This window comes from Myiozetetes cayanensis, unplaced genomic scaffold (assembly GCF_022539395.1).
Source record: "Myiozetetes cayanensis isolate MyiCay16 unplaced genomic scaffold, myiCay2020 scf24, whole genome shotgun sequence".
NCBI lineage: Eukaryota > Metazoa > Chordata > Aves > Passeriformes > Tyrannidae > Myiozetetes > Myiozetetes cayanensis.
Genome location: NW_026087456.1, coordinates 4072089 through 4193984, shown reverse-complemented (window position 1 = coordinate 4193984; position 121896 = coordinate 4072089). Strand labels below are relative to the sequence as shown.

Genomic DNA, 121896 nt, shown 5'->3' with positions numbered 1-121896 from the left:
GGCTCTTTCTAGTCTTTGAGAAGTATCAAAGTTGAGGAGCCAGAGGGATAACGCTGGGGGCTGAGAACAGAGAGCGTGCAGTTTTATTCTTGCCCCGGCAATTATGCGCTACGTATGTGGCCACAGCGTTTAACTCTTACATGTCCCAGTTTCTCTGCCTGAAAAATAGTGACTGATGCGTTCTGCGTAGGGAGACAGCGCAGCGCTAGAATTCCTGCTTTTGAAATCGGCTTTAAATTTAGTCTTGGAGAGAAGAGTTAATGGTTGCAGGGTAAGAACAGCAGTGCCGCGGGCGGGCTCCGGGTGCAAGACACGTATCATTTCCCAGCTGCCAGTCGCGCAGCGCTGCATCCCAGCTGCATTTCCGAGCCCGCTCGAGTGCAGGCGGGGAGGCGGCCGGAGCCGGGGCGGCCGCGCATCCCCGGGGCTCGGGGAGCGGCGGGAGCTGGCGCGCTCGGGCCCGCCAAGAGTTAAACGGCGGCTCCCCCGGGGCCGCCGCCGCCTTCCCACCCCGGCGCTGCATCATTATTATTATTATTATTATTTCCCCCCCCCCTCCCTCCCCTTCCCTCGCCTTCCAGTTTTGGCAGGGGATTAAAGCAGCTCCCCCCTGTGGCAGCAGTGACCCAGAAACGAGTTTGATTCACGGAGTCCTTCCTCCATAACAAGTACAAACGTCAGTCAGAGGGACTCTGTGCGTGTTGTTTGTGTGTGTGTGTGTGTGTGTGTGTGTGAGTGTGGGTGCCGTGTGTGTGGCCGAGGGAGCCGCTCTCCGCGCCCGCTCCCCGACGCCGCGCCAAACTCATGCGGCGGCCCCGAGCCCTCCGCGCAGGGGGAGCCCGGCCGCGCCGCCCGCCCTCGCCGCCGCCACGCCGCCGCCAGCAGGTAACCGAGCCCTCCGCCGCGCCAGCCGGGGGAGCCGCCAGCACAGCCATATTTGATGGTGGTTTTTCTTTTTTTTCTTTTTTTTTTTTTTTTTTTTTTCCCCCGTCGCTCCGGAGGCGGCGGGAGAGCAGTTTCGTGCCGAAGGTCGCTGCCTAGTGGAAATAAGATAGTACGTCATTAACATGGCGCCAAAGAGCCGTGCGGCTGGGTACGGGGCGAGGGGAGGCGGGCGAGTTGCGGCTCAGCTATCCCACAAGCAACTTGTGCGGGGCCGGGGCTTGGCAAAGGCGGGAGGGAAGGCTACGCTGCCGCTCGGCGCGGCGGGCAGCGGCGGCCGCCTTTTTGTTCCGCTGCGGGCGAAGTAAGGACCGCGCAGCTCCCCAGGTGCAGCGGCCAAGTGATCTATCTGCTGGCGTGCCGTGCCGTGCCTGCCATGCCATGCTGTGCATTGCTGTGCCCTGCCCTGCCGCCCGGCGCCGCCTGCCCCGCGCCCCGGGCATCGCTGCAGGCTAAGCCGCGGGGGGATGGGGGGGGTGGGCAGGGCCGGGCATCACCCGCCGCGGAAAGTAGGAAGCGTTGGAGCAACTTGGAAGCCAGATGGCAATGGCAGAGCGCAGGTCCTGCTCGGATACTGATGTGTAGGAAGGAGGCGGGGGAAGCCATTGCCACTGTCTGTCACTGTGTCACCCACATGTCCGCGAGACCCGGCGCCTTTCGCCGCGGGCGGGGGAGCTTGTACATGGGGGAGGAGGAGGTGTTTGTGTGCAGAAGCAGCTTTGTAAGTTACACTGATTCCCCCCCCCCCCGGCTCACTTGGCTTTGGCTTATAGGAGAAAAAAAAAATGCTTCGAAAGCATAAAAACTGCTCATCGGTGAAATTAGACAGAAGTTGCCTCTCGGAGCTGAGAGAGCCGCAACCGGTTTAGCCGCCTCCTCGATGGGCAGGATGGGCCTCTGCTGGAGGCGCGGACGGCCGGGCTGTCAGAGGTGCCCCGATCCCCCCGGCGGCGGGTGCGTGGTTGTCTCCGGTTGGAGAACAACTTGCCCGAGGCCCGAAGTGCACGTGTTTGAGAGTGGGAAAAGGCGGGGAAAGGCGTGCGGCGCTGCCCGGGCCCGCCGGGGTGCGGGGCGGCATCGGGGCAGCAGCCGGCAGGTGCACGGTGTCCCGGCAGCGCCCGACCCCCGCCCCGGCTCCGGGAGGGGAATCGGGAGCGGGGCCGGCGGCGCGGTGCTAACTTCGGCAGGGCGCGGAGAGGCCGGGACCCCTCCCGCCGCTCGGGCCGTGCCTGGGACAGAACGCCGGGGCTAATCCGCGTGGCCGGGCTGGAGCCTGTAGGCGCGGGAGCGGAATCGCTGCCGGCGGTGTTGGGGCGCGAACGTAGTAGTATCACAGGAGAAGGAGCGCGGGGAGCGGCGGCGAACGCCCCAAGTTGCTCGGGCGGAGGTCAGGGCAGCTCCGGTATTTGGCTCTTCCCCGGTGCCTGAGAAGCGGGACGGGTCCGGGCTACGGCATCTCCCCGGCCCGGCCTCCCCGGGGAGGTGAGTACGGGTCCAGCCATCATTCCACTTGCTCCAGTTAAGACAAAGCCGCCCTGATGCTGCCATGCCATCCTGCCCGTCCCTGGGCTCGGGTAGCCGCCTGCTTAGAACAGGATTTGGGGATTTTTGTTGTTGTTGTTGGTTTGTTTGGGGGTTTTGTTTTTCTGTTTTGTTATGTCTTGCTTCTTCCTTGCAGTTCGCGCCCGCCCGTTCGTTCCCGATAGGCGGTGGGATGCTGATGATTTTGGGGAGGGTGGAGGCAAAGGGTGTTTGTTTGTTTGCACCGCTTGCTGGTTGGTTTCCTGTCACAAGAGGTGATAACGCAGTTTCCAGAACTGTCTGGGAGTGGGAGGAGAGACAGACACAGAAAATGAGCTCAAGTCTCCTTCGAGCTGCCGCTCGATCCGCCGTCGCGTCCCCCCCCTCCACCGCAGCGTGGCGACGGGGGCGGGCGGGGAAGATGCCTCGGACGTTGTCGTCAGTGACAGGGTTTTTGGGGGAGAGGGGGGGCAGCGGAGCCGGGGGCACCAAGTTCGATTTGCAGCCGGGGCCGAGCGGATTGGTGCGGCCGAAGGCGGGGAGGAGCGGGAACGGGAACCGGGAGGGAGGAGGAGGAGGAGGAGGAGGAGAAGGAGGAGGCGAGCCGGGCCGTTTCATATGGAAGCCGAGGCCGGGCCGCTGGCCGGCAGGGTGCCACCCCCGCGGGGGAGGTGTAGCCCGGCGGCACCCGGGCCAGGAGGCGGCTCCGTCTGCTCTCCCGGACGCCGGCCGTGCCACCGCGATCCCTCGGCGGGCGCGGTGCGGGGTGGCAGCTGAGATGGGATAGCTGCGGGAGGAGGAGAACCGCCCTGAGGGGCACCCGGCTGGCCCAGGGCCGGCGAGCGGGGTGAGCATGGGGCGCCGCTTTCGATTTGACTCCCGAAACCTCATCTCTCATCCCCTGGAGAGGAGGCGGCGAGCCCGCAGAGCCACTGGCGCGGCTCCGCGCACCTGTGAGCAGTGCCTGCTGCTGGCCGACTTCTCCCTCTTGCTGCTCTTCCTTCAGCTGACTGCTTTATTCTGAGAAAGTTTGTTAGATTCACCCACAGGTGAGGTCCAGGGGATCCTGAGTGAGACCTGTCAGTCGCACACTAAAAGCGGCCGTGTGTGACCTGGTCTGAGTGGCCGTACGCAGGCGTTAAAAATAGATTGTGTCTGCTTGGGTAGCTGTGAGGGAGTATTAGCAATCACGGGTAGCATGTAGCAACACGTTTTAGTGGGCATCTTAATGTAAAAGGCTGAAGATGCTTTTATGCTAGTCCCATTTTTTAGAGGAAGATTTAGCTGTCACTTTTCCGATTTCCTTTTTAAGCAGGCCCTGTCTTTTAACTAAGTCAAAAGCTGCCCACACTTGCAAACCTAAAACCTTCATAAAAGTTATGCCAAAATACACTTGTTGTGATTCTCTTTCTGGAGGTTTCTCGCACCCAGTGGGATATTTTTGAAACAGCAAGGATTGTGCGTTTTAGTGTCAGGATTTTCCCACTTGCTCCCTGCTTTTGAGCTATGTTTGATACATATGCTTAAAATAAAATCATAACAATAAACTCCCCTTTCCCCTCACAGCTGCAGATTTGCCTTCAAGCTTTTCTGGTTTCATTCCTGATTCACAGACTATAGTAAAACAACACTTCAGTCTTTCCTCAGATATTTTCTCCATCTTGTTGGTACTGCTGCTTCACATTCCTGTTTTGAGCAGGAGCTGACCAAGTTGACCCCTTTTGCTAGATGGAAGAGATGAACTGCAGTGGGTTTAGGTTGGATTGCATTCAGTTTATGGAGCCCAGTTGGTCTTTGCTCCAAGATTTTGGGAGGACAGTTTCAGCACCACAGTTTGGGAATAATTTGCTGCCACTGCCTGAGTAGTAAGGTAGCATTATGACCTGGCTTGCAAAGGTGCATAAATGAGCATGAGGATTCCTCAGAAGTGTTGGGCTGATATGTCCAGATTGTACTTCTCCCTTTCCTTGTGAAATTATGAATATGTGTGCTGAAGTCAGTAGAAATATTCCTTGTGGAGAACACTCTTGTCCTTGGACCATACTTTTTTTGTGCTCCATAATACTGTAATACTTAATTTAAGAAGTCATATATCTTTGTGACTATTAAGTGTTACTATCAAAGTTTCATGGATGGTAAAGAGAAATGTTAAAGTTTTAAGTGGATTTTAGTAGTGTAACTTACTTCTGCTGCAGTTCCTTTTTTTGTGTTTCGGGTCTAGGGTAGAAGCAAAAAAGCTTTTTGCAATGTCAGGTGCCGGTGAAGACTGGGGTGGTGGCATAAATAAACTATTTAAAAGGAATGCAATATTAGAGCTCAGATGTCTTAATATACTATCCATTTTGTTAAGCAGTGTCACACTTTACTTCCATTTGTACAGTAAGTGTTTTGAAGTGATTTCTTGTCTACTGGAGATAATTAGGTCTTCATTTCATTGAAGTTACTGGGTTACTTCCAGGAAAAGCCAGTTTTCAGTTTGTCTTCAGGGTGTACATCTGTCATAATTCTGCTTTCTTCCCATTCTGTCTCTGCAGCTGTTCAGTGCAGTTTGTTGTTGTGGCACCCGTTAACACGGTTACAGTTAATTGTCTGTCAGAGTTTGAATTATACACTCTTTTTACCCGGAGGTTTATACAACCCTTGAAAATACTTCAGTAAGAATTGTGCTATGTAAAACCTTTGACCCGAGGGTGTAGATTTTTTCCTGTGTAATTATTTTTTACACTCTCGTTCTGTTTAGCTATTTGCATAACAAAGACTGACACCCTTTACATCTTTCTCTTTGATCCTCACTCCACTTGAGGTCAAACTGAGTGAAAAACGATGTGGTGTTCCTAACTGCGTGGTGTGTGCATAGTTCCTAACTGTGTGCTGTGTGGCACGTGAATGCACGTGTGCGTGTTCCGCCGTGCCAGTTTTGTGAGGCAGTGTGTGGATTTCTGCTCTGAGGAAGGCAGGAAAAAGGGCTTGGATGTTTTTCACTCTTATTTGTACGACTCCTGGGACTTTGGTGTGGATTAAAAAGGAAGGGTCTTGGCGTTGCTGTCCAGTGGGGTCTTTGAGTTTTGCTGATAGTTCTGTCTCTTGCAGAGTTAAGAATGGAGTAGCAGGGTAGTGCATACTGCTGAAAATAATGAATTTGCTGTACTGTGACACATTGATGAGTCTAACCCATTGCACTGCATCTGCCATCAAATACTGGGAAGTGGGCAGAAAAGTCTGCGTTCCTGCCTGTATCTAATAAGTTGTATAGACATAGATGGTTGTTGCTCACCTCCACGTGGAGGTGACACAAAGTTTTGACCTGTTTCAAAGCAGTCCTTTTGAGAGAATTCTTCTACCACTGTAAGAGGCTGTTATTTATGACCCTTTATTCCCTGGCATCAGACATTGTATGTCAACGTTTACACTATGAAATAGTGACAAAAGGTCTTGGTAAGGTGAACCATTCAGTTTCTCTTCAGTGAACAAAGTTTGCAGCTCAAAACTGTCACATGTTTCAAAGACAGAGGTATTAAATCCCACTCTGAAAAGCCACTCTGTGGGAGGGAGACTTCCCCCTAACTCTGTTTGCAGGTGTAATATGAAAAAGGAGGCAATCCTGCAATGCTTGGGCTCTTAGAACTAAATCAAATTCACTGGAAGTGTAAAATAGAATCTCAGGTTCAACTGCTTGTGATTTGCTGCAATGAATTCCCTCAAAAATGCTCATTTCTTTTTATATTAATAAGAGCAGATATTTTTGTGCTCTTTTGGAAATAGTGTCAGGCTTTGGTTAGGCTTTTTGGGTTTCCTTATTTTGGGGATTAGTCTTATAAAAGTCTGTGAAATAGTCTTATAAAAGTATTACTGAGTTTCCTACAGCGAGCCATGTTCTCAGTGAACAAAGTTGAAGCAGTTAATTCTTATACTGAAGGATCAATGAAAAGAGTTTTGTTGAGAGGTTTTGAGGAAATCTGAACGCATGGGAAAATAAGAAGGTTAGATTTTCTACACCTACCTAGAAGCAAAAAAAAAAATATTTTGGCATCTGATTTCCAAATCTGTACCCCAGAGGCATAGCAGAATGCCCAGACCTTGTTGATATCTGGATTGATACGTGGTAGGCAAAGACTTAGGGGTTTTGATGTTCATGTAGAGTCCTTGTCAGTTTAACTTATGGTGGATATGCCTTTCTGCACTCGTCTTGTCATGTTTATTCTACTCTTCAACTTGCACTTTTTAATAGCTTTTTACATGTAAATGCTGACTAGCTATTTACAGCTTCCTTGATTTTTCTGGATTTGGTTTTCTTCCAGAGAGACTACACGTGAAAGTACCAGCACCCTGAGAATAGCAGTTAAAAAGGTTGGGGATTTTCCCCTCTACACCACTGGCTCGTGTGCAGTTGAACTCGATATGGGTAGAAATCTGGTGGTTTGGAGGAACTTCTGAGTAATCGGTTGTTGATCTGATTCACAAAGAACAGCTGGTGTTAGGAATGACGCTAGAAATGTGTCTGCAGGAGGAAGTAACTCTCTTACCTTAGAGGGCGGTGCTTTCCAGGGCATAGATGATGCATGTTTAGTTAATCTGTGAAAAATGGGCTTGCTACTGCTGACGTTTCATTTTTGATGTGTAAGTGGATGACTTTAATCTCAGATTTTGTAAATCTGGCACTTTAAACAGGTGTCAAGTGGTTCTAAAAACGTATTAGCCAAAGTAAATGTTTACACAAGCGGTAAAAATGTTACTGTGTTGCACATCTAATGTCAGAACGGGCAGAGGAAGTTTAGCACATTGGCTGTAGATACTCAGTGTTTGTAAGACCTCTCAGGACAAAATAAGCTTTTGTTGTGGGGTGAAAGCATTGGTGGGGTTGTCACTGATGCTCTCCGGTGTTGTTCACCTGCTCATATGATGACTGCCTAATTAAGCATCCTTGAGAGATTCACTGTTTATATTTTAGCTGCTGCTTAAAGTAGTTTGTTTCTCTTTGTGTGCTGTAAATCCTCTCGTTCCATCAGAAACACAACTTGATGACTGTGTGTTATTACCTTGGGTTAAGTGCTGTCTCATTGCTTCCTAGGCTCCCTGCTGTTTTCCAAGGAGATCATGAAACGACATCGGCTTCCCAGCAGCAGCGAGGACTCTGATGACGATGGCAGTAAGTGCTCCTTTGTTGTACAGTGCAGGAGGTTATGAGTTGGAAAACATGTTTTAATGCAGTGTTTCATGCGCCAGAGGCATTTTGGGCATATCTGTTGGGCTGGTAGAAATGTGTATTGTGAGGATCTAGTTTTGAACTCACTTATTCTGAGCATAGATGGACAGTAGATTTAGGATCCTGCCGTTGAATTAACTATATAGTTTTAGTTGATAAGAGGAAAAGTCAGTGGTCATCTTTAAAGTCTTTGCAAGCAGCATAATTTATCATTACAAGGACAGAACAAGCATGGAGACATCTGCTGACACTGTCCATAGAATTTTGCATAAGGATTTTAAATTTGCTTCAGTGTTCTCACACGCTCTTATACAGTGGAAAGGTATAGTGCTTCAAGCTTAAGCAGAAAAGATTGATGGAGCGTGAAAGTTGTTCCTTACTTCACTTGAAGATTATCTTTGAGGAACAACTTTCAAAAATTTGAATTCAGTCCTCCATAGGCTGCAGGGTCACAGCTGCCTCACCGTGGCCTTCACCATGGGATGCAGGGGAACCTCAGCTTCTGCTCCTGGAGCACCTCCTCCCCCTCCTTCTCCACTGACCTTGGTGTCTGCAGAGCTGTTCACATGTTCTCACTCTGCTCTTCTCTGCCTGCAGATTTCATCTGCACAACTTTTCTCCTTCTCAACTATGTTATCATGGAGGCGTTACTGTTGTTCTGGATTGGTTTAGCCTTGACCAGTGGCAGGAAGCCCATGCTGGAGCCGGCTGGCACTGGCTCTACTGGACAGGGGGGAGGTTTCCAGCAGCTTCTCACAGGAGCCACCCTTGTAGCCCCCTCACTACCAAAACCTGGCCACAGAAACCCAATGCGGTGGTATAGCTTTCTGTTGTGTTTGGAGTGATTGATAACCTTTCATTTAAGCAGCAAAAAGGGAGGGGGAGACAAAATGGTAGTTTGGGAAATGTGCTAAAGTATTTTGGTAGCCCAAATAAGATTGTACTTGACAATAGTGCAGCTTAGTCTGTTGTCAGAGATTTTCGTGGGTTTAATATGATCTGTCTGGGTGCACATCTTCAAATCTGAGTCTTTTGTAAAATTTAAGTCTGAAACATAACAGAAAATGGTCGGGTTGGTTTTCCAGGTGCTTTTGAAAGGTTTACTCTGAGAATTTAGCCCTGTGCTGCACTGTGGCTCTGTACAGGTGACTGCTTCACCCACATGCATTTCTAGGGGTGTCTTTGCTGCATGGGAGTCTGCTCAGGTATGGCCAAATCTTCCTCTTAAAACGACCTTAGGCAAACTGTTGCTGAAATGAAGCAGTAAATGATTAGAGAAGGTGAGAATTAGCAAGCTGATTAGGAGTTAGTCCGAATGAGGATTGAGTAACATCTATTAGAGGTGAGGGATTTGGCTTGTTTTTTGAGAACTACCTGCAGTTGGGGAATTTTGGAATAAGAAAAACCCAAACAAAATAGGCCTGTTTTTCTTAGTTAGAAGTTTACTTGGGGCTGTAAAAACTGAAGCTGGTGCATTTCCTCAAAGGTGATGTGTACTTCCCAAAAACAAAGGTGTGTTTTTACTTGTAAAATAGGCAAGTTAGCATCAAACATGATGTCTTCCATTAGAATTTTGCTTCACCATTTTTTTATTCCCTAGTTAGCTTTATAAAGTGTTTCATATTGATAAGTGTCTTTGTTTTCTCTCCCTTTACTGCTTTTTTAAAATTCATTGATCCCTTCGTGTACCTTGTGTTACAGGCTTTACCAAATAAAATCTGAAGCAGCTAATTTTGGAATTGAAGTCCTGAAATAGATACAATTGACTGACGTGTTGCTGATTATAGCACTTGTTTGTAATGTCATTTGATATATAACTATTTGGAATAGAGTTGTTGACTTTGTGAATTATATTCTCCACAAAATCTGTTCCGTAGATCAAGATCTAAGAAAATGAGTTTGAAAAAGAAAAGCAAACCCTGTGTCCTTCTACGGTCTCTCTATTTTAAAGCCTACTTACTACAAATAACTGTTGAATAAATGGCATGGCAAAGGCAGTGAAATTTAAAATATTTTCAAGTACTATTTGAAATATATACCACTTCCCTTTCATTACACTTTTTTTTCCTTGATTATGGTTTTTCTCCTCTTTTGAAATTACTTTGCAAATTCAGATACAGGTTCCTGCATATTCATTCTATTACTTTATACATGTTCAAACAGATCAAGGGTTATTAATCAGAAGCCCAGATAACTTCGAATGTGGGGTCAGCACCTCCAGGGCTTTTTATCATTCACACTTCCCTGGGAAGAACGACTGACGCTCAGACTCTTTCTCTCCACTTTTCCTGTTCTAGAAGATGCCAGTTGTTCCTTGCAACTATGTTTGAATGTCAAGGGTCTCCTCTTACAGGTTTCACCTTCACAGGCTCTTTCCTTGCCTTTAGTAGAATTACTGATTGCTCTTACTGTTTGTTTCTGTATTCTTACTCTGCCAGTAGTACCTCCAATCCACTGTACTTGCAGTAGTGTTAGAAGGGGAAGAAAGTTTTTTTCCCTAAAGAAAAAAAAAATTCTATGAGTTTCTACACTCACTATTGAAGGCTTTAGGTTCACTAGCTATTTCTCCTTCTTGGAGTTTCCAGAGGCAGAAAACGATTAAATTGACTATTCTGGGAGCTTCAGGCAGATGTCTTTTAGTTGAAAAGTTGAAATTTTAATCAACACTTAGTTGGAATCCTGTTGCCAAATATCTGCTTCCCTTCAGTCAGTGGCACCTCTTGACCCTCCAGTGGGCTTTTTGCATTCCCGTCATTCTAAACTCAATAGTCATTGGAGTTTAGGGCTCAGCACTGCTTTCCCTTATCCCTCAAGGTGAGGATTGGGCCTCCAGCTGCTGTGTTTCTTCACTTCTGAAGCTGAGTTTTCACACTGTGCCTTAGTAGACTGATCAGGCATCTCAGATTCATCATGAGTGTCACTGGATAAATGTGGTTGGAGTAACCGGAATGATGGCACTTTTATGGAGTAAACTCCAGCATGTAGAGTAGCGCCACCAGGAAAATACTCCAGTGTGAAAAAAATCTATGTTTTATTCTGTTAAACTCAGGAACCTGAATATTTGTAATACAATAATAATGATGCTACCAAAAATAGAATTTATCTTTAAAAAGAAGTGCTATTTTATATTGGATCGCTGAACTGAATCAGTTTCCTCGATAGTCACAAAGTCATAGAAAAACAAAGCTCATACCCCAAGCACTAAAAATACATTACACTGAAAATATAATAGTTCTTCAGAGGAAGAAAAAGGTGCTCTCATTTTGTGAGATGAAAGAAGGGAGAATGGTTTTCATTTGGGGTGAAATACAGCAGAGAAGAAAGCTTAGCAGTCCTAGAGCATATACATGTATTTACATGTATTTACTGACTTATGTACGTTATTTTACTGTGGATGGTTATATGTTATTTGCAGTATTTTGAAGCTTTGCAGCTTAAAGTCAGCACCCTTACTTTCCTCATCACTTCTTTGCCCTCAGACTCGATTCTTTCCCAAAAGCTAAACGCAGGCTTTAAGCTCCCCAAAGTATTTATTTTATGTCCTTCAACCTAACTACTGGAAATTGTCGAGCTGTGTCCCCTTAAAATCAGAATTCCAAATCCTCATTTCAACACGAGGTCAAAATAGCATATTTGAAGCACTGGGTAAGAGGTGTCAGTGCCAGTTGTGGCCAGCAGTTCTGCATTTAGTCCCTGGATATCTAGATGTTTTCTCGGGGATTTTATTTTCTGAAATTAGAGGTCAGTTTTGAACATTTTATCTGTGAAATATAATTGAATGAAAAATGGCTGCAGGTGCCACTCTGGATCTTGAGCTGCTGGTTTAATACAGAGGAACGGTACTGAGAGGGGCTTGGGGAAATGTTCAAGAGTGTTGGCTCCTGAAAGCTTTCCTTTTTCTGTCACCTTGCAGCTTTTCAGTATCTGTCCCTTTGCAGATACTGTAGTACTGCAACTATAGTAGACATTAATATTAGCCAGGCCCAGCATAAAAGCCTTGTGATGTACATGGTAACTTCGTCAAAGCCTCTGTTAAAGAAATTAGTAATTGGTTCATCTCAAGGCAGTTATGCCTCTCTTTTCCGCTGGCTGGATAGAGTTTTGATAGTTTTTAAGCAGTGTTTGTTACACTGCATTTCAGCTTGCTCTTCTGTTGCTAAACCTTCTCTTTATGGTTCCAGGTCTCACTTCAGTTAAACACTGAAGCCATGTAAGCTTTCCTGATCAGTGTTTTGCCTTGTTGGTCTGTAAATCTGCAAAGGTGGTTTGTGCTGAATATTCCATATGCCTTGTTTCCTGGTGAGATCAAGTTGTGCAGTGGATTAGTTCCCATTTATAGCATCAAAGTGTTCTTTCTTGCACAAATGGTTGGACATGTGGACAGATTGTGTTTGAGAAACGTCTGAAGCTCATGGACAGTTGTACTGCAGGGAGATAGGGTGAAGTCTGGGTATCCTTGTTGTCAAAGAAAGTTTGTTTGCCGTTTTCCATGAGCAAGGAATTCAGAGTGTGATTTTCTTCACACTTCATTTGCTTCCACAGTGCTGCTTCATTTTTTCTTGGAGAGTTTATCAATTTATCATAATCCTACATGAAGAGTGTCTGAGAGAAGAGCTGAAGACACTTGCAGAGGAAAAATACTTGTGAGATGTACAGAGGTTCAGAGTTCTGAGAAATGAAAGATTTAATACTTATGGATTATGGAACAGAGCTCTGTAATTTAGGCAGACCCTTATTCTATCATTGCTAAACAAATGTTATTTTAAAGTTAAACGAATTTTGCCAATATCCGTTGCTCTGACTGAATGATGGGGATCTTAGATTTAGAAAGGGCTTGGAATCCCAGTGGATTCCAGTAGTGTTTGAGATGCATCCCAGAGTGCCATCACAAAGGTTACTGAGTACATAACCTTAGGTGTGTGTGTCATTTACTGTGGAATTGCAGCCGCTGCTGGCCTGAAGTGTGGTGATTACAAATGCTGTGCAGTGGTTTATGAAAAGGAAGTGAAGAACATTTTTTGCCTTTCAGTTAAACTGGCTGGTTGGTGATTAAATAACAAAATGTAATGCAATTACATGCTAAGAATTTGGGCAAAGCAGCAAATTTAGCAGTCTCTACTGTGCTTTTGAGAAAGGCATTTAGAGGGATGACAAGATGATAGATGGACCAAGGTAGTCTCAGTGCCCTGAGTTGGAGGGCCGTGACTGTAAGAATGATCAACTCTCACTTGACCCTGAAATTGTGCAGGATCTGCTGCTCCAGCTGGGTCCCTACAAATCTACGGGGCCTGATACAATCCATCGCAGAGTCCTCAAAGAGCCAAACCTCTTTCATGGATTTTTGAATGGTCTTGGAAATCCAGAGAGGTCCCAGTTGACTGGAAGCTGGCTAACATTGTCCCACTTTTCAAGGAGGACAAGAAGAGGGACTCTAGAAACTACAGGCCTCTAAGTCTCTCCTCAGTGCTGGGTAAAATAATGGAAAAGTTTATTCTTGGAGGTATTGAAAAGCACCTGGAGGACCATGCAGTCACTGGTCGCAGCCAGCATGGCTTCATTAGGGGTAAGTCCTGCTTGTCAAACCTGATTTCTGGGTAACCCACCTACTTGATCTAGGAAAACCAGTAGGTGTAATGTTTTTGGACTTCAGCAAAGCTTCTGATACTGCCTCTCACAGCATCCTTTTGGACGAGAAATCCAGCATACAGCTGGATAACCACGTTACGAGGTGGGTGAACAATTAGCTCGTGGGTTGAGCACAGCGAGTTACAGTGAATGGGGTAACATTGGGCTGGCGACTGATGTGGGATCTGCAGGGCTCCATCTTAGGCCCAGTTCTCTTCAGTGTCTTCACTGATGACTTGGACAAAGGACTCAAAGGAATACTAAATAGGTTTGCCAATGACACTAAATTGGGAGGAGCTGTGGAGACTCCCTCAAGGTCAGAGAGGCCCTGCAGAGAGATCTCAGGGACAAGTCAGAGGACAATCACCAACCGTGTGAAGTTTAACCAGGGGAAGTGTTGGAGTCTGCACCTGTGGGGCAACCCTGCTTGTGTGTACGGACTGGGGAACGAGGTGCTGGAAAGCAGTGCTGTGGAAGGGGACCTGGGCGTCCTCATCCATGGCAAGCTGAATATGAGTCAGCAGTGCCCTGGCAGCCAGGAGGGCCAGCCATGTCCTGGGGGGCATCAGGCAAACCATCGATGGCCAGAGAAGGGAGGGGATTGTCCCGCTCTGCTCTGCAGTGGGGCGGCCTCACCTTGAGTCCTGTGTGCAGTTTTGGGCACCACAACGTAAGAAAGATACTAAGCTGTTGGACAGCTCCTCCAGAGGAGGGCCGTGAGGATGATGAAGGGTCTGGAGGAGAAGCCTTGTGAGGAGCAGCTGAGGTCACTTGGTCTGTTCAGCCTGAAGGAGATTGAGGGGAGATCTCATTGTGGTCTTCAATTTCCTCATGAGGGGAAGTGGAAGAGCAGGTACTGATCTCTTCACTGTTGTCACCAGTGACAGGACTCGAGGGAACGGCATGAAGCTGAGTAAGGGGAGTCTTAGGTTGGGTATCAGGAAAAGATTCTTCACCCAGAGGGAGGTTGGGCACTGGAACAGGTTCCCCAGGGAAGCAATCACAGCACCAAGCCTGACAGAGTTCAAGAAGAATTTGGACCATACTGTTGGACACATGGTGTGATTGTTGGGGTGTCCTGCGCAGGACCAGGAGTTGGACTTGGTGGTCCTGATGTGGGTCCCTTCCAACTCAGCGTATTCTATGATTTGTTTTTGGAGAGGCAGGTTTTTCTTTACAAGACCATGAGTACTGAGTACCACTAGCTCCACTGGACTTTTAAAGTCTGAAAACATCATGATATCAATCTAAAAATGCTTGCATGGGAAGTCTCAAATTGATAACCTGTAGTAACTTGAGTTAAAACTGTCCTGTTATGGTAAAACATGGCCACTATGGGAATTGAGCTGGGCAACAAGAGTGGCACTTGAGTCTTGTGCCGAAAAATAAGATGTGATGTGGGAATTCCTGACTGTTGGAACAGTGACACGTGCCTATTCCTGGTTTTATGTGTGTTCTTTGAGATGATAAAACTCAAATGTGTGCTACTGAGGAAAGGGATGACAGGAGGGAGCTTGTATTAAAGTGCTGTGGCAGGGAGCTGCAAGGGCAGTTCATTATGTGTGTTGGAGGCTGAGCAACTGTGCTGTAAAGCACTGAAGAAATCATATGGATCCATGGATTGTTCAGCAGCTGCAATTGGGGAGTTGTCAAATGACACTAAATTTTAAGCAGCATGGCTGTTGGCAAGAGATAAAAGGTCGCCGCTGCTTCTGTTTTGGTCTTGAATGAGATTATTGTATAATAATATGCTATAAAGATAAGAAAGATAGATGGGCAAGTCCTCTGACAACAGAAAAGTGAGAAAGGAAGTTTCACCATATGAAACGACGGTCACAGGTTGTGTTCACTTGTGTGCTGCCTTCTCTGTGATAAGGCCTGAAGACTTCTTCTGCCCAGCCAGCTCTTTCTGTACCTGACTGTATTGGTTTGGGTTTAGGGGTCTTCCTGGTAACCAGATGGGAACTAAGGAAGTTCCCATATCCCAATATTCCATTCTATTCTTTACATAAGCAGAAACATAAATAGAAATGGGGAGGAAGTTAGAAGTTAGATCCTTTCTGGCAGAGTTGAAAAAAGCAGCAACCTTTCCCTGTGGCTGGGCTCCTTCATGTGGGAGTAGGTCTGTGGGCTTTTGAGAGGCTGTTGTTTTGCTCCAGACCTCGAGAGGAGAGATCTCTGCTTTCTTAAGGAAAGTATTAGGATTTTGTTTGCTAGTTCCTTATTGGCTGTGTGTATCTGGGGTGTTGGGGTTCTTTTTTCTTATATGTATATAGTTTTTTGTAACTATGTTTAAGTGTAAAATATATATTGTTTTGGTTTTGTTATTTCGGTTTTCTAGTAGTTTTTTTTCCCTTCTCTTGCCTTCCCCTGTGTTCATAGAAAGGGAGAGGGGAGGCCATTGCTGTAGTCTTGGACACTTGGCTGGGAGCCAAGTCCAAACCACCACACTGACATAATGGAAACTGCCCATAGAATAGTCTGCTTCTTTTTGCTTTGTGCTGGAGTTTGGGTCTAGACATGGAGACGTGCCTAAGTGACCGTAAGAGCCCCTGCTGTAAGGAGTTGTGGGCCAGGCACTAAATGGGGAGACTGAGCATCTCTGTTTTCTCCTCAGGTCTTTCTGACAGAGTGTTGGCAGCAGCACCTCATTGATGTCTTGGAACAGCAAAGGCATCTGGAAACAACAGTGTTAAGCAGAAGTGACAGTCAGGCCTAGATCCATGTCAGGGCTGTTTTGCTCTGTTGTGCTGGGTAGCTGGATTGTATTTACAGTGGGAGAAGTGCTTACAGTGATCTGAGGCTTTGAAGTGTTCAGAGGCTGTGGCAGCAGGTAGTTCTCTGGAGACACAACTGGGTCCTTACAGGTGTCTTTACAACAGCCTTGTGCATGATAAGCAATAGCTGAGCCTTTTCTCCTCATGGAATCATAGAATCAGCCATGCTGGAAAAGACCTCATCAAGTCCAACCCTTGATCCACTGCCACCGTGGTTACTAGACCATGGCACTAAGTGCCACATCCAGTCTCATCTTAAAAACTTTCAGGGATGGAGAATCCACCACTTCCTGGACAGCCCATTCCAATGCCTGATTACCCTCTCTCTAAAGATTTCTTCCTAATATTCAACCTAAACCTCCCCTGGCAGAATTTAAGCCTGTTTCCTCTTGTCTTACTGAGAGCTGCCTGGGAGAAGAGACCGACCCCCACCTGGCTACAACCTCCTTTCAGGTAGTTGAAGAGAGTGATGAGGTCTCCCCTGAGCCTTCTCTTCTCCAGACTAAACAATCCCAGCTCCCTCAGCCTCTCCTCACAGGACTTGTGCTCCAGTCCCTTCACCAGCCTGGTTGTTCTTCTCTGGACCTGCTCCAGCACCTTCCTGATCTGAGGGGCCCAGAACTGAACACAATACTCAAGGTGTGGCCTCACCAGTGCTGAGTACAGGGGAAAAATCACTTCCCTGGACCTGTTTGTCACACTGTTCCTAATCCAGGCCATTGGCCTTCTTGGCCACCTGGGCACACTGCTGGCTCATGTTCAGCTTCCTGTCCATCCAAACTCCCAGGTCCCTTTCCACCTGGCTGCTCTCCAACCACTCTGTGCCCAGCCTGTAGCGCTGCAGGGGTTGTTGTGGCCAAAGTGCAGGACCCGGCACTTGGCCTTGTGGAATTTCATCCCGTTGGAATCAGCCCAACTCTCCAGCCTGTCCAGGTCCCTCTGCAGAGCCCTCCTGCCTTCCAGCTGATCAACACTCCCCCCACAGCTTGGTATCATCTATAAATTTGTTAATGGTACACTCAATCCCCTCATCTAAACCATCAGTAAAGATGTTAGACAGGACTGGGCCCAGCACTGATCCCTGGGGGACACCACTGGTGACCGGCCGCCAGCTGGATGCAGCCCCGTTCACCAGCACTCTCTGGGCCCGGCCCTCCAGCCAGTTCTTAACCCAGCACAGAGTGCCCCATGCTGAGCAGTATATTACTTGTGGGGTAGAATTACTTGGGGGCTTGAATTGTTTTATTGGTCCTGAGCAATTTTCAGTTTTCATGGGCTTTTTTGGAATCAAAACATATTCTTGACAGATCATTTAATAAATTGATACAGTTTAAATTGCGTGTTTTTCGTTTTGGAAAGCATGTGTTCTTCATAAATATGGAAAAAGAATGCACACTTCTCGATTGCATTCTTTTATTATCAGAATGTGGTGATATTATAAAAACGCTGTGTTTACAGTGTAAAATGTAAAGTAGCCTTGGGGAAAAGAAAAAATTCTTACCTGAGTCTTAGAAGTCACCTTTGCAGCACCAATAGTGTGTTAGAACTCTCGTCCCTTGATGTGAATTACGTATCGTAAGTGGTTTGGGATTTCTTTTTGCTTTTTGTCTTTAAGTAGATAAATACAAAGGGAAAGCTGAAGCATACAGTATGAGTATGATCCCTCTCCTGTTGTTCTCAGTGACAAAATCCTTGGCCATCTGGAAGGATCCAAACTGTAAAAGAAGCCAGATGAGCTTGGTGTATCTTCTGGAGCGATGATGTTAACTAGGCTTCTGTGTTCATCCTTAACTTGCATGATCATGAAACACTCAGTAAGATACCTTTTATCTCTGATGTCTAACAATGATGGTGATGCATGTTTTGGATGTGTTTATTTAGCTTTGTGGTTTGGAGTTGTGTATTTCTTATATTTACTGTTTCTCATGTGGCTTTTGGTAGTATGGGCTCTCTTAACAACGTGTTATTTTTCCATCTGCTGTGGAACTCATTCTTTCCATGGAGGTATATAATGTTATCTTACAGAACTTTTATATCTTCCAAATCCCAGTGATTCAGACTTCCCTTATGATTTTCTTTTTTTAAATTTAAATTTTAAATCTTTTCTTAAATTTTGGATACTTAATGCAAGAGGATAGTTTTGTTGAAAAGTGTCTGGAATCTTTCTAAAATAACTCAATTAAGTTCATGTCCTTTCATAGTACAGAAGACATTTTAAATCCTGTGTTTGTTTTGACTGCAGTAGATTGTTCCTTTTGTGTAATCCAGGAATGGTTCTTACTTCATGCATTTACTTGTAAAAATCAGATCATTAATCACTGAAGTAGTTTTAATTGCCTGTGAATTTTTGCTTTCAGTGAGGTCTCTTGCCTGGGTTAGGTATGAAAATAGGGAAAGGATGCTTAAAAGCCAGATAACATCCTTTATTTTCCTCCTGCATTGGTGTACTCAGACTGGGTGGATTGCTTGTTAATGAGAGCAGCTTTGAGAAATTCAGTGACCTGGGCTTGGCATTGGTGAGGGCAGTGATATTTTGCCATTAGCTTTGATGGAAGCACAATTGAAACTCTTTTTTGAGATTTCAAAAGTAGTTAAATTCAATACTGTTAAGGGATGGATATTTTACTGTCATTTGGCTGGCTCCTTCGGTTTCTTAACACTTTTGTGTCGAAGCAATGGTGGTGGTTTGAATCTATGAATTCAAGGCTTACACATGGGCTTTGTTTATTCAGAGTAAATGTTTTCCCTATTCAAGTGAAGCCCTTGCCAAAGGTCATCTCTTGGCTGCAGTGCGTAGCAAAATGTCAGTCCTGTGAGAAATTCTTCCAACTGTTTTCTCCTAATATTATATGTACAGTTGGTTTACATTGCTCAGAAAAATACAACAGTCTCTTCAGTAACTTACTGGAAACAGTGTGTGTTTCCACTGTGCATTCACCAGTTTTATGTGCAAGGAAGCGGCTATTAAAGAACTATGTAAGAAACAATTTGTTCCCTTATTCAGTGTAGGAAGTAAGTTGGCATGGAAAAAAACACTCATTATAATAAATCATGAGGAAGGCTGGCTGCGTTTGACTTGTCCCTTACCCATGGAAATTTTATGTAGTGTGCTTTCTTATAGCACTTTTAAAAAGTCGCTTAAAATGAAGCGCCTGTAGTTTTGGTGATAAGAGTTGACCTTTCATGTTGCATGAAATAGTTAATTAATCCAGTGCCCAAACCGTTGTGTACACGGACATAGAAGTAAGACACTTGTTCTGATGTGTAAGATGACACGGTAAAGAAATGGAGATGGCAGATACGGCAAGGGTTGTTTTACTCCTCATCTTTGTATCTTCTTTGTGGCACAAGAGAGACCATCTGTTAATGCCCAAATTAAAAAAAAAAAAGGAAAAAAAAAAGAAAAAAGTCTGTTTGCTTTTTAAATTCAATTTAAGATAAGTTGTAATCAGAGCTGAATTAAAGGATGCTGGTAAAGACCCAGAAGTATATCATACTGCCACTCTATCTAATTTTTAAAGCCTCCAGACTCACCAGCACTTCTCCTTACCAGTACAGCTTATTCTTAATTCGTTACCTTGTATGCAGGATCCCTCTCCCAGGTCCAATAGTGTACAAAACCACTCAGATCCATACAAGAATTGGAAATTTCCAAGTGCCTGACTTGCTGGTGCAGTGGTTTAACTCACTGAACACCTCAGTGGCAGATATTAATGCCTTGCCAATCGGAAAATATCAGAACCCATGAGAACCGAATCTGTGTGGATATGTATGCAGTCTGTGCCTTCTGGTGAGGCTGCTCACTGAAGAAATCATGTCTGTCTGAATATTAAAATGTTAATATTTACATTGCAGGAAAGAACGCTGGGTGTTTTGTCGTGCATTTTAGCTGTGTATCTTTTTGAGGGATTTCACTTATTCCCCTCTCACTTTTGATTGGGTTTGGGTATGGGTGGGATGGGATCCTCATGAGGAGTTCATACTCCTGCTTGTGTTTTTTCTTTGGTTTTCAAGAGGACATTTAAATAGAGTGCTAGTTAAATGATCTTGGAAGTATGGCTTTCCTCATAGATCTAAAAATGGCAGTCAGTCACTTTTTTTTCCTTTTTTTCCCCCTTTTTTTTCCTTTTTTTCCATTCATAGAAATAGCAAATAGTAATTGTAAAATAGAGGTGCTTAGGAAGAGTGCTAATAACTTCACCATCTTTTACATTAAAACAATAACATTTGCTTAAAATAATCTTTTCTGTATTCTTACCTCAGAAGATAAGATTTTTAGCTGTTTGCTGTGAACCTTGCTTAAATTTTGTCCATTATGCACGTTCTGTGTATGTCTGTTTTTCATTGCTGTGTTCTTGAGATTTTTTACTGGAGCAGATTCCTTAGTGTATTCCTAACTGAAAAGAGAAGGCAAAAGGGTAACTAAAACATAATGAATTCTTCTGATGACTTATTATCCAGTCATCTCTTTCCAATGAAAGTCTCGGACAGTTACTTCACTTTTAAAATAATTTTTTTTTTTTAGTAGAAAACTTATCCCATCCTGTGCTTTTTGAACAGTGCTTTCTGATCCCTGGGAGGTTTTGCTGGCTGTGTGCTGCCCTTAGAGGCTATAGCCTTACTCTTTTTTACTCCTGCTGTACATGTGCACAGGCAGTGAAGGAATGAGCAGTGTGGGAAGGCCTTTGCATCAGTTTAGTTCAGTTTTTTTTTTTTCTACAATTAATGCCCAGATTTGGAAAATCTATGTGCATCCTTCAGAGCTCAACACAGAGGTCTTAGCTTCCCTATCAGATAAACCTGTTACAAGTCCTTCATCTCTCCAACCCAGAAGGATTCCTTGGCTCTTTTTTCATTACTGCTCTATAGTTGGCAGTGGAAAATACCTGCTGTACCTGTAAATCTTACTGTGTTGAAATTAGTTGATGTGCACAGATATAATATATTCAGGTGTCAAAGCACTGCTTTGAGATAGGAGTGCTGATTCTCTCTCTTTTCACTTTTCTCCTGTTAAAACATTTCTGAAAGCTGACAGAGACTCTGTCAAAAGGTTTCAAGGCAAAAGGTATAATTTGTTTGGAGTGTACTGAATAATTGTGCAGACAAAAATCGTACAACCACACCGTGAGATTTGCTCAGGAGAGGAGACAGCAGCTTGTTCTGTGGGCTCTGCTGTGTGTGTGTGGTAGTGCTTCATTTTCAAAAGGCTTGTGCTGGCAGAAATCTGGTAAACCGATAAAGCTATTTAGGACATCAATACATTGACTTCAAAGACTGCATGTCAGGCTATTGGCAGAGGTCCTGGTCAGTTATTAGTCTCAGAAAGTCGTTTATTGATGCTCAGGGGGAAGGATGTTATGAGGTGGATTTGTTCAGATGGTGGATGGAAGACAGGTAAGTGCAGTGCAGCCAGTACATGCACACCTCAGGTAGGGAACGAAAACAAAACAGAACCAGGAGAGTCAAAGAAGCTTAGGAACTGAGTACCTTTTATTGTCTGGTTCATATGAAAGACTTTATCCTGGAGGTTTGTCATAGAACCCTGTAAATGGTTATTTCTGTATTCTAGGTCTGTCTGCCTGGTCTCAGCATTCCAGATCTCGACATCGTAGGACTTCGTGCTCCAGAGATGAAGATCGGAAACCTTCTGAGGTACTTCTGGAATTTGATTTGCATTTTGTTACATCTGTCAAAGTATGTATACACACAGTGTAGACATACACGTTCTGGTAATGGATCCATGTCTTCCTATTTACGTTTTCATTTTGCTACATTTTGGCTGCCACATGCCCCTCCCTCCCCAAAGATTAGAGAGTTCAGCTGTTGGCACAGCTACTGCCAGCACCAGTTTCTATCTGTGAATTTTGTTGTAGTCTGACACCCTTTCAGCATAGCTGCAGAGTCTTTCTTGTACTATTTTAGGCATTGGGGTTTATTTGTAGCTTGATTTGTGAACAGTGGAAATTTACATTAGGTGCATTTATTTCATAAGTTGGTATTGGATCTTGGTATGTGATTTTTGTTGAAGTGCTTGTCAAAGTAGAATCTGATTCCTGACAGTTCTGTCTCACTTAATGCTTTGAAGAAATCCTATCAAGGGAGATAATAAGTCTTTAAACTTTCCAGGATGGATCAGCTGTTAGTAGCACACTAATGTGATCCAGTTCTTTGGAAATGTTCTTGCTGAATCTCCCTGTCTTCAGGCAAATACTACACTGCAGACTTTTTAGAAGCTTAGCTCTGGGAGATGGAATTCCTCATTTAACTTACTTGCCCAGTACATGTATTTCTTATTAGCGAGTGATGTTGAGGAAAACATTCTTTATTAATTTCCCTAATGACAGTATACCTCAGTCTCAGAGATGAGTTTTCACAAGGAGAATCCCACTCATTGTTCAGTGTGAACTACACTTAGTACTGGTGGTTTCCAACTTAATTTTTGATTGTAGGCCAATAAAGACTTTTTTTTTTTCTTTTTTTTGGTGAATGTGGAGATCCCTGGTGAATTTATTCTTGTTAGAGATAGCCTTGTTTCCCTTAGTTATCTTTTGTGCATCCCCTAGAAGTAGCCCCTTATACCTGATTTTGAGAACTACCTCGTGAAAGGCTATCAAGAAATTAATCTGAGATAATTATGTGTCTTGCTGAAGTTTTTTGTGTGCTTCTGTTTTCTTCTCTCCCTTACCTTGCTTCTCTTGTCAGAATCTTTGCAGTTTTCATGCTGTTCTCTCATGTTTCTGCAGTCTGGATGAAATTCTCTTGTACTTCCCTTCGACTCTGTTCCACAGCCTTTTCTCCTCTCCCTCCCTGCCTGTGCACTGTCCCTGCTCACCACAGCGCACTGCTGTGATGAGAAGCACGCTGGCAGAAAAAGTGACACTTGTTAAAACTCCCCGGGTGAAATCCTGGGCTCATTGAAATTGGTGGCAAAATTCCCACTGACTTCAGCGTGGCCAGGGTTTCACCCTTTAGCTTTGAAGTGCTCAGTGCTTCTGAGAGCCAGCATTTCCGTAAGCTCAGCTTTGCTCCAGGCACTCTGCATCAGAAGTTAGAGCAGAAAGAACGGTGTCACAGGGCAGCTGGCCTGGGAAGGAGTTTCTTGGCTGTCAGGTGCTGCCTTAGCTTTGCTTCTGAGGGAGTTTTGTGACAAATTTATCTAAGAGCTGGAGTTATTTTGGCTCTGAGATTGAGCAAGGTTTGCATCCCATTTTATATTTTTAGTCTTCTTTTCATTTTACTTTTGATTGCTTTAATTCAAGTCACTCAGAAGTGCAGAATTCCCCTGGCCAGCTGTGCTTGTTTAGGGAGCCTGTTTACTTTGTGGCTTACTTTTCGTTTCTTTCTTGATTGAAGCTTCACAGGACTTGTAACTGGATTGTTTAAAACATTTCATTATATTTCATTATATTTCATTACCTACATTCACCCTTCATATGGTAGTATCATTATTTACTTTTTAATGCTGGCAGTTTTGCTGAGCATGTCAAGACAAATGTTAAGATAAGTGTCATGATTTTGTGCTGTTTCTATGACAAAACCAGAGTGGAAACAGAAATATAGGGAGACAGAAGGGGGATAGTTATGTCTGTGTTGGGAGGGAGGAAAGGTTTCAAGATGGTGCAGAGTCGTAAGGCAAATCACACTTGAAAATCTTTTCAGAAGTATAATTAGCCATCAGATACACTGTTTGCTTAAAATACTTCCCCAAAATCCTGGGGTTTTCAGGTGTGTGACAGAAATGGCTGCCTTGAGGAGGCCTGCCTAGTTAGCTCTGTATCCATCTGGTTCCTCCTCAGCCCCATGAAACAGCAGGCTGGAGCTGAGCTAACCAGTGTCGTCATTGGTTTGGGGATGGGAGGGTGGGTCACTCTTTCCCCCCAAGCAGCCTAATAAGAGGACCTAAGAGCACTGCACTGGTAAACCACCTTTTCCTCTATAACTGCAACGTGGGGCTGAGTGGATGTTGACTCTGACCACCACAAACTGAGAAGTCTGCAGGAAGCTCTTAGGATGTTGCCTGACTTCTTGTTCTGATGGAGCTTATTTTCTGTCACCTGGTTGCTTTTTGACCCTTTCCTTTGAACGTGGCACTGCGTAGCTACGAATTAGGGGTTGTGGAGGTGAGGAGTGCGGTGCTGGAGCCCTGTAGCAGCCTTTCTTTTTGGGGGGAGCAGGGTGGGGAGGGCTGGGGCTGGTATCAGCAAGTGCAGGCTTGAGTTGGGATGCCTGTGATAGCAGCACCCTTGGCTTTCTGCAGCACTGACAGGCTGTAGCCAGTCAGGCTGAAGCTGTCCCAGCAGTGCCACAGCATTCCTGCAGCAGGAGTGAATCCCTTTTTATTTCATTCTGTGGCTTGTTGAACACAGCAGGGCTGATTATTCACGGCTGCTGGCCCAAAAGTTGCCAAACATCCTGCTCGCTTTAGAGCTGGATGCCTTTGCCAAGGCAGAGTAAAATTACAGCTATGACAGAGGTGTCTGTAGCTGATAGAATAACAGGCACTTGTGCTGAACGGGATGAGCTGCCACCAGAAGTCCAGTTTGGGTCTTATTTTGTCTTTTGGATTGTTTTTTTAAATACTTACACAAAGAGTCATCTCCTTAGAATTTCCTCTCGCAGCTGGTCATGGTGGAAGCATGCCTCGATTTCTGCCACAGGGAATTTCTAGAATGTTTTAGGATTAGTCAGAGCTCCAATAATTAAAAAAAAAAACACAAAACCAAAAGACTTTGGAACAAAATTGGATCTTCCTTCTGCTGCTGTTTCACAACTCATCTGCTCCTGCAGCTTTTATTGCAGCCAAAGTGGAGGTGAAAGTAGGAAACACCTTTTAGTGTTATGTCTCCAGTGCAGGGGGAGTGCCAGGACCTCTAGTGGAGTTAGCTGGAAGTTACCCTGTCAGGATTCGTGCCTTCAGCCACCCCCCTTCCCTGCCATGAAGCCAAACTCCTGTCCTGCAGTGGGCTGGGTTAGTGCACTGTTGGTACAGTGACCTTGTTACACGCCGTGCTCCATGGTTACCCTGAAGCTGTGAATCGTAGAGTGTAAATATCAAATGTCAGTGTCTCTGTTTTTCTCTCTTGGTCACTCTCTTTGCAGGTGTTCAGAACGGACCTGATCACTGCCATGAAGTTACATGACTCCTTCCAGCTGAACCCTGATGAATACTATGTGCTGGCAGATCCCTGGAGGCAGGAGTGGGAAAAGGGAGTTCAGGTGCCAGTTAGCCCAGGGACCATCCCAGAACCAGTAGCCAGGTATAGTTTGGAGGAATGTAAACAAATACCTACACGTTTATGCTGGCAGCTTGTGCCCTACCTTGCCTTGACTTCCTGAGTGCCTAGCTAGGAAGGTGTTGGTTCTTGAAGACAAAGAGCAACCTGCCTCAGCTTTTTGAATGGTCAGAGAAGTCAAAAGTCAGGCCTGTTCTGCCTGTGTGAAATGTCAGAGAACCGATTTTGGCATTATGTTAGCATGGGAGTGTGATGACAGAACCTTAAAAATATCTTCTGTTTTTAAGTCCAAACCTCAGCTCACTCATCGTTGCTGGAAGAGCTCTTTTGTGGTGCTCTCTGTTCTTAGTTCCAAGCCATAGATTGCTTTCATGGAACATATGGAAAACCAAGCTTAAGGGCTAGAGAAAATATGGCATTTATTTTGTTTTCCTGGGTTTTTTGTGGTGGGTTTTTTTATTTTTTATTTCATTTACTAACCTAGGAAACAGATTGTTGTACAACATTTCATCTGTTTTAAGAACCATCCCGGTGTGCATGTAACCAAATAATGTGAGACATTCTAGCTCTTATCCAAGAAACCCTTATTTTCCTTACCTTGTTTGTTACACTTAGATACTGTTTCCTGTTTCAAATTAAAGGAAGGGTGGGAGTGTGCTGCATCCTATTTTATGCTTAATTGGGATGGAGTTGGAGAATGTAAGAACACAGATTTTTACCATTTAATCATACTAGGTCTCTTTGAGTCCAGGTTGGCCCCTAAGGCATTACCAAATGACCCGCCACTGCTGGTGGGACCAGAACAGCCTGATAAACAGCAAAAAATTTGTGATGATGCTACACTGCTTCTGTCAGGTTTGCATCTGTCAGCTTGGATTAGAGGGGCTACGGGAATGTTTGTTAGTGTTGTTTGTGTTGTGTGCAGCAACCTGCAGACCTCTACACAGCCCCACTAGGTCTGCACAATCAGGAACTTGCCTGCGCATCGGGTAAACCCTGACCTTATTGTGAAGGATTGGACCTGGAGCTCCAAGGAGAACTCAGCATTTTCCCCTCTGCTCTGCAGTTCAGAACATGGGAACAAAGCATTTCCCTCTTCCACGCTGACCTCACCCAGTCCCTGCAGAGATGCACAGTCGTGTTGCATGTACTCACATTGCCTACCCCTCACTGATTTCTCTTTCAAGCATCTCCCGAGGCTGTGGAGGGATGGGAGACCTGTGAACTTGAACATAGGGAAACCTCCCAGGGGATTCCCACCGGGTATCTGTCAGGGAGGTGGTTTGGTGACCGTATCAGATCCAGGTACTTGCCTGGGAGAGAGCTTTGCTCTGCCAAAGGCCGACAGATACATTGCTCCAAATTTAAGATATTAGAGGATAGGGAGAGGAGGCACCCGCAGTTCTAGGTGTCAGCACAGCAGGCACCTAAGTCCTTTTTTAGCTGCTGAACTATTTGCTGTACTCCTGCTGAGCACCTGCTGGTCAGAATGGCCCTCCAATGGCTGATTATTGTCCTCTTTGCTCCCACTCAGAAGACTCGGAGAGCCCTGCCATGGTGGTGCTGGAGTGCAGGAGCTGTTCTGTGCCTAACTTTGGGAGGGAAGGGGGTGCTCTGTACATTGAATAAGCAATAGACAAATCATAGCTGGTGTAGGACAGAAGCCAGGACTGTACGGGCAGCTGATGCTACCGAGATACATAACAGCAAATAAAAGGTTCGGCCTTGTAGTGACTGGTAAGTGCAGAGCAGGGGAAAGGACTGAGGCTGTTTGGAGATTCACTGTAAGCATGTGGTCCCATGGATAATTCAGTTGAATGGTTTTCAGTATGTAGTAAGGGTTTTTTGGGGTTTTTTTAACTTCTTTCTATCACAGAAATAATGCCAGGAAAGGGGTTTGTTTTGAGGTCAGAGTAGCTGCGCTTGTTCCTTCTGTGACACTACCATGATGTTTAGACAGCATGTGCAGGGTGCTGCCCAGAGGTTATGATTTCCACATGGAGAGGGACTCAGGAAGGAATTTATGATATAGAAGATTTGGAGAGCAGTGCCCAGTTGAAAGTACATCTGGGAAGATGCAGTAGTCTGTGATATTTTAAGACCATGCAGTGTGACCAGAAACAGTTTAGGGAGTGCAGTTAGGCTGGCAAGGTCATTCACATTTGTATTTTTTCCCAGCACCTCAGAAGCCCCAAATTCATCATTTGGCTCTTGCTTACCATTTCTGTTCATTATCTGAAATAATCTAGAGAGAGAAGTTTTAGTACTGTGCAGAAGACTGAAATAGGCTGAGGATTTACTGAGATCTGTTTGTGCAAATACAATAGTGGCAGATAAGTTTCTTCTGCTAGGAGGAGGAGTTAACACATTGGACCTCAGATGGGGGAGATGTCCTGCTTATTGTGGAGCTTAGATTGTTTCCAGCACACAGTTGCAGCCACACAGTGGTACAATCTCCTCCCTTGTAGATCTAGCACAACAAAAAAATCACCTCCACTGGTACTGCAGGAGGCAGACATTTGGCAGCATGGCCTGTTGCTCCTGGAGGTACCAGGGTTATGTCGTGAGGGGATTTCCATCCAAACGGAATTTCAGTTCATGCTGTTAACTAAGAGAAGGTGCAATGTCTTCGACTGAGACGGTTGGAAATACTACTTTTTTTCTTGAATCTTCTTGTTCTCAGTACTGTGGTTAAACAGATTGATTTAAAAAAAAGACTTAAACCAGAGTTTAACATCTGTGTGTATAGCAGCTATCACTGTGTAAATACAGTGTTCCTGCTTTAGCTTTGAACAAGTGTGAATTTCAGATAAGAGTAATACTAATACTTATTAGAGTAATACTCTAATACTTAAGAATGCTGGTAATGAATTGGATTTCTAGACAACTCCTGTTCTTATAATACCACCAATCTGTTATGGAAGTGCATGGTACTGTTTTCTGATCTCAGTGGTGCCAGGTGATTGCTGGGATGGTTAGATAGATGCTCTGATGGTTGTTGGTCACTTAGACTGAGGCATTGTGAATTCTCTGGAAACAAACCTCTCAGCAACCCAGCACACCTCATGTCTGCTTGTCTGTCTGTTCCAGGATTGTGTCCGAGACAAAAGCCGTCACCTTTACTCGTCCCAGGAAGTACATCGTCTCCTCGGGTTCGGAGCCTCCAGAGCTGGGCTATGTCGACATTCGAACCTTGGCGGACAGCACGTGTCGCTACGATCTCAATGACGTGGATGTAGCGTGGTTGCAACTTGCCAATGAAGAATTCAGAGAAATGGGTGAGCAGCGAATGTTTTGTTGCCTTCTTTTTGCTTTTTAAAGCTGGCAGTCTTGAAAATAATTTTAGGAAGGGCAGCAGTAGGAAGAGATGGTAGAGGTGTGAGGAAATAGTGATCACATGAGTTGGGGTAGCCACAGGAAATCAGACCTGATGTGATTAAGCCCTGAGATCGATGCCTTCATAACTGCTCCATTGTATCTGCTTAGACCCGGTCTTAATCTGGCCCCACGTTGTTTTTTTTTATTCTGCTGCTTTCCCTTTCACAAAAGAATTCTGACAAAGTTCCCATTTCTCCATCCAAGTTCTCAAAGAGAACATCAGATAGACCATTCTGATAGTTTTTCCAGGTAGTCCTGCTTATTTGTTTTTATCTTCAGCACAAATCTGTATCATCTTTTTAGCTAGTGGTGTTCAGTGTGGAGAAGGCAAGATGATGAGTCTTGGGAGTTTTAGAGAACCTACATTAGCTGAATGGCACAAGGAATAAGACAATAAGGAATTCTTGAGTGATTTGCTGGAGGAAATTGCTAGACCTCACTGTGATCGTGTGCTCTAGTTCCAGAGGAGGAGAAGGAGCTGTCACAGGGGAGCAGCTGTTCTGTTCTCTACAGAGTGGTTTGTGTGGGACAGGACAGGGGAGAGGGGCAAGAACAGGAAGGTTTCTTTGGTAAGGTGTGTGCTTCATGAGAGGATTTCAGTGGAACTGAATGGGATGTTAGGTCAGCACAGAACTTCCACCAGATTGTTTGGATAAGGGAAATGATGCTGTCCCAGATGGAAGCGGTTGAGACACGTTAGTGAACACTGCTAGTTTTGTTCTGGCATTTTGGCAGTTCCCTGCTTTGGGTTACAGTTTAGTCAAACATTTAGTTTTACCAGGCTGTAGCACATACGTGACACGGCTGAAAAACTGGTGTGACCATTTACAGCTATTTCTCCTTTTTAAACCCACACATGAAAGAAACAGATGACCCAGTCTGGACCTGGTCTCTTAACCAGGTCTTTTTTCCAGATCTCACATCAGTCCTGCTCAAGTTTAGTGATGGGCTTAGAGGATTTCAGTTACGATTCCAGAGTTTAGCTTACCTTTCCAGCTGTCTTCAGGAAAACAGCCACAGCAAGATCCCTTAGCTTTCCTCAAAGCTTGTTTGATATCCATCTATCCAGTCTGTCTGTCTTTTGCCAAAAGCAGAGGAGAGCTCCCACGGTGTTACACTGGGGTATGAGCAGCACAAGAGGGGCTGTTCCTCGAGCAGATTTGCACCTCTTCAAGGAGCCCTGTGGTGGCCATTCTGCTACACTAGCATAACCTTTAAAAGTACATGCTGCACATGACACACTGAACAGCTGAGCTTTAAAGGGCCACACGAATTTTCTCCCTACAGTGGTAAGCAGGATCTCTTTATTCTTCACGTCACTTGACCTTCCTTCCACTGAACATGCACCTTCCTTTCTCGCCTTCTGTCCAAGAGAGGACTCCTACTCAGTCAAGTCAGCCTTCTGCGTTGCCTGCTTGACTTCCAACATTTGGGAATTGCTGTTCCAATGCCCTTAGGAGATGATGTTTAAATGTGACCAGTGCTGATGGACCCAAGCACATGTGAAATCATTTTCCCAGGGGACCTTACTTACTGATTACCTGTTTATTCCATTCCATGGAACCCTGTGGCATCCCGTCAGTCCAATCCTTCTGGTCTTCTTGGTGGTGAGGGCCCCCCAAAACACAGAGTTCAGTGGATTAATGTATGTTTGGGATATACCCAGGCACCTCCCCTGGGGATGAGGGGAAGCTTTGCAGTCTCTTGCAGCAGGCTCTGGATTTGTTGCTTCACTTGAATCATGTGTAGTTCTCTGGTGGTAGAAGGCCTCAGGAATGAGTTGGGGGACACTTCGGGTGTCTTTGATGGTTTATGGTCCCTTCTCAGCTGCCTCTCACATGAGTGTCCTGTGTGTACATGGCCTTCCCAGAGGTTGAGGAGGGTGTTACTCCTTTGGTTTGGTGTGGAGAGATTTCACCATCACACCCCCAAAACCTTTCACCTCTACCACCCCCTATGCCTTGTTTACTTCACCTCAGAGCTGAGATGATTAGACAATAGTCTTATCTCAAGTCCCCCTTCACAGTCCAAATTCCAGTCAGGTTTCAGTGGTCCCAGACAGGCAGTTGCTTCCTTGTAGTTCTTTCTGTTATTTGACAGTGTTTAAGACATTAATAACATTTCAACCCGTCACAACTCCCAAGAGTCTCGAGACTGTAACACCTCCGAAAATAACCAGTCAATCTATTTCTCGTCTGCTTGAATGCTACACAGCCTGTTCAGTTCCTCCTGGATCTCCTTCACCTGGCAACACAGCTCTTCAGCCATGGCACACCTTCTGCAAACTCTTTGTCGGTCCCAGCCTCACAAAGAGAGGTGCTCCCCTGCCAGGCATTCCTGGCAGCCTGTGTCCTGCAGAGCCGTGCCTGCTGGAAGCCTCCTCTTGCTGGAGGCCTCCGAAAATGGCTGATTCAGTGACTCCTGCACCTGCAGGGGATCGAGCTTTATGGCCTGTCAACACCATGGCTGAGGAAGCTTTAAACTGGTGTGCTAATAAGGTTGGATCTGAAAGGATTCTCTTTACTCTTCCTTACTTGCTACTGAGTCTGTTTGCTGCTTTTAAATCTCCCTCAGATGCTCTCAGTACTGCCTGCTCCTCTCCAGGTTGGCTGCTGAGGGCTTCTGCATCCTGGTGAGGATTGGCGCTGCTGCTCAGGTGTCCCTGAGCTCAGGACATCCCCCGTACACCTCGATCTCACCCCCAGTCTTACCTCAGTTGCTCCCAAAAACTTAAAAAGCCATAGGATTTATGAGGCTACAGTTCAGTTGCAAACCGGTGTAAAACCTGCCATCATCTGCTTTGCTAGTGCAGTAGTTCTGGCCTGCAGGGCAAAATTCACTCTCTTTTATCAGGATTTACTCTCTCTTATTAGGATTTGGGATGTTCCCTCTTACTATCTTTCAGCTGCTCAGTTTGGGTAGTGTGGGATGCACTGATCTCTGCCACAAGGATTTACCTGTCAGTAAGGAAAGCTGGAAGTACTTTTGTGGAGTATTTGTCTTCTGATTAGGGGGAGCTAGAGAGGTTTTTAATAAAAAACACTTGTTTTGTGGAATTTGTGGCTCAGTTATTGACAGGGAGAGCCAAAAGGAGTGTTTGTTAAATACCCATTGTGAAGTTGCCATCTCCTGTACATCTGTCCTGGTTTAAGCTGGGATAGAGTTAATTTCTGCCTGTGGTTTGGATTTGGAATGAGGATGGTGTTGATAACACGCTGATGTTTTGGTTGTTGCTAGGTCATGTTTATGCTAAGTCAAGGACTTTTTTCTTGTCTCATGCTCTGCCAGTGAGGAGGTTTGCAAAAGAAACACTGAGGGAGTAACTCTGAGACAGGTGACTCAAACTGACCAAAGGGATATTCCACACCACAGGACATCATGCCCAGTATATAAACTGGGGGGAGTGATTTAAGTCTATGGAAATTCTTGTGCTAAACCAACCTTGCAAAAGGAAGGTGATTCTTTGCAGTAGCAGAACTTGCTTGGTTTCACAGGTGTTTGTGTGGCGTGATTTTGTGGGAGAGGTTTGTGTAGTACCAGTTTGGAAGCATTACAGCCAGCTCCTTGCCACAGCAAGTGGGAGATAGAAGCCAGCAGCACTGTGCTGTTTTTTGGTAACTTTTCTTGCAATTTCTGTGATAGATATTTTTTCCAGGAGACCCCAGTTGGGGTTGCACCCTGTTGAGCTGGAACTTGTGATAAACCAACAGCTGATGTTAGAAACTGCAAGTTTGTGCCAAGTATCGCAGCAGATTTTGGTATTGTTTTCCTCTCCCTGCCCCATCACTTTCGGTTCAAAAAACTTTAAACAAAGAGACAACATCTGAGTGGCAAAATTGGAGCAAAAGCCATAGATGGTGCTGTCCCAGAAGGAAAAATGAGAACAATACCAGGAAGCCAAAATCAGTTCATGGAAGGTTTTGTCAGAATTTTGAGAGATTTGGATACTCCACTTCTGTTACTTTAATACATTTAAAAAACTTTGACTTTTTTTTATAGTTTCCCTGATTCATGCTGGAATAGGCATGATTTTCTAGGAATGAAATGTGTACGTGTGGGGGTTGGCTGTATCTACTGAGCTGCTAAAAAAGAAGGTGGAGTTGTGCATGGCGATGGTTATCACCATTAATAAACAACTCCTGTCTTCCAGGGATGCCTGAGCTGGATGAGTACATGATGGAAAGGGTCATGGAGGAGTTTGAACAACGCTGCTATGACAACATGAATCACGCTATCGAGACAGAAGAAGGACTCGGGATCGAATATGACGAAGATGTTGTCTGTGACGTCTGTCAGTCTCCAGATGGAGAAGACGGCAATGAAATGGTGTTCTGTGACAAATGCAATATTTGTGTGCACCAGGTATGGCAGACCAATCTTTTGGTGGTGACAGAATCTTTTTCAAACCACTGAAGATAACAGGTTGGAATTTTTTTTTATACCAGTGACAGACATCAGTCTGTTAAGTTGTGGCAGGGTTCGCCGTTGAGCAATGGGATGAATTCAGAAATGATGTAATTAAGAAAGAGTAATTCTAGAAATGTCATGCTAAGAAGGTTAAAAGTGGTATTGTGCATGTGTGGAGGAAGCTGTAAGGGGAGGAATTGCCCTCCCCAAAACGTACACTGTGCATTCTCACCTGGTCACGTCTTTTCCTGTATTTTCCTCTCCTTGTGCAGTTCTGGGGCTAACACACCTCTAGGATCAGCAGCTTAGGCTCAGCAGGGAGGGGAAAAAAGGCAGTCAGTAGGGACACAAGTAGGATTTATTACAGATCACTTAATAGAGATTTATATTTAATAGATAATTTAATAGAGATATTCTCCATTAAATTACAGATAATTTAATAGAGAACCTACTGAGCCAACCTAAGGAAGCACCACTATGTGACGCCTTTTTGTGGCAGTTTTCTTACATGAAAGAAGAGAGACAGTTTTAGCATATCTGTTTCCATGGATGCTTCTTACTCTGGCAGATGCCTTCCTATCAACCTGTCCTTCCTTCCCAGTTTTAACAAATTTGTGTTGTCATTCTGTGTTGTCTGGTGAGCAGGAAACACATTTTCTTGCATGTTCATTATTTAATGCATTTGTACTAATGATAAAGAACCAAGCCTAAGGTACAAGTGCCTACCCTGTGAGATACGCAGAGGAAAGCAGATGTTTTTAGACCTGTAGTGGTTTTCTGATCACATCAAACCTGAAACTTAAGTGCACTAAAGCTGACAGTAATTTGGGTAGAGGTCTCCATAAAGATGCAGTCTTCTGAAAAGCGTGATCTCAAATCGCCGTTCTGCACTTTTCCCTCTGAATAAAATAATTTTGAGAGGCTGCGTTTAAACAGCTAAGAAACACCAGTAATGAATGTTTTTTCCTTTGTGTTTCTTTTTCCCCTTTGCTGTATGTGGGAATGCAGGCATGTTACGGGATCCTGAAGGTGCCAGAAGGTAGCTGGCTGTGCAGGACCTGCGCGCTGGGCGTTCAGCCCAAGTGCCTCCTGTGTCCCAAGAAGGGCGGTGCCATGAAGCCAACCCGGAGTGGCACCAAGTGGGTGCATGTTAGCTGTGCTCTGTGGATTCCAGAGGTACGTGCTGATCCTCTGGGAGTTTTGCTTCAAGGTGCGTAGTGCAGGTTTAGCGGGACTTAGGAAGGCAGTTTAAAAGAATTTTGGTTAAATGTGGAGTCTGGCGGGATGATGCGTCATCAGTAAAGAAAGTAATTAAGAAAGGCTTTGGGAAATGAGGCCTTTTCTGCTGGCAAAACTCATTTAACAAGGACACAAGGTACGGTTTCATTTTGTAAGTGGAACTGTGAAAGTGAATCAGGAAGGTTTGGATGTGACAGTGAAAATTCCTGCACGTTCTCATAATCACAGTATTCATCTTGTATGATAATCTTAAATTGATGGGCTTGACCTTGAAACTGGTTTGCTCATGAAGTGAGAAACTTTAAAAAAAAAGAATTTTAGTTCTTTATAAACTGAGGAATTTGGAACACACTAAGTTTGCATATGCACACAGTGAATTTGATTTCTTTGATAAAATTGTTTCTCTTTCCAGTTAACAGTGTCATAGTCACTGTTTTTTAACCTTTTTTCTCTCAGGTGAGCATTGGAAGCCCAGAAAAAATGGAGCCCATCACAAAAGTTTCTCACATTCCCAGCAGTAGATGGGCACTGGTGTGCAGCCTTTGTAATGAAAAAGTTGGAGCTTCTATACAGGTAATTTAATCATACAAATATCCTGTGGGGTTTTTCTAAATTTTTAGTATATAATGAAATGTTGTTACTGTGGACTTCACAAGGACACACAAAGGGCTTTGAGTTTTAGTGCACTTTTACTTTCTAGTAAAGTTTTAATAATAATAGCCAGGTCATCCCAGAAGAGTTCCTAATTTGTTGATAGGCTAATACTTTTATTACTACATTGAAATAAAACTTAAATGTTGTTCAGGACAAAATAATATATTTCTGTGATACACCACATGGGAAAATGAAACCTGAATACTAAAATCTATCTGCTAGTCCCTGTTTAGTGACTTCTAAACTGTTTGATACCAACAACTCACATTAGTGGGCCTGTGCCCGTTTATCTCATGGCCTGCCTTTTGAATTCTCTCTGCAGTTTCAGTTGGATTTGGGTTCAGCTTTTCTAACCAAAGCCTGTGAACTGTGACTGTTAAATAACTGAACTGATCTGTAGCAGAGCATTTCAGACTGGGCAGTGTCATTTCACGTGCATAGTTACATTGGGTTGTTGCCATTAAAGCACCTGCAGATCCTTTACAGTGGAAGATCACTCAGAAATGGTAAACAATCCTTTTAAGAACAATTTTAAAGTCTAGAAAGATTGAGAAAACACATTTCCAAGTCTCAGGTTTTTGAAAGAGGGAGTATTTGGTTTCCTGAGACACCAGGAAAAACTTTGATCTCCTTTATTTGAGAACAAATGATGAGGGAGTGTGAGGACAGGTGACCCTTTGGGGCAGTGTTGTGATTGTGTAGAAGAAGACAGTAAGATGTAGCTTAGTTGTTGTGGTGATGCTCTTCACCCTCAGAGCACCTCCACAACTTGAGCAAAATGATCCTTAGGAAGCTCCCTGAGACAGAGAGGTTGATAGTACAATCTCATAAAGAGGCTGAAGTAGAACCCTTTCTTTTTGGGGTCTAGCCTGACGTTACGGGATCCATGGTGGTCGGACCAGCATTAAGGCACCCAAATTGCTCAAATCCCACACTACTCTGAAATTAGTTTATATCCATTTCCCTTTTCCCCCCTGCTCCAAGTCATTTGATGAGGATGCCAGAAAGAGCTGTAAGACCAGCAATGCAGCAGTAGTTCCAGTGAAACCTAGGAATCTGCTTCCATGTAAGGAATGTCTGAAATACAAAACTTTAACTAGAGAAAATAAATCTGTCCACAGCATATAAATTTGCAGTCATGGTACCTCCTTGCAGAGCCGTCCCCTTCCTTTTGGCCACTGTTACGTAGTTGAAACTGTTCTGTTCTGTTCTCCAGACCAGGTTCTGAGATGTGCACAACAATTAGGAAAGCTGAGAAAGTGTGTGTCAGGCTGGGAAGATAGCTCCTGCCATAAGCTGGGAAAAAACAAGACTGCATATTCTCCCAGGTTCAGCAGATTTCTTTCTGATGAGTTAGGTTTTCCCCTCTTCTCCAAATTAAAACCTGGGCTGCAATAAGAGCTAATTATGGCTAAAGTATTCCTCTGTACTGCTTGGTGTTCCATTTGGGATGTTTCTGCACTATTTAGTTAGTAGGAGAGTAAAGGGCAAAAGGTGCTTTGGTATTTTTTAATTCCTTTTATATGTTGATTTTATTAAAGACTGTTCATTTGAAACTTGTGCAGTTTAAACCCTGCTGTACCTTTATAAGCCATCTGGCTGCTGAATCAACCTGGGCAGGAAAACCCAGAGGAGAGAGAAATTTGGCTTCTTTACAAAGTGCTGTATAAACATCCTAGTGCAGTGTGTTGCTCTTTCAGGGTCAATGGCTTGGGTTAAGCATAGTTTTGTTCCCTAGTTAGGAGCACTAATAATCATGTCCACTTTAAATCCTCTTCACTGGAGGCAGAGGTGTAAGCAGATACAAACATGTATGTGTGTGTATACTTATATATATATATTTAAACCTTTCAGCTGGTGGCTGGCAATAGCTATGACAGCATTTTGCAAAAGGAAGTTAGATATGATAGAAATGAAGTCCCAAATCAGCTGAACTAGTGCCCATCACTCCATGATGGCTGGGTTCACTGGGAGGCAAGAAAAACGACAAAAAATTGAATTTCCTGTTCTCCTCCTCATAACAGAAGAAAAAAAAATGCCTCTCAGTAGAGGCCTTTTGTGTAGCAAAAGGTGCTAGGAAGGACTTTTAATTAAAAGTCTCAGACTGACCTGGAGTCACCAAGATGTTTTTCCCCCTCACACTGGCACAGTCCAAGGGGGAACAGTTTCCCTTGGATAGCGCTGCCGTACATGAGTGGCTCCGGTGTCAGTAGGACCGCTCCTTTTGTGGCTTTGCTGGTTATGGAATAGCAGGATGGGGCTGTGAGAGGTTAACCACTCCTGTCCCTCTGGGCCACTTGATCCTTTCCTGACCTGAAAGCACTAAGTCATAAACCTAATTAAAAAGGAACAAGGAAGTGTGTGCAGCTTAGAAGCAGAACATGGTAACAGCGTTCTTCTTCCAAAGCAGCCCTGGCTGCTTGAATGGGTTTTAGGCAGTGTGGCTTCTTAACTTGATATTTATTTGGTTATCTTTAATCTAATTTCTGTAGTGTTCAGTGAAGAACTGCAGAACAGCCTTTCACGTCACCTGTGCATTTGACCGTGGCTTGGAGATGAAGACCATATTGGCAGAGAACGATGAAGTGAAGTTCAAGTCCTACTGTCCCAAACACAGCTCCACCAAGAAAGCTGACGAGGAGATTTCAGATAAAAGCCCAGCTCAGGAGAAGGGGATTCAGGACAGCTCTCTTCCTGCCTGCATTGACCCTTTCCACAGCATGGATCAAAACCAGGAGGAGGCCCACAGAGTCAGCCTACGCAAGCAAAAGCTTCAGCAGCTGGAGGATGAGTTCTATACGTTTGTTGAGTCTTTGGAAGTGGCGAAAGTGCTGCTGCTGCCTGAGGAGCCGGTGGAATTCCTTTACCAGTACTGGAAGCTGAAGAGAAAAGCCAACTTCAATAAGCCTTTGATTACCCCAAAGAAGGATGAAGAGGACAATCTGGCTAAACGGGAACAGGACGTTCTGTTCCGAAGGCTGCAGCTCTTCACACACCTCCGTCAGGACCTGGAGCGGGTAAGACGCAACATCACCTGTGCCAGCAGCTAGAGCTGGCCAAGAGGCCAAATTACTCTCCTGGTGATGGCCAGTGTGTGCAGGCACCTCATGCTGCATCTTAACCCAGAGCTGCCTTGTCAGAAAGTACCATTAACCCTGAATTTCTCCAGAGCACAGCATTACCCTTTGCACACCAAGCGTCAGGGGCCTGCAGGTCTTGGCTTGTAGTATTCAATCTCCCACAGGTAGACTGTTGTATTTTTGGTTTTTTTAGTGATTGGTTACTGATTTTTTTTTTTAGTGCTTTTTGACTGATTAACACTGATGGCTGTGGACGGTACTGCAGCCTCAGCTGGAGCCTTCTTTGCCATTAAGGGCTTTCCACGTTCTTTTCAGCTGGTACACAAGAAGGAAAAGATTACTGATTTACAGCAGTTCTGGTTTTCATTGGCATGGCAGAGTAGGATGACGTTCCCCTGGACAATCTGTGTAGTAAGTTTGGGAGGCAAATGATGTTCGAGTCATTTAGGTTTTGAATATTTAAAGAACAGTTCAGTAGGATCAGTTTGGTGTTTTAAGTACATCTGGTCCTGTAATGACCCAAATTCCTTCTTTTTCTGGTTAATTAGAAGAATTTAAGAGCTGTTCTAGAGGAGGCAGAAAAAGTACTGAAATCAGTTTTTCACATCCCTGCAGCATGAGTCGTACTCAGTAACCTGTAGGAGAATGAGAGCCTTTCTTCCAGAATACTGTCTAATCTTTACATCAAGACAGCAGGTGCTTATGAATCTACTGCATCCTTTGTAAAGAATCCTGATGACTTACTCTTGTAATTGCTGCAGTTCTTCTGAGTGTTTTCTACTTTCAACTCCAGCCTATGGCCCTTCTCTAGCTTGATAAGATCTTAGCTGTTACCTGGGATCTTTTGTTCCTGCTCTGTGTGCACAAGATTTCTTTTCATCCTCTCTTTGATCTGCTAAATAATTAGAGCTTGTAACTGTGTTCTCTGGATCTTAAATTATTCTGTATGTATCCTTTCCATTTCTACACGTGATATCAACACAAGATACACGAGTTTTGTAATATTTTTAGTATTTTACTACTCTGTGTTTCCACTGATTGTACATCCAAGATAATTTGGATTTTTTTTAAAAAAGGGACCTTTGCAAAAACAGTAACACTTTTTACATTTCTCGAGATCCAGCCTGCAAGGTTCACAGGGCACCACTGTGTATGAGGCTGAACTGAGTGAGGAGCCTTGGAATCATCCGTATGTGCTATTCAGTGATTCCCTCATCTGGGAAGTATTTAATATTTGACTGCATTTAAGGATTTCCAACATTTGTTCAGTTTCATGTGTGTGTGATTTAGGTGTTCACAGAAGTTACTTCTGTGCTGCGGCCCTCCAAATCTGATAGAATATTCTGTCAGTTAAATGGCATTTAAGACTCTTTCCTAAGCAATGTGTTGAAGGTGGTTAAGTTTAAGTACATTACTAATTTGTTTAAATGGTGTATAGTACTTCAGCTGAATGAATTCAGAGTACAGATAGACATCATCATAGAAACAGAATTCCTGTAAAACTCGACTTGCTGTCTTCCAGGTGCGTAACCTCACTTACATGGTGACCCGGAGGGAAAAGATCAAGAGATCTGTTTGCAAAGTTCAAGAACAGATATTTAATAGCTACGCCAAGCAGTTGGAACAAGGAAGAGTTTCAGGTATGCCTCAGTGTTCCTTGCCTCATGTAAGAGCACAGGCACAAGCTTTGGTTACAGGCTGACGGCTGATCGTGAAGGACAAACAGGACCTCATTTGTTCTCATTAGAACGTGGTGGAGTTCACCGTGCGTCGGGAGAAGGAATGAGAATGTGTGTAGGTGGAGTGGTGGGCACATTGTTGCAGGAACTGCTGTGTCTGTCATATCCGTGGGGCACTGCCTGGCTTGCTGCTTCAGCTCCTTGCTGGTGTGATGCTTTAATGACTCCTTATGACAGACAGGGAGACCACGACTCACATTCAGGGGCCATATGGCACCTTCCAAGGCTGTGGTTTGCTACTGCTGCCTCATTAGCATTTAGCATGTGCTGCTCTGCAGCATCCATGGCAGTTTAAAGACATGAAAAGACAAGCACTCTGATTTTCTAAAGCCGTGGTTTCTATCTGCCTAATCTCATTGACAGTCTTTTCTCAGAAAGATTAATACCTTCAAAATTAACAGCAATGACTAGATTATCCCTTAAGTATTCAGTATTAGATGTAATACGGGATATTTGAGATGGAATCAGTGAGATCCACTTGCTAGTTGCTTTTTGCCTCCCTGTCTGAGAAGTATCTCTGTCTTAGGGGATAGAGTAGCGCTAGGACTTGTATTTGCTACAAGTCTAATAAGATGCAGCCTGGCTGCAGGAAAATAAGCTACACCAGCAGGATGTGGTGAAACCACAACATACCCATGGAATTGTGGTGTCAAGGTGCAGGACAGGCAACTAAATACCCATTTCGGATATGAACGTCAGGCATGAGGAACTGCTATTCAAAACTGCTGTTTACACAGATATGGAATTGCATGACTTGAACTTAATTTGTTTGCATTCAGGTGTGCCTGCCTCATTCTCTGCAGTGGAAAGCACAGTGTTGTTCAACAGTCCATCCTCGGGCCCCAACGCCCCTAAAGATCGAGGATCTGAAGTGGCATTCTGCGTTCTTCAGGAAACAGATGGGCACATCCCTAACCCACTCCTTGAAAAAATCGCACAAGAGAGACAGGCCTGGGAATGACACCAAACCCCTGCTGAGGCAGCCCAGCCCGAGCGAAGGCGGCGCTGCCTCGGGTAGCTTTTTAAATTTTGACAAGGCCTTTGCAGAAACACGGATTGTGTCAGCACAGCAGAAAAATGATATAGTTATACCAGACCACAGGAAGAGGAGAGACAGTCGCTCACAGTGTGAGGTGGGCAAGGCAGAACTAAAGGAAAAGACTTCTAAACACAACCAACCGCTGAGACCCACAGAACTCTCTCAGAGGCAGTCAGAAAACAAAAGGGCTGTGAACCACTCCAGTGGTAGGTCAGCACCTGGCACTCGGAGGGATATAGTGCCTAAATGCAACGGGGGTCTCATCAAAGTAAACTCTAATCAGAGAGTAGTTAAAGTGCCTACGACGCCCACGAGCCCAGTGAAAAACTGGGGTGGATTCCGAATTCCAAAGAAGGGAGGGAGGCAACAGCAGGGCGAGAACCTGGAGGAGTCCTGCTGCCAGAACTCCAGCTACCCCTACATGGGCATGGGCAGAGTTCCGCCGAAGGACAGGACAAAGAGCAAGTTAAAGCCTGACAGTGAGAATGATGGATACGTCCCTGATGCTGAAATGAGCGACTCGGAGACTGAAGTGGTTGAAAAAAAGTGCAGGCAGCAGAGGCTCAGTCCAAACAGCACTATCAGCAGGAGGACGGACATTATTCGGAGAAGCATCCTGGCATCCTGACCTGGACACAGGGACACGGTGTCAGCAGAGTCACTGCCTACAAGCCAACTCAATGTTTATTCATTGGTGCGAGAGAGGAGCATTCTTAGACGTGGCTACGGACTGACAGTAACCCATTCTTTCTGAGTTGTTGAAATATGTTTACATGCACTTAAAGCTGTTTTAAGCTTTTTGGTTTTTGCTCTGCTCCATCCCCCCACTCCCTCACCTCCATTTCTCTCACAGAAATGAAGTTTGAGTCTCTTTTATTTGCAGCTTTCCTGAGTAGGAGAGAAATGTCATCGCTACTAAGATAGGATTTGGGATGAACAGTGAAGTAACTCACAAAAATCTTCTAGAAGGGGCTAGGGTGGGGAGGAGGAATCAGGCTGCATTCGTCCCTTTTAGCTGAAAGGCACTGAAAATTTTACTTCCTTGCCCTACCTTCTGGAAAAGCACAAGCTCTTAATTTAACTCGTGTATTGAATGGAAGATGATTATTAGACCATACTGCACTGCACTGCTAGATCCCATTACAAATGGTCACTGTCCTTGGATGGTGGCAGCTTTTTCTCCTCTCCTTGCAGAGTGTGTCTGTTGGCGTTCAGTTCGAGCACGGGTGCAGCTCAACCCCCTCTGCGTGCTCCAGGGTTTACGCGTCAATGATGACCAGGCGTAGCCATGATGTTGTACCAGGGAAGGAGGAAGGGACGGGGCAGGGCTGAAAAGGCTCAGACCAAGCACAGAGGATGCTCCCAGTTGGCTCAGTTCTGAGCAAGGGGCAGGTTTGTGGGTCCCAGCACCCCATGGAATAATCCTTCACTGTTTGTTAGTCAGTCACCGTCCTCTGGGCTTGTGATGACAATTCAAGAGAGAAGTTTTCTAAAGCACTAGTCAGTAGGATTTCCCAAAGGCCACCACAGATGCACTAATGGTATGTACTGGGAAAGCCAGGCTTATGACACTGAAAAGATTGCTTTAAATGGACATGAATATATATTTTTAAATAGAATAAAATGCAAAGGCAATAAATTGTGATTAGCTCTTTACAGTCAAATGAAGAAAAATTATTTCGTTCTATTCTGGACTAGATTTGATGGAAGAGGGAACTCATATTCTGATTGTGTACTTTTTTAATAATTGCAAATGGCAATAATTATTAAGCTGTCAGCAATAATATTAACAGGTTGTGAGGACACCGTTTTGTACCAAGGAGAGCGCACACAGCACAGGGGACTGTTAGGGGCCTGTAGATTTTGGAATTCTGCACAGATGTAGGACAGGTATGTACTGCTGAAAAAGTTTTAGCAGCAGTGAAAGGCGTAAAGAACCTCCTTCTCCCCTTTCCTACTCCGAGCCTGCTGTTACAGTGTCCACTCACTTCGGAATGTCAGACCCTTGGCTCCTGTGCAGGGAACACTTGACAACACAGAATTCCTCTGCCGTAACTGAGTCTTCCAGAGGGTTCAATCAGAAAATAAAAAAGGCTTATTAACACCCTTTCTATGCAAGTTATCATTATCAAGTAAATATTCCAGCAGAATGCATCTCTATTACTGTTTAAAACTCAGAAGTCTTAACCTTTTGAGGAGGGGGAATTTTATGTACTTCTGAATTCCTGTTGCCGGTCCCAAGTTGTCAGACCAATTGCATGGTTTACAGAGGTGAAAGTCAGGCAGGGCGCTGGTGTCTGAGGTTACATAATCACTCTTGGGATGTGTTCAAAGTACAAACAGCAGACAAGAGGTAAAAGCAGGTAAGTTCTACTCAACATCCAGCAATGTTCTCTGGACAGGCACTGATATTTTCTGTAAGAAAGCAGCTTATAATCACATGAGAATTGTCAAGCCATAGATGGAGTAACCTAAATTTGGATTCTGAGTAAACCTTTATAACCTCACGCCAGTTGGACAGAGGTACCTTGTTAATTTGCACTATTATGAATGCTAATGTTGTGCAGAATTAATGCCTTACCTGTTTTGTCCCCTGACATTTAAGGTGAAAAGCTTTGTAATGTTTCCAGTTGAGTTGAACCAAAACCGAACAGGCTGTGAGCCAGCTGTGGTACGACCATCTCCATAGGTTAGTTTTGTCTCCATACTCGGCTCCCAGCAGAAGGTGTTGTAAGTACAGCAGTGACAGTACAAACCCAACCCTGTGTTTTATTGGGATTGGCTGGATTTCTGTTTTTAAGCGTTCCCTTTCCTTGTGCAGACTGACCAAGAGATCTTTGATATGATCAGTGTTGTTCTGTCAAACTGTAGGCTTGTAGAATGTCTGTAAAGTTGCCTGGAATGCCATTTGTTAGGTTATAAACCCAGACAAATGTAAATGAAGGGTTCTGCGTGTTGTGTATAAATCCTAATTTCAGAAATCTAAGAAAATGGTCATTACATTTGAAAAACTTGTACAGAAGATTTTTCACTATGTGCCTAGCTTGGGTGTCCATTCAGCTGAAATTAATTTAAAAAAAGGTGCATGAAGAGAAACAGATAGAAATAAAAAGTATATGTAGAGATGACTATTTTATATGACATGGCCCGATCCTGTATTTATTTTCTCCCTTTTTTGAAGTATTTCTAAAGACCTAGTTGAAGACAGCTGTATTTTTTGTTAAAATATTTGGTAGAATTGTGCCTTTTGTCTGTATGTGAATAAATGCTGTACATTTTTGCAATATCCTTGCCAGCAGTGTTTTAGACTTCACAGTATTTTCGTTTGGGTTCTGGCAGAAACATTTCACTGCAGTGATGTGAACAACTTTCATGGTTAAAACAAGCACCTAATTTGGATTAGTACAGATATCACAATGCACACTGCAGTTGCGAGATTTTTTAATATTTTTTTCTTAGGACTGCTTCTTACTGACAGCTGTGCCCATCCCATCAACAGAACACTGTGTTTTTTCCCCTTTAGATCCTTCAAGAGATGTTGCTTACCTCAAAACGTTTACAGTTGTTGATCTGTGATGTCCTTCCAAAGTCCATAATCTCCAGTCATGTTCCCCTGGAAGAGGCACACCAGGTTTTTTGTACCTGTGGATTTTCAGGATAATTAGGCTGAATGTTCATTTCACATTCTGAGCTGCCTGGAGTCAAGCATTGCTGAGAGAACATTTGATGGTAATAGCAGGATTTCTACAAGATGAGGATTCCTCTAAACTCAAGATGCACAAATGTGGAATGGACTTGGAGCAGAGCAAGAAGTTTACAAGGCTGTGAAGGCTCACATCTAGCACTGCCTCTTGAAAAACACCAGGGATAGATCTCACCACCATCTGGCCCGTTTCACAAGGGGTAGGGCTCTTGGGGAGACCCAAAATGAAATCTCACCTGTTAAATGCAAAAAATCTGATCACCTAGAAATGTTTCCTAAACAGACAGTCAAGAACATTTTTAGTCAATGGGAGGCAGTACTGCCACACTAAGGAATCTTTAAACTACTCAAAACCTGGTGGAGGGGGTGGAGAAAGGAAGGTTGCAGAAACAAACTTTCCAATGAAAGGGGGACAAGAAATTCGCAGCTAGAAACAAACGCAAAACAGCCAGGACAGCTAAATGGAAAGCTCCATGCCATGAAGTGTCACAAAGGAAGGAGCAAAACTTACCAAACTAGAAAGTCTCAAGTCTTAATTGCCTTTCCTCTGAAAGTCCAATTTGGGAACAACATGTGAGCAGCCTCCTCTAGACACTGAAGGAAAAGTACAAGAGTTGGTGGCAGTACGATGTGACCACATTCCTTGACCACATTCCCGCTCGTGGTTTGTTTTTTAGCTGCTCAGAGGCAGACAGGAGGGAGACCTTTTCCTTTCCTGTGTCATGTGTTGTAATTGCTCTCCTGCCCCTGAACTTCACTGTTAGGTGCTTGTGTCATCACTGCAGTTTCTGTTCTGGCAAACAGCCATCACACAAGAGCCAGACCCCAAAGTAAAATGAACGTAATAATTAATGAGGAACCACACAGGTGCCCTTCTGTGCCCTGAAGGACAAATACACAAATACTTAGACTTGCCTGCTGCTTCCAGCCAGCCTTCACAGCCAGAGCCTGTCTTTGAGGAGTGAAGGGGATTAATAGCTCACACAAAATCTTCCAGGTGGTCGGTCATCATCTCAGCTGTGCATTATGGAAATGAAAATAAGGTGCTCGGTACTTGCCTCCCTCTGTATCATGCACGTGGCTGACTGATGAAACTCTGGACCCAGTAGAATTCTGGAGCTTTTGGACAGTGTATCCATGTTGCTTTGAAGAATCTTCAACATCTTTTTAGCAAAATTAGATTGCAGTGGATACAGATCTGTATCAAATGGAGAAAGCACTAACTAGAAGTTAGAAAGCAAAGTTATATTCCTGACATTTAAGAGGAAGGACAAGAAATTAATGTCACTTTTGGCTAAGATGGGAGTACTTCAAAATCATGTAACACCTCATCAAGTGTTTATAGTACATGCTGAAAGAGAAAATGGAGTTTGGCTCCGAGTTTGGAATGATAGATAAGAAGTTTCTCAACTATCAAAGAAAAACACAGGAATCCCACATATTGGCATCTGGAGAATTCAGTCCCACTATTTCAAAAGGCATAAAAGCTGGATGATGTCACCTTTGGGCAAACTGAAGTCAGAGAATGGAAGTTCCCAGACATGTACAAACCAAGGGAGCAGATCAACAGAAAAGCAAGGAATTGTAAAGTAATTGCAAAATAGTAATTAGGAAGAAAAGGTACAACTGCAGAAATATTACAGTCCTTAGAAATGAGCTGTCTGAGGAGCTATAGCAGCATTTTAGTTACTACCTGTATGCCAGGGGCACCAGACCAAACTGAACAGAATTCTTAAAACTGAGAAGGTCAGTGGAGGCATCTTGCAGCTCAAACACTGACCACAAAACCAGCAACTATTTGGCATTCATTATGTAATTAGTCTTGCTACAGCTCATAAAGGATCTTTACGTTGTTCCCAAGTTACTGCACTATAAAGAAAAATTAACCATATTGACTGTACGTGACCAAAGCCAAGATGAATTTCAGTACAAGTGTTACCCGCTCTCTGTACACAATCTTGTCATAGTTGGAGCTGAGACGTTTAAGACCAAAAAACCCAAATATTCCACAGTACTGTGTCAGGTTTTTTCATCTGCTGTATTAAAGACTTCACCAACAGCATTCTGCATTCTTCTTCCAATCTTTATTGTGCATACAGAGACAGGACCTTCATCCATTCCCTTTCTTACCGGAATAAACCAGAAAATGCTTAAGTTGTACAAGCCTTGTTGTGCGTTTTACTTTAGTGCTCCAATACGAAGTTTCTCCAGCAATCTTCTCAACTCCAGTGTGGTGAATGAGCAATATACATATGTTTAAATATTTTCCAGATCCTTCAGGGAAGCAGCTTTTTTATTCTGTGTAGTTATCAGGCTGAGCTGTAATGAAACACAAGCAAACAGTTTCTTAATAATTCTTTGTAGGATCAAAGTAACAGGAGAATGTCTATACTGAAGGTGTTACAAAGAAGAGGGAACAAGCACAGATAAATGGGAATTTGGGATAAACAACAGAATTTACAGTGTGCTCTGCAGATGACTACTGCTTCTGTCTTATTTTAGGTCCCAAAGACCAAGATGATGAAAGATCAGGTATCAGGAGTGCACTTTAAAGAACACCTACAGAATAGACATGTTTTAAACCTGTGCAGCCATTATCCTGTACTTTTTATGCTTCTTGTTGAGTTACTATTATTTCAGAATAAGCTAAAATTTAGAGTAATTGAACAGTCCACAATAATTAGTGTAATTTCTAGGCTCCCTACTAGTCCATCTCTAACATATATTTGATTTAATTTTACAAGTAAGCTGGATAATATAATGAGAACGTGCAATTAAGTCAGAAAGCAGCCATCAGCCTCCAGATTGAGAACACAGAGAATCCCATTCTGAATCTGAGGGAACACACACACGAACATCATTCAGTCTTCTGAGACCTGGAAGAGAATAAATACCCAGATTCAGAAGAGTGGACATTCTTGCAGCACTGCTCCTGAAGACCTCTTTCTCCAAACTTCAGCAGGACACTGCTGGTATGTCTATTCTTCAACTGGGCACAGCAGTTCTGAGGTCAGTACAGAGCAGCTGGGCCTGACAGCTGACAGCAGTAACCTCTGCCAAGCTTGAAGAGGGCGAGGCAGTTCTGAACTCTGGCAGCAAGAAATGGGCAACAGTTCGGCTGCTCAACATCTGTGAAATCTCTTTGTTACCTTTCCGAGGGAGCCTGGTGAGGAACAGCTAACTACCAGTCTTTGCTGGAACAGCAAGACCTCTTCCTCTATGGGCAGGGAGGCCACAAGTTTACTCCCTTGAAATGTGACATGACAATGTTTGTTTGTTTTTTTTTAAAGGAAGACAGCATCCCAGAAGTATGAGAGCTGAACAGATCCATATAACAAGCAGGAGGTTAAATAAATAAATAAATAAATAAGTTACTCTTTCAGAGCAAATCTTCAGCAGCTGAGTAGACCTTGTCATGACAGAGAGCATTTAGAGCCAGGAACCACAGCTTATGTTATGACAGCTTGGCAGCTATGCCCACTTATTCTCTCCTGTTGAGAAAAAAATGCCATTTGTCCTAGAACTGGACAATTTAGGTCAGTCAAATATTTTCTCTCTGCAGCTCCCATGGGGTCACCCCCATTAACAAGTTATAATTTGCAAATCAGTTTCCTAAATCACTGTAAAAAAAAAAGTGGGAGACAGAAAGACCATCTTTACTTAACAGGAGGCCAACTTGAGTATTAACCTCCTTGGCAAATAAGTGGTCCCAGTGTATAAACCTCCCTGGGATTTGCTTAGAGTTGTATAGCTTAAACAGGATGGAAAAATTAAAGTGACATGCATACACCATCTCTCTTTTCCCTTTTCCCATGGCCTGGAAAAAACCAAGCATTTCCTATTCTATCTGCACAATTTTCAGTATTTTTGTCATTGCAGGAGTTACTGCAGCTCTTACACGTGGCTGATGGTAACTGCAGTGGGGTGTTCTTCAACAGATAAACCACTTGCTCTGTGCAAACAGGAGCTGCAATTAGTGAAAGGGGTTATTTTGTCTTTGCTAGCTCTCTGCCATTTCTGAAGCTGGTAATGATCTTACACCTTCATTAACACATTTTAAGGTTTAATTCACATCGAACAGGATTTCCATAAACAAACCTATGCTGTCACATAGGCATCCTGTCAGAAGGCAACACATTCAGAATACAAGTTTGTTGTTAGAATTATATTGGTGATAATGCACGTAAATGATCATCCCTGCCTCAGGAATGATGCAAAGTGAGTTGTGTACCTGTTGAGACGCTGTGGCTGCCCTCTGTTCCGCCTGGCTCAGTCGTCTTTGGAGCCTGTCGATGTATTCACGATATTCCATCTTTATATGTCTCATCCTGTGTAAATGGAATATCTCATTACCAGTGGCAAGTTCTTTTCACTGAATCCACACATACTGCAGCAAAAAAGCTTAACACAAAGGAGTGTCAGAAGAGAAAATGTTTTCCCTTTTAAGCCTGAAGACAAACTGCTGACACATTATAGAGAATTTCCAGCTCAAATATGACATGAAATTACTTTTTCACTCAGACTAATCTGCAGGGGAAGTTTTACTCATTTCACCATCTTGAAGCAAGATGATGCATAAAAGCTGACATTTTAATTCAAGCAATTTAATTCGTGCAACTTTGTCGTGTAAGGTAAAACATGTAAATGTTTTAGCTATACTCTAAAGGAAAAGGAATATACTAGATAATACAAATGGGCTGATAAACCTGCTACAGATCTCCTCTGTTCTCTTCAAAGGCTCTGCACAAAGCAATAGGTTTCTGTTAAGATCCAAGTGTATGCACATGAGGTTGTAACTGAAAGTAGCTGTCACATCAGTCATTATCTTACCTCAGTAACCTTCTCATTTGCTTTTTCCAGCTGGGAAATGAGCTCCTGGCTACGAAGTTTTTGTTGACACAGCTCACTTCTGTGAATCAGAAAAGATGCTGATTAGCACACAGTAGTACTTCAGTTACTGGAACATAATCTCATAGGTACTTTGTTGCATTCTAGGGGCTCATGGTGGATTTTAATTACAAGGTTGCTCTTAAAACACTGATTTCAAAAGCACCACACAGCACTTCTTCATGTTGTGTATTCAGAACTGTAATGGCAGAGGAATGAGATGTATTTGTGGGAATCAGCAGGAGTTAGTCAAGAGCACTTGACATTTTACAGGGTTTTATTTCTGTTTACTGAATCTTATTTTGGAGGCACGATATCTAGTATTTATAAAAATAAGCTGCATTTGCACAGTGCATTCAATATTGAGATTAACATTCTAATTAGTGTTCCTTTACCAGACTTCAAGGTGGGCATTTTAAAGGTGCTTTGAAGTACCTAAAAATAAATCATTCTATACTTGTAAGACAGACAACAATGTGACACTTCATGGGGAAAAGGAAAATACCACCTACTTCAAAGCAGTTTTTTTTACTTTTATATTGAATGAGTTTTAGTGATCCTCAATTTGCACAGTATTGAAGACAAAAAACATCTGGGTTATGACAGACATCTTTGAGCTTGTGCTTAAAGGAAACAGTCCTTGCCTCCTGTCATCACAAGGCACAGAAGAAGTGGGATGACTAAAGATGGAACCTTGGTAATTTTAGCCAGAGGAAGGTGCAAAGCTGAACTGATCTAACCTTTGACCAGTCCCTACTCCACTACCTCACCTTTAGATGCTCTACTGAAACTACAGGCACTGTAAGGGAACCTGAAGCGTTTATTCTTTTTGAGGGAATGGAGGTAAAGGTAGAAGATACTTTAGCCTCAGATCTTAATCTTAAAAAGCCTCTGGTATTGTAATGATGACACTTAGCTCTCAACAACAATTTACTCGTAAACTTTTAAACCTGGTATTTCATAGAGGTTTGAAAACTTGATATACAGCACCTGCAATACAAGGTTGCAATGTGTTTGTCACATCGGGTCACCGCTGTACCAGGTGAGTAGTTTCCACTCCCCTGTTCTCAACCAACCCCGCTCACCAATCCCAGGAAGATATCACAAAAATAGCTCAAAAACTTTTAACTTTCATAAAAATAAAAGGCAGATATTTAAATCATGGAGATGATACCTGTGTTACCACGTGAACACTTTCATGTAAAGTAAGAATTACAGATGGGTTAAGACTGCAGGATCAAGACGATATGTTAATATGTAACATTATTATTGCAATTTGTCCTCCCTGATCAATACCAAGTGTCAAGATGAGGCATTTTTAATAGAGGAGACCAATTTTTAGGTGCCCAAAAATTCGTTACTGAAAAGAGTCTGTCTCCTATGCTTGCACTGAGGTGTGGAATTAGCATGCTGAGCAGCACAGCCCATAAACACAATTTTACATGCTCATATACAGCTGTGGTCAAGGAATTACATTTATAATGAGATCACACTGAACACATATTTAAAGAAAACAGTTTAACCTTGTAAGCAAGCATAAGGAAATGTGATGCCTACTGAGCTAGACAGTCGGTTCATTCTGAGTGTTAACCCTCCCCAAATACACATTATGAGATCTCAGTATTAGAATCGAGCAATAACCCCCAACTGCTGAATAATTAAATCAGCCCCCACTGTACATTGTCTTTGCTAAGTGAGTAGGAAACAAAAGGTGAACTTCTAGCATTTTGGCAGACGGGTGATAAATCCACCAGCTGCAGCAAGGACTTTCTGCAAAGCTCTCATGACAAATATAGCATGTGCCAGCTTTTTGGTTTTTTTTTGTTTGAATTATACTATAATATGCTTCAGTTACTCTTAGTAATTATGAATTTTGTATACTGCCAGTACCTGCATCTGCCTCTCATCCTGCTACTTTTTTCTTTAATGAACATCTGAAAATAAGCAGCTACAGCTGCCAAACATTGCACAAGTGCAGCCAAGAATAATGTTTTAGAAGTGGAGGAAACTTCTTCGTCTCAAGGTGCTGTGCAATTCACTGCCTGTACTCTACAGGATGCAGGGAAAAGAAGGCAGTTGTGGCCAACATTTCAGACACTGCCACCAAAAAGGGTCATTGCTCAGAGGCAGATTCTTTTCAATTACAGAAGAGATAGAACTGAGAACTCCAAACCCCACATGTGGCTACAGGGACTCCAACTATGACACAGAAATGTGTCAGAGGCAGAAACTAGAACACAGACACCCAAAGTAGCTGAAATCAGATGACTTAAGCTAAGTATTTCAATTTAAAACCAATATGGCAAGGATTCCTTTTTTTTAAGTACTGACAATAATAATTCAAGTGAATATTAAAAAAAAAAAAAAAAAGCCGTTCAGTATAATTATTCAAATATAATGGGTTTATGCCACAACAAGTATTTTTGATCTTTTTACCCCAAAAAGCTGTATCTACTTCATTCTCAGGATTAGGACATAAAAATCTATGGAAAACACTGATATGCCAATAATATGGGATTAACCATCTGTTGTATTTGTGCATTCATTTTAGCACAGACTGGTCAAGGTGAACTTTACAGAATGAATGAATAATCTGCCCTTATTTTTAAAATCTGCATACAGTCTTGCCACTTCATTTTCTTTGAGCAAATGCTGGCAGATTGAATTACCCTAGTTTTACCTACATTCTGCTGCTAGAAGTGTCTTTCTTTCTCATCCCTTCTCATTCTGTCCCGTGTTCTGTTGTTACCGAAGTTTGTTTCCTTTCAATTTACAGATTTCCTAAATGTTCCTTTATTGCTGATTCTGTTTTCTATAAATAACAGTAGATAGAAAACGGAATCAGCAATAACAAAGGAACATTACTAGGGACAAGAATTAAAAAAAAAAAATCAAATAGAAACTCAAGTATCAGTTACGAAACTAATGAACATACAGTAGTTAAATTAGTTACTAAACTAATGAACATACAGTAAATTATTTACCAAGACTTAAAAGCTCTTTTCATGTTATGAATGAAATTACATTTTGAAATAAGTTTGTTTTATGAAATTTCTTTACTTCTGTTTTCCATTTCAACCCCTATAAAGAATTTAAAAGATTACCTTTTTTAAAACCTTTAACTGTAATCACTCACTCTATTTGACTGCTACTTTACAATTGTAAATATTTCCTGTCTATGTTCAGTACACGTAGTTAGAACTCGAAGTATCTACAATGGATGCAATCACAAGTCAGAACAGTTTTCTTTCTGACTGCCAGGCTGGACATTTTGCAGGAATAAAGGGACTAAACTAGCCATGAGTTGTTAGCCATGCTGCCAAGAGCAGTGTGTTTATTTGGAACAGTGATCCATGCTGCAAGCAGCACTGACCTTCTTATTTACCTTCAAGAATGACTTTGGCACAAGGACAGGGAAGCAAAACTGGTTCCTTGCCCTCCTGGCAAGGTGAAGGTGAGGTCTATTACCAATAAATCCTCCTTAAGATGCATAAAGCATCTTAAAATGCTTAGAGGGAAGAAAACTTCTCATAAACTAGGACTATAACGTATTTTTATGAACAAAATGGTGCAATTTAGTCTACAAGTTTCGCCTACTGTTTCAGTGGTGGTTCTGAATTCCAAATTCAGTTTTAACAGCAACACTTACATGTTTAACTTGAATGAGATCCAAACATCCAGGAAAGCATAGAATAAGCCTGGAACTATCAATTAATTTATCAACATTTTTATCTACAGGTTTCTCATGGATCTACTAGATTCTCATTCGATTTACAAAACCATTACTCTGGCTCTATTGTTACAGGTTGCAAAATTTACTTTTCCTTCTTAATTTTTTTAAATCAAAAATCACCTAATATTCACTGATGTTTCTTCATTGCTTAGAAGTATTTATTTAATGTCTCCTTCATGCACATGGATTACACCTCCCCAACAGAACACTGCCAGACTTAAAAGATGACAAATGAGGAGCACAATGTGGAAAAGTTAGCAGCAGCTGCTGGGAACTTAGTAAAGAAGCCACAATGGTTCCTTCCCATGGAAAATGAAAACAAGGAAGGACAGAACTGGAAAAACACCAAGAGCTCGTAAATTTAAGGCAAAGGAATGGGAAACACCTACACTAACAAACGGGACACTGACTCAGTGCTTGGGAGAGCTGCACTAACAGCAAACTCCTGGTGAAATGTAAACTACTTCCCTGGGGTACAAGGAGAGGACTTTGTTAGGAAGTTCCTGAAAAACACTCAGTTCTAAAACACATTAGTATGCTTCAAGAGCGGTGATTTTTGTTAAAGACTGTGGTTTTTTGTTAAAAACTGAAATTCTGCCATAAGCCACCAACACAACCTCTGCATTTGCTCACGTATTTACATGAATCCCCCGTTCTCTTGGACCCCACTGTGAGACTTGGTGAGACCATTTCCTGCATTAGCCTCAAGAGGACTGTCAAACAGAGCCTTTAAATAATAATAGATTAATTAATATATTACCAGTATCAGTCTGTTTTCAGTGTTCTGTATTTAGTGCTCTTACTGAAATTTCCCTGCTAAGTGCATTTCCTGCAAAATCAGTCTGCTTTATAAATAATCAGCAACTTGATTTTAGTTCACAACACAGCAAGACGTGATTTGCTGTTCTGCACTTGCACTCAAAACATTCAAATTGTTATTGTGGTAAGATTAAAAAAAAAAGTGATAAGTACTCTTTTATATTACAAGCAAGGACTTTTGTGTTGAGTGTAACTCAGGAGCTAATTTTCATACCAACTGCATTCCACACTATGTAACTTGGTATTTGCTAATGCATATGATATGAAAAGTGGGCTAATTGTAGTATTTCCAGATAATATGTATAGGTTCTGTTATGGCCACTTCTCATAATAAGATCAGTGCATCACTGCACAGATTTAATATGAAATTCCTCATGTCAGCCTAAATGACAACCTTCCTGTTCCTACTGCCAGCTTCCTTGCAAGGTAGAGCACATGCCTGATGAAAACTTCCATTTCTAGCTCATACAGTATGAAAAAGCATAACATGCAAAATCATCTTAAAAAGTAACCAACTTGGCTTTTAGACTTGCCCTAAAATATCTGCTGAAGTCACGTAAACAGGGACATTTTCAAAATTTACTACCTATTTTACATCCAGATTCACAAAGCAGACTTCCTGTCATGTCTGTTGTATTTTCTGTGTCAGCATTTTGCTGCAGAATAAATGAGGTCTAAATTTTTTGGTCTGCAGTAACAACATTTTAACACTTAACACTACAGGTTTTAGAAGGAAACCAGCTGTTTCAGAGACAACTTTAATGGGTGAAAATCTGCAATTTTTCCCTTTTCACTGGAACTTGCTGAACTACATTCAGGACCTACTTATGAATCCAGATGCTTCAGCTGTGAGTTTTTGTATTTTGATTACAGAAAATAAACTACACGTTTAAGAGCTAAAATTTACCTTAGCAGGAAACATTGCAAAATACTTTTCTTCTCCAGTTACTGCAGCATTTACAAAAGATGTTAAAATAGTATTAGTAAGAGCCAGCTGATTACACAGAGTGAAGCCACACCACTAAAACTGTCAGTGAATAGGCACAGCTCCCAGTGCTTTGCAGACGTGCTCAACACTGATGTTGAGTCTCTTCTGAAAGAGACTTTTTCCTTCTTAAAGCACTGTTTTATAATATTTGCAAAATGCAGTATATTTTAAGGGAAAATAAACCAGCCTATATCTGAACAAATAGGGTAAAAAACCGCTGTAACAGTCTACTTTGGAGAGGTAAAGATGACCACATACTTCTCTACAAAGATGGAAAACCAGGTTGGAGTAATGGTAGAGTAGATTTTTTTGTAGGCAACATCTTCAGGAATTTATTTCCCTTGCTCATGTTTAGAAACTCACCACTGGCATTCTGACAGCCAACAAATGCCAAGCTGCGCTTAAAAAACTGTGACTCCAAAAATTGCATGAGGTACTGGAAATATTATGGTTTGAGCTGAGACTATGGAAAGTGTTACAATAATAATAAAACACCAAAAAAATCCCAAGATTACTCCAAAAGAAATGAAAGTTAAAATTCCAATCTTAATAGGGCAAAAGCTTTGCTTCCTTGTTAACATGATAGTAAGCAGCTTCTAAAATCAATTTGAGCCAAGAACCATCCATGACTGCATCCCACAATTTAAGTGACTGAAGGGTCATTTCAAATTTATAAAGTTAACAGAGCGGCATATCCTTAATTTTTCTTCTCAAAACTCACTAAACAATAATGATATATGCAATGTTATGTTCTTCTCTAAACATTTTAAAGAAGTGGGACTTATGAAATCAAGCTTCCTGGTTTAGAAGGTACCGTGTACTGGGCTGTCCATCTCTTCCAACTTTCAACCAGTTTTGAAGAGGAAGAGATCTTGAGGACATGAACTTCTATGCAATTCTATAAAAATGTCAGGCTCATCTCTATAGTCTGCTTGAGCTGACAGAGTTTCCTGAGCTTAGAAAGAAATAAAACATAAGGCAAACTTGCAAAACTGAAAATATTCCTACATTCTGTGCTGCAAATCCAAGTATCAGCCAGTTACTTGGCAACGTAGATGAATTAAGATAAAGTTTATATCTTATTTTTTCTTAGGACAATCACACAACCAATTTGTACCTTCAATTATGACACCAACTGCTCAGAATAGAACATTAGATGTGTATGCCAACATGTTTTTGTCCAGTTTATTCTAGAAGTCTGGAGACTAACTCCACAAATGATGTTATGGTGATTTTTCTGAAGAGGCGTAGAAGTTTTCATAATCCAAAGCTAAAATTCTCTAAACTGAGTGTGCTGTAACTTGAAAGAGTAAATTGAAAGTAATACATTCCATTTATTTTGCCATTACAAAAACTCACATATTATCAACAAGGCATGACATTTTTACTTCAGTGCTGACTTCACAAAGAGCATCAAAAGTTCTGTTTAGATCATTCTTCCTTGTTTCCTTGGAAGCACATCATCTAGCCCAGCTGGTTTTCCACGACAGGCCTACTGCCCCGTACCACACGGTAACTAAAACACTAACGCTTTGCAGAAGAGGAACCAAACTGCACTTACTTCAGCTTTCTGATCCTGGCTTCTGCAGTTTCAGTAAGATTTTTTGTTTCTTCTTTCCACCGGTTGGTTGCTTTTTGCTGAGCTACCAACAGACATCGGAGTTCAGACGTGGACTTGTGACTGGTGTCTTCCATCTCCTTGAGTCGAGCTTCATACCCATGCTCTTTCACAGCATGCTCGTGCTCCATTGTGCTTATCTACAAAAAAACCCACAAATTGGGTACAATCAAATCTCTCACTCTTTGCTTTTTTTTGTTTTGTTTTGTTTTAAAATGCTTGAGGTAAATTTATAAATATTTGTTGAAAGCATATAATATACAATAATGACACTTGTAATTAGATGCTCAAGAGGTACATGTTCCCAAAGTTAATTTAAGCAAATAGTATAACTGACAATATAGGATAATGAGTTGTGTATCCTTCTTTTTTGTAAATAATCTTTATCCTTCTCCCTTGTGTTTTCTCCACAGAAACACATTCTTCCTTTTTCGTCTAGCTAAAATGTGTTAGGAGTTTCTTAACTGCATCTGAAATCCTTTGTACATCAGAGGGAAACAGAAGCAAGCAGTAAATGTTATTTGTGACTAAAATGGAAGCCTGTCTGATTAAAATGACACAGACAAAGATTTGCTATGTGCTTTATAGCCACTGCCTATCTGTTACAAGACTAATCCTTTGTTTTTAAGCTATGTTTGAGCAAAGGGCTCTGGAGTTGGACAAGATTCCCTGTTAAATTTGACAGCTTCCTTTATCTTGTGGCGCAAAGTGGAAACCAGATTTGAGATGGTCCCCAGGCATAACTTGAAAACTGCTTGCTGAGTTTGTCTTCACTGCTGCAGATTCTTAGATCCCTTTTCAGTACCTTTACACTGCAGAGGGGAAAGTACCAGCTACATATGTTCAGAAAGCACATCAAGGCTCAAAGCTGTTCCTCCCTCTAGAAGCCAAAGGCACCATGAATTTGCTGAGGTTACTACTGATTCATTATCCTACATGCAGTCAGTTCAGGTGCACCTAATGGAACGTGTTCAAAGAGAACAACCATCTTCCAGCTAATTACCTTGCTTGCAACTACTCTTCTAGAAGAATGTTCTCTGTCCAGAAATACAGAACCAAAGTTTCACAACCACTCTACTAAGTTATTTATTGGTTACACACTGCCCTGGCAACATGGTGGACACACGAGTGGAGGAACACTCTGAGCTGAAAGTCAGAGAGATATTTCTAATACATTAGAGACAATAAACGGATGAAGATCTGGAACTGAAATATAATTTTTATCTATTCATCTTATAAAAAACAACACTTGGGGTCTTCTTATGAAGGAGAATTCAATACACCTTGAAATACAATTTAATTAGCAGAGACTGAGCTACCCAACAGATTCCGAGGACACAATGCTACAATAAAATTACTTTTAAGCAACAACCAGGAAGCACCATTGAAACTTCTAACCTTAATTTAAACATTTAATGATTTTCTCTTAGAACTGCTGCCTTATTAAGCAAATATCAGTCTCACATTACAATTAAAATAACATATAAAGCATACCTTTATTTTAGCTTTTTGTTGAGCCTCTATTGCCATTTTTCTCAAACCCTCTATTTCTTTTTGCAATTGTTCATTCTCTTGCTGAAGCTTTAGTCTTTGCTCACTGACAAAGGCACTCTTCTCTCGTTCTGAATCCAGAATGCTTTGCAATTTACAGACAGCTTCCTGGCAACGAGATTTCTCTTCCTCAGAGCTGAAAGGGAAGGAAAGTCCTGTTGAAACTCAATAACTGAACAACTACTGAACGAGAGAAGAAAAGATAGAGACCAGGACAGGTCTTTGGTAAGACCCAGTACAGCTGTTCCCCCATTTCCTTCTGAAAGTTTGTGTCATTTAAACATGCTCAGCATGTTTAATGGGCTGGACAGCAAGAACTATGCAAAAGTCAGCAAAGAATTTTATCAACATGACGGAATTAATAAAATCAATCTAATATTAGATTTCAGAATTATGGTATCTTGATACTATGTTTGCTACTGTTTAAAAAGATGTGACAAAACCCTATCACATATTCGACAATTTAAATTGTCAGAAATAATCTCCATGGCTTTATCCTGTATTTCTGTAACATCTGTGACATCACTTACTTAATTTCCAGTTGTTTCAGTTTATTTTGTGTTGTCTGTAGACTTAGCTGAAGGTCATCTTTTGCAGCTTCTGCAAGTAAGTACTTCTGATACAGCTGCTCTAGTTTTCTACTGTCAGATTCATGCCCTCTGTCTTCCCTCAAAATCTGAAAATGAGTAAATGTACATGTAAGATCATCTTTACCTTGCCCTGGTGACTGGCAGTGTGGTACTGACAAGGAGGCTATTTTACTTCTCATTGCAAATCCTATTTGCCAGTGATTTAAAACAAAACTGAATTTTTTAACATTGTATCTGTGCTGCTGATGCTGCTTGAAAAAAAAAGTTTTCAAAGATCTGATCTGACATTTATTAAGTTTTTTGTCTATTAACTTTAACTGGATCAGTATTCTTTCAGGTTGTTAAATGTCTCCCTGTTACTTTTTTACACTTTTCAAAGAACCTCCTTTTTCAGTTCAGTCTTGCAGCTTTAAAACACTTTCTGGATTTAAAAAAAAACCCAACCAATCAACCTTAGAGTAATTACATGAAAATTTGCAATTAAGAAAAGCTACTAAAAAAATAAAATAAAATTAGGGGAAAAACGCATGAAAATGGGAAAAATCAATATAACTTTTCCTTCTGAAAAGAGATCTTAAATGTGATGTAAAAACACATACAATTGCCTTACCTTTTCAAGTTCTTCTTCCACTGCTCTCTTCTCTCTAATGGCTCGTTCAATTTCACTCTGTTTTTCTCCACATTCCTATTTTTAAAAGTAATTTTTAAATAGATTCTAATAAATCAGAGTAAAAATCCAAGAAGTGCCAAAGCCAAACCCTGCCCACCGTAAATGTAGTTCTTACTGCTGCTATGTATATTTATCTGTTCATTGTTTTCTTTATGGGATCATACAATGCACAAATTAAGACACATAAAATGAAACCTTTTAAAAATAAATTTAATGCATAAATAGGCGCATTAAGCACTGAGTTCTTTTGGTCACCTGCATAATTTATTGTAAGTTCCTGGTTCATTCAAGAATACATTGACCATGATGCACAGACTTTATCTTAGGATACTTTATCAGCTTTCATCTACTTCATTTCTACGTACCCATCTATAGATAGGCAAAACTCAGCTTTCCATGCTTATCCTTGAAAGAAACAGGGATACTTCAGAAATGCCATCACATAGAAAATATTTGCTAGAGTACAGATCTCATGGTCAAACTGTTTGTGAACTAATGTCTGGAAACATGCAGAGCATCGTGCTCTACAGTAATAGCATATTGTCCTCCACAGTTACTCATTAATCACGTTAGTAGACTTTCTTTTATTGGAATATAGTATTTTATTTGATTAGCAATAACTAGAAGTCTCAAATGTTTTGCTAATCAAAAATGTTTTTGTCAGTCAACTGCTTACCATCTGAAGAGCCGAAATTTCTTCTGTTAGCCGAGAAACCTGCACATTACATTGCTTCTTTGCAGTGTTTACCTGTGAGCAAAAACAAAGTAAAACTAAAAAATTAGTCCCACCAACGAGTTTTCTATCTTGCTTTTTGATATACACATATATAGCCTACATAGTGGTGCATATATGAAAATATCTGGGACTGCAATAACTGACAAATCTTATGACATGAATGTTAGAAGAATTATTATTATCAATCAGTACTACTTTAATTGAGGGTGTTGAGAAAAAAAAACCACAAATGAAGACACCACGGGTATCATTCTTTACATCTTCACAGTGCAGCCTTGTCTACACCACAGTCTGTGCAAACATCAACAGTTTTGGTTCTTGAGAGATTTAAGAATACCATTTAGTTCAGAAGAATACATGTCTGGACAACAAAGCTGAAGAGTATCTACTATCAGCATGCTGCCTTGCCACTTTTATTATCAAAACATTTGTAAGAAAACTGCTCATGATGACCATGCACCAGCAAGAGCTGTTCACCCTGAGGAAAACCAAAAAATCTTCCCATTCTTTCTAAACATCGTTAACTTACTGCCTTTCTAATTCTTGCAGCAATATCTTCTGCAAGTTGAGACATTTCATCTTTCATTTTTTTGATCTCCTCTTCCTTTTGTTTCTCCCCAAAGAGTGCCTAGGAAAAAAAAAAAAAACCAAATTTAAATATGAGTGATATTTTAGTGTGACACAGTACCTAGCACGGAGAGAAGAAACCACACATAGTCACTGATCAAAAGACACCTTTTTCTCCTTTTTTACTTTGCAGTAAAAACAGACACTGAGACTCAACAAGAAAACAAGAACAGTGAAAAGATGTTGCACTAAATGCACATTCTTGCAAATCAGAATCACACAAAGAGTTAGCGTCAGAAGGTGCTTTTTTTTTATTTTGGGACTTGCAGATTTTGGCTGAGCATGGAATTACACACAAGCAAGCACAAGAACTCAGAGCAAATGGCAAAGCTACTTTGCAGTGTTCTGTTTCTATCTGGTGCCAGTATCAGTAATAAAAACATGCTGACAACAATGCATGCAAAAGCTCTCTGTTGAAAACTGAATACCTGTATATTCACATACACTCCTACATAGGGCTAAGCATTTTTTATTGTTCATATACTACTCATCTCCGAGAAAACTAAAAGTAAAGGAATAAAAATGTATAGGTAACTACAGAACAGGTATGCAGACCCTTTCATGTTGGATACAGTGAACCAAACAGCTCTTTAGCATAAAAAAAAAATTGGGAGAGTTACAGAAAATAGTGTAGCAAGGAGCCCTTCCTCTGAGAGGTGCAAGCAAGTTACTGATGTTACACTGTAACATGAGATACTGGTCTGAAAAGATTACAGAATGTATTGACACCACTTGCCAGAGCACTAAATTAAGAATTGTCTGCTTTGTTTCGTCTCTGAGTTTGAAGAGCAACTCCAGGCTAAAAGGAAGCGTTTTATCTTTTTAGCTGCTCAACAGTGTTGAACTGTTAAGCCCAAACAGAATCACTTCTAAGATCCTCCACTTATTCCCACAGACATTAACTGGGTTTCACCTACAGTCTCTGGATGGGCATTAAAGTTCTGCCTCAGAAGCAAACACAATTTTCCAAAAGTCTGACTAGAACAGAAGCTTAGCATTGAAACACAAAGAGCCCATATTAGACAAAAGTTTACCAAGCCCTGTATCCTATTTTCTAAAGGGGCAAAGAGCAGATACTTTAGGAAAGTTAAAATTTGTGAAAACAGGGGGTCTAATTTTTTTTGATCAACAGGCTTCTCAAGACTTGCTGGATTAGGTCCTGTTCTTTAGGAAGTTTTGGTGGATTGCCCTGTTGTGCATCTTACTGTTTTCATATCTATACTTTTGGTATACACATCATCCTATGACAGTTTAATCACACATTGTATGTAAAAAGTTCTTTTAAGGCCTTTCCACATATCTAGATTTCTTTGTTGACTCCTCATGTACTTTCCTAGTTCTCCTATGTCTCATCTGAAATGGGCTGATATAAACTGCACACGAAGGGGTACTGTGTTTAAAGGTGGTTTGTTTGGTTTTTTTTTTTAATTCCCATTCTGAACATCCTATTAATTTTATTGAGCACCACTGAGGATTATGTGAATGTGTTCTTAAAAGAGATCCACACTATCCCTTAAACCGGTTTTTGACTGGTAAGACTAAACTCAGCAGCCAATATGGTACGTTTGAATTTTTTCTGCCATTTTATAATAGACTAATAAACATATTTTCACATTTTTCCTGACTGCAGACTTTACCCACTCATTACTCAGTCGCTTTTTAAGATTTCTGAACACAGATCTCTCTCTCTTAGTGACTTATGTCCCTCACAAGACAAAAAAGTCCCTTTAGTTTAGCTGTTCTTTCCTAGCCGTTTTTAAGTTACAAATTCACAACAGAACCTTTCCTTTTCATTCTGACAGTAGAATTTGTTTGTAAGTATGCGATAAGAAACTCTTGTCAAAAATTTTGGAAAATTCGTATTCAGGCACAGTATTATCACTTAGATCACATTTATCCAGGCACTCAACACAGTGTTTGAAATGACAAGCCTAAGCAATGCCATCTCCCAGTTTGCTATCTATGCATTACTAATTTTAGTACAACAGACATAAAAGAAGCGAGCCCGTGCACGCATGTACGCCTGTGAGAACGTGTAAATCAGGCTCTTCACAACTGTAAGTGATGAAAGTATTCCAATTTCTAAGAAATACCTTCATCCAGTGACTTACCTGATTTTTTTCCAAGTTAGCTTCTTCCAAGAGCTGTATGCAGTCTTGGACTTTTACAACAGCATCATACTTCTCACTTTCTAGATTAGCAGCCTTGGCCTGAAGCTCTTTGATTTGCTCCTCCAGGGCTGCTCTTTCTGTTCTCAGCTGTTCAGCCTCTTGGACAGTAACAAGTAATCTACAAGACAGTAGTAATTTTACTCATTTAACAATAACGTGGTTAATTAAGGCACTAATCCATTCAGACTGAACTAATAGGAAGCATCTATTCATGAGCTGCCAAAACTGCATTGTTTTTGAGTTTGATATTAATCAAGTCCTAGAAAGAAAGAGAATTAAAGGAGTTCACTCAGATATCTAATCTCAGAAGGTCCTTAAAAGAATGTTGCTATCCTGAGATACATCTCTGAAAATGTTCTGTATTAAACCAGAATAGAAGAGCCCCAAAAGAAATAAAGTTTTCCTCTGTGGAGGAAACAGAGTAATTGGATGTGGGCAATGAAGTTGCAGCTATATTATTAGAAGAAAACAACAGCTGAGAAATGCCTATTGTTTAATTATGATTGTACTGGAAGGCATAAGAATGGGCAAGAGAGCCTCAGAGTGATCCTCAAAAAAATCTCGAAGTTCACAAGTGCTGCTGGTTCAATGAAGGGCACAGCTCTAAATGCCCTAAACATCCACAGCAAGCACTTTAGCGACACTCAGGCTGCCTTCTCAAGCAGCAATGCTTTGTTACCTTCTAAAGTGTTTGTCACAAAACAACCACTCTATTTTTGCAGAATCAAGGCATAATTTTGGAATGCATCCTGTTAGTAACACCCAGTGAGTTATCTTTACCTGGTTTCTAATTGTTTTAAACTAGACTGCATTTGCAGCAAGCGTTTGTCAGATGCTGTTTCTCTTTCCCGAGCAGATACCATGTCTCCTTCCTAGAAAGAATAAATGTATTATCCAGACAGGATCTGAGCTTCCCTGCACAAAATAAAGATATACTCACATAAAACAAGCTAAGGAACAACTTGCAAATAATTTAACATCGGCATTCAGAAACTGACTGGCTATTCAATTGCAACAGAAATTATTCCTTTCTCTAGAATACCTTTCTCTCCAATTGGCTGTGAAGCTTCTCTTTCAATTTGGTCATTTCCTCAAGCTTAGCATTTGCTGCCTGCCCATCTATTTTGGCTTGCCTGTATGTAAAGAAAACAATTATTATAGAGGGAAAAAAATAGCTCCATTACAACTTTGTTGAAATAGCTGTGAAGGGCAGTCAGATTTCATAACACTGTTCTAACAGGGCAGAAGAGGTTTCCCCCTTTTCCTTCTTACTGTGTGGTACAGTGAGAGAGGAATACCAAATTCCACAGTCCTGTGGAAATGACTTTGAGAAGTCAGCTTAAAAGGAAGGTGTATGCTTTGATTAAATATTTGGAAAGACTAGGCAATCAAAAACTTTAGGTGATTCAAAACCTTAAGTATACTTAGCCACAGATACCTAACAGAGAAGTCTTTTACAGAATTAGATTTCATTTTTTAGAGCAATAGGACTAGGAATTTAAAAAAGTAATCATTAAACACTTCTAAAGAATTTAAATTAGGTGCTTTGTAATTTGAATAGTTTTTATGAGCTGAAAGAGGAGAGATTAAAAATTAAACTAGTCAATGAATCAAGTTAATGATGACTAGTGGTTCTTCATCCTTGGTACAAAAGCCTGTTGGAATCAGCAATCCTCCAACTCCTCTGACTTGCCCTTCACCTCGAGTGTAACCCAATTATTCAGGTTGCATATTAGGCTAAATTTAAAGACCAGTGACTGACTGTTGATAAAGTTAAAACAGAGCAAACTGTTTTAGAATATTAGATTTAGAAGATATTAGATAAATATAAACATCTTAAATAGATAAAACATATTGGTTTAGAACATACTAGGTTAGCTAATGCTAATGGAAAGTTAATTTGATTACATTTTTTTTTTTCAGAGAAAAAACTACAATAAAAACATTATTCCCAAACACAAGTCTTTCTTGCAGGTCCAAAACTTCGATCTTACTCCACCTGAAATCATGCATATTTCTCCTACAAAAAGTACTGGTACATTCAGAAGGACATTAAATTGCTTCCCCCAAAATATTTAAAAGGTGTTGTTAAACAAAATAAAAACTCAAAAGGCAGCATAAGAAAGGAGAAATAAGAAAAATATAAAAAGGCCATAAAAATGAGAACTGCTTAAGTATTAAAAATGCATTTTAATGACCAAATTCAGGTTCAGATCAGATGCAGAGGTGTGCATTTTACAGCCAACAAATTGATTTCAAAGATGCAGCTTTTATTCTTTACAGTGTATCTTTAACATAATCTTGGCAAGTTATCTCTGTTTAAGAGCTTTAAGATTCTGAAATGCAGATACATGCCCTAGTAATGCCAAGTTTCTTAGTTTGTGTGTTTTACCTAGTCCACAAAAACCTAAGTAAAATCTTAATTCTCTAATACACAAGTTGTTGGGTTTTTTTAAATCCATTTTTCCATTCCAGATGTACTACTCAATCACCATAAATCGTGTAAATATTAAAGACATCCCAAAGGATTAGAATTGCCTGTGGTAGATGCTACATAATCCATGTGAACTATGTCTATGTAACTTCATGTTAGAGATGCAACCAGTGAAAATATTCCAGACTTCTTGGAGAACCAGAACTTCTTGCAGCACTTCCTAAATTAACTCACAATTTCACTAGATATAAACCAGCAACTAATCAAAAATAGTCATACATATTTGGGCATTTGGGAAGAGAAGTTCAGAGCAAGATAATCCACCACTGTACTGAAATTAAGTTTGGATGTTGACCTCAAACATCACTAATTTAAAGAGAGAACAGACACAGTAAACTGGCACTGAATAGATTTTGGCTGTAAACAGAAAAATCTTGAAACTGTGTCCCAGACATTGTTCCACATTTTCCTTGATATACTCCAGGAATGTAATTAACAGTACTCTTACCTCTAACTTCCACAGAACCTATGGTTTAGAGCTCTTTACTGATAAATTAATGCAAATTTTAGTAAAAAAATTAAAACTCGAAGCTTGTTTGAACATTTCAGAACTGTAATGAGCAACCACATAATTGGATTTTGAGTAAACTGTATTGTAATGAAAACCTATCTTCAGAGTCAACTGTGCTGTGATACTGACACTTTGTTCCTTTTAAATCAAAGATCAAATCTTGAATATTTCAGGGAAAAGCTGAACCAAACCACACTAAGTGGAAATGCATTACCCTAACACTAATGATGCACACGTCTAACAATCTTCAGAGGCACTAACTGGAACCATTGTAGCTATCACTATGAAATTAGCCTGCAGTACAAACAAGGCCCATGATACAGCAGCAGGCTGGGAAAAGCTACAGGAAAGATATTAAATATTTTTTTAATTGCCGGGTTTATACCTCAGTTTTTGTCGCAGCTGCTCTAGTTCCACGTTCTGTTCTGTCACAGTTCTCAGAAACTGTTGATTGGTCTGCAAAATAAGGAGGTATTTCTAACATGTTCCTTATAGTATTGAAAACGTTATGTATTCAGAGTTTTTATAGGACATTTTTACAGAATATTATATCATAAAAATAGCCAATAAGGTCTATTTAACACTGTGGCTGGTCTTCAAGTGCCAAGGTTTACGTAGAGTATTTTAGAAAGGCAAAAGCAGAGTGATGTTCCTTCCCTTCTTTGTCCATATTTTGGTAACAGAACAACTTCACGAGATAAAAGTTGCAGTAGCTCAGGCCTGTCACCTGCACTTCCATGTAGTTTAGGTGCCTAGAATCCCTTGTGACACTTAGTACCCCAGCAGACCACACATGCTGCAAAAAATTCCTATATTTTAGGGACAAGGAACAATGAGCAATTGCTCCTCCTTCATTCTTTTCTATGCAAGCCATAGTGCTGGAGGTGTCATTCTCCTTCAACTGACTTCTCATTTCAGAATAATTTCATATTTTTGTTACCCTACTAGCCTTTTCTAGAGTTTCCATATATCTTACATTGAGATATTAAAGATGACCATAATGGCAGGCAGCATTCAAAATGCACAATATTCTCCTTTTTCTCCCCTCTCCTATTAATTATTAATATTAATATTCTTCTTGCTTTTTTTGACTGTTCCTAAGAATTGTTTTCAAACACTTCCTATTTCTAAAATACCTCTTCTGAATGCTAAGTTAATTTCAAGACCATCATGGCATACCCAAAGTGAAAGCCCCCTCCTGCCCACATGTATTACTTTGGTTTTATGATGCCAATAAAATGCCTGATAAAATTACATCAGATAAGCAACATCACGAGATCTTTCTGCAGTTTACTTCAGTTTTCACTACTCTAAATATTTTAACATCAGCAGTGAACAATGTTGCCTTAATACTGAATCTCATTTCCAGAACACATATAAATATACTGAACAGCTCCAACCTGAGCACATCTAGGAAACACAGCTGGTTTATCACAATAAAAAACCTGATTAATTACTCTGTCTCTTCACTTTCTATTTTTCAGTTTGTTAGCTGAAAAAAGGGCATGCTGCTTTATCCCATGACATGCCTTTGGTAACAGATGGTGTCAAATGTTATTGGATAATACAAACAAACAGATGCCCTTTATCTTAAATATTGTCTGTTTCATCTCTTTCCTTTAGTTTAACTCTTTTCTCTCAACATCATTTCTTTCCAACTCTATGATTTTAATCATAGGGTGATCCTGTTTTTTTAAGGTACCTACTACTGATTTGCTTGTAACAACAGCTCAAACAGTTGGGAACTTCCAAATCCTCAGCAAAACTGCTTTAGAGCACATCATTGTATTTATTTGAGACTGTTTTCACACAGCAACCCCCCCAGTAACTCTAAGGTATCTATCTTCAGACAAAACTTCCTCTTTTGGAGTAGTGTGGTGTTCCAGCACCACAGCTGAAGAATGATGGCACAACTGGAAAGAACTCAGACGTCAGCAAGCAGAATGATTAGGTATGTTAAAAACATTGTCAAATAACATTCAGAGACTTGACTTGCTTTCAACACAACACAAAATGCAGGGAAAGGAAAAAGAGGCAATATACAAGTTTTCTGTGACAGAGGCATCATGACAAAGCTTGCAGTAATCTTTCCTTCCTACCTACAACGTTTCACACCAAAGAAACAAGCTTACGTTTCAAAAGGGGGTCATAAGTGAGGGAAAAAAAGTCTGGTTGATAAAGAAAAAAAGAGAGTAGACTGTTAGAGTAAGTCAGAAGTCTTTTCGCACTGCCAATATTCAAAACGAATAGAGAAAAAAAAAATCACATAGGAATCATGTCTTTTAAAGACAAAGCCCTTCAGTCAAAAGCTTCACCCCATTTTTCACCTCAGTTTTTCTACAATACAGAAACTGTCAATGCTGGAAGTCCTAGGCTAAAGCTTAGCAACTAAGAAGTCTCACAACCTAAGGCTGTGAAAAAAACATTGGAAGATTATTGGAGCTCAGAAAAACGTGCAAAAATGTCAATGACAAAGACACTGAAGTCAACAGAACCAAAACAGGAAGGGTAAACACGTGGCAGAGCTAGCATATAAAAGAGGGCATCATCATTTAAATAAATTTTTCCTCTGTGAAGATGGTTTTGAATATGTACACTAACCACATACTACAATTCTGAGTGTAAGCTTACCACTGAATTCTAGAAGAAAGAGCTCCCATACATTAAAAGCTAACCTCTCAGCTACCTTGACATGGTGTTTGGAGTTTAGGAGTAAAGCCATCACTAACGGATTTTTGTCTGGAGAAGTTTGCAAATTTGAGTGGTACAATTTCTTTTTCAACCAGATATTTATGAAGGCCTTTTTGCTTACTCTGAGGAAAAAAAAAAAAAAAAAATTACTAGCTCACTGTTCAGAAGGTTTTACTTACCAACTCCATTTTCTTATTGGCCATGTGTAGTTGTCGAATTGACTGTTGACAGCTAGTCAGTTGATCCTAAAACAAGAAATCAAAGCTTCTTATAATTCTTATAATAATAAAGAGTAAATAATTAGAAAGTTTCATAGTCAACTGAATATATTTTCAAAAAAGCTCCAAGTGTAGCAGGAAATTCAGTATGCCTCTGTAGATTTTAATGAGATTGCTTTTAGCTGTTGACCTCGTAATTCAGAAAAACAGATTTACTAATGAACAAGGTATCTCATTGTCACTCAGTTACAAATTGTCTCCTTCCAAAACTCATAAGCACTTACTCTCAAAACATGAAAGCAGTGCCTATAACGAGCCAAACAGACTATGATGCTATTACAAGCATTTTTGCTAAGCACAGTAACAGACATGTAACCCTTAACTAAAAAAATACCTGTACAGGACATGTTTAATTTGCTCTTTGCCATGTCTTGAGTCCAAACAAAAAAATGGCTCAATTCAGCTCGAGTCCCTGAATGTGAACTCTGTCATCCTACAAAAACTAGTGTGACACAGAAAAGTCATCTGCAGCGTGCCAAGTGCCTTCAGACCACAGAGAGGACTGAAGTCCCTGAGCTGAAATATCTAATCATGCTGCGTTCATCCAGCAGTCTCAAGGTCAAGTATATGCCAGAACCCTATTCCTGCAACTCACTTGCCTACTATATCCAATCCTTATAAGGATAAGGATTTTTCTTTGCTTTTTTTCAGTTCTAATTCTAGTTGGTCTTAACTATTTCTATTTACCTCTGACAGCTATTTTATAAAAGTAACCCTAAAATAAAAGTCTATTTACACTAAAAAGTGTTGCCTCTGGGCGACCAATAGCATTTAAGAATAAAAGTCTGATTAACCTCACTCTTGTTCCAATGGCATTAAAATCCACCAAAAATTTAGCCAATAAGGAAAAGTGGAATCTGACAGCCCTAAACACTCCAACAGCTACCAATGGATCTCTACAATTTACTGTGGGAGTATGTTACCAGTAACTAACACAAGAAAAAACTTAATAGAAGAAATAAGAGCAGAAAGTTGGAACTACACAAAGATGAGAGTCCTCATTCCTTGAAATAATTATGAAACTTGACAGAGTTCAATAGCGATACAGATATTTATCCTGTTTCTCAGAAATGATCACATTGCTAAGGTGAACTTCATATGAAAATAGAAAGGAAATACTAAAATATTTGTAGCTTCTCTTTACAGACATAGAAATACACGCAGCGAGGTACATACAGGCAAAAAGTTTCTATTAGTTCTTCACACACTGAGGATGTTTATACAGCTCATCAGAGCAGAGGAGCTTTTCTGAAAGAGGTTTCCTGAAAGACCTTCCCCAGACACAGCAGAAGAGAAACAAGCTAACATTAGACAAATACTGGTCAACTTCATTTTTCATGTGTTTACAAATGCTTCCTTACTGAATAACAACAGGGAATGGAGACCACTTTTCCCACTATTCAAACACAGGAGAACAGATGGAAGGCTTTCACTTCAGACTTCAGAAATCTCTGGCAACTTTTTCAGATGTTTTATGCCACTAAAGATTTCCAACCATGCACGTCAAATACATAATTATTTATATGCACATGCATATCTTGTGCATGTATACATATATATATATATATATGTACTCAGACTCAGTGCATTCCCCAAGGTTTCTGCCCGTGTTTTTGGAATAAAGAACTTTTCCAATCATCGTAATGGTGCATTTAGCTGACGAATCAGTGACCACATCTGACCACTCAACTTTAGATGACTATTATGGAAAATAATTAATTAACAGTTCTCATGATGGACTGAAGTGTCGGTAATGTCTTAAACATTGTCCAAATAATAAAAAGACTTTTTGTCAAACAAAGAAGCAATTGCCTGTTTGAGACCACTGGAAACATGACTGGAATTTGGACTGTGACTGGGGATTTGAGATGAGACTAGTGTCTAACCATCTCAGGTCTGAGGAGAAATAAACAAGGCCCAGGAGCTGGTGGAGGAGAAGGGTTTTGGGGTGTGACGGTGCTTTCTTAAATCTCTCCATATCAAACCAAAGGAGTAACCAGAAAGATCACGGACACTCAGGACATTCATGTGAGAGGCAGATGAGAAGAGGTCATAAACTATCAGACCCCCAAAGCGCCCCTGCAACTCATTCCTGAGGCCTTCTACCACTAAAGGACTGCATGGGATCCAAGTGAGGAAACAAACTCAGAGCCTGCCACAAGAGACTGCAAAGCTCCTCCCCACCTCTAGGGAAGATGCCTGGTATCTCCTGAACATATATTAATCCACTGGACTCTATTTTTTGTGGGACCCTCACTACCAAGAAGACCAGAAGAACCGGACTGTCAGGACACTGATGGATTACATGCAGTGGTGATCCATTTTCTATTTTAATCTCTGTCACTCTCTTTCTTTCCCTCCTCTTTTTCCTATTTCTTTCTATCTCTGTCTCACATTTACCATTAAATAAAACCCATACTACTGACTTGGGCATCTCGTCTCATTTCTACCTTAATTCGGGCAGAGGAATCTCTAATAATTTCAATAACCGAATCATAACGGTACTGTCAGAACACACCCACTTCAGTTTGACTACACACAGATCCAGAATCTCTACAGTATAGGAAGACATACCAAAATTAACAAAGATATAAATGAAAATTACATGCAGCCTTTTCCTTTCAGTGGCGTGAATCTGCGTTTCAGTCAGGCATTCCTGGTACTGCTGCTGAAGTCGATCGCGGTCCTGTAACAACGTCTGCCAGAGCTCAACTGCTTGTCCTTTTTCCTGAGTTACAGAACAATACCTTGTAAAAATATTCCATGATAGCATATTTATCTCCATCTATCATTCTCTAAAAAGAGAGATTTTTAACTTCTGTTTTGAAGAAATGCCACTACCTATACTTTCCTCTGCTCACATTTTAAGTACACAGAGCAAATTCAGACGCAGAAAAACATGCTTAGAATTTCAAATTTTGCTTACAAGTGAATCACGAGTTCTCTGCTTTATTTTTCTGAAGAACTCAAACTTTTCACAGGTTTTAAGGTAGGCCTACAGTATAGATAATAATCAAATACCAAATTCAGCTATCAAATTAACTTCAACTTAATCGTACACAACAGGATTGACAGATCATTGTAATAAGCTGAACAAAATTTGATTGTATTTTCAGATTTAAATATTTTCTATATCCCACAAATATATATATATTTGACCTCCTCATATCACATTACAGTGGTCTTGATTAAAATGACAAGCTACTACAAAAAATGTGAATTGAAGAAAATATATCATTAAGTTGCTTGTCATAAATTCAACACACAGATCAAGTCAACTAGATAAAGTTACTGGCACAAATTAATATTAAAAAATTCTTCTATGAATCTAGAGAAAGAATTCAGGTCTTTAAATTCCATGTCAAGAGGGCCTCAAAACAGTTTCCAGGAACTCTGGAAAAAATGAATTCTGAATCAAGAAATAAAACAGTTTTCCCTAATCTGTGAAGGCACAACAAGAGAAATAAAACAGTATAAATCTTTCATCTCACACACTTGCTTTGCCAGTCGTAGTTGTTCTTGAAGGTTTCTCACTACAACCTCATCTGAAGGAATATCAGTTTCCAGATGCATGGAAGGAAGAGCCTCCAGTTGCTTCTCAAGAACCTCTTTCAACTCTGCATGCAGCCTGAAATTCAAAGGACTGAGTTCAGCAAAGTATTTCTTTAACAGGTATTTTTTTTAACAACTGAAATATATTGTGCCTTCCATCTGTACATACTACTTACTTCTTAATTAAATTTAAATCTATTAAGTTACGTTCTATAAACACAGAACACAGTTTGAAATAGTTCCATATCTAGTTCTTCTAGCAATGTGGTTAAAACTCCTATATCTGGTGCTGTAATCTGTATTAAGCATTTTAAGACTCTAACATTAAAATCCTGAATCTACTTAGTAATTGAAGATTTCAAAGTTTTCATGGTTCTAGAAAAAAAGCTTTAAAATGTTTAGAAATCAAAAGAACAGTAGTAACATGGGAGTGCAATTATTTACCTTTCATTTTCCTTGGTGACTTCTTCCAATTTTAGCCTCATCTCGCTCATTTGTACCTGACACCAAGACATACAAGAATAAGCACTCATTTAAGTTACACAAACTGTGGTAATTATTTCATCTTTTATTTCTGAATGATACTCTAAAAGATGGACAACTTAATTCAGCATAACACAGTAAATTAAACTCTTTTTTTTTTTTTTCAGGGATGCTGCTTAAATTTAACAGCTGCAAAGTCCTGTTATACCTCAGCATTCAGATGTTATTTTGGGCATTAAACTTAACCTTTTGAAATTCTTATCAGTCTTACAGTTTGATTTTGAATTAACTCAAGTTCTTTTAGGGGCACAGTGGATAAGTCTCATCTTTCATACCATAAGCATTTGGGAAAAGTTTAGGAAACTGAGAAGAAACTTCAGTTACGTGAATCAAAGTGGCTGTTTTGTTAAGCAGTGCAACCAAAACCTTACTGCTTCTGCTGCCTTCTGATATTGGCCAAGCTTGAAGACTTTATTTGTAAAATCTTTATGATGGACAGATCAAACAAATTCAGTGCATTAAACCAAAACCAGTGTATAATTTCTGTGTAGATCACAACTAAAAAATTGCTTTCTGTATGCCACAGGTTTTAAACATATCACTTCACTTTTCAGTCATGTTACAAAGCATTAAAAAGTTTCATTTTCTGTGACAGAATAGAGGACAGTTCCCTTCCACTTCAGTTTCCATGATAATACACGTTTAAAGAAATATTTGAACTTGAAGAATTAACAAGAATGAAGGAGGTTGGGTGTATCTACACTTGCAGGACTGAGTTGGACTGCATCAGATCAGACCTGGAAGGAAAGAGGGAAACAGCTATCTCGTCTCAATGTCACCTAGAAATACACCTGCAACTGTATCAGAGCATCTAGAGAAATAAAATGTGCACGTTTCATTTCACAGCATTGCTTCTCCAAACAGTAAACTGTTGCAATTTGGACAATGTCCCAGTCTTTTCACAGTAAGCTCTCCATTCATCTGCTTGAGGCAAACTACAGTCCAGCAGGTTTGTGAAGCATGACAAAAACTAGTGGTCTAGATATTAATAACATTAACAATGCACAGTCTGAAATGTTAGGAACATCCATACCTGATAAAGCTGCAGCTGTTCTTTCATTTCCTCCAAGTGTTTATCATACTCTGCGATTAGAGTTGACACGCTAAAAAGTTGAAAAACATGCTTAGGACAAGTTTTGTAAATGCTGAAACATTCTGATAATTAACTATTTTTAAAGAATTCTCAATCTAGAGACCAGAACGGAACAGTCACTTTTCTTGAGTTCCAAGCTTGACATTCCCCAGAATCTAATGAACAAATTTAATTACTACTTTTAAACTATGATCATTAACAGCAAGAGTCGTGTATAACAGAACTAGAACGTGGGACACTATAAATGACCATTAATACAACATTAATATTTCATACATAGAATTCCAAACGTTAAAAGACTAGACTTTATTGCTGCTTTCACATACAACAGTAAGGTAGCCTATAAGACAATATAAAATACTGTAATTCTACTTCTATATTTTTTCCTTCCTAATATCTTCATAATTGAAAGTAATTCTGCTGAAAATTCTATATTTGTCTAGAGTGATAATGCCTTAAAAGCTAAGAAGAAAGGCTAGGTTATTTTTGTATCATGAAATTACAGTGATTATGAAATCATTTTCTGATAGGCAACTGTTAGTTTAAGACTATCAAATAAAACATTTTTAAAAACATCCACCTGACCTCAACAGACAGCAGTTACCTGGGCTACCTGGATCAGTGCAATCCTACCAGAATTTATTATCTCAAGATTTAGACTAGGGAATTCCTTCATTCACCTCTCGTCCTTTGTTAGAGATTGTGGAAGCAAAGTCAGTAATTTAATTTCCTGAATAAACACAACACTATCTAAGCACAACTGCTACCGTAACAGTTCTACAGACTCCATTCATAAGTCCTCAGATCTTTGAACATGTGTACATCCAGTTCACCTGGATATTTACGCTTCTAGGAGCATTCAAATCCATTGTAGCACTCCAACTTATCACTTGGAATCAGTTACCTTTGGTCCCTTTGCTCCATCACCCTGGATCCTAATAGGGAGTCACCACCAAGGGCACTTTTCTGTGATGGAATTATTCACATATCAGTACTTGCACATGGAATGATTCACATATTAGTACTTGTACATAACTGTATGTAGTTTTAAACTTCTATAAGTAACCCAAAACTGTCTGTACTGTAATTGTACACAACATCCTATGGAATCACTTTCAGGTTTACGTTCAAAACCCTTAGTGTTCTGGCCCAATATGTAAAAATTGTATTTTTTTTTCTTCCTAGAGATCTCTGATATAAGGCATAATTGCATCTGAAGGGGAATCATCTCAATCTTAAAAGAAAAATTGTAAGTTTGTCTAAGTGCTACAGTCCATTTCCATGCACCAGGAATGTGCTGATGCCCTAACTTCTGCACAGACTTTCAGACAGGCTTATGGTACCTCAGCATTAGACCAATCTATTAGAAAAGAGAACTCTAGAAAAGTAAAAAAAGTGTACTACGTTACAAATCAAATGTTCTTTCAGAGCTAACACTTTTGAAAATGCACCAAAAATACCATAATTCACTGTTAGGACAGTTTTGTTCTGCTGCTTGGAAAAACAACAAGCAACTTGAGTTGTGCGACAGACCCAAAGCAGGGCCAGGCCATGTTGAAGTGAGCTGTGCCCTGTGTTGTTTGCTGCAAAAACCTCATTGCAAAAGTTCTTACTGCTTCCATTCCTGAGCTCACATACCTGCTCAGCAATAACACTCACAAATCTCATCTGCTTCACAGTGTCCAAGTGCCATATTTGGCTTTGGATCTGCAAAACACCAAGTTTGAGAATCATGGCTATGACATTACACATTATTACACAAATGTGACTGCCAGTCAGAAATATGTTTAACAGTATAGTGCTTTCTTGATACATATCCCACAGTTTTTTTTCTATTCTAATCTTCTAAAGGAGGATACAGGAAAAAGGCAGAGGCGATAGAAAGGAGGTAAGAGTAAAAGAATGTAAGGAACAGGAAAGGGAAAGTTGTTGTCCTTACCAGCCAAAGTATGTAAACATGAGAGGCCATAGGTGCAAAAGGGGGCAAATTTTACACACCCCTTATAGAAGCTCATCTTCAACACCGAACCATTAAATACATTCTGGTAAAAGTTCCAGTGTATCACAAAAATATGTAATATAATGGAGGATTACTATTTTTAGTTTTGGATGCTAACACTTCAAAAAGCATTCAGGTAAAGCCCAACTTTTAAACTGATCAGTGCCAGAGACTAGAATTTCATTCCAAGAACCTTCTTAACAGGTACATATTTAACACAACAAATACTTATTCTAAAACATTAAATACAGTACTGCTTAGAGAATCCTTTTTTAGGAATATTACACACATTCAGTGTTTTAGAACTTTTATTTTACATTCATGAAGTAAGAGAAACATCAATCCATAAATCAGACTCCGAGTAGGCCTCAGACAACTTTGGGCTCAGCTGGCACACAGGACAAGTTCAAATTTGTCTTTTGGCACCCATAAAAATGTATAAATATTTTTTAAAGGGAGAATCAAACTCTTTGATAGGAAAGAACTGCTTCACAGTGCATTTAGTCTGAGTTTTATTTAGAGTCTAAAGATTTATAAATAAGGAGTCAGACAAAGTAAATACATATGGAAAGGCGAAATTCCAAATATTTGAAAAACCATGATTTGTTCATGTCCCAGTATAACGAACACTCTTGGAAAGTTCAATAAACATACAGATTTTTGAACCAGAATTACTCTGCTGGTTCAGACAGAAGCTTTTCTGCTACTGAGGTCTTTGGAATCAAGAGCTGGTCTTTCACCTTTGGCCACCTAAAGCCATCACACAGAACTTGTTACCAATCGAAATTCTTAGGTTTGAGTGATGCACAGCTATAGCACTTCATGCACTGTGATCTTGTCTTACTACTGTGCTATCACGTTTTCCTGCAACACTAATTAGGGACAGCGACAGTTCTTCGGACAGCACATCCACCCATTTCCTATTTACAGGAATATAAGCTGTGCAGAAACAATTTCCTTCTGCCAGTATTTTGCTAAGGTGTAGTCTGATAGCCATGTTAAGGAATATTAAAACTATCAAAACTGTGTCGTGTAACTAAAAATACCGATTTTCAGCCTGTAAAGCGAATTTCTTAAGTAAAACGGCAAGAGAGCTTTTCCTACCTCTGAGGTGCAAGCCAAGCATCGGAAATGCCGTGGTTTCATCATTTAACGAGGCACTGGTCACGAAAACGCACGTGGTTTTGGCTAGCTCTTAATTATTTGGCTAGCAGCTCTTAATTATTAGCGTTTAGCTAACTAAAACAATTATTCACGCTGTTCCACGACGCAGAACACAAACTTCCACTGCCACCAACGCTCACCTGGCCGTGCCCGCGTTCCCACCGCAGAGTTCCCCTCGGCAAAACACCCACCCGGCGGCGGGGAAAGCCACTTAATCCAGCCGCTCGCCAGCAGGGAAGGCGAGAGCCGCTCCGGGCGGGCGGAGGCGGCAACCGGCGGGCGCCGGGGACGGGCTCGGGCCGGGCGGGGCCGGCGAGTGGAGCTGCCCCGTCCGCTCGCTCCCTTCCTCCCCTCAGCCCCGGGAGGAAATCCTCAGCCCCGGGAGGAAATCCTCAGCCCCGGTGCCACCACGGCCACCTCCGTACCCCGGCGGCGGAGCCTCAACAACGGCAGACGGACCGGCCCCGCCCGCCGGCGCCGCCGCCGCTCCGCCCTCAGCGGCGGCCGCGGTCACATGGAGCGCAGGCCGGGCGGGGCTCTGCGGCGGCGGGGCAGAGGGAGTGCTCGGTGCTCCCGGCCTGGGTGTGCGGCCGGGCGTCTGAAGGTGCAAGAAAGCCTTCATTACAACTTCTCTGGACCAGAGTTTGTGGGTTAAAGGTGGGCGCTCACGCGTTAACCTCCCCCCCCCACACACACACACGCACACTTCAGGAAATGAGTTCGTGGCTGGAGCAGCGGAGGCGGGAACCGAAAGCCGGAGCGATGTGGAGCCCCCTCTGGGAACTCGTGCCTTTCGGAAACTAGCTGGCCTCTTCTCCCAGGCAGTCGGCGAGAGCGAGAGGACACAGTCTTAAGCTGCACTAGCGGTGGCAGTCCCAGAATCAGCTGGGTTGGAAAAGACCTCTGAGATCGAGTCTAACCTATGGCCAGACCACCACCACATCCATGGCACTAAGTGCCACGTCCATTTCCTTAAACACCTCCAGGGACGGTTGTCCAACCTAATTGATAATGTGATTCTAGTAATAAAGTCTTAAATACTGTAAAAGCTGCTGTCTCTGACTCAGTTTCCAACTTTTCCCCTGCAAGCAACTAATAAAGAGCAGTTTATTTCTTCCTGCTTGTTTCTGTCCTTCTTGCCGTCATAAGTACAGTTTGGGATGCAAGAGACAAATCCCCTTGGTAAGATGAAACACAAAGCAATGACAGTACGGGTCTCCTTGCTGGTGAGGTGTAGCGCTGCTGCGGCTGAGGTCTGTGATTCCCAAGAAAATGGGTATCTGGGTAGAGATGAAGTGCTTCCAACTGAAAGGAATGTGGTTAACAATTTAGCTACAGAGCCAGCACCTCTCTAGTCACAGGACATGATAGCATGTGCATAATTCTCAGTCAGGCTATGCACTGCCAGTTCTCTCCTGTGGCTGAGAGATGAGTAAGGAAACAAATCAAGGATCCTTTCTGTCGGAGATGGGCAGGAACTCATAATATGGAGAAGGGTAGGGGTAACAGGCCATAAAATTTTTGTAAACTGGGTTCCACTGGTTCTTTTGCTTATTAGATAGATTGAGGGTATTCTTAAGGCTTGTACAGTTATTTCTAAGTAACGTCAGCTGTTGGATTGCAGTGTCCTCTGTTCTTGCTGCTCTGCAAATATTCAATGTGTTTTAACAAGATGTGCTTGCTGTTTTCCATGAAATCCCTTAGTTTGGCTGGTTTGCAATGACCTTTTTCCTTGCAGCCTGTGAACTTCAGAAAGACCTTACTGCTCTGCTCCTTCTTTCTCACATAGATGGACTCTCACCTTCACTTCCACTCTTCCAGACCTCACTTCCTTACCATAAAGAGTGCAGCACAAGAGCCCATGCCAAATGTCCTAGAAGGAGAACTCACAGTTGAGGGAAATCTTTCCCCTGCAACCAAAGAGCTACATGAAACTCATAACTGCATTGCACTTCTCACCAGTTCCTACTATCACAGTCGCTCAGTGTCCCAGGATGAATCAAAACAGAACACTTTGCAGCTACAGCCCAAACAGGGAGGTGTGCCAAGAGAGAAAGCTTTTGGTGATGTATCCCTTCAAATAGCAAATTCTATGCTCTCAGAAATAGAGACCAGTCCCTTTGCCCTGGCAGCCTTTAAACTTCACACACCCCACACTGAGCTCCAGTTTCTGGTCAGCTGGTTGTACCCCTGATGCACTTTCAGGCTGGCAGAGCCCTGAGTGTCCACTATGGGTTGGGCACAGTAAAACAGGCTGGGGTAAAAGCAGTTGTTATATTAGCCTTTCTCCTTGCAGCCTGTCAAATTCACATGGATATATTATGGCTCTGCTTCTTTCTTCTCTCATAGATGGACTCTCACCTTCTTTTCGTTCGTACAGATCTCAACTTGGTTAACTGCAAAGATTGCATCAGACAGGCTCATGCCAATTCTCCTAGAAGGAAAATTCACTAGAAGGAAAATTCACAGCTAATGGTACTCTTTTCGCTGCAACCAAAGAAGTACAAAAAGCTCATGGCTGCATTGCACTTCTCACCAGTTCTTACCATTACAAACTCTCAGTGTCCCAGACTAAAAACGGAACACTTTGCAGCTACAGCTCAAACAGGGAAGTGTGCCACGGCAGAAAGCTTTCAGTTACCTGCCCTTTTCATAGGAGATTCTATGCTCTCAACAGTCGAGTGGCAGTTGCTTTCCCCTGGCAGCCTTTAAACTGCACAGAGCCCACACTGCACTCCTCGGTCTCCTCAGCTAGATATAACCTGAAGCACTTTCATGCTGGCAGAACCCAGAGTGTCTACTACAGCTCCAGCACAGCAAAACAGGCCAGGGCAGGCAAAAACAGTTGCTATACTATCCTTTCTCCTTGCAACCTGTCAACCTTATGGTTGATATTTAGCTCTTAGGGCTCTGCTTCTCAGACCCTTCTCTTCTCTTTCTTCCTTCTCACATAGATGGACTCTCACCTTCTCTTCCACACTCACAGACCTCACCTCCTTGCTGTAAAAAGGTCAGCAGAGGAGCCCATGACCAATATCCTAGGAGGAAAAATCACAGCTGATGTTACTCTTTACCCTGCAACCAAAGAACTTCACCAAACTCATGGTTGCGTTGCACTTCTCACCAGTTCCTACCATCACTATCACTCAGTGTCCCAGACTGAAAGTGGAACACTTTCCATTTACAGCTCAATTGTGCCAAGAGAGAAAGCTTTCCGTGACCTGCCTCTTCTTACTTAAGCTCTTTCAGGCTGGCAGAGCCCAGAATCTTCAATACAGCTCCCATACAGTAAAATGGGCCAGGGCAAAAACAGTTATGGGATTAGCCCTTCTCCTTGCAGCCTGTCAACTTCACACTAAACCTTTGGGCTCTGCTTCTTCCTTCTCATCTGGAAGTATTCTTACAGACTTTCAAGGTTTGCAGAGGGCTAAGTGTCTATCTTCATCTGGCTCCTGTGTGTGGCCTGTGAAGCAGCTCCACCGGCCTTGGGAAATGGAAAGTTCTAGATATTAGTTAGGGCTTAAAATGAAGGTGCAGATCAGTAGTCTGAACAAGCTGTCTCACCACACATTTATCTGTGTTAACTGGAGCTGCAAACTTTTCAGTTTAGAAGTACACCACAAGAGGCACACAAGACTCCCAAGTATTTTTGCTTAACTTCCTTGAGATGCTTGCCAGGATTACTATTGTTGGGAGTGCAGCAAGCATTGTGTGAGAGCAGTCTGGTACATTGAACTTTCTTTCTCAGCTCTTCAGACTATTCCATTCTGTCTCTCTTGCAGTGTGCTTGTAACCACAAAAGTTTTGACCTGCATTTTGAGCAGAAATGTGTCAGGAGAAATGCTGTTCACAGTCTTTGCTGCTATCTTGCGTCCATCTTTAGAATTACAGTCCTTTTGATTGTCTTTTAAACACTCATCTTTTTTTTCCCAGCAGGGAAATGACAATTGCATCTTCTTGCTTCAGAAAGGTTTTGCTGGCCTCAAGGAAGCCTTGCTGACCTTCCCCCTCAAGCAGCCTTTCCCCTCAAAAGTTTCTCAGCAGATGAAACCCAAAGAAAGTCCGGGCAGTGGGCAGAACAGGGTGTGAAGGAACAGAGGCAAACCGTGGCCAAAAGAAGCTGGATGACTCTGCCAAAAAAAAAATGAACCTGGAGCCCTACTCTCCACACACACACACTCTCTGAGTAAGGGCAAAAGTAAACTAAAAAACTAGACGTGGGCATCATTACAAGTAATGAACCTGGTGATGATCATCTGTTTTGCTGTTTTAGGACCACCTTTTCACTGTGACCTTTGATCTGTCTCTACATTTGAGAATACTCTCCTGGTAATGGAGTTCCTGCAATGCATGGGTTGGTTCCAAGAGAATCCAAAAATGAAAACATGTTTAGACATGTTTACTGCATTATCTTGTGCGCTGTGGTTTGGGCAAAAACTTGCTGTGGGTTCAGTACACCTGTTTTCAAGTCAGCTGTGTGATTGAATGTAACTAGAAGTCTTTAAAAACATTCTCTGAAATTCCCTATAGTACCACTTTAAATGTAAGATTAGGAACTTTAAATGAAGGTGTGTTAAGTTTTCTTTTGCAGTGTTATTTAACTAGAGGGGTTCTGGATTAATTTAGCAGCCAGGTCTGTTCTTTCAACCATAAGCCATGCTGTCAGGGAAACTTAATTACATTTTAAGTGGGATGTAAATGAGTTGTGACACTACATCATTTCACATGAAAGGTTCATTACTTACATTAACTGCACAATGCTCTCTCCTAAGGATAGGGCTCATTACAATTTCTCTATTTTTTCACATGGTTACATCTGACTCTGGATTTTACTTTTAGTAAAACTATATGTTCTTTCTGTAATTGTTTAAGTTGTTGAGTTTATTAAATCAGTTGAACCTGAGTAGCATAGAAGATACTAAAATAAACCCTTTAAAGGCTTCCAAAGTTCTCACTTTGAATTTATGTGTTCTCTCCTGAGTTATCATATGTGCAGAGCTGTGGCATCATACTTTGATATGAGACATATCAAATATCATGTAAGATATGTCTCTTAGCAGGGTTGTACATTTCTTGTTTCTTTCCTAGAAAATTTAAAAGAAAATAAATGCCATTATTCTTAGCAGTTTACTGTATTAATTGCATCATGGTAAATAATGATGGTGGAATTGAAATGTGTTTTTAATGACTCAAAATTGTGGGATTTAGATTAGTTGTTGGCTATTCTGAAGTGACAAAATAACTTATAGTCTTAAACTCCTAGACCAGCTCCACAACTCCTTGATAGGTTCATGCCATCTAGCAATTGTGCCTATACTGGTGACAAAAGTCAACAGGACAGCAGTTGGAAGCAGTGTTGAGTTGTCTTTAAGTCTTAATTCAGCAAAAGACTTAATTAATGTGCTGCCTATGGATGCACCTATAACTAATTTCTGTGCTGAAAATTGGTTCATATATAACTACGACCGTACCAGCGACAAATGTTGATCTTGCCGCTTTTTTTTGAAAATTAAGTTGTTCTGTGAATATGCCTTTACTTTTTAAACACAGAACACAATAGAAAATGAAAACAAAACTTTTTTTGAGGTATTTATTCTTTTTTTAGTGAGGTTATATATGTTTGTGGATATACATACTTGCAGACCGAGAAAGAGGAGGACAGACTTGGCAAAGTCTTTAGTTAAACTGAGTGAATGGAGAATATGACATTATGAACTTAGTACTTATGACTCAGAACTTAGTCTTCATAAAAGTCACTTGATGCAGTCATAAGAATTATCCAGGCCAAGGCAAAAGCTGGTTCAGAACCTGTATTGAGATGTTCCACAGGTTTTATTTGGGTTCTATAAGGAGAGATAGAGACCTCTAGGTTCCCTAAGGTTCAAGACTTGTAATATAAACTCATTCCTGCAGTGCAGTAAAACCAAAACAAAGGAAAAAAATGGGCATTTTAGTTCATGGAGAACTTGTTTCTCAGAATTGCATGGTGTTTTCTTATTTTTGGTGGACTGGAGATTTGAAAGTTTCACTTTTTTATAGGTTTATGTGTTTTTCAGGAATATTCGAAAGCTTACTTAAATAAAATGAAACTTCAGTTTCCTTTAATGACATCCCTTAAGAGCTGAAATATTCCAAATTACCAAAATTTGCCTTTAAAAGCCTTTCAGACCTTACCTATTTTTAGGTTTATAATGCAGTGAAAAGGGAATGTTTACTTACTTTTTGGTGTTATCTAGCATTTTCTTCTCTTTAAATAATAATGTGGTTTTTTCCCATTCCTCCTTCTCCCATCCTTACCATCTCCAGCTTTTATATCTTTTTGAACAAGATATGTACAAGAAATAGTTCACTAGAGATGAAGAAGGAGTTGGCTCTGAAAGCAGGATGCTGTTTATCGTGCATTCCCATTTCTGGGAGCAACCTGGATTGAGTGTCTGGTACATAGGAGGCTCAACTGAAAAAGGAGGTGGTCAAAAGTCCATTATTTTCACCTTAAGTAAGAAAGAAGGGAACAGAAAAAACTTAGAAGGCAGAGGCTTAAGAAGTAGCTATGATACTGGGACTTTGGGGAACGTTTATACCTTTTTCTTTTTTTTTTTTGTTTAGACACCACGCTGTTTATCTACACCGGATTTTTTTCCAGAGTCAGATTATCCTGAGCTCAGAATAGACAAATGAAGAGAACTCACACCACATATCAAAGAAGTTCAATGAAGTCCCTACAAATGATCTTCAGAATGAGAAGTAGAGTGATTGAACAGGTGCAGACAAATGTCAACATGAACTAAGAGATTTAAACAAAATGTAGTCAAAGATTATTACATTTAGGGTTACTTTTTTTAATAGCTGCACTGAGAAGTGTTACCTGAATGGCTCAGGCCATGCACATTCCATTCACGATGTGAATATGGAGCACAAATGAAAAGATCTTCTGTAGATAACAAAACAACTTCTGAGGCAAAACAGCTTATATTATTTTTTGCATTTTGAAATTGTTTTTCACTTTTTAATATTTGAAACTTCCCATTAAAGTAGTTCAATTCTTGAATTCTATTTTGCAATAAATTTAGATTTTTTAGAAATGATGCATCAGATTATTATTTAATTGCAGTAAAATTAGAAAATATGCCTTTCCAGAACAGAATTATTCCAGGCAGTGCAGCTTGTCCAGTGCATTTTAAAACATTTGCCCCACTATTAATTATTTCTATGCAAATCATTAGCCTTCCTGGAATACCATAGGAGGATAATTGCTAGAAGTTTTGAAAAAAATGTTACTACTTTCAAAAATGGGAAGTAGGTTGGAATGCTCTTGAATCTTCACATTCGTTTTCTTATATTCAGCTAGATAGTATCCTAGTAGCCACCTGAAATTTTCTGGCCTGTTTTATACACTAAACTTCATGGTAGTAAAACAAAATATTGATGGAGAAGTATTCCAGTCTCACTTGATTGTGTGTAATCTTGAAATAGGGACAAGACACAGGTAAAATATCTGCTATGAAAAACAAATTTCAGGAGTTTGAGGTCAGCCTTCAAACATTGTGTTAAAATAACTGTAAAATTATCCCTAAGGAAGAATGTATTGAGGATAAAATGGACTATTCTAATACAAAATTAACAAATAAGGATCTGTAGCACTGCTGTTCAGACACAGAATTGCACAGAGCCAGAAATTCAGTATGCTTGTAGAGAAAAGTAATACCTAAACCAGTTTTGGGGAATAAAAGGTATACCAATAAATCACTTGTCAGTGTAGATAATAGAATACTGCATCATTTTCTCTCAGCTAGAGTAAAGGTTAAACACAATTGTTTACTCACACTGTATGATCTTACCACTATATTCAGCATTGACTTCAGCACCTCCCAAGGCATAGCAGTTATGAACTGCCCAAATTAATATTTACAGTGTTCTTTTATAATTGTAATATTGCCCCTTTCTCTGCAGTTGTTACAATTTCTAAAAAAGATGCCATTTGGTATGTGTTTAGTATTTAGTAGCAATAATGATAAGAACATTTGAAAGACAGTGATTATTGAATTAAGGGAAAAACTTTCCTTGAAATAATAAAATGTTGACTATAAATAATATTCAAAATGTTCTAAATGAAAGAAGTGTGGTAAATGAATAACTTGTTTTGCTTTGAATAATAATCTGTTAAAAATTACAAATATTTACATTTGAATAGAAGCATTAGGGTACTTCTAAGTCTTTATAACTAATTGTTTGTAACTGGAAACACTATTTTAAAGTAGACTTTACAGGTATTATTTTTCTGCCATGAAATTGCACAGAAGGTGAGGAACATTACAGATTAAAAGTAAATTGCAGGAGACAGCTGAGACTAGACACTGACACCATTGTATTGAGTTGTATTTTATGCTAAATTAGTTTGAATGAGACTGTTTTGGGACTCTCATCTCAATAAGATTTAGCCTGAAATAGGAGTCGCTCTACGCCCACGGTGGTCACTAATTTAATTTTTTTCCTTTGTGGCTGTCTTGATCAGGATTTTTTCCCATGTTCTTTGATGCCATGCATTTTATACCTATGTTCAGAGAATTTAGACTCTGACTCCTTTTGCTGTAATGGGGTGAAATTATAAATTATACCACCTCAGGTTTTTTGTAGTTGCTGTAATCTCATGAACACCATAAAACAAGGCTAAGGGAACATTAACTCTTCCTTTCAGCAAAAAGCAATACTGTTTCCACTCAACCTCATGTGATGAGGAAGAGGCATAAAGGTGTCAGATATTGGGATTAATTCTCCACACTGGGGACTTGAAGTCTTTCTCTCATCTACATTAGCAGTATAATCAGAAGTTTCATCACAACAACAGTGTAAACTATAAAAAAGAGGTTGCATTTTTATATTTTAAAAAATAAGACAAGGCTTAGCTTGAAAAAGAGGACACTGATGATAGTACCTGGTAAGTAGAGTGTATAAACTCTCTTAGGGACATATATTCCAGAAAGCCTGTTATCCTTTAATCAGGATGGCAAAAGCAGCTTGATATACTTACAGAATTTAATTGTATCTTGGCATTCCAGCCAAGGACTCTCATCTCATGGTGTGCTCACTTGGAGTTGTTCATTGTACCTCTGCCGTGGGGCCTCTGCTAATATCATCTTCCTTCTAGACGTGCAAGTGAAAGCATAAGAAAGTGTTTAAATCAATGAAGCTAACAAAGAAACAGCACAGGGCTGATGCATGAGCTGTCAGTAGAAAATAGAGTGCGTATTGATGGCTTCTGGTGAAGAACCATACTGAATACTGACAGTAGAAATCTGTCTGTGATGAACAACTAATTTGGATTATGTTTACATGGAACTATAGCAAGTTTACAATAGTGAGAAAAAAGTGATCCAGCTTTCTGCTATGAAACAGCTATAAAGTATTATAACAGTCATGGAGTTAGAAACCTGTTTGAAAACTTAACAGGCTATATGAGCCTTTTATTTCTGTTCTATATAGGAAAAAGAAGTTGATGTGAATAACAGAAAATTATGTTCTTTCAGGAAGTCTCAGTTTATTTACTATTTTCATTTTAATTTCTACCTCTCCCTGATTTACAGACTTTTAAAATGTAAATCCTAGCATTTACAGAGCATGTAAAAAGCAAACAAAAAAGCCAGAGGAAAATGATCCCAAAAATCGTTGTTACTGCTTGGTGTTTGAATTTCTTTTAGCAGACACCCTTGTCCAAGTGTTGATGAGGTGCTCATATGCTGTGAATTAGCACAGGTTTCCCTTCTGAACAAAATAAATTAATGTTAGATTTTAGTATCTTTAGGATATCATAAAAAAGTGTCATTCTTTTTAAAGGGATTTCCAGGAAATGATCATGTTAGTCCAAGATCCCAAGGTAGTTGACCATTTCAATTCAAGCTACTATGGATTAATCTTCCAGGCAGCTGAGTCCTTACTCTGAGGCCAGTCTTTTTATTTTGGTACAATTTTGTCATGGGTTTGAAAAGAGATATTGGAATTTTTTTCCCAATGTCATCACCCCCCCATCTGTTTCTTCCAGGATTCCAGGGTGGGGGTAGGAGTGGAGTGGAGCCACATGTGTGGAGCAGCGTAGGAGCAGGGAGCAGGGATCTTTATTCAGGTTTTTGTTAATAATTTTTGTTAATAAAGTTGTTTCTTTTCCTTTTCCACACTTCCACCTGAGGTCTCTTAATTTTTAAGTTATAATCTTGTTAAACAGACAAATATCTTCAATAGTTCTGAAATATTCTGAAATATTGATATATAACACACTGTTTTCTGGATTGAGGGTCAAGTTTTATCAGGTTACATACAACCGTTCCACTGAAGGTTTTATCTTTTCTTCCTCTCAGACTACTTTCTTCCATCATAAAGGGATATTACATTTACTGTGTACAAATTAATAACCACTTCAAATTCTGGTCACATTGAAGAGCAAGTGAATTCTATCTAAAAAAGAAGAAAAGTGATGGAGCCTTTTGAATTAGGTAAGTGTAATTTAGCCAGATGTGAACTTGAGGTTATAATGAACCAAAAGGCTTTTAAAAAGACTTAAAGAAATGTGACCACTCCAGGCAGCCTGTAGCTTAAAATCCAGTGTAACATACAGTGAGCATTTACTCCATGCATTTTTTGTGGCTCTGATACATTTGTAATGATCAGTGCAGGAAATCAATGAAAGTTGTATTATTACACTTGCCACTTTTTTCTGGCTAGATTATTGCCAAGTGATTTTAGAAGATTTTAGAAGAACCCAGTGAACACACACAGAATAAAGTAAAAATGGAGCCAAAAAAGATACCCTGAGTAGATAATTTTGAATGATGGTTGGCAAAGCCCTTGAGCATGGACAAGATGTTTGTGTTTGCATTGCAGCTTGCCATCTAAAGCCAGGCAAAGCATGGTTTGTGCCACTAAGGTAAACTCCTGCAAAAGCCTAACAGATTAAAGACCTTGCTTAAATGTCACTAAACTTGTTTTGTGGTGTTTCTATGGTATATATAGTACCTATGTTGGTCTTCTCTACAGAGAAAGTGTGGCAATGCCTATTCCAGTGAGTGGTACAGCTGATTTCTGTCATGGTGTGTGATATGTTCATCCGTCCCTTATCACCTTTAATCAGACAGTAAAAAACCCGTAGTGTAGATGTTAGACAGTGGAACTAGGCTTCATCCTGTAGTTTTGAAAGAGAAAGATTCATAACAAATATAAAAATAAAAATGAAAGCCCTAGTAGAGTATGACTTAGTTTTCACTGAGTCTTATTTTAAAATAAAAATTATTTGTTTTCTTTGATGAGTTTTCCTTCAGTGTTGTAAACGATTACTTCAAGATCTTATGCTTTTGGAGACACTCCCCCTCCCCCCAAAAAAATTTAGATTGCACATCTACAATCATACATACTGTTAGCCGTAGCAAGTTCTGAATCCTTTTTTACATTGCTTATATGAAACAAATATTGCTAAATGTGTAGTGTCTTTAAAAAAATTTTCTCTAGTCTAATATTGGTCTTAATATTATCACTTTTCCATAGTCCGTTATGTACAATGGTGCACTGTGATACTGAACATCTCACTGCAGCTTTTGGAAAAATGAATTTCTTAATGATACCTGATATTCCATCCACTTGAACTTGATTCTGTCATTAATAAAAGAGGAGAAAGATACCACTACTCCCTTCTTGTTCTAGAGGATTTTGAACCTTTTTTTCCAGTGCATTTATTGCCTGCTTCTAGGGGTCTAGGACTGTGCATTGAATGGCTTAACAGAGTTTTAAAAAAAAGAAAATCTCAAGCCTGTAAAATACTTCTCGTTAAGAACTGTCAGTTAACTTTTTTTTCCCCTGGAACTAGGTGCAATAATAATCACGTAATGTATGCCATAAATATCTTTTTTATAGGGTTTCCTCTGTAATTTAGCATGATGCTAATTAGGCTATTATTTTGAAGCACCAATTTACTTTTCTAACAAGCAGCCTGCAGCTTTGGCATCTATAAGCCATCCTGGCACCCATGCCTTTGAATGGTGATCTGCAAACAGATTTTTGGTGGTTTCTTTCTAAAATTAAACTGAACCCATGCTTGCAATTTGAAGTATTGCACCTCAGAGCAAAATAACTTTGGGTTGATGAGAGGTTTTTTTAAACTTTCTAGACTTAAATCCATAGTATCCTGGAGGTGGCAGCAAAGTACATGCAAGAGAAGTAAGGTGAATGCTAATGTATAAACAACCAAGAGATTAATGATGCTCTGTAGTACTGATGATGACTTTGACTAAATGCATCAGCCTCTTTTAGCTTGAAATGACAGTGCAGGTAAATAGAGGGTTGATGTGTTTATCTATTGTTTTTTAAATTGTGTTTTGGTTAGTCCAAATACGCTGAATTCATCCTAAATCTCAATTTTTAGCAGAAGATGGAAGTTTGCGTAGTCTTTCCGTTTCTTTTTCAGTATCAAGAAACTAGGGCAAAAAGCCCTTTTGATTAAAATTTTTCAGTTTCGCCCATCAATCCAACACAGTTCAAAACTGTATCTTCACTAGCCTGCCTTTACTTTTTAAATAGCTTTTCTTAATCTAGAAATAGATGTATTTCAATCCCTCTTGGTTTTGAATGCCTTCAGCATTCTTAATGGTATGACTAACTGGTATGGTGATTCATACTCTAATAACAGATTGCAAAGGACATCATATTAGACATCCTAAGAGCGCTCTTTACTCCAAAGTATACTCACAATAATGCCCCAGAGGCATGACTTATGGCTGCTGTTGCTTGAATAACAAGAACAGTGAGATCTGGCAGAAACATTATTAAAATGAAAGAGAGAAAACTCCCGGCTGCCAAATTGCAGCTGTTGGTTTTAATGTTAAACTTGTTTGTCAAAATACTATTGTGTGGAATAAATAAAAGCTGCAGCCAGAATCTTCTACATTAGGTTTGCAGCCTAATGCAGGAAAGTTCATTTTAGATGGATCTAAATAGGAATTTTTTTTTTGTAAATACAGTGTAACTTTTTGCAAATACACAGCTGGCTTTTTTGGTTAGAAGAGAAGACCTGCAGCATGGAGCCAGTTTTTCACAGACACAGTGTAGGCAGTGAGGGAGCAACTTCTCTGTTCCCACTTCACCTGTGTGCCTAAATCCCAGCTTTCCATGAAAGGCTTCAGGCCATCAAAAGATGTCATGATCAGAAGAAACAGGTTCTCACTGTGTGTGGTAGCAACAGTGGCGGTGTGGTTCTTGATTGCATCTTCTGTGATAGGTATGAGTGAAGCAGCATCTGTCTGCTACTTTTTCCCTATCTATGAGTTATTGCATGATTTGATATTTTATCCTAACATTATTTAATCTATGGCTTTTTGTCAAATAAAGGAATCATAAATGCTACTGATATTTTTTACATATAGTAGTGTGATAAGACAACTACTGTTATAACTGTCTAACTATGTTGTAGATAGTGTGTATGAGCAGCAGAACTCCCCCATATTTTAAAATACAGGGTTAAGCCATCAGAAAAAAATTAATTTAGATTTTTTTAGGAGATTTTAATTTTAAGTGTTTTAGGTGAACTGCAAAAATGTCTTTTTCAGTTTAATGAGACTGAAGTGTTTTGCTAAGGAGGATGAGTTGTGGGGAAGACCAAGCTCCTCCTTCTAAGCAATTGTAAATCTGAAAGTAGGAGGCTCCAATTGAGGAAGTATGGAGAAAGAAAAGATAACAGCCCTCTATTAAAGGACATGTGTACTGGCAGAACAACAAAAGAACACAAAAACAACTAAACAATAATCCTGTACCCAAAAGTCTCCTTCAAAAAGGAAACAGTTCAATACTTTCCACCTTTTGGTGCAATTCTAACCGCGATCAGCAGGGGCGCTGTTGGATCACTGGAGGAGCAGAGCCTGCAGTTGCTCGTATTGGCCGGCAGGGGGCGCTGTTGGGCTCCGGCGGTCTCCGTGTGGGGCCCTGGCATGTGGGAGAAGCCAAAAATTGAGATGTTCCCCCCTCTTCCCGAGAAGGGGAATGGGAAAAGGGGGCTCTTCCCATGAAACTCACGGTGTCTGTGGCTGGCTGTGGCTGGGAATTCCCCCCATTTGTCGATGGACACACGCCGCTGCCAACACGGGAGCAGAGGAGGGAAATGGCGACCTCGTCCCCAGAAAGTTCCCCTGAGGGTGGGTCCAACCTCTCCGATGAAGCCTGACCAGGTCTGGGCTGGGGCAGAACAGGGCACAGGAAAACGGAGGCAAACCAGGGCCAGAAAACAGCCAGGTGACCAGGCCGAAAAAATAAAATGAACCTTGGACCCCTCCAACACACATCTTGCCCGAGTTAAGGCAAAAGTCAAGTGCCTCCCATTTCTGAGGGGAGAGGAAAAAAACCTCCTCACCCCTCCACACAGTCTTTGGAGGGCCATCAGCCTGGAATGTGGATCTATCTGCTGGTTAGTTCTTTGGTGTGGGTCATTTACTTTTTACCTTCCCTTGATCAACATCTTTCTTTCACAGTGATGCAGGGGAAAGAAAAATTCCCTGCTTGGTTTTTTAGAACAAGTAGACCTATGGCAATGTCATTGTGCACAACTTTTTTATTTTTCATCGATTGACTATGGGTTTTTCTCCAAATGTGGGGTTGAATGGTAACATTCTGATTGATTTTAAATCTATAAAAACCTATAAAATCTTTATTAGATGGTAGATTTCTACCTTCTTAATAATAAACTGTTAATCTGTGTTTAAAAAAAACAAACAAACGTTACATGAATTTACCCTGAAACATGAATTTCAGCCAAATTGTTTCCTCATGGAGATCCCTCATGAAGTTCTTAAAACTGTTATTTATAATAACCTTTTAGTTTAGCTCATGTAAAATTTAAGACAACCTAGGCCTCGTGTATTGAGAGGTTCACATCACTTTTGGTACACCCAATAAGACTCAAATTGATCCCAGGCAATATTTTACTGCTGTTTATAAGGCATTTCCTGTCCAGCCTTGAAAAGAGGAAAGGAGAAAATCATAAAGTTTGTCTCAGATGTAAAGTGGTGCTGTGTAACATATTAATAAAAAGAACTCAGGAATATGTTCAACTCACCAGAAACTTTGGTGCAGGATTCTCTTTGTTACTAGAGGCCATTCATGTATCCTCCACATGAATTTAGGCTATTTTCCCATTTATTTAAAAGTGGAATTTATGGTATATTTCAACTTCAAATACTTCTAAGTCCACTTTTAAGTCCACTGTGAGTTAACTCACATATCTTAACATTCAAAGCAGACTGCCTTCGTATTTTGTCCCTTTTGAAATTTTTACTGGCAACAGTAAATTTCAGAATTATCTTAACCATCCCCAGGCTGGAATTTGAGATGCAACTCATTAAGTTACTTTGTTTCACATTGGTCTGCATACTATCAAGAGTCTGTGACACTGTTCCCTGCTGGTATAAATAGGGGTCTAATCACGTCAGTGGAATATCTCTCCTTGATGCTGACACATAATCTAATATTTTTATTCAACTCTCAGAAAATTTCATCAACACAAAAAAATATTTGGTGCAATTTGACTTAAAAAAAAAGAATAGACAAAGACTTTCAGTACCAAGTCGAACAATTTTAAAGGTTTTCCTGTCACTTCACTCTCATATAAATAAACCATCTGTCTATCCTCAACTACAAGTGCCTAGGGTCTTTTATAACATCACTCTCTAGCCATTACTTTTCCTTTTAAATTAGCAGATGCTCCAGACTGTTGTCAAAGACATGCTGGCACTAGTTCAAAAATCAGAAATACTGCATCTCTTGTTAGTGCAAGAAGCAAAAGTGATATTAACTTGATCTGAAAAACAGTAATCAGGTTAAAAAAGACAGACAGTACAATGAAGTGTTTATGTGAGCTTTAATAATACTGGAGATGAAATGAACCTAATCAGTGTGCTAAACTGGGATTTGCAGGATTCTCACAGGCCAAGCTGCATGGTCACCAGTTGCTTCTCTACCTCCTGTAACCAGCACTTTGGTATGCATGCCAAAATAAGATTTTACAGTGCTGACCCATGAAGACCCTTTAGTTGGTTTTGCCCTTTTATCATTGCTGTTGTTTTTTGTCTCATCATTATTTTGAAACCCATGAGATTCACTTTCTCTCCTAATTTCTCAGCAGTGAAGAAATGCTTCGCTGTAGTTTTATTGCTATCTATTTTCTGGTAATATGTCATACAAGTAAGGAGTTTAAAGTAATATTGAGAGGGTGAGATGCCCCAGGGCAAGTGAGGTGCCCAAGGAATTCAGATGGCTGCAGCAAATCTCTTATTGTGCCAATCTCTGGTGTTTGCATTGTCTTTCTAAGCAGCATGGCATGTGGTAAAAACATGTCTCAGTCATAGTTTGGAACATATTATCTACCCAGCTTTCCTTCAAGGAAGTTCACTCAGAGATTTCATCCTCCAGTTTCCATGATCGTGACTATCAATCAAAGTCACTGCCTGCTGATTATCTGTGTTCCCTTTGAATAGACTAGAGAAATCTTTAATTAGTATTAAATGCTTGCCAAGTGTGGACATAGGGGGAAAAATCAGTCAGTCGAGGTGCAGGTCTAGCATAGACACTGAATTGTAATGAGAGGACCCTTGAGAAAAGTAAATGAAATAAAATAAAATTAATTAGTTGGAAAAGCAGAGGTAATACACAAGTGGGAAAGAAGATTTGACAGGAGAACAGAGGCTTTATTTTTATGGCCCTGTGTGCAAACTCCTTTCTGTCTTGTGGTCTAATATCCGTGCCTGTAATTACACTGATTGCATGTTGGGAAGGAAGCCTAAGGAAAAAATGTTTTTGTTTTTGGTTGGTTTTGTTTGTTTGATTGTTTGTTTGTTTTGGTTTTGTGGGTTTTTTTAGGTTACTTTGTTTTGGGACATTATGGTTACAAAGGCATGTAGTTCTCAGTCTCTGGTTCTTCATTAGTGTTCTTTCCCCCATTGTCTTCTCAGTATCTTGGGTTGATTTTTTGTCATAAGCTTGCACAAGTGGGACCAGACCGAGGCAAAAGCTGGGCTTAAACCGAAATACAGATTTTGTGCATTGGAGCTTGTTCCTTCCCCCCTTCCCCCCTTTATTTATTTAATAAAGAAACTACAGAAATATTTGGAAATAGGGAAAACAGGGCAAGTTCCGTACTTAAGGATCTCACTGCTGTTTCTTCTCCAAGGTGCGCAGTCATCAGCGAACCACCAGCAGATAAGGTGTGACCCAAAGATCCAGTGAATAAATTCTCCTGATGTACTCTGGCCCAACGTGCAGGGTCAGATCAGGTGACTCTGCCTTGTACTGGTGGCTGGAAGCTGTTGGAGCCATGCTGCAGGGATACAGGGAGCTGTCCAGGAGAGGAGCAGAGGAGCCTGTGGCTCTGTCAGGTAAGTGCCAACACCAGGCTTTATCCTAATGTTGTCTTGCTTTACACCTGAAATAGCTTTGTTACAGCTTTTATCCACTGAATTGGTTGCTACAACACATCCTTGCTCTGTGACAGAGTTGGGTCTCAATCTTCTGCTTGAGAGAAGTTGATTTCCATCCTTTACCTCCTTCTCTGCCATGAGGAAAACCTATGGGTTAGATAAATAGGCATTTTGGGGGGGTGTGACATTTCAACCACAGTTGCATTTCACGTGCAGGCATTAGGATTTTTCACTTCTGTTTTCTGTATGTACCTTTAAACATTTAACTTAGAATGGATGGATAGATGCTCAAAAGAAATGGAGGAATGAATTCTAAATAGGAAAAGGGCAAAAATGCACAACAAGATGTTTATTGAAAACATAAATATATCATCTCCCTATTCATAGTGTGCTACTGAGGTTACTACAGAATGCTACAATGAAATAAGTTATACTTCTTGGTCAGAATGAGAGTGAAATGTAATTGAAAAGCAACTGAAAGGTATTTGAGACTTTGCTCTTTTGCAATTTGGAGTGAAACCAGATTTTGAGTTGTAAAAGAACTCCATAAGCATAATTCACTGACATGAAAGGATGATAAAAGACCTTTTGCTTTCTTTTTTCTAGGATAAATTACACTCTAATGTACAGGAATGTTCTCTAGTTTGAGAGTAAGTGGGCCTGTATAATAAACATTTCTGTAACATTCAGCTGCTTTAGCCCAGACAGCTCAATTAGGGCTGTGCAGTAAAATACAACTTCTGTGCACTTTGTGAGCACTTAATGTGACTGAAAGCCTGTTAGCAAGAAATCTCATAGAAAATAGGTCTTGTCAGGTGTTTAAGGAAATTGAATTGGCATATATTTAACTCATAGATCTGAAAATATAAGATTTCTGGATACTGAGTAATTTAATTATATTGTCATATTTGACTTCTCCCATTAGAGCCAGCTTAATTCATTATTTTTAATAAATTACGTGTTGTGCAAAAGGGGATGGAAGTTACTCATGCAAGCTGACAAAAGCAAAAAATAAAAATTAGGCTTGACATCATTTTTCTCATTTCATTCATCCATTAATCCAACCTCTCAGGTAAATGATTGGCTAATGTTTTCAGCCAAATGTTTCAGCCAAGTTTTTGAAAAAGAACACGTTTTCCTTCCTAAGGCTTTTAAAGGAGTGTTCTGATAATAGAGAAAAAATACTCTGTTACACTTACACGACATTTTACCTTAAATATCTGTATCATAGTTTTACTTAATCATACATAGTCTTTATTTTTCTCTGAAACACTTAGCTGTTGTACAATTAGGCCAGGAATTACTGCTTGGCTGCAGCCATCACCCCATGAATGCAGGTTCAGGTTTGCTTTTACTGAGGTGGGTATTGCTTTGGACAAAGACAGTCTCTGAGATGACTTTCTCATCTCTAGTTACCTAAAAAAGCAGGTGTCTCATTTGCTCAGTGGTGTACAGAGTGGTGACTTCATTTCTGAATCGTGGCATTTGTTTTAGGAGGGGATGGATTGCCCTCTGGAGATGCCTCTTTCTCAATATTAACTCCAAGGAGAACATAGAGGTCTTGTTTAGCCTGTTGGTATAACTTCTGGTAGTCAAATTGAGAAGAATCAGTCCTCTCTGTTTACTTTTCCTCATGAAAATCTCAAGGTTTGGTGTGGAAAAATAAAGTTAATAAAGAACTGCTTTCAGGCATAACTAAGGATTTGGCCCTTTATTTATAAAGTATTTCAAAATAAGAGTCAAATTGAATTTTTAAAATAAAATAAACCATATTATACTGCCAATCCTAGGAACAGCTCATTTATTTTGCCTGGTGAAGGTGAGATTCATAAATTGGTACCAGTTGCATGCCTGCCAGGTGGGAGGCAGCAAATGAGGTGACTTTCTCTCTTGAGAATTACACCTACTTGTGTTACATACACATTTAATTGTGAAGAAAGGTGTGGGCAGGCAGGCTATTGTTACTATTTTAGATGAGATTTATTCCAAATGTTTGGAATTATCAAAATTGAAGAGGCATTTTGGAGCATACTTATGACTGTGTATAACTGATGGTTTACTCTCAAGAAACTACATAATTAAAGACATAAGATACCTCTTATCTGTCTTCTACTCAGTCAGGATGGATTTCATACCAATGGAAAAAAAAAAGACTTTTCATACAGCCATCTGCAGGCAGCCAGTGTCACTCATGTAATTGCCGTTGTAGCATAAACATGTTAGAAACTGTATAAAATGTGAGATAGATGCTCAGTAACATGATAGTTCATGCTGATATAGTCTGAGGATGCCAGATCCATCTTGTCATAGTGAGAAATTGCTATTTGCTTCAAGGCAGAGAGCAGATGCAAACCCCAAAGTTTGAATTGCTATTTTAAAACAGTAGCACTTCCAAATGTATTTGCAATTTACATTTTCTAATTCACAAACAATATGAATACAGACAATATTTTGGCAAATATTATTTTTTAGAAGGAACATCAAGTGATTATGGAGACACCTAATTTTCCTCTTTCATTGCTCAGCAGGGAAATCATCAACACTTCTGAGTGAAAGTAAATATTGAAATGCTGCAATTTCCTTTTGCAGAACCAGTCAAATATTTACTGTTGCATATGGTAGCCTGTTTTTCATTACTTGCCAGAACACCCCATTTATTGAGTGCTTCGATTATACACTGGGGAAGGGGATTTTCTCTTACAGTAAGCAGTTTAAACATTGTACTTTTGAAAATAGTAGTTGATGTCTAATAGAAATGGATTTTAAAAATGGATCAAATAGGCTAGCCTGCTGTCTGGTAGTGCTGCTCTGAGTCACAAATGCTGGTGTTTTCCTAATAAAGCTTGGCTGATTTATAATAATCATTCTGTTTCCTTACAAGGGAGTAGACACATCACTACTTTTTAATGAGTTCACATCACTGTGAACATCAAGTGACATTATAACCTGTAATGATTTTATTACAGTTAACTACATTTCATCTTGTTCAGCATGTTTCTGAATAAACACTTGGGCAAGTCATTACAATTTTTACACCCAAATCCTACGGGCAAAGGTTTGAAGGGAAGACTCGGGAGCCATTTTACTGTTGGGCCTTTAAATCCAGATGCAGGTTTTTAAATGAATTAGGAACAGTTGTGTAACATGGGCAGTGCTGTGAAGAGCTGTAGAAAGGCCACGGAAACTCTAAATGAGGTTAGGCTAAGCACTTGTCTGTTGTACAGTTCGTAGCTCTGTTACATGCAAAAGATGTCAATCAGCTGAGTAAGCTCCTTACATCTCTTGATATGCTTGATACTGAGAGAGAAATGTGTATACCCATGTTATTTTTATCTATTTTAATGGTATTTGATAGTCAAAAAGAGCTTGAACCCTCCTCCTACTTAACTTTTAGCACTACCCTGATATGCCCAAACTGAGAATGTTGTTTTCTCAGTCTCTCTCTGTAGTATCTCAAAGGAGGTGAGCACCCTTCAAACACCATTCATTCCTGTGCAAATCTGAATTGCTTCCTGCAAGTGTCTGTCTCTAATGATTATAGAGAGAGCTTATGGTTATTGCACACATACCTTTGGTACCTTGTTAAAGTGTGGTGAATCTGAACCTCAGCACTATAGAATTCACACTGAATGAAAGACTTCTCTCTAAATGTAACTTGAAAATCAATGGAAATCCATAATATTTGCCAGAGCTTCATGAAGATGTTAGAAGATTTTGCAATAATTCTAGTAAAGTATGTGTCAGGACTTAAAGAGCAGAATGAACACTCTCAAAACACTGTCAGAAAAGGAAATTCCCATAAGATAAGCCACCACAACAGATAAGCAGAGATGGCAAACAGCAAGGCATTAATTCCAAGACTTAAATGGAAGTGAAGGTTTGGAATTAGCACACTGGACAGAATTGCACTGTGCAGGCTGTGGGAAAGCGCAGACTGGCAACAACAGGAAACCAGGTGAGGCAGACCTGGGTTACCTATCTGACAAAAATTCCCACCTGCAGATAGTAATCACATCAGACAAAACTCCCACCATGGCAAACTGCGGGAAAAGAAGCAAGTCCTTATACACATGCCAACCCAAGCTGTGGGAATGGCATCTACCCCCCATGAATACCTGGGGCTTGGACTGTGTAACAGTGGTACCCCCGAAGCATGACTTTGGGACCCCCACCACTGAGCAGACCAGGGAGAAGGAGGACTGATGGGACATGCAACCCATGTGGGGTTGATACATATTTACATAATCTCTGTCTCTCTTTCCGTCGCTCTGTCTGTCTCCCCCCACCTTCTTTTCTCTCTCTCGCTTTCTATTTCTATCTCTCTCTATGTAATATTTACTATGAAATAGAATCCCTGCTATTGACTTTGGCGTATGATCTCACTTGCCCCTTAATTTGGGCCGAGGCATCTTTTAATAATTGGATCCTAACAGGTGGCAGACCGTTCCAGTAAAGGTTCTATACCCTGAAGGCACTTGCAGGAAGCCGTTTTCGATATTGTAGTTTAAGCTGTGTACTTGCCTACCACTGAGAGTAAAATACTCCTTTAGATAGGTATGACATTTATTTTATGCAGGGAAAAGTAATAGGATAAGATGGAAGGCTGAAGGTATTGCTCATGACACTAGCTGAGTCCACAGTGCATCCAAGTTGTCATGACGCAGCTATATAGCCACAATAACTAAAAAAATGTTAAGTGATGCTGAAGAAGATACTAAAGAAATTGGCTTCCAACATTCTCAGAGTAGGATGGAGGCAATGCTTCCTTTATTTATGCATTTGGAAGTTTAAATTGGTGTACCATTCACTGAAAGGGGAAGAATCCAATAATTTGTCTAATAGGACTTGGAGTGTGGAGGGCTGGTACCAGGATACTAGGTGAGAGCAATGATGAAATAAAATTTCACAAGAACAGAAGCAAATAATAATAATGTAGAACTAGAAAGATAGGGAATTGCTTGAGAAGGAAAATAAAGCACCAAGTCTTGTATAATTCCACCTCTTAGCAAGTGGGAGGACATACCTCTGGCAGGTACATTTGGGTACATTATTGGTGGAGTGAGAGGAATGTTCTGTATGGTGCAGATGCCCCTTGTCAGCACTTAAAATGTATTTCCTAAGGTATTCTAAAAGTTAAACAAAGCTCACACTGCAATAAAGCTTAAAACTCAAGCAACAAGTATTGTGACATTCCCTGTCGACCCTGCAAATTTCGTGGCAGGAAGCTGGTGGAGAACTAAAGCTGCCTTAGAAATAGCACTGACTGCCCTCACTTACTCTCCTGTGCTGGAAAACCATTCCAGTGGTGGCTGAGGGTTAAGGGAGAGCAGTAGGAGACTGACATGTCTCTGTGCCACTAGGGTAGGGGTTCCTGTTCACAAGTTAAGCCCCTGCTAAGAGGGTTGCTAGAGCATAAGGCCTTCTGTGGTTTTTTACATAGCCTAGTTAAAATGAGTTTGCATATAACTGATTCCTCCGATGTTTTTCAAAAGGCAGGGTTCGAGTAAACACGCTCATTTTCTGAAACAAACAAACAAACAAACAAAACCAGACAGGGACAGAGTGTTTTCTGTAAATATGTATGAAGATGCTGCCAGTTGATAAGCAATAATACTAGATAACTGATAATTTTGCACATGATCAGTCCTGTCACTGAGCTAAACAAAGCCCTTCACAAATCAGACGAGAGCAACTGCTTCATCATATCAGGATATAGAATAGGAAGTGTTCAGCCCCTAAGAGTTGAGTTGCTGAAGTGTGATTGGTAGAGGAGGCTGTGAATTTAAAGTGAGTGTTCTATTAGACCACATATGTAGGTACATCCCAGACCTAATCGTTCAAACGGAGCAGTTGTTGCTCACAAGTGAAGGGTGTGAGTGGGAAAAAAAACTTGGTTTTGAAATCAAACTGCTCTGTTTAAATTAACAATCTTTCCTTAAATATAATATAAATATTTTACAAACTCCTGGAATTCCTGGTATTTTAAAGCTCTTACATTGTCTTTCCGAAGTGATGTTAATGGGAATTCTTGGTAAGATACAAAAGCACCTTCTAGAATTCAGATGGAAAAATGTCTCGCGTGCCAGTCACCTCCAGGATTTGTTGCATTTGTCTTTAGAAAGGCTACTGGCACATGTTAGTGGATCTGTTTCCATGGCTTTAGGATCACAGAACTCATATTGGAAGGGACCTCAAAGCAGGCCTGGCTAAAGCATGATGTTCCCCTTCCTTAGTGAGACCTGGATTCAAGGCACTATTTTTCTAGCTGCAGTTGTCATCAGGATATTTGATCTTTAGAAAACATGATTCTTTCTGCTTCTTAAAGGATACCATTATAGTGGCAGGAAAGTATCAAAACCTGCTGCTCAGGAGATGAAAAAAAAAAAACAACAAACCAGTGTGCTGTATTTTGATTCTTCTTCTCGTGGTACCACATTCCAGAGGTAGAAAGTTAGTGAAGTGAGTTAACCACAGTCTTCAGACAGAATATACAGATTAAGTTTGCTTCCAAGGATATAGTGAAAAATACTTCAGTGTGGAATACAGCTAATGGTAATCTGGTTAGTCTAATGATTTGTGGAGCAAATTCTTGTTCTACGCTACTGCTAACTTTCCTTCAGCAATTTTTTAAAAATTAGTATTTCTTGTGGTGTATGAAACATGAACTTCTTTATTTTTTTGAGTTACTGAAGAACAGTTAAATTCATATGGAAGCAAAGATTTTTTCCAAAAGCATTTATTTCTTTTCTGAATTGGTTGAGCCATTTCTCTTGACATATATCAAGATGACTTGAAAAAGAATTTTGAAAACAAGTCCTCCAGGATTGCATACACCAGGAGTAGAGGCAAAATAGATAATGCATAGTGCAATCAAAATTAGAAGGAGTTGTCTCACTTGAGATTAGGCCAGCAGGCAGCAAATAGAGTTCAATGTACAAAAATGTAAAATAATCAAAGTAGAAGGAACTAAATAATCAGGGGAATACCTGCTAAGTGGAACAATGATCCAACACAGCATTCAAGAAAAAAACATGGAGATTATTGTGGAAAAAATATTGAAAACAGGGTCTCATTGAACAGTTTTAGTAAAACAGGCAAATTGTATATTAGGTTATATTAGGAAACTGAGGAGGCATAAGATCAAGGAAGGTTATAGTGAGCATTTACTATAAGCTACCAAGGTTGCTGAATACTTTCATTATAAAACCTTCTTCTGACAGTGCAGTACATTTAATAAGATGGCAGAGCATGTTCTTGAACCCTCCTTTGGTTATTCTGTCAGTTAAATTTGTTTTGTCATCCAAACTTCGGATGTTTGTGCTGTAAGAAAGTGCTACGAGTAAGGATTTCAATGATATGGTTGATTTTGATTTTTAATTATTAAATTATGCTGGATTTTTTTCTTGTTCTGGATCCAAAGTTAAGTCTGGTCTGAAAGCATGTTTTCACTGACTTACCATGAATGGGTTGTGTTAATTGGTCCTACGTGATCACTTGTGTCAGTTCCAGGGCACAGAATTTTTAAGTAGCTGTTCAACTATTATGTTTGTGTTCTAAAGCACCTCTGAAAATTTACTATGAAATGCTGTTTGTGATTTCCTTGTATGTAATTTTCAGGTTGGCCTAAGGACTGCTGCTGCCAATTTTTTGTTGAGACAATCAGCTTGCAGGATATTGCAATGTCTTCGTGAAATACCTGTAACAAAACCCTCTAGAACACCAGGGACTAGAGGAATTTACAGTTTGATAATCTGAGGGCCTCTGAGCTAAAGATTTCGTAATTTCCTAAAAATGCGAAATTTTTATTCACCTGATTTTTCTGAGGCGTGTATATTCCCAAGACTGTATCAGTGTAGATGTATTTATGAAGGCTTTAGAGCTTGCCAGAAAACAGAGAGGGTTGTAGTAAGGGGTTTTTTGAGAACTTGTTCTGTCCTTGGTCTGAGATGGCTTTTATGCCTCTAAAACGTTGGGAGTGCGGGTTAGGGCCAGGTTATTGTGTTGTGCTACGTTAAGCAACTCTGAGCTGTTAGTCGGGCACTGAAAGGAGCAAATCTCTGCCTGTGATTCTCACTTGGCTCTGATTACAGAACAGTGCACTGTGTCAGAAGCAAACTGAACTACACAAACACTTTGACAGGAAGGATAGAGCTGTTTCAAGTCCTTCCAGAGAGGAAACCTTCCAGAAACTGCCAGGGCAATCAGAGAAGTTTGTAACGGCACTTCATTGTTTAACTTATAGAAGCAAGAGGAACAAGGAAGAAGTAAGGTGATCAGAAAATAGTTTTATTTAAGATAATAGATATCTTAACTCTTTGGGAGTGTTTAGCTAGTTTTGATTTAACTTAGGCAGAGGAAGCCAAGTATAAAACTGCTCTCCATTTAAAATCAACACAATTGATAACTCTTTTAACAGTGACTGAAAGAAAGAGGATATTTCTGCTGAGTTTGTCTTGCATAGAGCAAACCTATTTTTTTTTAGTACTAAATTTATGGTGAGGGACAGGTGTATTCTTCAGAGTGCCCTAGGGCCCTGATCCCGAGATGCCCTGTAAGGACCTGGAGTGCTTTTCTTATGTCCTCCAGCACATGTCACTGGGTTTCTCTCCAGAAAAGATCAAGGTGAAAGTTCCACTGCAGTGGTTGCAGCCAGGGTATCTGTCTAGATTGGAGAATTTACTGCTACTACATCTACTGGTTTAGATGATGTCACTAGGCTTCTTGCTAAGAGCTAGTATCTCACCTGGGGATTAAGATGTTACACTACACAATAGACTCATTTGTACTGGATTCTTGCAGAAATATTGTGATGTTTGTCTAATCCTCCATTCAGACAGATTAGCCCTACAAGGCACCCATTTTAGCAGAGAAATTAAACCCCATAGCTTTAAAGTTTCAGGCCGATGATTTGGATATCAGCAGAGAGCCAACCTGGGTCACAGCACGCTGATGTCACAGCTGTCTGTTAAAATGCACTGATTACTGCAGAAAGAGCTTTGCACGTGTTACATGAGGCTGGCTTTGCATTTTGACTTGAACTCTGCTTGCAGCATTAACACATTGAAGTGATCGTGACAGCCCAAGGCTTCTGGTTAATGAGTGCACATACATGTATTGCAAGTGTTATAAAAATTGAATCCTCTCAGTTACAAAAATGTAGATTTTGACCATTGTACTGTTAAAAATACTTCATTTTTGTGTTATGCCACCTTCTTTGTTAAGAGAATTTTTTTTAATTAGTTGTTTGCAGAACTGTAAAAAATCTAGAAGCGTAGTCAGCTCTTTTGAGTTTTAAATTACTCAAATGGGAAAATACCAACTTGATAAAGGTCTGTTGAGGGGCAGTGCAGGGCATATGTTTGACTTTGAGACATGTTTGTAGATTCAGTTTCATAAATGCTAACAGAGCTGTGCTTTTCGTGCTGGAAATGAGTACCATACCTGAGGGTTAGGGTTACTGAGTTAGAAATTTGCAGTGGTGAATAATGTTGTAATTTTTGAGGTCTTGCAGAGTGTATTGCTATGTGTAGGACTTCCTTTGTATACATTCAGCTGCTTTAAAGGAAGCAAAAACACTTGATCCATGAGTAGAGCAGTCTCAGAAGTGCTTTACAAAGAAGTCCAGTTTCCCAGAGGTTTTTTGAGTCTCACAAGGACTATGGTCTTCCATTCTCAGTTCAATAATTCATGGCTTTTCTTCCCACTCCTCAAATGCTTGCACACTTCAAAGATGGCAGAGAACCCAAGGAAAACTTGGTTTTGCTAATAGACCCTATTTTATATATATATATATATATATATTTCTGTGTGAAATAGACCATGATATTTTTGTAATTATTGAATCTTGAGAGCTAACAGATAGTTTTCCAGATAGAGCTTCTAAATTCCTATAAAGTGGATGGAGAGAGGCATAGTTAGAGAAAATCACAGGCAGCTTAGAGCAGTAGGCTCCTAGATTAGGTTGCTCTGTAAGTCCTGCTGTCAGTGCCCAAATAGTGATCAGAGTAGGATTTTCTCAACAAATTACTTGAGATCTAGGGGTCAGAAGGAATCTGGGTGAACTTGCATTTTATATGCATGTCTTTGTTAGTAATGACTCACTCCTATAAGATCATAACTTCCTAAACAGGACATGCAGGACTGTTCAAGACCGTGCCAGAAATATTTATAAACATTTTCTCTGAGTGATGCTCATCTACAGCACCGGTTTCGTGGACCACGCAGTTTGAGTTCAAACTAGCAGAATAGTTTAGTAGGAAACAACCAGGGTTTATATATGCTGCCAATTCAGACCTTCCCGAGCAATCATGTCTGAGTATGGTCAGTCAAGTACCTGGAGGACTACACCTCCCATAATTCTCTTCCATAGTCTTCCTGTGATATATTATCTTCTACACTCATCTAACTGCAAACCTTAAAAAGGGGCATAACTCTTCTGTGAACAGAAGCTGCTATTGAATGTGATGGGAATAACCTGGTATCAAATCCTAATTCCTCTCCTAGGAAGCCTCTGTAGGATAATAGTTGCTGAGAACATGAATGTTCCAAGTTGCATTCCTACTTTTCTGTAAATATATAGTAGATAAGAGATACAGAACAACTGTGAAATCAGTTGGCTTCCCTAATTCTCTGCTATACAGTTACATGGAGATTTGAGAAATGTATGCATGCTACATGTTGTAGGGTCATTTCTTCTCTTATTTCAGGCTTGCAGCTCTAACTAAATTAGATGTCAAGCACCTGCTGTTTTCTCCTCATCTCTATTACAACATTATTTGACATTCTGGGACATCTCTCTGAAAGCATTCAGAAATTAATATATCATAATTGTCTTGTCACAGATAGTGACAGTCTTAAGGAAAGGGGAAGTAAGTCAAACAGAACAAATCACAAATTGGCAAGGAAAACAAGGAGAAACCCACAAAAACTCCCTAAAGTTCCCAAATACAGTGGCTTGGCTGCTCCCTGGCAGAGGAAGCTCAGCAGGACCTTCTATTCCAATTTCATTTAATCGCTGCTGCTGCTGCTGTTGTTCCTCAGAGCAAAACCGGCTTTTGACCCAACTGCAAAACATCACAAATAGATTTCTGACACATGGAGGTCTGTACAGTTGTCACCAGAGAATATTCTGCAGGGTAAATGAATTACGTGTGTTTTAATTTGAAGTCTCCCCTCTCGCGGACAGCTTTGCATTGCTGCCACGGTCAGATGGCAAACTCAGTGCTTTCCCATGGCTTTGCAGCAGCACTTGTTCTGCATCAGTCACTAGCAAATGTGAAATTCAGCAGGCACAAGCAGTAAAACATTTTAGCTTTGTAGCATATGGTTTGCCTCTGTGATGGAGGCGACAATGAGTTGTGCACTGGAACCTTTGAATAAGCAATTCTGTGCCTGTCTTTTAGTGATGTTGCAATGGTGGACTTACAAAATCTATGACCAGACTGAAAACTGTCACTCTACACCAAACACAATGCCATCTATTCCAGAGCCTAGTGACTCCTTCACTCTTCTGGTTGTCTGAATGGAGCATGGAAATTACAGCTCAATGTCTTTTGCTTCAAGGAGTGATATTCCCGTTAAAAGAGTGGTCTGCTGGGCATTATTGAAGCTACTACTGTTGAACTGAGTGCAGTAAGCAAGTTTAGTATGCTTTATCCTAAATGTTTAGCAGCATGAGTAAACACTGAAATTATTACCCTCCCCAGTCACATGATATTTTGAATATTTTATTTTGAAAGATTTTTTCCTCTTGTGATGTATATAGTGTTGTTTCTTCCACCTATCCAGGCAAGCTACAGCCTGAGTGAGAAAAGACTTTCTGAGACTTACTTTTGGAAAAAAACACTGGAATTTAAATAGAGGCCTTTGTTTTTTTTGCTGTATTTTAATTTTTCAGTGATGTGGAATTTGGAACTGAAAAGTGATAGAACTGAACTTTCAGCTTCTGGCACCTAGTTCTATGCCCTATTAAGGACTCCTTTATCCCCTAATTATTTCACAACTGGAACTGAACACTTCAGAGGGGAGGGAAGAAGACTAGAAATGTAGGGAAACTCCAACTGCCAGACTTTTAAGATTTCCACTTGATGGATAACTGTTTTAAACTCATATGGTGAAATTCCCTTGATTTCAGTAAAGTTTCATCATTGCACAGCTGGAGTAAACAGAACTATTACAGATAGATAAGCTGTCACTGTTGTCTGCACCAGTCTTGGCATCTTTGCTGGAAATCAGGAAAAAGAGCCACCAGTCGATGATCCATGCATTTAAAGAGGCATTTACTGGAAGTGGCAGTGCACAGATCTGCATAGCTGCCTTCAAAGGAATATCCAAGATAACTTATATAAATTACCCTTGCTGAGAGAGCTGGAGGATTGCTCTAAAACGTTGAAGCAATGCAAGTGAAGACCTAGATATCCTATGTGCAATCAACACCATGTGCAAGCATCAACTTCAGTTTGGAAACGTTGCTTAGGATGATTATTATGCTTGAAACATATGAGAAGTTTGTAGGAAACAGTAATTTAATAAAATAATGAATTATATTTTAAGTATTTTCTACTTCAGTATAAACTGAGTTCTTAGAAGTTTGGGTAAAACATTACAGGATCAAAATTTGTTACTCAGATTTAGACAATAGAAAACTTACTACATTCCCAAACTGGAAATCAGTGGTTGTTGTGAAGCATGAAGGACAACTTCCTTAAATAATTCTTGCTTTTCATAAGGAAAAATGGAAGAAAATGGAGTAGAATTCCTGTCTGTATTTTGCCCTCAAATTCCTGTAATTACCTTTCTTGTAAAACAGATCTTACAACATGCTTGAAAGAGGGATGGATCTTTTCTGTAAAGAGTCCATAAAGGACTATGTTAGTAAAAACACTTCCCTCTTTTAAAGTATTGGATCATTATTCACTGATCTTATTTTTGAAAGAAGGGATGTCTAGTATACACATAATTCTGCCTTTAAATGTTATTTTCTCAGTTTTTACTGGAATCCATTTTAAAGCTGTAAATACAATTTCTTTCTATGCTGAGAGATTTTTGCTCTCTGAACTCTGTTTAAATGTATTTCTCAAGGAAATAATTGATGTCTCAGGACAAAGTCATAAGGACATAACTGTGAGTGATCTTGAATATTTAAGACTCCCAATAAAATTGGTGGAATATCTGCATATTGGAACTAAGACCAAGCTGTATATATTTGTAGGAAATAGCAGACAGATTTTTGTCTGCCTTGCACACAAACAGGTAGATAGCAGTTTCACGACAGTGTTTCTCATCCTAGCTTGCTTATTTGAAACCTTCCTCTCGAAAGAACATGAATTCACCTTGCATTTTATCCTTTACACTTGTACTATAATGAATGCGTGGCACAACTGCCAGAAAAAAAAATTAGTATATATGAAATTATTGGGTACTGCATAAATGTCCTAAATCTGCAATTACAGCCTGCTGCATTTAGAACAAAGAAGATGACTGGGAATATAAACACCAGAGAAACCTGTTGCTTTGGTGTCTCTAAACTAATACAGCCTTCATGATATCCCCAAACATTTGTACATGCAGAAAAATACGCCTTTGCCATACAGTCCCTGTTTCCTTGGTGAGAAAATTTATCATCGGCCTAGTAATAAATAGTTTAAGATAGAACCCTTGTCCCCCCATCTTTTGCTTAGAAAATTCTGGGATTTTTGTGTTTAACAAACAAGGAGGCTACTTGGAGAAAATTTTTCCTGACTCTTTCCTAGGATTTGTTTTTACATGGTGATGGATGGCATTGACATGTACCTGTAAATGCTGTGTCTTACTGAGATACAAATAATCTTGTAGCTCTTAAAAATTATTTTCCTTTGGTTCTGATTATTCTACTGATTATTCCTTAAACTTCACAATTTTACTTCCAGTGTCCGATGTTGATTCATTTTAGTGGATGTGATTTCCCCCAGATGACTTCCATTCATGTATCTTAAACATGACTCCTAATATCTTCAGTGAATGAAAAGTATGTACTTCTTGGAGCACAATCAGAGGTTATCCTTTAACATAAAATATCTTTTGGTCAAGGCAATTGTATTTAATACTTTTTTGGTACCAAGCTACAACAGGCTCTTGACACTTACGAGTTGTCAACATCATTTGGAAGGCTAGTAGCCTCCATTTTCAAAATGCTTCCTTATTTTTTTATTTTTTACTAGGGGTAATTCAGTTTTTGAAAAATCCTTGAGTGTCTGATGGCACATGATGGCACATGTTTTTGCAAGTGGAAAGTGTTTTAGTTGCCGTAGCAGGGAATGTGAATGAGTAAAAAGGTAGTGACTTCTTATTTATTATTATATTACATGCAGAGGCTTAGAAACTATCTTCAGTTATTTAAAACCATATAATAATAGTGTAATGTTTGGTGCTTATAAAATCTTAGTAAGAAGCAGATTTTCCCTGTTTTTTAGCATTTGTGGGGGTAAATGGAGAGAGGGAGAAAAGGGGAGAGAGGATTTGGATATTAAGGTTCTAATTCATCTTCTAGGCCAACCTGAAAGCTGTATGAGGTGACCAACCTTGCATTGGATTTTACGATATCATTTGCTGTTGTCATGTTTCTGTGATTTTTTGATCGAAATAACAAAAGAACCATTTACAACTTTTTGGTAGAAGCCAGGGTATGTGCCCTTTTTTTAGTTCAAAAAGAAAATGCAAGTTCAGTCTGGAGCTGATTTCAACAGAATTTCATTTTTTTTTTCTGCTTGTGATTGTGTGTTGGGTTTCCTCTAGCATTTTAAAATTATTCTGTCCCTTGTACTCAGCTTTTGCTAGAAATTATCTCCCTAACTGTGAGAGCTGGGCTCGAGGTCCATCTCTGTAGGCATTTTGCAGTACATGTGTTGTGTTGGTAGTCCAGCCAATCTAACAGGAACGCCACAAATTGTAATAATCACATTCTTGTCCATGAATTTTCTGCTTTTCAGGGAACTGGAGCCAGTGATATTAATTTGTAATTAGTTTTGTGAACTGGTGTAATTATACGTTTGGAAAGTCCAGTATTTTAATTTTCCTCATTGTTCTAAAGAACAGATAACTGTAGACAAAAACTACCACGGCTCTGAATTACGTTTAAGTGTTTGCTGTTTAATACTGCTTAATCTGGTAGTATTACTTTTATTATTTTTGAGTGTTTGTTTGGGTTCAGTTTGATGGATTTTGTAACTTTGGCATGTCTGATTGTTCTGGCTTCAAATTCCAGTTAATATATAAACTGCTAAATTGCTGTCAGTGCTATTGTTTACATATACATGCCATGTAAGCCTACCTTTGTTTCCATACAAGGTTTGTGGAGCTGAAACGGATTTGATATCTTTATCTTGTGCCCCTGACTGCATCACTTGCTCCTATGCCTTTTAATCTCTCCCTTCAGGATTTACAGCAGCATTTCAGTTTCATGAAGTATTGCAAATAACTGCCATCAAAAAAAAAAACTTGGAAGAAAACAATTTCTTGTATGGTCCTCTTCTTCCCAGCCCCAACAGAGGACTTCCTATTTTGCCAGACATACCCTTTGACAAGAGAAGTCTGTGCTGCACTGAGCTGAATACCTGCATTAGGTTAGTGCATGTGTGTCTTGGTTTAATGACAATATATTTGGGAGGTGGGCCTCTAATGAGATGAACTTTTCTCCCCTTCTTATTTTCCCTCCGCACAATATAAAAAGAGAATAATATACGATATTAAAACATATACTTTTCTGAAGTTTTAAAAAGTTATTTGTTTTCTTTGTCAAGTTTTCTCCATGAAGCCAGCCTTTGTAGTACCATGACTGTAAATCTCTTCTCTCAAAAGAGACGATTTAAAGGAAGAGCTGAGAAAATGTGTTCAAATAATAATGCTCTCTGGAGTCATGTCATTCAGATAACCATTTCAGCCCAGCTTACTGCCATAATCTGGGGGGCTTTTTTTCAGAAAATCCACACTTTTAATGTGATATTTGTAAATAAATTCCTTAGACGTTTTTGGTGTCAAAATGAGATTTTGAAATAAGTTCACTTGCGTCAATCTGAATCCCCTTTCCATCATTATTCAAAGTGAAATATTGCTTACTCACAAAGCCAACAATGCCACCAGTGTAGCAGCTTTTTGCATATTATAATGCTCTGCATCTAAGTCTGTTAGCATATAGCCTTTCTGGCACAGGCTATAATTCCTGTATAACTTTCCTTAGCTGCTTTTCATGCTTTAATTCAATTTGCAGCCCTGTGACTTGTACTGGAACAGTTATGGGTGGAACAAAGCTGTAAGTGGGATCACTGTATGAACATCCTCCTCTAGTGAAAAGGTGATATTTGGCTGCAATTTCTACGTGCTTAGAGAGTGAATGCAGGTAGTGTCCAAGGGTGCAATGATACACATGTGTTATGCTTTGCTCAGAACTAGGAGCTTGGAGACATAAATGCTGAAGTTTTTCAAGATCTTTAGTTGCCTGTGCACCATGATACCTCAGATATAAATATCCACAACTGGGGACTATTTGAGGTGTAGTATCTACATTTTTGAGCAAACTACTCATATTTAAAAGGTGAAGATAAGGACTAGAATCTGACGATCACTTCAGCTGCAGAGTGACAAAGATTAAAATAAAAGTGTTTCCCTTCAGATGCAGCACATGACATTAACAGCATGCTGTTTCCAGTAACATAATTAGATCCTGAGAATTTTGTAGGGAAGAAATTCGTATTATAAATCTAGGATAAATCTATGTATTTAAAATACTGAGAAAACGTTCCCCTTTGTTTTTCTTTAACTTTTATTTATGAACTTCAGTATGGTCCTGGGCTTCATTTTCTTCCATGTACTAGAAGAAATGTGAGTTTATTAAATCCCAAGTCTTTTTGGTGTCTATCACAGATGTAAATGAGGAGTCTGTGGTGTTGCATAGTCTCTGGATTGTTCTGATGATCCTGTTTCCATGGAGATAAGAAAGCATACAAGTTCATGAGATGGTATTAGTAATGCAGCCATTTGAAACTTAATCAATGTACTGCTACTTCTCCGACTCAGTATCACTTCAGCAAAATTGAATTCTAGTCAGTTGTCAGTCCAGTTTATATCCTATGGATTTCTTCTACAAAATTTCCCTCTTTATTCTAGGCACTGGTCATGATAAGGTAATTGAAACTTGTAGTGGTCTGCCATACTAATTACACTACTTTCTTGTAGCAGGCAATGTTCAGCTATTGTATTCAGCAGAACACAGGTGAGAAATGTTTTGGGTTGAATACATAAATTATAACTTTTGTGCAGAAAAGATTTTTTTTTTAACACAAGATTCACTTTGGATAGTTTTCTAAACTTTAAGTATAGTGTACAACTGGCAAATGACTGTGCCTATTACATGTAAGTTAAAGCTGTCAAAACCAGCCAAATTATTGTTGTCTCCCATTTCTTAAAAATGTATTGAGGAAAAGGTGTTTTACCCTTATGAAGCATTAATCAAAAATACTTCAGATTCCTTTTCTTCTGAGAAAATTTTAACTTTTAAAATAATGTCACCAAATTATTGTTCTTAATTTTTCATCGGTTGATAGTATTACTACAGGCAAGCAGTGAGATAGGGATCTATATACCTTTAGAGATGAGTGTTGGTGTGTAGTTTTAAAAACTACAAATTCTTCCCATGTGAACAGCTTTGATCATAATTCAAGAGGATGAAAATCTTAAATCTTCTCTACTGTGTGTCAGTAATTTGGTTTTGGCTTTCTTTTTAGAGTGCCGTGTTAAGAACATTTAACAGGCAAGGTCATGCAAAACTGATTTTATAGTTATGGGTCCTAAACCACAGAGGCTGTTCTCTGAAGGTTTGCAACATCAGAAAATAGTGCACATGTGTAATACAGCTGTCCCTAGACTGGATATAAACCTGTAATTAATTTCAGGACCTTTTTCTTATAACACATATATTCAGAAACAGCTTTTATTGAGGAGCAGCAGCTTGAAGAAGGTAAATTCAGTTTGATAGATTCTCTGGAGTCATTCTAAAAATGATGTGTCAGAAGACATTGAAGTTGAAATGAAACTATACCCAAATATGACAATCCTAAAAGTTCCTACTCTTTTTGTAGTTAAGCCATACCATTTATATGCAATGGTTTTAATTTTACGGTAGTGATGGTTTAAATGTCTGCACCTTTTCATTTTATTGACATGGATTTAGTCATGGGTTTGTAAAAAAAATGAGCTATCATCTTTCTGAATAGGCTGAAAGGTAAAAGTTGCTGTTACCAGGTTACAGGCTAGAAAAGCAGCGTACTGGAAAGGGATCTGTCTTCTGTTTGGTTATTCAGGGAGTTGTCACCTTAGCAGGAAATAGACCTCTGAAGCTCATGATCTCTCCTAGCACATGGAACATGTTCTCTCTTCAGATCTGAACAGCTTACAGTGCTGTGGCTCACAGATAGAGAAAACAGAATTTTTAGTTTTGCTTATACTTGCTTGGATTGTTTTAAACTACTAAACTTTAACCAGTTTACAGTTATTTATTTAAATTTAGAGAGCAGAGGATATGGAAAGGCAGGGGCGAAGCCTTTAAAAATTCATGTGATTGACTGCAAAGTTAATGAGTTTATAAAATTTTGTGGACACAAGCAGCCTTATTCCCTCAAAATTAGTATGCTGGAAGTGTAGGCTCTATATCTTCCCAGATATTTAGCATATAGCTTTCAGAAGTTGTTTTGTCTCAGTGTTTTAATTTCCCTGCCCAATAAAACATCTTTTTCAAGTTATGTCTTAGGACTACATTAATTCCTGGATGAAATAATCTGTAGCATGCAGTGCTCTCCAAACTCTTGTACTTAGATTGCACTTTACACGATACATGGAATATGTGCTTTCCTTTTAACCTCCTGCTGAGCAGGTGGGATGCCCATAAGAAATTGTTATCACAAAAGCAAAGATTTAGAGGGCAGAACATGACATGATGGAAATACAGGGAGAAAAATCACTCTTGAGGCAGACCTGGAGGTCCAGTCACTCCCAAATTCTCATTTCAGTCCTCCAAAGTAGCTCCCACGAAGGTTGCTAGTAACAGACTGGTTTGGGGGCAGATCTTCACAGCTGAAAAAGGAGAGTTAGAGAGCTGTTATCTTCTCTTTACTTCTGCATTTTCATGCTTAACTGTTGCCAAAAATCTGTAGGGCAGTAATGAGTCACGCCTTTGAAGAGTATGTGTGCACAAGCCATGTGTACAGTTGAATCCCAGTGAATTGCAGTAGGTGTTCCCATTGATGCCATCGGGACTCTGAATCCAAAGAAACCACAGTTCTGTCCCCCTGCCCCCTCCCTTCAGATCAGCCTATAGTAGTTAAAAAAAGTTTCTCAGGGAAGTGCAATAATTAACAAGATATAATAAAAGCAAAACAACTGAATTTGAGGAGAGGTGTCACTATTCTTTTGTTCTTCCTAAGTAATGTGAGATAATAGTGACGAAGTGATTACATTATAACTAAATGAATTAAACAAAGCTCGAAAACATAAACTAGGACTTAACTGTGCCATTAAAGCCTAATTTAATTAGTAAGCCATCATGACTAGATAATAAAGACCTACTGCAAAATGCACAACAGTCTCTTGTAAACACAGGAAAAAAAGCAAGTAATAATTTTTGTTGAGCAGATGAGCTTCTGTTACATTAGTAGAGGAAAAAAAAACACTGAATGGATGTTTTAGTGTGTAATGGAACTATTGGGCAGCCTAATTTTAGCCATAAATAGTTTTATAGTTAAGGGAAGACCCTAGGGAAAAAGCAAGTGTATTGATTTTCTTGGTATGAAACTTTTGGGTCAATATAGCTTATAAATGTACAGTATATAAAGTTAACATGCCCTAGAAGTTACCCACAGTTTCAGAAAAAACAGTGAGTTGTAGACTCACACTAAATTATGTGGAGATGTATGTCCTGAAAATACACACCATGAGTGTACATCAAAACATACCCATTTTCCTGAGACAAAAATAGTCTTCAGGCTGATTAATACTTTTTCTGTTTTACTGAATTTGTGTACTAGCTGGGATAGAACCTGCTTCGAGGTTTGCAGATGCAAGCATGCATTTGCTCTCTTTCTGCAGTTTCCCTTTGGTTTTTGGTTGTCTGTCTCAGCTTAGGTCCCTGTTGTGTTTGCAGTACCTGTCACAAAGCATCAGTGTCTTGGTCTTTCTTGATGCATTTATTATCATTTCTGTAGGCAGCATGTGCCCTGGTGGTGCAATCCAGTGCAATTATTTTGGCATGGTACTAACAGCAGATATGCTAAGAGTCAAGTCTTGCAGGAACTTCCAAGAACCATCTTGTTGCCATGATTATTTTCTGTGAGATATGGGTAGTGTCAGTAGATGGCAGTCCAGTGCTTTGCTTCTAATCCACTAGTGGCCAGATTGCAAAATTATCCTTTTAATTTTAATGCAATTAATATATTGTGGCTAAAAGACATGCTTTTAGTTTGATTATCCCAGTGGTTTTGTTTCCTTCTCTCCCCTCATTACCGAGGTTCTCACAGGAAGTCCGCCCCTCTGCTTTCACTTCTGCCTGATACCAGGACTCAAACCATTACCTCCAAACCGTGATTGTGGGGAACTGAGAGTTAGGTGTATAGAAGTTGCTGTGTGGTCTGCCCCGGAGGCATTGACAGGACTATATAATTTATAAGCTTCATATTTTACGAGTCATTCCATCTGAGTAATTTTAATCACCCTACCTTCAATTCTCCCTGTAGTATCATGAGGTCAGACACTCCCTTGCCTGAGTGGCTGTGCTGTGTTGATGTATGAAGCTAAAACAGCTGCCATGCTCGATCACAGAGGCATAAGGAATGTAATTTGTTGTTCAGGCCCAACTCTTGCAAACTGTTAAGCACATGCACAAATTCGGGCATGGGAGTTGTTTCCATAGCATTTGGAGATACTCATGGATTTAGTTACCTGTGGACTTATTGGGTCACTGGGCAGGAATGAGGCATTGTTTGTAAATAAACATGTAGAACTGATCAGGGTACTTTAACCACTGTGGATACAAAGAACTGTATTAATGTATTAATTTTACTGAAAAACATCCTTTCTGGCTCATTGTAGCCACCACATACCTCCTCAAAGAGAAAAACATTTCTTATCCCTAAGCTTGCACTTTTATCTTTGCTTTTGTTTGCTATGTATGCATTCACATAAATGCTTCTCATGCTGCATCTTCTGGTGCACACATAATACTGACCATAAGAATATCATCCAGTACAACAGCATAGACCTTGTATTTTTAGGGGTGTGACTTTCCTGACAAGAGAGAACATTTGGGAACTTGGGGAATTCTGGAAGATGTGGGTGAGCAGAATAATTAGCAGGTATCTCCTGGGCTGTCATTTTCACCAGCTTTTCCCAGTACAGACTTGTGCAGAGCAGCGGAAGAGAATGTGCCAGAGCATTGGCAGAGGTTTCCAGAAGGAGCTGGAAATCTGTCAGTACCCATGATTGCATTTGGGAAAAAAATGTAATATCTTAAACCTTTTTCTGATATCACTTCTTATTCTGTCTAGATGTGTCTTTACATTGGAAGCAAAGTTGGTGACATGCATAAATGATATACTCTGAACTGTAATGCTATTTACACAGAAGTACTGCTCCTGAAATGAGATGGTCAACACCAGTGTCCAGTGAACAGACTTACTTGATGAATAATCAAGGTTAAGGATTTACTGCTTGTGTGGCTTTATCTCTCCCTGAGCTGCTTTGACTTTGTAGCCTTAGATGGCATTAAACTACTACCACTGTGTTTTCTAAAAGGTAAAAAAAAAAAAGCTAAACACAGGCTTAGAAAAAGGTACAGGATCATGCTTAGAGAATAGGCTTAACAACACTAGTAAAATACTGTTAAAAAAGTTGGGGTGAGTGAGCATATGTGTATATATATTATATATATATATGTTATAGATATATGTATAACATATATATGCTACACTGCTCCTTCACTCTTGTTGTGACACCAGTCTTATCCAAAAAATTGTAATTAGTGGTGGGGAAACTTCAGAGTGCATAAATGTGGGCATAATTTGTCTCAGAATTAAGGTATTGTGCAATACACTCTCACTGGTAAGTTACCTTCAATGATATAACTCACCTGAAGAAAATAGTATTGCTTGTGTGACTGCAAGTACTGCTGCAGAATTAGTCATTAGATTGTTCTAGCATATCAGGACTGGACAGTTCACATCATGCACAACTATAACACAAAGAGTTAGTAAAAAACAGGTAATCACCTATAATGCTAATGAGCTTGTTGCCACGGAAATGTCAATTAAAATTCTTACGAATTATTTCCGCAATTTTTTTCCCCTATAATTTTATTCTAAATTGAGTGTTAGCTTTAGGTCAGAGTTTTGTGTGGAGATCTCTAACCCTTCTGAGCTGCATATACACTCATTAGCTACAGGCACGTTTGCAGATATGCTGGAGTTCTCTCTTGTAGCTGCCAGTCTACTAAATAAAGATCCTCAAAGCCCTGCTGCTGTGTTGCTTCCTACAGAAATGTGCCTTTATACAGTTCTAAAAGCTGGTTTGGCCCAAGGATTCTTTATCAGATTTGAGGAAACGACCAGCTGTCAAATTAACAGCTATGAGGATTGCCTTTTATTTTCCTTTGATTTCAGGCAATTAGTATTCAGCCTCTAGCAGTAGTCTTATTAGCCACATAATATTAAAAAAATTGCAGTACCGTGAGTGTGTACATGATGCCAGCCTTTATCCCTCGTGGTTGTGTGAAACAAAGGAGAAACATTTTTGACCAAGTTTTACTGGTTCTGTCAGTCAGGTGATACTGAAGAACTTAAAAAGCATCATAGGCTGTAGGATCAGTTTGATTGTAATGGCTTGTAACAAGACAACAACAATTACTGCTAATATTTAGATGTTAAATGGAAAGACTTCATACAGTATCTTTGGTCCAGATAAACTTCTCACTGTTGGAAGTAAAAACAGAGCCTGTCTTTGCATGCAGATTGTGTATATTTTACCTAGAAGTCATTGGAGGACAAAATGCCATTCTTTCCTCAAAATAACTGCAGAGCAGACCTAAGCCTTCATCAGCTCTTTCTTCCCCAAATATTTCCCTGGTTTGAACATTACTGGAGTCTTTTCTTTATTATTAGCAATTTATTATTTATTAAAAGTCGGTTTCATTGCATTGCTGAGCTTTCAGAATCTGATCTTGTATGATGCCTTTTCCAGTGAGAGGGGCTTGTATGAGAGAGGAAACACGTTCAGGTAGTTGTTGCGTTCTGTGGATACTCTGTGCTGTAGCTGTTTGTGTGAAGTATAGAACTGGTGTGTTGACCATAGAAATGTTGGCTCTCTTGCTCTTAGTGAGTTTTGGGAGCTCTTTTTCCCTTTTAATATTTCTGAATTGTATGGAAGAGGGGGAAACCAGGGCAGCACACTTCCTACAGTGGAAAGTTAAGCAGAAATCAGTTTTGTCGCAGCTATATCTGTACTACTGATGAGTAAAGTATTTACCAATAACAGCTTCTTACTATTACTGGCATGGCACAGAAGGTTTGGGGTCAAAGTGGTGTTACCAGAGCTTGGGAGCTAGCTCTCAATAGTACAAAAGTTGCTGGGATAATCCTGACAGCTCTGGGATTTTGTATTCCTTAGTAAATCCTGTGTCAGATGTCAGGGATTGGATTTTATTTTTCCTTTTTTCCTCTTAACTGTATGTTTACAGGATTCACAACAATATCTCGGGATTTGTGCTTCTGTAAAGCCGGTAAGAGTGATGTGGTTAATCTTCTTCATTGCTTTCCAAATGTATACCCTGTGTCTCAGATTTCCTAAATAAGTATTTGGTATTAGCCAATATTCATCTTGTTGTCTTCACATCCTACTTTCCCCCAACTCTGTTTCATTTTTTTAATCACAGCGATATACGTATTATGAATGTCACTTTCATAATACCTAATCTAGACAGGTATTAGAATAATCTCCTTTAATTTTTATGTTCTTAAACATTGTTTCTTGTCCCCTTTTTAATAGCAAAAGGAGTCAATGGCCAAAAGTTGAAGAAATTCACATATTCAGTTCTCTCTTCTGGCTAGTGTCTCTTACCATAAAGCAACAACTGCTGAAAAGAAAAAGTGCTGGCAGGAAGGGAGCTTTTTTAGAGAAACATGAGTTTATTAAATACCATTTTCTGCATTGAAATGTTAAAAAGCAAAGCTTTTCAGCAGTCACCTTGCTGTCCATTGAAGACAGAAGAAGAGTCTCCTTTTCATGTTATTTTATCTGTAGATTCCTTATCTTACTTTTTTCCTGAATTGAATTGCACGATTCCACTTACCTGCCCATGATTTTAATCTAGCCAAATCCATGTGAGTTTTATTGCTTCCCTATTGTGTATTTGTTGATTCACCCATTTTGTGTGATCAGCACATTTCATGTACAACAGTATTTTCCTCCTTTCAGGCTTATAAGGTAAACAAAATCAATACTAATGTTATGGTATTTCACACGTAGGCTCCTTCCATTTGGATCTGCTTCTAGTCAATAAGTACATTCTGGTTCTTCTGTGTTAGCTGGTTTTTATGCACTTAAGCACCTCATCTCCTATATCTGAAATGCTAAAGTGAACACACAACAATAATTTGTGGTGTTCTTCATTAGAAGTCAAACACTGCTTCCAGTAAGGTCTCCCACAGGCTGATCAAAAAGATGTGTAAGCTGTCTAGAAAGCAAACAAGTTCAGAGAGATTATCCCTAGAGGTTACTTGTAAAGAACAGGAGAAGACTCACATCTGCTGCCTCTTTGTTCATTCCTGTCTCTGTGTTACAAGGCACTTTCGTATATCACCATATGACAGGACAGTTTTTTTAGCTGGTGAAAAGTTACGATGATATTTGTGATCCTTGAATATGATTTTGTGATTTTAATATCAAGTGCCATGGTTACATGCATGCATGATGATGTTTTTTCATGATCAAGCTCAAGATATTCTATACCAAGAAGGCAAGCCCCTGGCATTTTTAAAAACGTCCCTGACTTTTACTTCAGATGAGTTGCAGACTGTGGTAACTCCTTGCACTGATCACTGAAGAAACCAGACAAACAACATCTCACTGCTGGTTTTCCTTTCTCCAAAGCAGACCCACCCTATTCTCCAAAATATTTACCGTCAGTATAAAAATAAACATTCTTAAAAATTCATAACATATCACATCGCAGCAATGCCAGGTATGCCATGTTTTGGGGGTATTTTATGAGAAGCCTACACATGCACCTCCATCTGGGATGAGATTCCTTAGTCAATGAATCTATGAAGAAAGAGCTTGTGAAAGAAGGAGGCAGATCTAAGTGTGTGCCTTTCTTTTTGCTAAAATGAATGAAAACATCTAGCATGAATGAGTATGTTCCAGGGAATTTTGTTTTGAACAGGGACTGGACCCTGACATGACAGTTACCTTTAGAAAGAGCAATTGGTCTCACTGTACCAGTCATTTTACAAAAAAAAAGAAAAAAAAGTAATAGCGAGGGACAGTCTAACCTTAGAAATAAAGAGTTTCTGTAAACAAGACAAAGTCTAGAAGCAAGGGGAGGGAAGCATCAAGATGTGAAGTAAACTGACTACAATCACACCATAAGTAAGTGGCTTTAAAGGAGTTTTATTTATGTTCTTTGAAAAATAATACTTTTTAAGTGACCCTTCAAAAAAAACTGAGGTTCATATCTTCACGAAGTCTATCCTGCTGTATCCAACGGCAAGTACAAATCAAACAGAATTTCCTCAGTACCCTTTGACTCCAACAATAAATTATAGACACAGAAGGGATGCTATCCTTTCATTTCCACAATATGAATGTTCTCTTCCCATCTATTTCTAGTTGATGTACTTGCGTGTGACATTATTGGGACTGTCCATGGGCAGAAATGTCTAAAACAACTTCTGGTATAAAATATAGTGAATGATGGGCTGATCTACATGTTGCAAGCACTATGGGCTGAATTTATTTACCTTTAATAAAAAAAGAAGAAGAAAGTCTGTTCTTCTACTTCAACAGAAGCAGTTCTGTGTGTAAAGCTGTCTGGTTCTTGGTATTTACTCGATTCGGTTTTAATGCATTAAAAGGTGAGCTCTTCTTCCCTGTCATTATTTTCAGGATTGTCTTCAAGGTCTCTGGAAAGGGTAAGAATCAGGATAACAGCAAAAAACCCAGTCTAGTCTTGTATAAATATTTGTCCTTTCACACTAACTATTCTTATGCCTATTGTTCTACCTCTGAATTGCACAGCTTAATTGTGTTTGTCAGCAAAAGGGACAAATTGGGGTTTAAAGCTGCATTTGGGTTTTTCCTCTGCAAAGTCTCTTGGCTGTAATGAGTGGAAGCAATGCCTCCTGCATTTTGCAACATATTTGAAATATCTATCTAGTTAGTCTTCTTTATTCTCTGTTTCCTAATGTTCCATCGAAGTGGTGGATTGTCTCTCCTCATAAACCCATAATTCAAAATTACTATGTTCCTCCATCCAGGAATCATCAGTGTCAGCGTTAGTAGAAATGAGAAGACGTATGGTCACCTCACTGAAACCAGCTCTTAGCTTGGTAAACCTTATGGTTTCTATAATAGATTCGGTAGGCTGGATTTCCATTGCTTTTCCTTTGAGAAGCCACACATGCTTGTATTTAATGAGTGCTCAAAATGGTCTGATTTATCATCCAATTAGGATAAATGTCAAGGAGTGCAGGGCAGTGTAGAGTCAAATATTTCTGATTTCAGTGAAAATGAAGAATGCTTTGTTTTCTGGGTATATTTTCCCATTCTTAGTCAGGAGATAAGATTATACATTATTAAGATGTTACTTTTGGTAACTGAATAATGCAGAATGTTTTACATATTTTTTAGCTAGATTATAACCACCATCATAATTTTCTGTGTACTATTAATTTACCACTGCTGCCAAAGTGAGCCTAGACCCTACGCTATCACAGATCACCTCACTGGTTAGCTAAAGGAATAGTCCAATAGAATTTCACAAGGAAGAAAACACAAACTACAGTGCAATATGAAAAACATCCAGGGTGTATTTTAATGGTTGCAGGTAGATTCACACTAGCAACCCTCAAACAGGTTTTGGTTTCAAAATTTTTAAAGAGTCAGTAGACAGGGGAACCTGTGAGTTCCTATCT

General features: G+C 40.2%; 2 protein-coding genes and 1 long non-coding RNA gene across 4 annotated transcripts; 1 reads left to right on the top strand and 2 right to left on the bottom strand.

Moving 5' to 3' along the window:
- Positions 1-649: 649 nt before the first annotated feature.
- On the top strand, positions 650-45059 carry JADE1 (jade family PHD finger 1). The gene is given in 12 exon segments (XM_050320492.1): positions 650-943; positions 7532-7609; positions 21638-21720; positions 25168-25325; positions 28392-28579; positions 32830-33041; positions 34095-34262; positions 34782-34898; positions 37472-37996; positions 39582-39699; positions 40578-40651; positions 40653-45059. Coding segments are annotated over 12 exon segments (2673 nt in total). The 5' UTR covers positions 650-804; the 3' UTR covers positions 41466-45059.
- On the bottom strand, positions 21483-33444 carry LOC126642665 (uncharacterized). Its single transcript, XR_007629498.1, has 3 exons — positions 33319-33444; positions 24653-24732; positions 21483-21754 (listed from the first exon to the last, which is right to left on the bottom strand). It is a non-coding gene; the product is annotated as an uncharacterized LOC126642665 (long non-coding RNA).
- A 1546-nt stretch (positions 45060-46605) lies between the features above and the next one.
- Positions 46606-77647, bottom strand: SCLT1 (sodium channel and clathrin linker 1). 2 transcript variants are annotated; one of them, XM_050320494.1, is made up of 22 exons: positions 77396-77647; positions 75731-75799; positions 74997-75058; positions 74033-74102; positions 72901-72956; positions 72400-72532; positions 71510-71632; positions 68806-68871; positions 66321-66391; positions 63973-64063; positions 63711-63802; positions 62871-63048; positions 60662-60760; positions 60073-60144; positions 59337-59411; positions 58667-58812; positions 58080-58272; positions 56529-56725; positions 49371-49449; positions 48772-48868; positions 47916-48031; positions 46606-46859 (listed from the first exon to the last, which is right to left on the bottom strand). In XM_050320494.1, exons 2-20 carry the CDS (start codon positions 75758-75760, stop codon positions 48839-48841), a joined length of 1863 nt encoding a protein of 620 aa, XP_050176451.1. In that variant the 5' UTR covers positions 75761-75799; positions 77396-77647; the 3' UTR covers positions 46606-46859; positions 47916-48031; positions 48772-48838. The 2 variants fall into 2 exon arrangements, with proteins under 2 accessions (XP_050176451.1, XP_050176450.1); XM_050320493.1 differs by lacking the exon at positions 47916-48031.
- Positions 77648-121896: the final 44249 nt, after the last annotated feature.

Bases quoted from the DNA above. Each gene is read 5' to 3' on its own strand.
- SCLT1 (XM_050320494.1), bottom strand. From the start codon at position 75,760: ATGAGATTTGTGAGTGTTATTGCTGAGCAG. The intron at 63,803-63,972 runs GTATTCTAGAGA...TATTCTTTCTAG, and splicing joins ACAGCCAATTGGAGAGAAAG to GAAGGAGACATGGTATCTGC. The intron at 49,450-56,528 runs GTAAGTGCAGTT...TCTGATTCACAG, and splicing joins GCCAGGATCAGAAAGCTGAA to AAGTGAGCTGTGTCAACAAA.